Genomic DNA, 144,179 nt, shown 5'->3' on the forward strand with positions numbered 1-144,179 from the left:
TATTATGTTCATTTAAAGTAGCTTTTTCTATTTTAATTGCTTTAATTTAGGTTTTAGGATCTATTTCAATTACATGTGAAGCTTTGTCACTTTGCCAGATATTAAGGCATTATTTGTTAGGAATTGCTTATGAACAATCTCATTAAAAAGGTTTTTTTTAGGTAATTGTTGGATATGTTTTTAAAATATTTTGCTAACAGCTTAAAAGTTAGAATAAATTACCCATTTTTATGTTCCTTCTTTTTAGTTAGTTAGTGAATTATTTATATATCTTTTATGGCATTGGCAGCATTAAGACTAAAAACCGTTGGCATTGTCTAACAATGTGTAGGAAGGCTTTTACTCACAAAGTTGATAGCATTTCAACTCTCATACATTGATATGTTATAATTTTTTTCTCTTTAACTGTGTTGTACTTCTGGTATGAAAAAATATCCATTTTTGGTTTAATATATTGAATTAAATAAAAAATCTTCCATATTCTTTGTTCTTGCTGAAGGGAATTTTAAATACTTTTAGGATGAAAATTGACATTTACCATTATTATATGGGAACTTTCGAACTTTTTTTGGATAAATCTACATATCATACTGTCTTGCTAGGAATTTCTCAAAAGAAATAAGAGTTTATGATTTGGAGTCATGGTAAAAAGGAAAATAGGTATATGGAAGAGATAAGAAAATAGGTCTATGGAAAAGATAAGACTTCGAGTTTGGAATTAATGGAGATTGAAGGATAAATTAATGGTAAACCCTGATACAACTTATGAAATAATAGGATTCTTGGTTTTTACATTATGAGATGTTGGTGGGATGATTATAGACTAGTTTAATGGTGATTGTGCTTTCCTGATAATTTAATATCAAATAAATTCAAATATATATAGATATTCATGTCTCCATATATTTTAGGTAGCACATACCTTTGGATAAGTTAGACAAAAAATGCTTGAAAAACAAAATGAAGGTTAAAATGCATGACTTGGATAATAAGGCTTTAATGGGTGAATTGGTCTTAGTTGAAAAGGTATTTCAAAACTCTCTATGTGTTCAAACCGATGAATTTGGAAGTCTAATTATGCTTTCACCAAAAAGAAGTGAACTACCTCCAGTGGGAGATTGGCTTTGGACATTTTATTCCAACAAAAGATGAAGGTGTTCTGTGATCTATGAATTCACTTTTTAAAAATTGTAAAAATGTTAGGTATTTGGTCATGCAAGTACTAAAGCAACTGTTTCCTATAGGATTGGGTACTAATATTATAAAGATATTACAAAAACTTGCTTCACTTGGAATTGAGAACTTGTTCTTATAGGTAAACAAATTAATGTTTCTAAAGGATATTATTGGGAAAAGATTGCAACAAATTGTGCTACAAGTAGGACCTAGCAATGTTATGCCGGAGATGTGTGTAATCATGTCAATTGGTTGAATTTATGCAGTAATCTTATCTTTATATTCTCAAATTTTTTCTTTTTTTTTTACATTTTTTTGTTTTGTCCCTTTTTTTTTTCTTGATATACCTATTTTATTAACTCAAAATCATTATTTGATAAGTGTGACGAGTTGCAGCAAGAATCACTATATAAGTACGATTCATTTTATTAGAGAAAAGAAGCCAAAGGATTTCAATTTTGCTGGAGTTATGATAATTTGAGCTCAGGCCTTATAAATGATGAAATGGAACTTAGTTGTATATCTCTAGAAAACATTGCTCCATCTGCCATGATTTTGTGCAAACATAATTATTTTTTTTTCTATTACTAATTATATATTTAATCTTTTTAATTGTTATGTTATATCTGCTTTTAGTGTTTAAATAGAAAAAAAAATTCACCCATAACATAATGCGGGTACAATACAAGTATTTCTATAATATTTTTAATATTGTCCACTATACGTGTAACTAGCTTTTTAAACCCGTACAATGAATATGAATTTTTATTAAAATTTTCATAATTTGAAATTTGATTTTTTAATTAACTTTAATTTTTTTATATGAACTTAATAAAAAAAAAACAAATTCTTATTGATATAATATATAATCATACATTCATAAATATTAAGTTACAATTAAATAATAATTTACACATAATATATTGTAAATGATACTATTCATATAAAAGAAGTCTAAACTTTTGTAAAATTTTAAGAATTATAACATTTTTTTTCATAAAAAATATTTTCTTTAATTCCTTTCCTAAACATTAAAAATTTTGCTGCTGCTTTTTTTTTATTCAATAAAAATTAAAAACCAATCTTTAAATAATTAAGATTAACAATTGTTTTTATGATAATGGTGATATGAATATATATATATATATAGATAAGAAATTATAAATTATTATAATTCAATAGTTTAAGAATATTCTATTAATATAACATAACAATTAATTTTACGTCAACAATATTTATATAAAAGAATATTCTATTATTATAATATATATATATATATATATATATATTGGCCTAACAATTATTTCTACGTCAACAAAATAAAGTTATTTTTTTTAGATAAAAAGGAAATAGTGATTCATTATGTTATACTTAAAAATACATCATATATTTTTTGAAATATTATTTATTTTTAATCATTTTTAACATAATAGATAAAGTATTTTTGGTGAGTCGGATATGATGGTGATAATCATTTTTCTCGTACCATCCATTGTAGGTAAAGAAAATCAATAATAAAAAAGTGCTACAAAAGGAAATGAAGAATATAAGTTTACATATTAATTTATTAAGATTAAAAATATACAATAATAAGAGTGAATATGTTAATGAATTAAAAAGTAATGGACTAAAGAGAAACAAATAAATTAACCAAATATATAATATAAAAATATTTAAATTAGAACATAAATAAAGCATCATATTTGTTCCCAAAAACAAAAATGTACTTTTATCTAACTTATTTAGCAACATTCAAATGTCTTATCTTTTCATATAAAGATACAACCTCTTATTACTTTAGTAATACATACTTTCTAGTCGACAAATTATTAACTTAAAGTCAACCATATAAGTTCTAAATAAGTCCCTATACCTTGGCAATTCAAATTCCAATTAATTTTCTTTTGCTTAATTATTAATTTCAATAGAAATAATATTTTGAGTAGTAATAAAGGTAAAAAATGGACTTACTTGTTAATAAGTATACATGGTTTTCACTTCTTTCTAACTTTTTCAATTCTTGTCAAAACCAATAAATCATAATCGTCAAATAAAACAAAATTTATCTTCTTCAATTTCTAATTCTAATGACAACAAATAAAATAATCTTAACTTGAATGAAATGGTCTTCCTTATGCTCTTTATTTTCATTCTCAAATTCTAATTTCAATAGATAATAATTTATTAAGCACATATGTATATATTTGGAACCATGAATAAATTGAAAACATGATTAATTAAGATTTAATATATTTGAATTTAAAATTTATGGTAAAATTTCAATCTTTGATAGATTTTGATTTGAATTTAAATAATTATTCAAAAATATCAAATTTAAATAATTTATTAAATAGAATTATTGGGCAAAAAATAAAATTTATTAAGTATATATATTTGAAACTGTAATTAAATTAAAAAAAAAAGATAAATTATGATTCAATATATTTGAATTCAAAATTTTCAATTTCAGATAGATTTTAATTTGAATTTAAATAATTATCTAAAATATTAAATTTATATAATTTATTAAAGAAATTTATTTGATAAATAAAATAATATAAGCATTATCTTATGTGTCATTAAAAGAGACTATTGACTTAAGTATTCACATAATTTTTATCATGTAACCTTATATGATGTAGTATAATATTATATATATATATATTATATGTGAAAAGTGTCAAATTTGTTGTTTGGGGTTTTGTAAATTTGTAATGTAACTATATTAATGATTGTTATAACCATTTTGCTAAAATTAGATAATATATAACTTTTTAATCAAGAATTACCAAAATGTTTGCAACATTTGATCATTCTTCAAGTTTAGTAATTTTTATTATTTTCTTTGAATTAATCATGCAACAAGAAATTGTATTATTACCATTCAAATTACAAGTTATTTTCTTGTACAGTTCCTAAATAATTTTAAAAAAATTAAGGAAAAGAGATAGTGATTACATTTTCACATACATAGAAAAGATAAAATTATAATCAAATTCAAAACTCAAAAGAATTTGAAACTTAAAAAATAATATGATCAAAATGACCCTTTCTTCCTTATGCTATTTCACATTCTAAAACATATTTTCTTGAGAATCTATACATCAAATCTTCAATTTTCTGTTCAGATCCCAAATAAATTCTCCCACAAAGCTTGCAACTCACAAATAATATAACAAATTGAATCTTCATAGCTAACCTTTCCACCAAAACCTATTGTATCTCTATAATTTTCTCTGTTAATTAGAATCGTGCACATCATCTATCACAAATAGGCTCCTCAGCTATGGGCATTCTTAGACCTTGACATGGATAATCAATGCATGTACTCTGAAGTTGAAAACTCTTTAATGTTATCCAACTTAAGCGTCGGCTTTGCTTTTTTCTCCTCATTTTCCAATGAACATTAGTCTCCCCACCAGCTTCTAGCAAGATCTTTACATTTCCACCAAAACTCAGATATAACAATTTGTGTATTTATATCATATAAAATATTAAAATTTATATATTCATATCATGTTTTACATAAAAATTACATACTACTATTCGTGTTAACATAAAAAGATAAAATGCATAACTTTTTATTTGATTAAACCCATATGTATTGATTGTTAAGATTATATATTGTGTCACATTTGCGTCTTTTTTTATATTGTATTTATAACATATTATTTGATCGTATTTTAAATTACTAGATCTTAAACCCCTTTTAGAAGCCAAATTTGCAGCTATAAACAAAGCTCCCATCACCTGCATTTTAAAGCTTTTTTCATCCCTATCATAATGCAAAGTGTCCTAAAAAGAAAGGAAAATATGAATTAGTTAACCGTACAATGGATTTTCTCAACCCATCATAATATTTTAAATGTATTATTGAATATTGATGTATATAACATGAAAACTTAGCATATTTATTAAATTTTAATATTACAAATTTGAACAACAAAATCTTCTTTATACAAAATTGGAATGCAAATTTACACTAAATATGTTTTAATTAGCTACTTAACTAGAGAGTTTTGCAAATTCTTTCTATATCATGTATATGTGTCTGGAACTAATTTAAACCTCATTTATAGGTTGAGTCAGGTTCAATCTGAGTTTAGCTTTAATAAAATTTTTCAATGTCAAATCCGATTGGTCCATGAATGTATTTTATTATTAAATAATTAGTTTATATTTAATTTTAATTTAAAATTTTATTTAAAAATATAAATATATTTTTCTAATGTTTTAATAATAAATTTAAATAAAATAAGCCTAAATGAGTTTTAATTAATATATCCATCCTTGGACAATCAATTTGAAGTGTCAATAAACTCAATAGGGCACAAAAATATCTCTATTTTAACTAACTTCCTTTTCTCTTGGATAAAACCAATTGACAATTTGAAAACTAAGTCGAAGCTTGAGCTAAGCCCAAACAACCCATTTTATTATTTTATTATTAAAAATTTTTATATTAATATTAATATTTAGTATTTTAAAATATATTTTATACTTAAATTAATAAGTATATATTGATGCTTGGAATTAATGTTTGAGATGTGGAGATTAACTGCAAACAAAAAAACTCATAAAGAAGACAACTCATAAGAATTTAAATAATGGTAAAATATGATTGTTGGATTAAAATGGATAAAAGTTTACCACCAAGATTAGAAACTAAGGGATATAGAAACATTATTCCAAGAATTCTAATCATGGATACAAAACAATAGAAGTTTACTACTCTAGGAAATTCACCTAAGAGATACAAAACTTAAAGAATAATCTAAAAGATTGCTTAAGGATAAAGAAAACTCTATCTTGCCTTCTAACAAAGAATAATAAAAAATATATAGGCTAGGAACATCCTTCCAAGCATGAAAACTTTTAGATTATATTGCTAGAATCGTGCTTAAAATCAAGGGATTTGTATGTGAACTCACTTACTCCTGTAGATTACATAATAATGAATCTGACCATAATCTCATCTATATTCATGCTCTTCTTTTTCAGCTAGTGTGAACACAATCTCTTTATTCTAACCTACTTTATTTTTATATTTATTTAGTGGATTTGGACAAATGATAGGCCCATCTTATTTTTAGATAAGTCCTTCTAGTCTCAGCCCAAGTTGTAAGATGTGTTGATACTCTAGTGTCAATTTTTTTTGGTTGAAAAAGACTTGTTCTCAAGTCTAAATTAGTTTTTTCACCATGGTAAGGTGACAAATCAGCAACATTGAAGGTGAAAGATACTTAATAAGTGTTGAGAAGCTTTATCTTGTAGGCATTCTCCCTATGCATTAGAGAATTTTAAATGAACAATCTGTCTTAGGTTGTAATTTGTCAAACTTCACTAGAAAAAATCTCTCTTTTTGTATATTAATTCACACAAAATCACCTTTTTTGAACTTCATAAATCTGTGATGCATGGTTATTGCCCTTTTATATTTCTCACTTTTATGCAAACTTTTATTTTGAACCTGTTCATGAAATATTTTAATACTCTTGGCTCTTTCTTCTACATCTTTATCAAAATGCTGATTAGTATACAGTTGAATTAAAACCAAATGATAGTTTACATTCTTACCAAGAATAATTTCAAAAAGGCTGCAACCAATGATTTGACTTGGTAAATGGTTGTAAGCAAACTCCACTTGTAGTAAAATAAGTTTCCATTATTTTAGTTTTTTTTTTTTGTAGAACTCTTCAAGAAAAATTTTACTTTGTTGGGTAGAACAGCTATTGGGATAAGATCTATGTAGTGTTGAATGTCTCTCATTAATGGTAGATCAACTGGTAACTCTTCCTAAACAACATCTTAAAATTTTACTAATAATGGTTATATCACTACAGATAGCTCCTCACTATCTTTATTCTCATTAATCAACACCAATGCATACAAAGTATCGTCCATTTTAATTTTTTTCTATAATTTGCCTTGGTAAACAAGCTGTTTCTTTCTTCTTTGGTTAGTATAGGCTTGGTAAGGCCTAAGATGATTTTGCATCCTTCTTTAATAAATATAGAAGTGTTACGATAACTATCATAAATAACCCTCTTATCATAATGCCAAGGTCTTTCAAGTAGTAAATGGCAAACATCCATTGGAGCTACATCATATCACACTTCGTCCTTGTAATTCTTTCTTATGAAAAAAAAAACCAAACACCTCTTGCTAACCCTAATTTCATTCTCTTTCTATAGCCAAGATAGCTTAAATGGTTAGAGGTGATCCACTGCCTTGAGTCTTAATTTTTGTACCATAAAGGCAAAAGCAACATTTTCAAAACTTCTACTATCAATTATAATAACGCATACTTTTTCATGGGCAGTACACCGAGTGTGGAATACACTTTTACGCAACTAATCTTCTTCTCTAGTAGGTGCAATACTCAAGCTGTATTGAATGACTAAGGATACTCCACAATCGTTATAGGTTACCTCTTCCTCTTTTTCAAGGTTTTGATCCTCTTCAATCAGTTCTTTTTCATTTTCCTCCAAGTTTTCTTTTACTAGAGCCACAATCTTCCTATTTGGGCATTCTGAGGAATGTATCTAAGCCCTTGACATTTAAAATAACTTTTGATTTGTGCAGTAGATTGAAGCTTGCTTCTTGAGGTTCCATCTTTCTTTTGATGCTACTTTGGAATAGGCTTAGAAGGAACAACAATCTTAGATGATCCACTTTTATTGATATAATTTTTTTAGGACCCAAATCTCAAGTTGTTACAATGGACCTCCTTTTGTTATCTCTTTACCTTAAGTGCAAGCTTACATACATCATCAAAAGTCTAATATGGTTGTAGCTACACCACATTAGCTATCTTAATCTTCAAACCTCTAAGATATTAGGCAATAGTATATTCTTCATATTCCACCAATTCATATTTTAACATGAGATGATTAAATTCAGTTGTATACTCTTCTACTGAGAGATCTTATCACTTCAAGTTATAAAGCCTGAAAAATACATCTTGCTAAAAATTATCTAAGAGATACTTTCTCTTCAACTTTCTTTTCATCATCTCCTAAGTTGTAATTTTTTTTGCCTCCTCTTTTCCCTTGCTTTTTTAGATTTTCCCACCAAAAAAATGCATGCTTTTTAAGTTTGATGGTCACTAGCTTCACTTTGCGATATTCAAGTGCTTCATGGTATTCAAATATGTGTTCCACTGTATGTAGCCAATCTAAAAATTTTTCAGGTTGTATCTTTCCTAGAACTCAAAAATCTCTATTTTCATATTGAATATGTTAGGTTAAAGTTAGTTTTTGCGTAGATAGACTCTGACTTACCATGGGTGAGATAGGGTGCTATTATTAGAATCGTTATTATTTTTATGGTATGGATTGGTTTCTTATTCATCTTTTTCGTTCCTTATTCATTACCTCTTTATCTCCTCTATCTCTTTTTATATATGCAGCTGATGTTATAGTTGAAGGATCTGTTCTTACATCTCTTTTATGAAGGCATCTATTGGGTCAATATTGGTAGTTACTACAACGTCAGTATTGGTTTCAATCTCTTCTACTGATGCTTGACGACTATGACTTACCATAGCTTTGATAGCAATTTGATGTTGAGAATTGATGTTTGAGATATAAAGATTAACTGCAAACAAAAAACTCATAAAGAAGACAACTCATAAGAATTTGAATAATGATAGAATATGATATGGGATTAAAATGGATAAAAGTTCACCACCAAGACTAGAAACTAAGGGATACAAAAATACCACCCTAATAATTCTAATTGAAGATATAGAACAATAGAAGTTTATCACTCTAAGAAATTCACATAAGAGATACAGAACTTAAAGAACAATATAAAAGATTGCTTAAAGATAAAGAATACTCTATTCTACCTTCTACCTAAGAATAATAAAAAATATATAGACTAGAAACATCCCTCCAAGCATAAAAACTTTTAGATTATATTGCTAGAATCGTGCCTAAAATCGAGGGATTTGTATGTAAATTCATTTACTACTATAGATTATATAATAATGAATTTGACCATAATCCCATCTATATTCATGCTTTTCTTTTTTAGCTAGTGTAAACACAATTTTTCTATTTCAGTTTACCTTATTTTTGCATTTGTTTAGTGGATTTGGATCAATGATAAGCCCATCTTATTTTTGGATAAGTCATTTTTAGTCTCAGCCCAAGTTGTAAAATGTATTAACACTCCGGTGTCATTTATTATTTTTATTAATATAACAATATTTTCAACTGCAACATTAATTATAAATTTTTGGATTTAGGTCGTCCGACCCATATCTTAATTTTTTTTTTTAGAAAAGAGAAGTATAACTCTATCCCTAAAAGATTCCTAAATTATTTAAGTTAATATTTTTAGACTTGAGACTTGAGATGTACTAACATCATCTCAAGTTTGGATTAATTAATTAAAGACTATTAATTTGTAATCAATAAGGCTTTGGTTTAGTGGCAAAAACAAGATTATATAACTCAACTATTTCATATTAAAATTTCATTGTTTATGAATTTACTTATTTAATTATGTTCTAATTTATTAATTGATTATTCAATGTGAATGTAATAATTAATATAATTATAACTTGTAATTTAAAAAAAAAAAAAACTATAGACTTCAAGAAGAGTTCTTGGTAACTCAATTAATTAATTAAATGTGAACAACTTTTTCATTTTAAAAAAATAGTTCATTTATAAGTTTGGGTTAACTGATATAAATTCAAAAATGAGATTTTTGGCCAAAAGAATATGAAAGATGAGATTATTCACGTTCATATATAATTTACTCATATAAGCAATGGAAAAGCATGTGAAGCTAGCTTTGACTTCTAATGATAGTCAATAGCTTTTGGCATGATATTATTATGTAGTTAGTAAATTTTCCTTGGTATAAAAAAGGAAATTAAGGATGGCGGTGGCGGTGGCGGTTGCCCATCATCCAGGTTCAAATTTTCAATCGCAGCTCACCATATTCATATGCTTCCTACTGCTGCATCACGGGATTGTTGGTGCCTCATTTTCAAGTAACTCCCTCTTTCAAATCCTTTTATTCTTCACTTTTATTTGGATCTTGCATTATTATTACAAAAAAATTACTCACCGGCCGAGCCATGATTTCTAAGTAGGAAAAGCCAAATAATCTGCATATAAATGTACAAATGCGAATGCATGTGGGATGCGTGCTCACGTACACTATCACGTGATAATTATTTCCTTCTCGCAAAATCGGTTTTATTAGAGTATGCGGCATTAACATGATAATTTTTTTTTAATATGAGATTAATGTATTATGTTTTTTTTTTTTTTTGAATGCTTGACGTGATTTTTTTTTTAGTTTCTTGATGCTTTCGTTACAACTATTATCTTGCCTAATACTTTTTAAAATGCTTAGTGTGATCAAATTTTATTTTTGTATCTTATCTTGATATTTTGTTAAGTAATTAGATTGATTTATTTTATCTATCTCATTAGAATACTTAGCATGAAATTCTGTGAGTTAATAATTGATTTTGATATCACTTGTCACGTAATCATTATCTTATTTTCATAAAATCTAATTATTGTAATGTGTAGCATTAAACTTATATACTCAATTTTTTTTATCCGATTATGAGATTAATATGCTTACTTTCTTTAATGAAGTGATATTTAAATGATTATGATCTCATATGAAATTTTGTGGTAAAAGTTTTTAATTTGTTCATAAGAGTTATCACAAAATAAAGTTAATGAGTTATTAAAATACTTATATTTTCGTTGGATTATATAAAAAAATAAGTAACTAAGAACACGACACTAATTAAACAAGTGCTAACAAGGGACTAGCCGACTAGGTACCCTACGTCAACTGTTTTTCGTTTGGATGATTTCAAAACCATCCTATAAATGTACTTTTGCAATACTTTTATATGACCAACTACACGTCACAAAAGCTTATAATAATGACATTTTTCCATGGTTAAAGGATTGTTGTTGTTGGGGTAATTAACTAGTGATTGGATTCGAACTAATCAATATCAAATAAACCAAACAAGTTATTACTCTAGAACAACTAAAAAAAAAAATAATTGGGGCTTCGAACCCAATTTCCAAATTTGAATTTGATAAATTAATCAATCCAATTAAGATTCAAATTGATTGAAAACAATTTTTAAAACTAAAATTGACTCGACCCAAAAGTTTTAAATCAATTCAAATTTAAGTCCGATTAATTCAATTTAATTATAAATATCAATAACTCAAACTTGCCTTGATTCGAAATCAAAGTGGTCCAATCTAAATAATTAACTCAAATCCAAAATGAACTTGTCATAAATTTCAGACTAACAATAAATATTTAAATACCATAATTAATGACCAAACTACCATATTACTATAAGAATATAATTCTTTTCCAATAATATCAATGTTATATATTTGGAGTCTAGTTAAATTTAAAATTTCACTTTTGTGGTCCATTTTTCTTCATGCATACCATAAACAAAATTATGGAAAATCAACTTAGAATTATGCAATGGTTAACCGATTAAGTAATTGAATCAAAATTGATTCGATTTTTTTTGGCTAAAATACTGAAAAAACCTTAAGTTATTTCACTTATTTTTTTATATTTTTTGTTGTATCTAAATAAATTTTTTTAATTTCTTTTTAAATAAACTCTTATTTCAAATGAAAAATTGGTTTATGTTAAGGATTTATTTAAATATAAATTATAAGTTAAGAGTTTATTTGGAAAAAATTTAAAGATTAAGGGTTTATTTAGTTGCAAATTAAAAATTAAGGGTTTATTTGGTTGTAAGAAAATTTTAATAGTTTATATAATAAAGTGGTAAATTTTAAGAGTTTTTTTTTATTATTTAGGTGCAATAAAATTATAAAAAAGTTTATTTAAATAAAATGATAAAATTCATAGATTTTTTTATTGTTATTTTAGCATGTTGTTTTAATTATTTTTCTCAATTCAAATCCAATTTAAACCAAACTCAAAGGATTTGAATTTTCTTGATTTGATATTTAATGCGAAATCAAAATAATCGAATCCAAATTATTTAACTTTTTCTTCAAAATAATCTCATTAAAAAAATCAAATTTTTAATTTTTTTTAAACCTGTTTCTATATTTTTATTATACCTAAATAAATTTTTATTTTTTTATTTAAATCTATATAAGCCTTCGATTTAAATAAAAGATTAATTTATTTAAGACTTATTTAGGAACAAAATAAAGATTAAAAACTTATTTGGATGCAAATTAAAAGTTAAGGATCTTTGGGTACAATAAAAATATAAAAATTTATTTAAATAAAATGATAAAATTTAGGCTTTTTTACTATTTTCTCCATTCAAATTCAACTTGAACCGAATTCAAAAAATTCAATTTTTTCTTAATCCGAAATTTAATGCAAAATCAAAATAATTAAATCCAAAATTATCTAATTTTTTACGCAAAATAGTCCAATATAAAATAATTAAATTTAAATGCGACTGGAATAACCCATTTGTTGCTCGTGTTAAAAGTAGCCAATTATACATGAAAAACAAAATTTGAAATATAATATTGATGCGAAAATAGTGATATTTGGGCAAAACTAGAAAATTGGTTAAATTTTTTATTTAAAAAATTATGTAGGTCTTGGATCTCGACATAACATAATCAAAGAGAGTTACAAATGCCATGCAACCAAATTTCACGTAAAAAAAAAAAGTAACGTGGTAAAGCTTAGAGATCTCTTGAATTGAAAAAAGCTAAATGCATAATATAAAGTTACACATTTATATGATTGCTCGATATAAAATTAAAAATTTTTCATTTAAATCTGAATAAAAATATTATCGAATTATGTTGATTTCAGACTTTCTTAAACGAAAATGTTAAGTCGCAACTCAAGATGACTTGACTCTTTTTTATTAATTTAGATTAAATTCTTGCTGACTTGGACTTTTTTAGACTGTTTTTGTTTTTAAACTCAATAAAAAAAATTATTTATCTTAAATGGAAAATAAAAAACAAATTATCATTTTATTTTCATTTGGAGAAAATTTCTAAATCTCGTGTAACCTTACTTTTGGCAATTACTCGATCAGCATCTTATTTAATTTCAAAACTCAAATATATCTTACAGTTTTAGAATTATGAATCCAATACTTACCCATAGTATCATAATTTTCTATATTTGATGAAAAAAATTAAAACAACCCAACCCAACAAACAAATGAAAGGGGAAAAATAGGGTTTTAGGCTTTGTTTGGTTTGAGATTTTTTTTTTTATTTTAGAAAATATTTTTTATATTTTAAAAAATATATTTGATAAATGAAAATAAAAATTAATTTTTTTTAAATATGGAATAAAAAAATAAATAAAATATTCAATTATATTACTATTAATGATATTTAATTATAAATATAATATATATTTATTAATTAATGATATTAAAAAGTGTTAAATATTATAACTTACAAAACACAAAATATATATATCTTATTTTCATATTTAAAAATATTTTTTTTATTTTTATATTTCAATTCATTTTTATTCTTATTTTTAAAAAATTTGTTTTTTATTTTTAATTGCCAAATATGTTTGCACTTATTTTTTTATTTTTTAAAAAAATTAAAAAAATAACTTTTATTTTCTAAAACTAAACGCTACTTTATTTTTCAACATTAATAAACTAAAAAAAAAAAAGGAAGATTCAAACGGAAAAAGAATTCAAATTTAAAAAGAAAAATAAACCCTAAAAGACTTAAAAAAAAAAAAAAAAAACAGAAAAATAGAGAGGGACTTGACCTCTGACTTTGAGGTTGATGCGGGCGGCGGATTGGTTGCTGGGCTTCGTATCTTCCTTTCGCTGCCCAACTTTTTTTTTCTCAACGGTTCTTGTTTTGGATTTTCTTCTCTAATTCGATATTTATAGAATTGGGGTTTTCTTTTTTTTTCTCTGATTTTCTTTTTTCTTATTGAAGCACGAGCACACAATTATAATTTATTTTTCTTTCTCCCTAAATGTCCTGAATTTTTATGAAATTTTAGGTTGAACGAACAAGAAGAAAGGATGAATCATGAAGGTAAACAGACCTAGGTTTCGAAAAGAAAAAAAAAAGAAAAACTAAAAATAATTTTAAAAATTAAAAAATTATACTTATTTTCATCTGTCACTTAAAAAGGGGCATGTGTTGCACCTTAATATTTCTGTGTGAAGGTTTTACATTGTGTAAATGAATAACATTTTATCTTTATTTCAATAACATAAAAGGTTTACTTCTAAATTGACCAATCACTTAAATATTTAATATTAAATTTATAAACAAACTTATTTTATGTAATAAAATGTGTTTGATATATAACATATGATAAGATAAAATAAAAAAATATTATAAATATAATTAAATTAAAAAAAATTATTTTATATTTAATTTGTGTAAAAATTAAAATAAAATAATTTATTTATTGATTAAAATTATTTTTTAATATTTATATAATTTAAATTATTAATATAATTTTTAAAAATATAATAAAATATATAAATTCAATCCTATGAATTAAAATTAATTCTTTAAACTTTGAAAAAATTAAAAATAATTATTTAAAATGAATAAATTTTTATTATAATATTATAATATTTTAAATATAAATTAAATATAATATAAGATATGATTTTATTGTAGCTATCGTCCTATAAGATGACTTAAATAGCATATCTCACCAAGAACTGAAAATTACTAAAAGAACGCTTCAGAAAAAGAATCTCTCAAAATCTCTTAATCTTCTTCTTTCCTTCAACAAGAACAAAGTCGTAACTCGCAAACCCATCAACTCTCAGTCTTTCTGCACTAACGAATTAACCCAAATTTCTTCTTTTTTTTTTTTTAAATAAATACCTTGAAAGCCATGGCGGGAATCCGATTGGCGCCCGAAGAGTCACCGGACCCAACCCAGCAACATCCGCCGTCGCAGCAACAGCTGCAGACCGGTCGAGAAGTGGCGTCCGACGACGAACGTTCGGTGGCTGCGGATTCCTGGTCTATAAAGAGCGATTACGGAAGCACACTTGACGATGAGCAGCGCCACGCTGATGCCGCCGAAGCCCTCTCCTCCGCTGCCAATTTCCGTGCCGCCTCCGATTACAGGTTTTGCTTTTATCTAATCTTTTTTTTTGCCCCCGTTTTTATGCGTTTGGGTAGGTTTTGAGTTTTCAAGAGAGATAGTAAATAAAGGTTTTGGAGTTGTAGAAAGTGAAATCGGAGCTTACTTAATTTTTTGTCTTTGGTTTTGAATTTTGAAGCTTGAGATTTGATCTATTGACAATTAAAATAAAAATCTTTGCTTTGCCCGAATGTGAAATTGACATTTAACTGTCTTACTTTGACTTTTGGATGGGAAAATTTCATAGTTTATGTTACCTTCTTATTTTTGTGGAAATTAAGGCTATTATAAGTGGAATTTTTATTTTTTTTTAGAAAAAAAATTATATGCGGATCAATGCTATTGAAATGAAATGAAAAACTGCCCAGACGATCAATCTTTAGAATTTTTAATTCTTCACAGTCAAATAATAAGATTTTTACATTTCAATACCTAATTATTTAGTGGTATAAATGAATGAAATTGCGAAGCAAGCAAGTTCTTTGCTTTTATTTTGATTCTTTTGTTACTTGCTGGTTTTGGGTGTTGCAATTAAGAAATAACAAACAGAACAAAACAAAATCATTTATGATTAAAAATGAGCAAATAATTAGTAGAAAATGCCAATTTAAACATATATTTTCCCTGCAAATGTAAAAGATCATGCATTTTGTTGGCTTTGCAATTTTTATTTTTAGTTCTTCAAGACTATACACATTATACTTTTCTCTGGCAAGTAGGAAAAGTAACAACTAAATGGAGGCTTTTTAGTTGAATTTTTGGGATTTGACTTTTATTGGTGGAATTATAGGAGGACAATGTTATATGTTTAACCTATTGCTAAAAAAAGTTGAAGAATGTATATTTATCATTACTAATTGTTTAGCATGGACTTGTATGGTTTGTGTTGTACTCACAGTTCTGACAAGGATGAACCAGATGCTGATGCAATGACATCAATGCTTGGTCTTCAGAGTTATTGGGATGGTGCATATGCAGATGAGCTGGCGAATTTTCGTGAACATGGCCATGCTGGTGAAAATTGGTTAGCATTAACTTAACTTTGTAATTTTTCCTTCAAGCTAGGCATGCTTTTTGTGCTACTGCAAAAATATTTTGTTATTAACACAAGTACGTAATTTGTGTATAATATATTAAATAGAATTTAATTTAATATGCATTTCAATGCTTCCCCCAATGACCTTGCTGACTTGATACCTTTCTTTGAGTTGTTTTCTGGGCTGGGTTTTATAACTTTCTAATAAGTAAAGGATTCTAAGAACTTTTGTTTATGATAATTTCAGTTTAGGTCTTTTGATCAGGTTATTTTTTCACTGTTTTATCTCCCACTCTCAATAGGTTTGGAGCTGATGTCATGGAGACTGTTACTTCTTGGACCAAAAGCTTGTGTATTGATATTTCTCAAGGTCACATGCCAAATCATGTTGATGAGCCCAAGCCTGAGCCTGTTGAACAGGGAGATAAATATTTGTCTTGCTGGAGTGTACTAGACGTTGGCACTGGCAATGGTCTGCTCCTTCAGGAACTTGCTAAGCAAGGGTACACTTTGAGATTTTTCCTGTAGCTCTGGTATTATATGCTACTAAAAACTAATTCAAGATAAAATTAATGTATAGTCTTTCAAGTTGGACAATAACTTGGTTTGCATATTGTTCATGCTATTGCTCTACCCAAAAATTATATTACATATTTTTGCTGGATTGATGGGATAAGTAGATAAGAGGTGCTCTTGGACTTAAGGTCTTGAATTTAGGTTGGCCGATATATTGAGAGTGATAATGGACATGAACGCATATTTTTTGAAGAAAAGGATGCAATATTACTTAAAGATGGAAAGGTTTTCATTTACATTTGTATGTTTCAACTATGGATATCTAAGAATGCATATAAATGTTGAGTAAAGCAATAGAGATATTTAAAAAAGCTGCACAAGTGTTCCAATCTGGCAATGTAGCCATCCTTGCAGTATTGCTTGAAAAATGAGTTATATTTAACAACTTGAGAATATTCAACTCATTAATAATTGCATATATATATAATTTTGTTTGGGATATTTATCAAATACTTTGTGGGCTGTTCAATTTTTTACTTATTCATGTTTTGTATTTGAATTGAGTAATCAACGTTTCTCCTTTAATCAGAAAGAGCTTACTGTAGTAATGGAGGCTGTAACCTCATTGATGACTCTAGAATTCTGGATGTTCTTTTGCATTAGCTAGTTAGCTTAAGATTTTTATGGATGCATCAATGTGTGTAAGAATCTGAAACATAAGGAACAGCATGAAATCCCCAAAGCCGAAGTTCCTTTGAAGAGTAGTAGAACTAGTACCTTGCAAATACCATCTTTCCAAGTGTGTGCATCACACTTGGAGAAACCATAACTTGCAAATTTCATCCTTAATAAGTTGCTGAATCAAGCCTTTAACTAAGATCTTTTTCTAAACAAATTTCCTGTCACTCCAACCTTATTCTGCAAAAGCAATTTTCCAGATGCAGCAGTTATTATCTTTAAAACCTGTATATTAAGTGAATTGGTCCTCAATAAAATTTCCTGTCTGGAGCCAAGGGCTATTAACCAGCATGTGGCGTGAACTAAATATCTAGCTGGACTAGTCCTGTACGATCAAGTCTCTTAGGATTTACTTAAATTCCTGGGCAACATGGGTAAATAAATAAAATGAAAGTGCTAGTATTTTGTTATATTTTTTTTAATGAGTAAAGCACTATTATTTTGGCTCAAAACAATGAAGTTGGATAAGGCTGAGTACTTCAAAATTAATTTATTTTGCTACTATTTCAATTTACTGAAGTTCAACTTCCTAATGAGTCTATTCTCCATATCACCCATGATGCTTATTCTTCTAGAGAGATAATAGGAGAACAGTAGTTCATCACTTGCTGCAGTTTGTGCAAATTGAGGAAGAAAAAAAAGCAAGGGAAATTTCATGCATGATTCTTGTTCTAAAATCTTATTTGAATATGTTCTCAAGCAGTTAATCTTAAGTATGATTTTTCTAAAGCTGATTATCATGTGTTCTAGGGACATGTTAAGTGATTGGATTAACAGAGCAAGTAAAACTGAATAGAAAAGGCTGAGGAAAGATTATTTATGTTATTCCGTTGTGTGCCACTTTGGTGTTGGTCAATTCTATTTGATTTTTGTTAAATTAATGGTGGTGTAAGATATGTGTAGGCCTTGGGTCAACCTGCTGATAAATTTATGGGTTAAGAAACTAAATTTTTTTTATTATTGCATTTATGTAATGGTCAAGTGAATGCTTTGATTTTTTAATTTAGGTTCACAGATTTGACGGGAACAGATTATAGTGAAGGGGCGATTGACCTTGCTCGGAGCCTTGCTGACCGAGATGGATATTCAAACATCAAGTTTCTGGTATGGATGGAATGTCTAAGAATTCTAACTGAATCTAATTATGGGCTGTTTTCTTTCTCTTTTTTTCTTTCCTTCAGTCTATACTACCAGAAAATTTTAGTATTATCATACTCTTTTATTTGGAGTGCTTACCTCCCATGTGAAATGAATTGCTTTTTATGCATGCATTGGTTTGTTCTCTTTCATTGTGTATTTATGTATTTCATACATACTTGTACATCGACATTGTCTTGGATCTTACTTTGATTCTTGTGTTATCTTTATGACTTCATTATCTCTTTGCCTTGATTAAGAAAACATAATTAGTTTAATTTTGTTGCATTTGTTGTTGAGAAACCCTTTTGCCGGTAGATGCATCCTGGGTCTTATTTTTTAGATATTTGTTTAATCTTTATACTTCTCAACCATTCTTATTTATTTTTAGATATTTGTTTAATCTTTACAACTTCCTTAACTATGTCGCCCAAACAACAAAGTTGATATCCATTTTGTGAAGAAAACAGGATATTAAGACTTCAAATGCTCATGTAAGAGATAAAGATGGAGTTTTAGGTTTCTTGTGCAGATAATGGAGCATAAACATATTCCTATTGAAAGTCAAAGTCCTACATATGGATAATTTTCTTGTTGGCTTGATTATTCTCAAAGAACCTTGACTGTTGCCATTTTCATTTGGTCCTTAGGTTGATGATATTCTTGAGACTAAGTTGGAAAGGCAGTTTCAACTTATAATGGATAAGGGGACTCTTGATGCCATTGGCTTGCATCCTGAAGGGCCTATCAAAAGGTAATAATGACACCATCTTTACTGCAATATCTCCCTTTGCCCATTCGATCTCACTTGTACACCAAAATATATTAACAAATAACTGATTATCAAAAAGTTCTTGTCCAGGCTGCTAGAATCTCATAATCTGAATTGTACAATTTGCACTTATGTATAATGAGAAGCAGTAGTTTGTTTCTTTGCTTTCTAATTTTTCATCAGCTTTAACTTATGCATTTGTTTTGATTTCCATTTGATTACCCTTCTAAAAATTCCTTGAACTTTTTCCTTTCAGGATCATTTATTGGGATTCAATTTCCAAGTTGCTGGCCCATGGTGGAGTATTAGTAAGCATCTTACAAGCTTGTTTATGGTTTTATTTGTATTTATATTTTTCTAAATTTGTATGTGTGTGAAACAAGAGCCATTGCAATCAAAGCTCGAGCTTGAGTGCTAGCTTTTTGAATATATATATATATATATATATACTTATCACATATAAAAATTCTAAATTATATAAAAGAAAAAAAAAGTTCAAAAGTCCAATTGCACTTTCTCATTGCTTAACGAAGGTTTTGAGCTCAGCTTGCTCGATACTTGGAGTTACTCGAGCTTGAGCTTCTTCAAGTCAATCCTGAGTATAGCTTTGAGAAGGCTAGACTCAGTTATACCCAGCATGCCTGTAAGTTGTGTGAGAATTTTATTTAAAAGAAAGATGTAGTATTACTCTCTGCAGATTTAAGAACTTCCAACCAATCTTTTTCTTCTTAAATGTCGCTTGTAGGTGATTACATCTTGCAACCATACAAAAGATGAATTGGTGCAAGAGGTGGAAAATTTCAATCAAAGAAGTATTGCAATGCCCCAAGAGTCAAATACAATCAAGGACCAAGAAACACAGAGAGACCGTTCCCCATTCCAATATCTGAACCATGTTAGGACTTATCCAACATTCATGTTTGGCGGATCTGTGGGATCACGTGTTGCCACTGTTGCATTTCTACATAACTAAAATCGAAGCTTAGGTCTTTGTTAAGGGTTTACACTTGTCATTTGTTGTGGTTGAAATGGGCAGGTGCGTTCATACAAAATGGCACTGGATAGATATTGACATTTTAAACTTCAGATATCATATTCTTCCTCTAGGATAGGATGCTCTTTTATGTTTTTTCCACAAAAGTTACTGGTGTAGCTGGTGGTGAGATTATCCTAGGCAATTTAGTACCATACTTTGTTTAATGTTATCCGATTGGGTTCCTGATTATGCCTTCTAGCTTGCATGGAGCCGCCATGGTGGTTCATGTGCTTCTCTTGCTTGTTTGGTTTCTTGACTGTTTAATGCAGAAGTAGAAACATTAGACAATGGAATTGATTGCAACATTTTCAGTGTTTCATTTCCTATTTGTAGTGAATGGCTTATCCTCCATAGCTGAATGGATTCATTTTGTTTATGGTAATTAGCAGGCACTCGCTTGACGAGCTCGGGATATAATATAACTGGTAAACATGAGCATACGTTTCCCAATTGACTTAAAATTTATTGGTAATAAGTTCGAAGTCCCTGTTATCATTGGTCAACTCATTTGATACAAGACATGGCCTCACGCCCTCACCTGCTACATTAAGGTAAAGAGTAACATATGGATTAATATAGCCACATAACAAGTACCATACAAAAAGATAAATTGTTACAAGGATTAATCAAAGGCTTACTATTATTTAACATGTTGAAGATAATAAAAGAATTTCAATTTAATTTTTAGAAAAAATGATTGTAAAATGGTTTTTCGCTGAAGAGAGAAAACGTTATAAATAAATATAAAAGGCATGTGTTGAGAGACGGCAAAGAAAAAAATTGGAGTAGATTGAGTGTGGTGGCAGCAGGTGGTAGACATTGAATTAAGGCTGAGAATAAGGTTGAGAAAAAAAATTAGGGAAGTATTGTAGAGAGAATTTAAGAGGGAGTTAGAAAATTTGCCAAAGTACTCCAAATGAATTGTGGGAGCTTTTATATATAGCTTTCCAAAATAAGAGTTACATAATATTAGTATAAAATAGACATAATGGTAGAAATTGATAATTACGAAGGTGCTAATGTTTGGTCTAATGAGAATCTAGCTTATAGTGATAATTAATAGTAAATAGAAGAATTTATTTTTTGTTCAAAACGAAAATGAGAAACATTCATACTTCAGCGAAAAATTAAGATAAAACTTTTAATTATTTAATCAATCGAGTTAAATTTATTAAAACATTTCAATAATGAAGTTAATCTAAGAATTTTGTTATATTTTGGATTATTTTCACATTTTATTTTCAACATACATTCGATGAAGTATTTTTTATTCTATAATTCTTAGTAAAGAAACTTTTAGGGAAGGAGCTCTTAGTAAAAGTGTTACTAGATCAAATTGTTGTTCTATAAAGGTAGTATTGTTGTTCCATTAAGATATTGTTTTGTGAAAGTATTGTTTCGCAAAATAACTTTTTTATGAAACAAATTTATTACTTGTTTTGAATTAACCTTTGTTATAGCATATTCTCATAAAATAATTTTAAAAATATTTAAAAGAAAATAATATTAATAACCAAAATTTAAGTATTTACAAATATCTCTTAATTAGGGAAATGGAGTATATATGTGCTATTTATATATGATAGAAAGAGATGAGGAATTCAAATCATTGATTCAAATGAACAAATATAGAAACAAGGCAAAGGAAAACAGTGCCAGTAAGGCAGGTGAAGCCAAGAGTTACCCAAACCAAACTCACAAGCTCAAACAATTCTAATATCTGCCCATCTCTTTTCACCTTATGATTATAGCCATCTGCATAATTCCAACCATACACAAATCTGCAACATCCCTCCAACTTCTCTTTGGTCTTCACCTTCTCTATTCTCTCCCTTAGAACACTCAAATTCGCGTCGACACAATTACTTGATCTACCTGCCAGAAGAAAAAAAGCATACAAATCTTTATGTGTGTCACAAATTTAAGATGAACATTAACAAGAATACGTACAGCTGATGAATGGTATTGAGTCACCTTCATCTCTACAGCTTTGGCCTCTAACTTGAATGGCTTCACGAGTAGAATAATAATGCTTGGAAGATGATGAAATTATAGCAAAAGAAGAAGGTAAGGAAGAAGCCATAGCGCAAATGCGATTACTTTTGACAAAACTGTGCTTCTTCATATATAAAACAAGGGTTTATTTGTCCGGCCAAATACAAAGAACAATTATTGTGATTGGAATGGAGGGTATCTGAATAAAACAAAATTAAAATATTAAGACGGCCAGAAGCAATTTTGAAAGAAAATTTGACCGTATTTTAGTTCAAGTTGATTAATGGTCAAATTTTAGATGAAAAAAATGAAGAAAATTTTGGAATTACTCTTTTGGAGCAATTGAAGTCAAGCTGTCAGCTTTAAGGCTTCGGTTTCCTATATGAAAATTGAAGATTATTACCCTCTAATTAACAAAGAAAATTTTTAGTCAAGGTGTTTCTCACTTTTCAGTTACGATGATGGGGGGGAAGTTTGGTGCTATTAACGTTTAAATCTAAAGAAGAAATTATTGGTATGCTGCAAGAAGGGAAAACATGGCTTAGCGAATGGTTCTTTTAGACAGTGCCATGGACAGCTGATCTCATTAGCAACAATAAGTTTGTGTGGTTAAAGTTGGAAAATATCCCCTTTCATGCTTGGTCTTATGGTTTCTTCAAAAAAATTGGGGATCTTTTGGGAAGTTTTATATCAGTTGATGACAGTACAATATTCAAAGGGCATTTGGATGTAGCAAGAGTTTCATCTCTTATGAACAAAGACGCTTGACCATCCAATTTAATACATGTTGAGTTAAAAGGGGTCCACTACAATATCCTATGTTCAATCGAAAAAGGGCCTGGCTTTTTATGGAATTCCAGTGTGAAGAAGACTATAAAGGAAAAATCCGTCCTATCCATGTCAGTGAAAGTTCTCCCAATGAGGTTAACTCAAGTATCAATGGAGAATACAGAGAGGAAGAAGAACAGTTAACATGCATGCAGAAAGATGGAAGTAAAACAAAAACTAGTATTCTCTCGAGAATGAATACAATAGCTAACACAACAATATGTAAGCCATCCTTTTCAAATTTGCGACATTCTCAAGGCGACATTGATGATGTAGGCTGTATCAATTTGGAGTTGCACTGAACAAAAAACAGGTTTGTTCAAGTTAAGGAGTTTGAGGTTTTTGAATTGGGGCAATATGGTAGGCCTATGGAAAAAAGGAGTGGAAAAGCAAATTAGCCCCAATCCACATGATTGTAAAGATGAACAGATCAACACGGAAAGACCTATCAATGACGGGGAAGAGAATTTTGGGCTCAATATGGCCCTTTGCTCTGAAGAAATGTTTATGGTTGAAGGAAGAGTAGTAAACAAAGAGGCTCTAATAACTAGTATGGCCCCCACTAAAAAAAGAAAAACATTAAATGAAGACCCAACCAAGAAAGCAAAAAATGTTGGGAGAAGTAGGAAATCGATGCTAGTGCTTGATTCTGATATTAACAAGAAGGTTCCAATAAATAAGAGAAAAATAGCTGGGAAAAAAGTAAAAAAGAGAAGCTCCAATCACAAAATAAAGCTAACCTTCTGAAGCTACAAATGTTAGAGAAAACCTATATTTCAGATGAAGACATCAAGAGTAAAAATAGAATCCTACGAGTAGAGGCTGAGAAGACATTGGAAATTGGTAAGCTCCTTTGATTAACTGGAGACATGGATGATGAGGATATAATTGAAAAGCTTCTGGCTATAGAGAAGGACGAGAATGCAAAGGCAGGTAATCCTTAAAAATTTCATGCTTTCTCTTCCTGTATAGGGTGCTCTTAGTTTCAATGAAGTTAGTTTCAATAAATATTAGAGGAATTGGAAAATTACAAAAAAAGAGGGCCTTTAAAAATTTGATTTCTAAGGAAAAACCTTCTTTAGTTTTCATCCAAGAATCAAAATTCCAAGCGGGTATCAGATAGAGTCATTCAACAACTCTGGAGGGAAAATGACATAAATTTCAAACACAATGACTCACGTGGCCTTGCAAGGGGCTTAATTAGTATGTGGAGTAAAGCTCAATTTCAACTCATATCGTCTGTGATTCAAGAAAGATACATTTGATTGAAAGGAAATTTCTTAGGATTCTCTGGAGTTTTTAATCGTATTAATATTTATGCTCCTAATGATGTGAATGATAGAAAGTTTTTCTTTGACGAAGTTGCACAGTTGATAATTACTGATGATGAATTTTGGTGCTTTGCAGATGATTTTAACTCGGTCTTAAGTGAAGAAGATAAAGTTAGGGCTTCAGACTGGCCTAGATCCATTAATGACTTCAATGCTTTTGTCCAAAGTTCAGGGCTTGTTGATCTGCCACTAATAGGGAGCAAATACACTTGGTACAGAAGGAATGGCTCTCCAGCAATGAGTCATCTTGACAGATTCCTCCTATCCACGAACTGGTTATCTTCTTTTTCATTATTTAATTAATAAAGCTTAGATGGTTCTTTTTCGGACCACATAGCCTTTTGCCCAGGCATCGATGTTATGGACTAGGGACCGAAGCCTTTCAAACTCTTCAGCCATTGGCTACAAAATGGTGAATTTAACATGCTAGTGGACGAAAAATAGAACAGTTACAAGGTGCAAGGTTTCACTGGTTTTAGGCTTCACCAAAAACTGAAGCATTTAAAGCAGGACATTCGATCTTCGAAAGGCTATGTAAAAGGTGGCATGATGGAATCCATAGAATTCTTAAATAGTGAGATTAGCAGCCTACAGAATAAACATGATGCCGATCCCTCCAATGTTGAAGTCAGTACTATGATCAATGCAAAGACGAAGGAACTATGTTGCACCCAAGCTATAGAAGAACAAACGTGGAGACAAAAGGCAAGACTGAAATAGATATAGGAAGGGGACAAAAACACCAAGTTCTTCCATTGTATTGCAAGTACTAGATGGAGGAATAACTTTATTGGTAGGGTTAGCAGCCCAACCTGTCTCTAATGGATTCTGATCTGACTCGATCTTATAAGATCGATTTTAAAAAAAAAAAAAAAATTAAATTTTAAGTCAAATCAAATCGGATAATAATAAAAAAAAAGTTGAGATCGAATTTTAGGTAAATTCGATTCGATTCGATTCGAACCGACCTGATATATATAAAAAATTATTTTTTAATTAATTATTTAATTATATAATTATATATTTATTTAATTTTATATTTATATTAAAAAATAATATTTTATTAATTTTAAGTCAAATAAGGTTCAAGCATGAAAAAATTAAAAAAATTTTTAAGTCAAGTCAAGTTCAAATTTTATAAATATAAAATTAGATCAAATTTAAAATGAAAAAAAACTCACACTAAAACTGTTATCATCCCTATTTATTAGCTACCTATCTTTAAATGGTAGACAACTTAATAACCCTAAGCAAATAAGAAATGCAGTGGAAAAGCACTTCTCAGAGCACTTTAGAAAAGATCAAGGCCCATCTCTTGTATTCTCAAATGCATTTCCAAATGTGCTCCCCTTAGTCAAGCCCTTCAATTAGAAGTCCCCTTTTCAGAAAAGGAAGTGCTGGATGCAATTATGTCTTGTGATGATGATAAAACTCCAGGTGCAAATGGCTTTAACATGAATTTTATGAAAAGAAAGTTGAGTTTCTTCAAGTTGGAAATCATGGAGTTTTTCCAAGAGTTCTTCAACATGGGAAAGCTTATGAAAGGGATCAACAGCTTTTTTATAGCTTTGGTGGCAAAGAAACACTGTGCAAAATCTCTAAACGACTTTCAGACAAAATCATTAATAGGGAGCATCCATAAAATTTTGGCAAAGACCTTAGCAAATAGATTGAAACAACTAGTGGGTTCTCTCATTAGTCTGACTTAATCCGCCTTTATGGAAGGCCGCCAAATTATAGATAGCATTCTTATTGCAAATGAGGTTATTGATAGCGTCAAAAAATCAGCGAACGGAGGTCTGGTGCTCAAGTTAGATTTTGAGAAAGCTTTTGATAAGGTCAATTGGAATTTTCTCTTGCACATTATGAGTCCCATGGGCTTCAAAAATAAATGGATTGGATGGATTAGAGATTGTATTTCTTCGGCTTCATTATCAATAGTAATAAATGGATCCCCAACAAATCTTATCGAGATGCAGAAAAGTCTTAGACAAAGCGATCTTTTATCTCCATTTTTGCTTATAATGGTTATAGAAACATTGAGTCTTTTACTCAATAGGACTGTCGACTTGGAACTCATCAGAGGAATAAGAGTCGGGAATGGTGATCTATAGATATCTCATCTCCAAGTAGATGACATTATTATTTTTTTGTCAGCCAAATTTTGAGCATCTTCTTACAATCAAAGGGGTCCTTCGGTATTTCTAGTTAGCAGTGGGCCTGAAAGTTAACTTCTCAAAAAATGCGTTGATCGGAGTTAACATAGACTCACAAACTCTATCAAAATGTGCTGGTAAAATTTATTGCAAAATAGATCATCTACCCATGAAGTACTTGGGGCTCCTTTTAGGCTCAAATCCGAGGCTAATATCTACATGGCAACCTGTCATTGAATCATTCAGAAATATGCTAAACATATGGAAGAGTAAGTTGCTATCTTTTGGTGGTAGAATTGCTTTGATTAGGCGAGTTCTAGCTAACCTCCCCATATATTATATGTCACTTTTTGAAGCTCCAAAAGGGGTCCTATTAGAATTGAAGAAAATGGAGAGACAGTTTTTATGGGGAGACAAGGAAAATAAAAGGAATATGAGGCTGGTGGACTGAAACTCAATGCGTAAAAGTAAGTATTTTGGAGGACTAGGTATCTCTAAAATGCTGCATTGTAACCAAGCAATGTTGTTAAAATGGTTTACTAGGTTTGAAAATGAGCAAAAAACATTGTGGAGGGTTGTAATTTGTAACAAATATAACATTTCAGCTAAGGATTTGTGGCCTGCTTCCTATCCATCTCGTTCACTTTCTTGGATATGGAGTGATATTCAAAACACATAGGATGGGGGGTGCTTTTCTAACATTATACAATCTAGTTTTTCTTTCTGTGTAGGTGATGGTGCTAATAGTCGTTTCTAGAGTGACAAATGGATTCAAGGTCTATCATTAAAGTTTGCTTTTTGACGAATATACTTTCTCACCATTAATAAAGATGGTTTCATAAAAGACTGGTGAATGGGATAGGCAAATTTGGAGATGGCAAATTTTTCTTTGAAGGAATCTTTTTTATTAGGAACTTGAAACCTGGAGGCAGTTTATAGCTCTTCCAAATTCTGTGCCACTCTGTAATGAAGCTCAAGACTGCCTCATATGGATGCATACCACAAATGACGTTTACTGACCCAAATCTTTTCGCATTCAGCTGGAGAAAGCCACATATAACAGTCTCTATAGAAAAATATATTTGGAAAGGTTTTGCCCCTCCTAAAGTTGAAGTCTTTTGTTAGAAAGCTCTAAAAGGTGGCATTCCTATGATTGAGGTATTGCATAAGCGAGGCTGTCTGATGAACATGGAAAATAAATGTACTTTTTGTGGTGAAGCCGAATCCATTGACCATCTTTTCCTCTTTTGTAATTTGGCTTGGAATAGGCTTGGAATATATGGTGCAAGTGTTACAATCAATAGGGCATCTCATGGGCTATTCCTGGTTCATTCAATAGTCTTTTTGATTTGTGGACTTACCTCTCTGTTAAAAATCAACATCAGATTATTTGGGATACATTGTTCTATGTTGTTGTTTGGTCAGTCTAGTTAGCCTAAAATGAAAAAGTCTTTAAGAAAAAAACCAATTCATTTGACAACATTTCAATCTGATTTGTACTAGACTGGCTTGGTGGATAAGTGCTAAATTTCCAGATTTAAATTCCCTGCCATCAAATAGTGTATCTAGCATCCAAAGTACATCCATTCCCCTCCATAAAAAAGAATGCAAGAAGAACATCGAATAGTCTCCACCCCATGAAGGAGTTTGGAAAATCAATATAGATGGATCAGCTATAGGTAAGCCTGGTCCTGCAGGAATAGGAGGTGTTATCCGCGATTGGAAGGGGAAAGTATTGCTAATGTTTTCCAAGAATGTTGGAGTTAAGGAATCGAACCTGGTAAAGCTGCTGGAGATAGTTGAAGCCCTTACTATTGTGGCTAATGCCAATCTAGATCCCTTGTGTCATAAGCCAACCTTGTATAAGGCCATGACCGGGGCTTAGGTTGTCATGAGCCACCCATGTATAGGGCCATGACCGGGTAGATCCTTTGTCCTAGGAAAAGTGCCCCTATTTCAAACATTATAATGGTTAGTGGTACCATAGCTCTAAAATCTCCAAAGCTCTTTAGGGGGGTGAGCGGACAACATACTGTTAGGCTATCTCATCGGTCGTAATATGGGCCTAGGCCATCCGCCAAGGGCTACCCCCTGGCCCTGGCGATAGTGGGAAGTCCCGATGTAATATCCTTGATTTTAATAAAATTCACCTCCGATTCGAATGTCCCGATTGTTACCTTGATGTGTTTTTCTTTTTGTCGATGTGAATGTGCCTTCTTGTGTGTGCTTGAGATTGATCTCAATATGAATGTGTCTTATTGCGTATGCTAGGGACTAACTGTGACTTATGGTTATTTGTTCAGATATCAAACTATTGACTGTTGACTTGGGTGAAAGCATCCATTCAAGTGCCATACGGGCTATTGCTTGTTGAGAGAAAGCCTAGCCCGTGGCACATGGTATCAGAGCACGATTGAGAAATGCTAGAAAATGGAGGCGATGGCCACAAGTGGTGGACCTAATTATCAACAGAGACTTGAGGAACTTGAGGCCGCGGTGGCCACAGTGAAAACTCACATGGTGACTAAAGATCGATTGAGGTAGATCGAGACAACCCAACGGGAGTTGTCCGATACTCTTCACAACGTGAGCGAGGAGGCTAGAGATGCCTTGAATGTTCTCCAAAAAGAGTTTGAGGAGCTCAGAGCATAAGTGAGCATCATACAAATAGCTATGGCCAGATCGAGTTTGAGTTCGACGGAAAGGGAAAAAAGGGCCAAGGTACCGGAACCTCGATGTTATGAGGGGGCAAAAGATGCCAAGGAGCTTGAAAACTTCCTGTTTGACATGAAGCAGTACTTTCGAGCTGTACACACGAATTCAGAAGAAGACAAGGTAGCAATGGCGTCGATGTACCTCACAGGGGATGTCAAGCTATGGTGGCGTTCCAAGTTTGTCAATGATGAGTGTCCGATAAGACTTGGACGGACCTGAAACAAGAACTGAAAAACTAGTTTTTCCCTGAGAATGTGGAGTATATGGCCCGAAGAAAACTTTGAGATTTGGTGCAAGCAGGAACAGTACGAGAGTTTGTAAAGAGTTTTTCTACCTTAATGTTGGATATTCAAGATATGTCTGAAAAGGACAAGATGTTTTATTTCCTTGAGGGCCTCAAGCCTTAGGCCAGGATAGAACTACAAAGACAAAGAGTGCAAGACATGGCCACGACCATGGCTACAGCTGAATGTCTCCACGATTATAATGATGGCTCCTCAAAACAAAAAAATCCTTCATCAACTGATAGTAGCTTCAACTTTGGGAGTAGGAGAAAGATGACTAGATTGGACTGACCCTTCAGTGGGAGATCAGACAGGAGGTCTTTTAGTCAAGATAGCACCCAACCCAAGACAAACAACGTAGTGATTTTCAAGCCTAGGCAACCACTAGCTTGCTTCCTATACAAGTGGCCGCATCGGGTGGTCGAATGCCCACACAGAGGAGTTCTTAATGCCTTAAGAGCCTCATTTCAAGAGTTCACAAAAGCACCAGAGAGCATTGAAGAAATTGAGGAGGAGCCAACCAGGATAGGTTCAATAAGGTTCTTCAATGCCCTCCACACCCAACTGAACATAATAAAGAAAGAATAGAGTAGAGGCTTGATGTATGTGAACTTAATGATCAATGAAAAGGCCACCGGGGCCATGGTAGACACGGGTGCAACCGATACTTTCATCACACTAGAAGAAGTAAAAAGGTGTGATCTCCAGGTTAACAAAGACTGTGGGCAAATGAAGGTGGTCAATTCGTCAGCCTTTGCGATCAGTGGAAGCTCCAAGAGTGTGATAACTAGATTGGGGCCATGAGAAGGAAAGGTAGATTTTATAGTTTCTCCCATGGATGACTTTGATGTCGTTCTCGGATTGGACTTCATGATGTTGGCTTAGGTGATCCCTATCCCCGTCGTTAGCGGCTTGTTATTCTTAGGGGAACACCCATGTATGGTGCCGACCATTATTTTACCAAAAAATGACAAGAAAATGATCTCAGCTTTACAGTTCAAGAAAGAGGTAAATAGAGGGGAACCTTCTTTTATGGCTATATCGATTTACAAAAAAGAGTTGGGAGTGGAACCGATACCCGATAGTGTGGAAAAAGTGTTGAAAAAATTTGAAGAGGTGATGCAAGAGATGTTGCCTAAGGTTCTACCTCCTCGACGAGCCGTGGATCATGAAATTGAGCTCCTCCCAGGAGTTAAATCCCATGCTAGAGCCCCTTACTGCATAGCCCTACCAGAGTTGGCCGAACTAAGGAAACAGTTAGATGAGCTTCTACAGGTTGGGTTCATTAGACTATCAAAGGCTCCTCTTGAAGTGCCAGTGCTATTTCAAAAAAAGCATGATGGAAGTTTACAATTATGTGTTGACTACAAAGCCCTAAACAAAGTCACCATGAGAAACAAATATCCCATCCCTCTTATAGTAGATTTGTTTGATCTCCAAGTACTTTTCCAAATTGGACTTGAGATCTGGCTACCATCAGGTCAGAATCGCTAAGGGAGATGAGCCAAAGACCACTTGTGTAACAGGGTATAATGCATTTAAATTTCTTATTATACCCTTTGGACTGACCAATGCTCCTGTCACATTTTATACATTGATAAATCAGGTGTTCCATGACTATGTAGACAAATTTGTAGTCATCTATTTAGATGACATTGTGGTATATAGCTCCACTCTGGAAGAACATCAAGAACACTTGTGCTAGGTGCTTCGAAGATTACAAGACCACCAGTTATATATGAAAAAGGAGAAATGTGCATTTACTCAGACCCAAATCCACTTTCTCAGTCACATTGTCGAACGTGGCCACATTCGAATGGACATGAAAAAGGTTAGGGTCATCAAGGAGTGGACAACACCGAAGAATGTTAGTGAACTTCGCTCATTTTTGGGACTAACCAACTATTATAGAAGGTTTGTAGAAGGGTACTCTTGCAAGACCATGGCCTTCACGGAGCTATTGAAAAAAGAGCATAAACGGTGTTGGACAAGTGAGTGCTAAGAGGCTTTTGAGAGATTAAAGGATGCTATTATGAAGGATCCTATCTTAGCTCTCCCTAATATTGAAAAGCTTTTTGAAGTTCAGACAGACACATCTAATTTCGTTATTAGGGCAGTGCTTTTACAACAACGTTACCCAATAACATTTCAAAGTAAGAAGCTAAGTGAAGCTGAGAGGAAATATACAGCCCAAAAAAAAGAGCTCTTGACGATAGTTCACTGCTTGAGGGCTTGGTGACATTATTTGTTGGGTTCACACTTTGTCATGAAGATAGACAATGTGACCGTTAGCCATTTTCTCACCCAACCAAGGCTTACAGTGAAACAAGCTAGATGGCAAGAATTTTTAACGGAGTTTGACTTTTGTTTTGAGCACACCGCTGGAAAGACCAATCAAGTGACCGATGCATTGAACAGACGAACAGAGTTAGCAGCCCTTAGAAGAATTACCCCAATGGCGGCTAGCAGAGTCACGATAGACATTCTTAAATTAATTGAAGATCATTTAAGGAATGACTCGCAAGCCAGTGCCATCCTGAAGCTAGTTGAAAAAGGGAAGTCTAAGTACTTCTGATAAGAAAATGAGGTTTTGTGGATAAAGGGCCCTGATTGTTTATGCCAAGAGCAGGAGGTCTGAGACAGATGCTGATAAGAGAATATCATGACACACCATGGGTCGAACATCCAGGTTGGCAACGCACTTTAGCTTTATTGAAACAGGGATACTATTGGCCTCAATGCGACAAGACGTGATGGACTATACAAAGACTTGCCTCATTTGCCAACAAGACAAAGTTGAAAAGAAGAAACTTACAGGCATGCTTGAACCACTACCGGTGCCCGCTAGATCGTGAGAAAGCATCTCTCTTGATTTCATTTCGAGCCTATCCAAGGTTGGTGATCTTAGAGCTATTTTGATGGTGATTGACCGTTTCTCTAAGTACGTCACATTCATTCCCACTCACAAGTATTGTACTACGAAAGACACAGCTCGATTATTATTTAAACATATAGTCAAATACTTGGGCCTCTTTCAAAACATTGTAAGTGATAGAGATCCAAGATTCACGGGGTCCTTCTAGAGAGAACTTTTTAAGATATTAGGGTTTCAACTTAACATCTTCTCAAGCTACTACCCTCAAACTGATGGTCAAACGAAACAGTTCAATGGATTACTAGAGGAATACTTAAGGCACTTTGTTCAAGCCAATCAGAAGAACTGGTCTTCGTTATTAGACGTTGCTCAGCTTTGTTTTAATTCCAACAAAAGCTTTTCCACTAACAAAAGCCCCGTTTAAGGTGGTCATCGGATAATTATCAAGGCTACCCCATACTTTCTTAGAGTAATATGAAAGGAAGAATCCGAGAGCCTTCAACCTCGACAAGGAGTGAAAACAAAACACTGAGATTACAGAAGCCTACCTGGAGAAAGAATCGAAGCGAATGAAAAAATGGGCAGACAAAGGTCACAGGGCACAACAATTCCAAGTTGGTGATTTGGTTCTTATTCGACTAGTCCCTGAACAAATCAAGTTCTTGAGAAAAAGAGATCGTAGACTAGTGCGTAAATATGAGGGCCCAGTGAAGATCATTTCCAATGTGGAAAATGTTTTTTATAAAATTGACCCACCAAAGTGGATGGAAGTGCACCCAGTATTTCATGTGAACAACCTGAAACCTTTCCATATAGATCTTACAGATGCTAGCTGAGAGGAGCCAACCAGAGCCGCCATCACCATGAAGCCACCCTTAGAGCGTCGAGTCAAAAAGATCTTAGCCGACAGGGAAACCAAGGTATCTCGAAGACTAGTTTGTGAATACTTAGTGAAGTGGGAGGGATTAGGACTAGAAAAAACCAGCTGGGAAAGAGAACACGACTTTCGAAGATTCAAGAGGAAGATTGAAGAATTTCAAGCCTGCAAGTCAACGAGGACGTCGATAGAATAGGTGGGAGAGGATGTCATGAGCCAACCTTGTATAGGGCCATGATTGAGGCTTAAGTTGTCATAAGCCACTCATGTATAGGGCCATGACTGGGTAGATCCCTTGTGCTAGGAAAAGTGTCCTCATTTCAAACATTGTAATAGTTAATGGTAGCATAGCTCTAAAATCTCTAAGGCTTTTTACGAGAGAAAGCGGGCAGCTTACTATTGGACTATCTCACTGGTCGCGATACGGGCCTAGGTCATCCGCCAAGGGCTACCTCTTGGCCCTGGCAATGGTGGAAAGTCCCGATGTAATATCCTCGATTTTAATAAAATTTACCTCTGATTCAAATGTCCCGATTGTTACCTTGATGTGTTTTTCTTTTTGTCGATGTGAATGTGCCTTCTTGTGTGTGCTTGAGATTGATCTCGATATGAATGTGTCTTATTTCGTATGCTAGAGACTAACTGTGGCTTATGGTTATTTGTTCAGATATCGAACTATTGATGGTTGACTGACTTGGTTGGGAGCATCCATTCAAGTGCCGCACGGGTTGTTGCTTGTTGAGAGAAAGCCTAGTCCATGACACCTTGCCTGATATCATTATCGAAAGTGACTCTAAAATTGTTATAGCATGGCTCAACAAAGTAAGTGAATGTCCTTAGAAGTATAATTATTTGCTGAATAGGTTGTACAATCTCTTCATTAGGGTTAAGAACATCACTTTTGTACATGTTTTTAAAGAAGCTAATTATTTTACGAACTCTCTAATTAAGATAAGAGTGCACAAATCTTGCAATTTTGTAGCTTGACTGTAACAACATCTTTTATATGAATAATATCTTTATTTCAATATTCAGAAAAAAAAAATCCTAAAACTAAGCTCATATTGATTATGTGATAAAATATTTCATGTAAATGAACATAAAACAAGAGGAAAGAAAAAAATTAACTCAAAAATAACGTGGAAAGCAATGATAAAATTAAATTATGGTTGTTAAGGTTTGTTACTATGTGTTACACTTCAATTTAAGGATATTGACTAGTTCAGAACAATGCGGCATACTCATTGCTATTGAATACTATAAGGATTTTTATTTGATACACTGTTAGTATATAAATTTTATATACTGTTAGTGAACAAGATAATGTTGTCTCATTAATAAATGAATATCAAACATTAAAATAAATATATAAAAATTTAATTTTTTTAAAAAAATTTACTTATTAATGAAGGCTCATCATATGATTCATCTCATTAATAAGGTAGTATCATTTAATTTACTGACAGTGTATAGAATTTAAACATTGATAATATATTAAATATAAATACATACTATAAACATACAGGGAGCTTTTGGTTGACCAAATCTTTTTTTTTTTTCGAAATCATATTTTTTGGTGATATGAGTTCTTCGTTTGATTGGGATACTTTTTTCCACATTAAGAATATGGCATTTTAATATTGTCAAAAAAAAAAAAAAGAAAAAAATAGGAGAAATAAGAAATCCTCATCTTTTTAAAGTTTTTTTCGAGAGGAAAGTGAAAAAATTTTTCATTTACCCTCAACAAATATTATATTTTTAAGATAAAAAAATTCAACAATGCACCAAGTCCAATCCAAATCTCAGACTTAGATGAACCCAAGGAGATAAAAATGTAATCTTTTACTAGCTGCATGCTACTCAGCGATCATAATTAGGCTCAGATCTTCATGGGGCCTTGATCTTCCTTTGTAGCACCCAAAAATAAAAGTATGGAATGAATGCATTACTCCTTGATGTTGACGCAAAGCCTTTGAAAGAAAACCTAAAACAAGTTACATTCATTCAATGATTTTTGTAGCATAAAATTGAGAGTAAAATATCAACAACACTGCTAGCAGGACGAGGAAAAAAAGATCGTATTTGTTGACAAAGATAATAAGAAAAGTTATTTTTTAAAATTTTATAATTCAACAAAGATTATATTGTTTAGATAAAAATGTAATCTTTGTATTACGTTTTTAAGATAAAAATGTAATCTTTGTTAATAAAGACGTTCTTAAGCGAGTTTAAATGCTTGTGACGGAGTAGGAGCTTAAGCAACAGGAATTGCAACCTTTCCCTCCACTAATGTTCTGGCAGCACCCGTCAAAGTAAAGAGTAACGTATGGATTGATATAGCCACCTAATAAGTAACATACAAAAAGATAAATTGTTAAAAGGATTAATCAAATGCTTACTATTATTTAACACTATATTTCAAACCCACAGCTTCGCTTGCGAGAGTAAAATCATCTGAATTATGCAAAGTCCAACTGAAGCAATTCCTCGAAATCCATGAAATGAAGCATGACGAGGGCCACCCACAATGAAATAGATGGTAGCAAAGAACCATATCCTTATGTTTGAATGAAGGCCACTAACATTTTCATAAACATCAACAGAAATGCTATAGGGCCACCAAATATAATACCTGACCAACGCAAAATGCCTAATAAACTGCATCAGCTCCAATAATCCATTGCCTCCATTCAATTCAATCCTAACCAACGGTTATCGTACTTGCATGCAGTAAAAAAAAACACAGATAGGATGGTTCATGGTGCACATATGATATAACTTCTCATTACCTGCCCTGGGAGCTAATTTATAAATAAGATAGGTAGCAACTGCTATTTGCCATTTTCTAACATCTTTAATTGTAATATCCTTAGTATATGCTCCTCTGATGTTTTTGATATAATCCTGCATTTAAAGCAGAGACATATATGACACATGGTTCACTAAATAAAAACTAAAAGCGCCATCAAATCGCTTATTACCTTCAGCATCCTTGCTTTCTCATATTTCTCCTTGTCACTTTGAACCTTCAAAGAACTGCTAGCTGCCAAAAATACGTAGTTGAATTCTTTTAGATTAATGGGATCATTCCAGAAAGCCAGCCATGTGACAGTATTGTCATGTTTTATATCTTTCCATCTGCCAATCAAACAAAAAATCTCAAAGTTAAGATAACCCAAATTGAAAATAACCTCCAATAATTTCATATATTCTAGAAAATGAATGCTCTCTCTCCATCTCTTAACCTTTCAGCAGGGATTGGACATTCCGGAATTGGGGCATCCTTTTAGATATTAATGGTAATGTCACTTGGATGAACATGTCTTTTCAACTTTCCCATATGATATGCAATAATAAAATTAGAAGAACATAATATAAAAATCTTGCAAATTCAATTATCAGACTAAAACATATGGTGCTCTATAACTTTAGAGTTGTCAAACATGTTAGCAATACCTTTGGATGTTCTCCCTGGCCTCCAAAAAACCCAGGTGTTTCAACTCTGAAATTTCCTGCCTGCAATTAAAACAATCATCTGAATTAGCAGGAACTTTATAAGAAAAATAGAAGTATTCTAACTCTTGGGTGAAGAGGAGATAAAACATGCACACTAATACCAAATATCCTCAAATATCTCAAACAAAGGAACTACATGTGCAGGGGCAAAATATTTTAGACCATATGATATAGTGATTCATACCATGTCAACGTATAATTTAGATGATCTTGGGGCATAACTGAACTGCGAATAAAAGTATTGATATCCTTCGAAACAATGTAAGGGTTGCTTGGATTAACATTTTCATTGACGTCTTCAATTAAAAGAGTAACCTCTGGAACCTCACAAGCAACAGCAATTGCAGGAACATCAACGTAGAACTACTGTCTTGAATTTGGATCATTTGCTAGAACAAATATGCTTGGCTTCTCACTCCCTTGGACAGCTCCAATAACCTCCACAGAAGTAATAACAGGGGCTTGATCCTGTAAGTTCCAAGGAATTTTAGACTTTTTCTCTTAAGACAAGTTTTCAGCAGCAACCAAAGAATTATGGGATGATAAGAGACAACCTCAACAACTTTTGGCTTCTTAGACCAAAACCTTCTTCACCAGCTTTTTTCATTCTTGTTGTGTCATAACAATTTTTTGTCCGTGAGGGACTCAATTGCTAAATTTGAAAAAAAAATTTGGAATTGTCACAAATCTTTTTTTTTTATAAGGTATGATTGGTCACCTAAAAATATCATCTTTAATAAAATGTTTAAATTAATTAAGATTTACTAAAAGAAATTTAAATTTGCGAAATCAGAATTAGATTCAGGAGTACGGTTACAAGTAAGAAAAGTATTAGCACTCTTATATTGTCCGTTCAGAGAATGATATCAATTAAACATTTATAATCCTTTAATTTTGACGATATGTTTTTTTTAAGATTTAAATTTAATTTTCTTAAATTTATTTATGAAAAACATTTTTTTTGTTGTCAAATTAATATTTCAAAAAAATTAATATTTCACAAAATTCTCGAAATCTTACCAATTAGGATTGGCAATGGATTAGGCCGGGGTGAGTTTTTGCTCGCTCCAAACCCAACCTGACTTTATATTCATCAAATCTGAACCCAATCAGACCCAACTCGATATTTGTATAAACTGTATCCGATTCAACCCAACCCGAAATTAATAAAATATTTTTTTTAAATAAAAATATTATTTTTTAAAATATAAATAAAAAATTAAATAATTAATTAAAAATAATTTTCATATAATATCGGGTTGGGTTTGCCTAAAACCCGACCCGACCCCGATTTTTTCTTAGACTTATCCGACCCGACCTGACCTGAAACTCATTTTTTAAAAAGAAAAATTCGACCCTATGAGGTCCGGTCTGTCAAAGCCCGTCGAGGGCGGGTTGGATTGCCGACCCCACTCACCATAAGATATTTTATTTATTTAATAAAATAATTTTAGGAACATCTCAATTCTTTGGTGAGTTTTCAAAATTTATTAAATAAATTTTGATATTATCATGACTTTTCGATGAAATTCTAAAAATTTTGAACAAATTTTATGATCATCACAACCTTCTGATGAGATTTTAAACAAAATCATTTTTTATGATACTAAAAGGATTTAATTAATTAAATAATTAATTTTTATTGTGATTGTTTTTTGTTATTATTTATTGTTTATTGTTTTTATCTTTTTTATTATATTATTTAAAAAATTAGATTATCCCAATTCACTAACGAAATCTAAAAATATTAATTTTTTATTTATATTAAAAAAATAGAATTCTTTCAATTTTATTTAAAAAATTATATTTTTTTTAAAAATATTTATTCAAAAAATTAATTATTATTATTTTTATTATTAATTATTATATTGTTTAAATAAACTTTTATTCTAGTAAAAATAATTTTGGATTATTCCAACTCTATGGTAAAATCCAAAAAATTATTTTTACTTACAATAATAAAAAAAATCAAACTTTTTCAATTTTATCTAAAAATTACATTTAAAAGATTTATTTAAATAATTTATCATTTTTTATTTTATTTATCATTTTTTATATTATTATTATTATTTAGCAAAAATTATTTTTTAAATTATCTCAACACTTTGGTGAAATTTAAATAACATTTTTGCTTGTAATAAAATTTTATTTTCCTTAAATAATAATTATTATTATTAATTTTTTTGCAAATTATATTTTTTAAGTTCATATTTTATTTTAGTTATATTGTTCATTTTATTTATTTATTTATAAAAGAATTATTACTAATAATAATATAAAATAACAATAATAATAATAAAATAATATCATAAAAATAAAAAAATAACATAAAAATAAGAAAAAAATCAACACAAAATAATTAAGATAAAAATTAAAACAAAAAAGAAAAAGAAAAAGAAAAGGGAAAACCTACTAAATGGGTCGAGTTGAAAGTGCAGGTTAACACGCGAATCTTATACAGGTTGGGCATGGGTCAAACGCCTAAAACAACATCGTTTTGGAGACCTATAAATAGGCTTTTTTTGTTTTTTTTTTGTTTTTACTTTTCCTTTCTTCTCTCTCTCTTTACCCTTTAAAGTCTTTCTTTCTCTAAAAATTTATCCCCTTCGTTGGCCGTTGTGACAATCCAGATTTTGATCGATCATTACCGTGCATCGGTGGCTGAAAACTTCAACTAACATTGAAAAGTTTAAAAAATTTTAGATTCAGGCAATGTACCCAGATTCTGGTCACTGAAAACTTCAAAGGTGGTCAAAAAATTCAAAGCTTTCAAGAATCCAACTACCAAAAATTTTTTCAAAAATTTCTAAAAAATCCTAAATTAATCCTTGTTGTTTTCTAAACACTCTTTCAAAATCATATTTTTCAAAAACAATATCAAACCTCCTAGATCGAAAATTTCATTCTTGATGGGTTTTTTTTATTTTTGAATTTTTTTTGTATTTGCTATTGGTTTCTCTATCAAAGAGGACTACGATTTTTTTTCCTTGTGTATGTTTCTTGTCTTTTTCTTTTCTTTTTTATAGAACCCCTAGGTTTCCCTTTTTGTTCTTTTTTTTAACATTATTCCCCTCATTTTCCCCTCTTTTTTTTTGTAAAAATTAGCTCTATTTATAGAACTTCTAAGATTCAAATCCCAGATCTCCTGAAATCTTTATGTGAAAAATTTTAGAGATTTGTCCGGTGACTTTTGGTCTCTAGATTTCATGTTGTCAAGTTAAGTAGTGTCAATGAAGAAAAATGAACCACTCTGGCAGCTTGATTTCAGCTGCCAAAGTTGACCCTAATTTTTTTTTTTACTTTTTTTTCTTTTTTTAAAGATTAATTAATTAATTAATTAATTAATTAATAATAATAATAATAGTAATAATAATATAAACAAAATTATATTTAAGTTAAAATAGAATCAAACAAAATTGATGCCTATAATTACCCCTCTTTATTTATTTTTGAGAATCAAGAATAAATCAAAGACAAAAAGATACCAATTTTGTTCAGGCAAACACATACAAAAGATGAAATATTGAACATAATTTTTTTTTTGAAAAAAATTTGAAACGCTTCTATAAACAAAAGCTTGATAACTTTTGAAAATTTAAAAAGGCTTCTTTAGCTAGAGGCGATGAAACTTTAAATTCAAAAGGCTTCTCTAACTAGAGGTAACGAAACTTTAAATGTTAAAAGGCTTATCTAACTAGAGGCAACAAACTTTAAATTCAGAAGGCTCTTCTAACCAAACGCAACAAAACTTTAAATTCAAAAGGTTCTTTTGACCAGAGGCGATGAAACTTTAAATTTAGAAGGCTTCTCTAACCAGAGACAATGAAACTTTAAATTCAGAAGGTTCTTCTAACCAAAAGCAACGAAACTTTAAATTTAAAAGGCTCTTTGACCAGAAGCAATGAAACTTTAAATAACACCTATAACTAGAGGCAATGAAACTTTATATTAAAAATCTGATAGGACTTGTAGATTATGCCCTTTAGTATTACAAATCATGTCTAATTTTGGTGGAATCCTCTAACTAAAGGCTCTTAAAATTAAAAAGTTCCTTTAACCAGAGGCTATGAGACTTTAAATAACTCATTTAACTAAAGGCAATGAAACTTTAAATTTAAAATGCTTCTCTAACTAGAGGCAACGAAACTTTAAATTCAAAAAGCTCATCTATACAAAGATAACAAAATTTTAAGTTAAAAATCTGAGAGGCAATGGTATTTGAAAATTTTCTCTAAATAAAAGGTTCACATCTGCTTTTGACTTTTTCTTTTGTTGGTCTTGGATTGTCTTAGACCTATATATCTGTTGTGTCACACACATGCATGAATGACATTTTCATTCTTTTTTTGCAATGTCGTGCATTGAATAATGATCATAATGCAAATGCACTTATAATGCAAATGAAGAGACCATATTTTTTTTTGTCATTTTCTTTTAATCTTCAAAATTTCTCAATGTTTATTTTCTTTCTTCTTCTCTTGAATCCCATGCATTCTAATAGTTGATTAAGTTCAGATAAAAAGATTTCTATCCATATTTCCCATATTCAATGTCTACCACTTTTATGACTTATAAACCTCCATTCTCATTGACTTTTGTTCTTTACTATTTTGCTTATCATTTTAAATCTCTTTCAAAATAATATGTGTCTTTTATGATCATTGTCACTCACTTATCATCTTTCGAATTTTCATGACAATACATTGCACATTTTTCTTTTAATAAAAGGGACAAAAAAAAGATAAACAAAGAAATTTTTTGTTTTAGTAAAAAGGAGAAGTGTTTCAACATTATCCAAAAAGATATAATAAAAAAAGTAATCAGATAATGAATATCTAGATCATCATGAAATAATTCATCATGGATTTTTTTCTGAAAACTCTTGACTGGTGCCCTTGACTTTTTGAAAATGCAGCAAACCAAGCTAGTCCAAAACCATTGAGATCCTCTAGCACATATTGAGAATTGGCCCACTCTATTCCATCAACTTCTTTCTCAACATTTGAATAGTGAGCTAGTTTCTCTCGCAAGCTCAACTTGATGGGTTGGATTGCAGCATTTTTATTTAACTTGAACATTGCTGCCAATGTAGCCAAAGCATCAACCATCTGATTCTTCCTCGGGGTAAATGATGAAACCAAATATTCTTAAATTTTTTTTATCAATTTTGATATGTACTTTTGGTATAGAACCAACTTTGAACCTTTGGTTTTCCATTCTCCTCGCAATTGGTAGATAAGCAAGGTAGAGTCTACATAAACTTTCAATGTATAGGTGTTCATTTCAAAAGCAGCTGAAGATCCATAACACATGCTACATATTCTGTCACATTATTGGTGTAATCAAAACTTAGTTTTATATTGATTGGGTAGTAATCTCTTTTTGGAGATATCAAAACCACTCATATACCATGCCTCAAAGCATTCGATGCACCATCAAAATACATCTTTCATATATTTTCATTATGCTTTTCTTTATCTATGTGTAGTATAAACATTAAGTCTTCATTTGGAATATCAAATGTTACAGGTATATAATCTTCATAAGCATATTTCGTAAAAAATTTAGTAATAATACTTCTTTTAATGCCTTTTGGAATACATATAAAATGTCATATTCAGAAAGTAACACTTACCATCTTGCTATTCTTCCTAACAATAAAGGCTTTTCAAATATATACTTGATTGAATCCAGTTTCGCAATAAGCCAAATGGTATGATACAACATATATTGTCTGAACTGATAAGTCGTCCAAGCTAGTGCACAACACATCTTTTCTAATGATGAATACTTGGACTTATAATTAGTGAACTTTTTGCTCAGGTAGTAAATGGCTTGTTCTTTCCTTTTTGTTTCATCATGTTGCCTCAAAACACATTTCATTGATTTTTCATGTACCGTCAAATGCAAGATAAAAAGTTTTCCAAGGATAGATGGCACTAATACTAGTGGTTTTGATAAGTGTTTTTTAACTTTTTCAAATGCCATTTGACAATCTTTATCTCATTCTCTTGACCTATTTTTAAAGAATTTTGAATATAGGATCACATTTGGATGTAAGTTGAAAAATGAAACGAGTAATATAATTCAATCTCCTTAAAAATCTTCTTACTTTTTTTTATGTGTACGAAAGTACAATTCTTGGATGGCATATATCGTATCTGGATCCACCTCAATTCTTTTTTTATTAATGATAAATCCCAATAATTTTCTTAAGGTTGCACCAAAAATGTATTTAGCTAGGTTAAGCTTGAGCTGAAACTTTCTTAATCTCTTAAATAACTTTATGAGATTAGCCACATAATTTTTTTTAATAGGATTTGGCAATCATGTCATCTATATACACCTCTATTTTTTTGTGCATCATATCGTGGAATAAAGTTACTTTAGCTCTTTGATAAGTTACCCCGGCATTTTTCAAATCGAAAGGTATAAATTTATAACAAAATGTTCCTCATAATGTCACAAAAATAGTCTTTTCCATATCTTCTTAGGCCATCTTAATTTGATTGTAGCATGAAAACTCATCCATGAATGAAAACAAAGAGTGCCTAGTGGTATTGTCCACTAATATGTCAATGTAAGGTAATGGAAAATTATCTTTTGAACTTACTTTATTCAGATCCTAATAATCAACACACATCATCACTTTGCCATCTTTCTTAGATATTGTGACTATATTCATCACCCATTCAGGATATTTCATCACTTTTAAGAATCTTGCATTAAATTACTTTTTCATTTTTTCCTTTATTTTTAACAACATTTTAGGTTTCATCTTTCTCAACTTCTGTTTAATTAGTTTGCACTTAGGCTTCAAAGTTAGCTTATGCATTACAATTTCAATATTTAGTGTTGGCATATCTTGATACAACCAAGCAAATACATCTACATATTCATGTAGTAACTTTACCAGCTCCTACTTTATTGGTGATGATATCGAAGTACCAATCTTAACCTCTTTTTTAGTTTTTTCTTGTTTAAATTGACAACTTCAATGGCTTGTTGATGAGGCATGATTTACTTCTCTTCTTGTTCCATTAATCGCAATAATTCTAGGATTTTGCATGATCTTTCACATTCTCTTCATCATCAAGTTCACCAATATAAAAAAAAATTTTAAAATTAAATCCTAAAATATTGTCATGATCTTCACATTCATTATTTGGATACCTGAAAGTAAGTGAAATGGATGAAATGTAGAGAGATGTATAGTAATGCAAGGAATTGAAACGAAAAAGTTAAAAGAAATAGACAAATGTGATATGCTTGTCATTTATTCAATTGAAAATAAAGAAACAAACACACATAAAACATTTAATGCTTTTTAAAAAAGCATTTAGATTAGGTTCAACACATTACTTTAGAAAAAATTTAAAAACAATAGGCAGTTTCTCAACATGCCAATTCTTCAATTCTACACCAAAAGGAGTAAGAGACACCCTGGGACAACCTGGATATTCGTTCTATTTTTTTTCACCCACCATTTGTTTTGAAAATTCAGTGAAAATATCTTTAAATGATAGTGTAAGCCCTTTTTCTATGTTTTTTGCTACATCTAAATAGATATAGCCAAATGAGATGAAAGTTTTTTAAAGGGAAAAAAAAGATAGGCTTTCAGTTTTTGCCTCTTACCTTAAAAAATGAATCAACTTTTTTTTCTCTTCTATGAACTTCATTCTTCCTTTCCAAGTTGGCTTGTACCCCAAACTAAACCAATAATCTTTCTTAGGTATCATCCATGGTTAATGCATCTCTTGCAAGTTAGCTCACACTTGTTGTCTTTTTTCTACCACTTTTTTAAGCACAATCTTAAAAGCTTTGGATAGACATGGAATAGACACTTTTGATCCTTCATCCACATATGTTGTATTAACGAATTCAAAGGATCTGAAAAAACATTCTAGGGCTTTTTCAGTTGATTCAACATATAATATAGTAAATGGTTTAGTCACCAGCAGATCTTTTTCACCAGCAATAATGACCACCTTTTCATCAATTATGAATTTCACCTTCTGATGCAGAATGAAAGGAATAGTTTTTACCATATGAATCTATAGCCTTTCTAAAAGACAGCTAAAGAAAATAGCGATACCTATGACTAGAAAAACTATATCAAAAGTATATAGGTCGATTTGAATTAGCAACTCAATATCGCCTATCACTTCATAGTGAGTCTTATCAAAAGCCATTCTATCGTGTTACTCATCTTCATATAAGACATGTCAACTGACAATCTAGATAGTGTAGTCATAAGTATAATATTCAAAGAAGATCCATTATCAATAAACACTTTGGCCAATGTGTAATCGTTATACCTTGTAGAGATATGTAAGGCTTTAGCATACCTCTACCACCAAGTAGAATCTCATCATCACTAAACAATATAAAATTTCTCACTATAATATTTTTCAATATACAATCAAGTTTCTTCACATATATATTATAAGCTATATAAGCCTCATTAAGTACTTTAAGTAAGGTATTCCTATGAGGCTTAAATTTTAGCAACAACAAAAGCATAAAAATCTAAACTGATAAGTGATTTAATTGTTCTACCACATTGTACTCACTATGCTTAATAAGTTTTAAGAACTCACAAATCTCTTTTTTTATAACCAGATCCTTATATTCTCAATCTAAGATTGAGCCTAGGTGAGTCTCTTGATCGTTATATAATCTATCTTCTTTTTCTAAACTCATATCTCTTTCTTTTGCTTTTTCTTTTTTTGCGCTCTCAAGTGTTTCTAGGATATAGCACCGTCCACTTCGAATTATATCCCCTACACTAGTCATATTTGCTGTGCTTACATCACATGAGCTACATTGAAGGGAATTATTATCCAAACCTTATGATATGATATTACAATTATATTTCTAAGGGATTGCCTTATCAATTTTGTACGAAAATGGGCTAGAGACTTCAATTGTCACTTTTGGCATAGTTGTACAAACTGGTTCATCAATTTTATCATTCAATTTCTCATCATAAAAGATGGTGACAGGCTCAAAATTCATACGAACTGGCTTATCAACCTTAACACTTGATTTTTCTTCATAAAAGATGGTAACGGGCTTAAAATTCATTCGATAAGGCCTGTTTTTAGATGAATCTCTTGTCACGACATTCACTAAACGTTTTTCATATTCCTTATAAAATTTGATTAGGAAAGAATCCATTATCCTCTGTAATTTTTATCTAAATGCTTCATAATCTTAAAGCAAATAACCAATCATCCCCATATAGAATTCATAAATTTGATCAGAATTATATTTAAAATTTTCATTGTCTAAATTTCTAGGTATTGGGCAAATCATATTGGCTTTCACTAGGGCAGCACATATTTGCTTTATAGGGATCTTGATCTCGTTTACTCTTCCTTTCATATTTTGAGTTATCTTGCTACTTAAAGTATTTATTGATCCTCTACCATGATTAGGTAATGGATTGGCCTCCATATTTGGTTCAGCTTTGGTTATGAAATTCAAAATTTCGTTATCAATCAAGCTTTGCATCTTACGTTTGAAAAGTAATATAATTTTTCAGAGAGTAACCATGAATCTCATAATGATAGTTATAAGAAGCTTCAAGATAATTTTACTTTGGATATTGAGGTTTTAAAGGCTCTATAGGTTGTCATGCCACCAAGTGTTTTTGAAATAAATGAGGAAATAGTTTCATGAAAGTCATAAGAATTGGATCAAATTGTTGTTGCTTTCGATTATTCTTCAATTAAAATTTGTGGTGTTTGATTAAGAGAAAAATCATGGTAAAGGTGCTTGAGGATGAACATTGGTTTGAAAAGTAGGTGTTTGGGTTTGCACTGGTTGGTAATGGTATAGGTTTTAAAAAATGTTGGAAATGGTTAGGTAAGAAGGTTGGTAAATAAGATATTAGTGGTATGGGGTAAAAGGTTTCGATTTTGGTTTTTCATTGGTGATAGCTTGCACTTCTGCTTCTTTCTTCTTAAGTGGTCCTCTTTTTTTTTTATCTAAAAACATCACATTCTTTAATCTTTCCATTTTTAATTGTTTTTGTTATTATCTAACCTGTAATCACCATATCAACAAAATTTTTCATGGCATGACCAATGAGCCTGTCATAATATAGGGCTTGAAAGGTATTGATGAATAGAATAGTCATTTCTTTCTCAATGAAAGGAAGTTGAACTTGGGCGATAACATCTTGCCATCACTAGACATATTCTTTAAAGTTTTTCTTAGCTTTCTTTTTCATGTTTTGTAAGGATAATCTATCTAGAGCCATGTTTATGACATATTTGTATTGAGTAATAAATTCTTTGGTCAGATCTTTCCATGAATGAATACGATTCTTGTCTAATTGAATATATCATCTGGCAGTTAATTCGATAAAATTATCCTAAAAATAATGGATAAGAAACTTGTCATTATTTGTATGCTTGATCATTTTTTGGTAAAAAAATTTGTGATATGTGCTTAAGGGCATTTAGTTCAATCATATTTTTCAAATTTTAGTATTTTAAACTTTGGTGGGATTACCAAATTTGGAACCAAACTGAGTTCACTTGCATCAATTGTGACGAAAATATTCACACCTTCAACAACTCGTAACCTTTCTTCCAATAGATTTAATTTTTGCTATGCCTTTATATTATCAGATTGTTTAGATGTGCCTTTCTTTAGTCTCTTCTATTTTCTCGGGTTATCTAAATCTAGGATCATAATGGGCTCATCATGACTTAGGATCATAATGGGCTCATCACGACTTACCTCAATGTTTATAACAACGTGTCCTTAACTACGTGGTTGAATAGAGAATAGGGGTAAAGTAAATTGAACATATGGCTACCTTTTAGGTTGTGTCATTTATGGATGCACTTGATGAAAAGTTTGAGCATAGTGTGGGGTAAATCTTGGTGGATACAATGGATTTTTCTTATCATTGATATTTTCTTAGGCTTGAGGCTCTTTCTTAGTGGTCACTTTTTAGGTACCCTTTTTTTTATCATTTTTCTTATCATGTCCATCATTGCAACGATTTCTTTTCAAGTTTCTTCTTAAGACCTAGTTATTTGTTCTATCAACTCTTGTTAAGACCTAATCATTTGCTCTTGCATATTAAATTGAGCTTTTTCTAACTTTTCCATTCTAGATGCTTGCTCACTTTTCAGGATTCTAACTTATGAGCAAGTGTTGTAATGATGATGAGTGATCTGATATATGTTTTTTAATGACCTAACTATCCTTGCACTGATTGAATTAAGGGAAACTTTTTGAGATTTGTTATTTTGAGGCTTTTTTCTTTTAGTCATGATGCATTTTTTAAATGAAACACACATATAATGTATGAATGCATAAATGCAAAGGATGTGCTTGTTATATATCCAATATTTACAAAAGATTTTAAATCTAAACTTGAAGTACCAAATCATAACGTCACCTTATTCTTACTAAATATTTTTTTATTATAATATTAAAATTTTCAAAAGAAGTGCTTACATGCTTGTACTGCTCATAAACACTATCTAAAAAATTGGTCAAGCGTTGATTGTGCTATTTTAGGTAACTTCTTCTTGGTTTAGCTTCTTGGGCCATGTCTCTTACTTTAAAACTAACTTCTCTTATCTGTTCTATTAGAAGAGTGGCTTGAGATTCTTTCAACTGACATTCTTCTTTTTAATATTATTTTTTATGTTCAAATTGATCTCATTCCTCTCTCAAAACTTGAATGACTTCACATCGATAGTGCATTTGCTATTTCAAGTTATCTATGAGACATTGTAGTATCTTCTTTTCTTTCACAGATTGACTAAGCTCTTCTTCCTTAGATAACAAATTAGACTAAAGCTATTCTACTTACTTTTTGAATTTTTCAAGCTTTGTGATCATTGAAATGATGGACCGATACCAGCTTTCAAAAATCTCTTCTTGTTTTTTTTTCAAGCCTTTAAGATTTTACTTCATTCTTATCAGTCTTATCTTTTCACTCATTAATATCATGCTAAAGCCTCTTCTTTTCAAGCTCTCATATTTTTTTTCTTCTTTAAATTACGTTTTATAATCTTTATGTCTTCAAGGATCTTTTCACAACAGGTATCTTGTTGTTGACATGGTTTCTATTTTTTAGGACTAACTTTGCTTGTGACATGTTGATTTCTCCATATCAAATATTTAGGTGTGGCTTTATCCATAAACCCCCCATGATCCATTTTCTGGGTTTGTTTCCATTCTTTGATAATCTCTTGCACATTCTCAAGAAATTTTGACTCCTCGAAAGAGAATTCTAATTCCCAAAGCCTATGAGTCATCAGAATGAATTGTTCTAATCCCAATTGTCGATGAACCATTGTTAAAACATAACTTATATCTCCTCATAGTCTTAAAAGTGGAACCTATTGCTTGTCACCACACTTATACAATATGACTTCTCATGGCATCCATGGAGCTCTCTATATAATTTAAGTACTAGTGAGATTCTACAAAATCAATACCCATTCTTCCTTAGACTTAGATTTTGGCCACTCAACATTGCAACATTCTTTAATTGGCCTACTTTTATTACTATAAAAAAGATAAAATTTACCTATAAGATGCTGAAGATGACTTTTTGCCTAAATGTAAAGTAACTGTGCACTTCCTATGAATTGTCCTCAACTTATTTGATAGTGATTCAATGATCTAAAATTTTCTACTAGTATAAAAGGAACATGATTGATTTTGTTCCTGCTCAAGGAAGTCAATTATTGATAACTTAATGTGTCCTAAGATCTTTGAAAAAATGATCAACCATAAATTGCCAAAGTTATCATTCTCATGCTTCAATCATCCTCTAAGTGTTTGATGATGTAATCATGTAAGATTCCCCACGAGATGCAATCATTTTTCTTTTTTGTTTGGATATATGAGTTCACATTCTAAGTGGAGACCTCTATCATATAGGTAAGTTTTTTTCAAGATCCAAGTTTTTAACCTCGTCGATAGATTTAATTTGGATTGGGAAGATGCAACAATAATAATGTAGTATACTCTTTGATTGTCAGGGTCATATCTATCTCATTGAACATAAAACATCAGTATTCAGGGTCTCATAACTAAACTAGAGCTCTTATCAACTAATTTTTTGTAAACACCTCAAAGAGTGAAGCAATATGATCGTATTTTTTCTCAAAAGCCATTTTCCCAAGAGTTGTTACATGGCGTTAGATCTCACCAACTCAGAGATGCCATTTTGTTGAAGCCCCAATTTGATTTCTTTAATAAAATTTCTTGTTCATATTATTTTAGATAGTTTTTCTTTAGGCTTTGGGCTTTTAATGATAGAGTTATCACTACATTAGTCTCTTCATACGTAGTGAGCTTCGAAATTGAGAACATCATACGATGTTTTCGTAGCAAGATAAAAAATGTTTTGACTGATATTGGTACATTGATAAGCACATCCCATATGCAAGTGATTATGATGATGCATGATCATGAAACAAAAGGAAAGCATAACAAATTAGGGTTAGTAATCGTATTAAAATAAATAATACCTTATGTGTTCTAATTTAGGGTATAATCTACAAAAATGGTATGGCTCTATCTAAGGTTAGTTTTTTAAGGATCACTATATACAAGGTTCGGTAATTAACACAAGCTAAAAAAGTTTTCAAATTGATCCTCACTGTCGCCCACCTGGATTAGTAAGGTGCCCGATCCTTACCTATAACGAGTTATCAACGAAAAGGGTTGAACTTGAGTGAAAGTATTTTGCTAGCCCAAGTGGAGGCTTTATAACCTTACGAAAGTATAGGTACTTTATTCCTCCTAAAAATGGATAGATTTGGAAGCCCGGGTATAAAGTTTGTGCATAAATGCAAATGTGCATGTGTGTGAGGGAATGTAACAATTATTAATCAAAGGAATGTAACAATTATTAATCAAAATAAAATCAACAATATAATTAGCAACAATATAAGACAAATAAAATAACATAATAAAACTAGATGAATCCATCAAATTCTTATTTTTTTTTCTTATTTTTATTCTAAAATGAGATAAGAAATTAAAATTGAATATCAAAAAGACCGTAAAATTAAAGTTTAGATTATGTATGTTTAATTTTTAGCTTGACTCTCAAGTGTCCCCAATAGAATCGCCAAGTTGTCATAACGGCACTCTCATGTCGCCCGTTTAGAGAACGATATCAATTAAATATGTGTAATCCTTTAATTTTAATGATATGATTTCTTTTATATTTAAATTTAATTTCCTTACATTTATTATGAAAAATATTTTTTTGTTGTGAAATTAATATTTTATGAAAATTAACCATTCACAAAATTCTCGAAATCTCATCATAAGATATTATATTTATTTAATACAATAATTTTAGGGACACTCTGACTCTTTAGCGAGTTCTTAAAATTTATTAAACAAATTTTAAAATTATCCTCACTCTTCTTTGAAATTCTAAAAATTTTGAATAAGTTTTAAAATCATCTCAACTTTCTGATGAGATCTTAAATAAAATCATTTTTTATAATAATTAAGGGATTTAATTAATTAATTAATTTTTATTGTGATTATTTTTTGTTATTATTTATTATTTATTGTTTTTATCTTTTTTATTATATTATTTAAAAAAATTTAGATTATCCTAACTCTCCTGCAAAATCTAAAAATATTAATCTTTTACTTCTATTAAAGAAAATGAAACTCTTTCAATTTTTTTTAAAAAATTACATTTTTTAATGATTTATTCAAAGTATCAATTATTCTTATTATTTCATTTTGATTTTTAATTATTTTTATATTATTTAAACAAACCTTTATTCTAATAAAAATAATTTTGGATTATTCCAACTCTATGATACAAAAAATTATTTTTACTTGCAATAATTAAAGAAAACTAAACTCTTTCAATTTTATCTAAAAATTACATTTAAAAGATTTATTTAAACAATTTATCATTTTTATTTTTTTATCTTTTTTTATAATTTAAAAATTATTTTTTTAGAAAAAATTATTTTTTAAATTATCCCAACATTTTGTTGAAATTTAAATAATATTTTTGCTTTTAATAAAATTTCATTTTTCTTAATATAGTTATTTTTTTGCATATTATATTGTTTAAGTTTATATTTTATTTTAGTTATATTGTTCATTTTATTTATTTATTTCTAAAAGAATTATTATTAGTAATAATATAAAAAAAATAATAATAACAATAATATCATAAAAATAAAAAATAACATAAAAATCAACTCAAAATAATTAAAATCAAAATGAAAATAAAAAAAAAAAGAAAAACCTGCTAACCTAGTCGAATCAGAGTGTGGGTTAACGAGCAAATCTTGCCTGGGTCAAGCACGGGTCAAATGCCCAAAACGACATCATTTTGGAGACCCATAAAAAGGTTTTTTTTAATTTTTCCTTTCCTCCATCTCTCTCTAACCTTCAAAACTTCTCTCTTTAAAAATTTATCCCCTTCATCGGCCATTATGGCAACCAAGATTCTAGTTGATCGCAGACATGCTCTGATGGCTCAAAACTTCAACCAATGCAAAAAAGTTTAAAAAATTTTAGATTCTGACAATATACCCAAATTTCAATCATTGAAAACTTCAAAAGTTGTCAAAAAATTTAAAACTTTTCAGAATTTGATAACCCAAAAATTTTCCTAAAATTTTAAAAAAATTCCAAATTGACCTTTTTTGTTTTCTAAAAACTTTTACAAAACTAAATTTTTCAAAAAAATTCTCCAACCTCCTAGATCGAGAATTTATTCTCGGGAGGTTTTTTTGTTTCTGAATTTTTTTTGTTTGATGGTGGTTCCTTTGTCAAAAAAGACTATGATTTTTTTTTGCTTGTGTATGTTTCTTATCTTTTTTTTTTTTTTTGCAAAACCTCTAGGCTTCCCTCTGTGTTCTTTTTTTTTAGCTCTATCTTTTCTTTATAGTATTTCTTTCATTTTTGCAAAAAATTACCTCTATTTATAGAGCTTATTGGATTCAAATCCTAGATCTACTGGGATCCTTATGTGAAAAATTTTAGAGACCTATTCGGTGACTTTTGGTCACTGGATTTTATGTTGCCAAGTTAGGTAGTGTCAGGGGAGAAAAATGAACTACTCTGACAGCTTGATTTTAGTTGTAAGAGTTAAAATCAAAATTTTTTTTTTGCCTTTTTCTTTTTTTTTTTAAGATTAATTAATTAATTAATTAATAATAGTTGTAATAATATAAACAAAATTATATTTAAGTTAAAATAGAATCAAACAAAATTGGTGCGTACATGTTGAACAGGAGTGACATCTACACTTGAAGACTTTTCCCTAACTTGTGGAACTTTAAAAAACTTGTCTCACCACTGTAAGGCCAATATGTAAAAAATGGCGGTTGTTGGTAAAAATAAACCTTAAGTGAGCTATAGCATAAAAAAAAAAAACCATGCATGACAAAAAACAATCCAAACAAAAAACTGATTTCAATGTGCTATTTTCCAAAATCAAATTTTCCATTTTAAAAAACTCATTTTCAAGACCTAGAAAAAAAAATAAACTTTTTCGATGGGTTACCTTTCTTGCAAAGAAAAATCAGCAATCTTTATAATCTTCACCTTTGTTTAATCACAAAAGAAAAAGAGAGAAAAAACAAAATTAAATTAACAATTCATGTGCTAATCAAATTGGTGCAGAAGAATAGCAATTCCACCGCTTTCTACACTATCATACCACAAGAAACCTTAACAACAACATAATCATCACAAAGCAATGCACACTCAATTGCAAACCTTAACAAACAAACAAACATTGTCAATGCATGAATTTTTATTGTAAGAGTAATCATGCTTTTGGACAAAGTAATAATGCAAGGGATAACTTACAATTTCATATAACATACTTGAGAGTGCTCAGAAGAAAGTTTTACTTATGGCACTTTAAAACCTAATTTTGCTGGTTTCGTTGGTTTGTTCTTAACCAGACCAGTAAACCCTACACCAATCACCTTTCCTTTCTCTATATCCATAGCAACTTCACCTATTTAACCAAAATGAATCCCCACATTAAAACCCCATAAAAAACTCAAACAAACCCTGCAAAAAAATAAGAACCCTAAAAACATAAAAAAAAAAAATCAATCGAGCATTGCACCTAAACATCATTGAGACACCAAAGTAGCGTTCTCCACATCAACATAGTGGACTTATCAAGGACAGACACATCAGATGCGTTAGCTTCATCAAATACACACAGATTAGACCAGAGTTTCATTACCCATAAGTTTGACCTAGATTACTTAGGTAAGCCTAAAGCTTCGTTAAAAGGTCCAAAAATCATAGCTCCATTGTGTGATGATAACACTAACTTAGATAGCTAAAGAAAAAAAAATCAACCTTAAATTCAAATCTAAAGAGAAAGAAAAGATTTTGACATGCATACAAATTAAAAATGCCAAAGAAAACAAAATTGATTGTTAAAAAACGAAGATAGGACCTTGAATTTTTTTAGAATCTTCTCTCTTCAAGCTTTTGGAAAAGTTTCTAAAGAAAGATAAAACCTTAGATTTTTATAGAAGCTTCTCCTTTCAAGCTTTTAGAGAAACTTCTGAAGAAGCTTTGTTTCTAAAATTACCTTTTAATTTTTCTTTTTTACATTGCATATCTATTTGTTCCATGCTTGTAAAAGATAACTTTATTCGAGTTGTATAATGATCGACTAATTTCTAGATTTTTGTTCTTATGCTATTTAGCATATTAGAGAATAGGTAGGAAAAAGAAGAAGAAAAAGAAAACAGAAAGAAAGAAATAATGACAATTAGTAATAGCTAACATCGGTGCTGATGACAATGGGTTCACTGGGTTCTAAAGTAAGTTAATCAAGTTTGAAAATATTTTAAGAATAAAAGCAAATTTTGAAAAGAAAGGAAGAAATTGTAACAAGCTGATTAAGCTTATCTGAATGAAAGCAAATGAAGCTTTTAGAGAAAAGCTTTTAATCAAAATTACCCTTAATCTTTTTAATACATCATTTATGTGTACAACAAATTACAATAAGGGACTGCTATTATATATAAGTATAGATGATGAAGATAATAAAAGAATTTCAATTTTATTTTCTAGAAAGGAATATTGTAAAAGGGTTCTTTGCTAAAAAAAAATGTTATAAGTAAATAAAGATATGTGTCGAGAAATGATGAAAAGGATTTTATCATTTATTATTATTTCACAAATTTGATTTTTTTTGTCATTTTATTATTTTGGAGCATTGTTACCTAAATGCATTGTTGGTTTATTAACTCCAATGTAGCAACAATCAATTTGACCAAATTGAAGACAAAAGATAAAATGCTATGGTATAAGCCAAAGCTTTTTCTATAATAATTTGATACTTAAGACAAAATAATGCACCATTATTATATTTTTTGGAGTGTATTAATGATAAGAAGTGGCCAAAATTTACATTTCATGGTTAAATTTTTGGAGATCTATGCATCCTCAGGGTCTTTCAAACTTTGTGACATTGTAAAATAATATTGAAAAGAAAATTCATTTGTTTTTTATCTATAAAAATAAATAAATTTCATTATATAAAAAATTATATAAAGAAAACAAAGATGTTCCTTAGCTTATCCAAAAAACATTTCTTACATGACATAATATACTTTTTTTTTCCTTTTCTTTAGACTAAAACTCCCTTTGAACAATTTTTTTAATTTTTAATTTTTTTAAGTTTATTATTATCCCCTAATAAAAGAAAAAGTAAAAGAAAAGAAAAGGGCACTTTCAAAAAAAAAAAAAAAACAAAGAAAAGGGTACTTACGGAGGTATAATACTATTATTTTATTTAAATTTGAAGTCAACAAATCAACAGGAGATCCACAATAAACAGCATGCAAAAGCATGGAACCTGATGTGGTCCCTCCCTTACGCAATCAAAATTCCTGGCCTCACCTCCAATCCGTATATAAACAAACAATCGCAAGCTCAAAACCAAACATCCACAAAAATCAATTTGCCTGGAAACCCTAGCTTCTCTTATTTATTTTCTCTTTCTTTTTCTCGATCCTTCGATTTCAGGTAAAGAATCTAAAAACTTTCGATTTGTTTCGATGATCGTTTACGTTTGTATTTTTTTTTCTAAATTTAATTATCGGTTTGAGATCTTTGTATTGATTAATCGGGATTTGTTGATGGAATCAATGGATGAATTGAATATCAAAGAATAATTGAGTTTTTTGGTTGAATTTTTTGTTGTGCTGATTTTTTTTTTAGATTTATTTATCTTGTTTTTTATTTATTTTCCCCATGTTGATTAAATGTTTTTAGGTGAAGGAGCTGATTTTATTGCTTAAATAGTTTTGGTAAGGAAATAGAAGTTGTAATCTTTAAGGTTAGAAAGAAAAAAGAGAAAAATAAATTTAAATTGAATTAAAGCTAATTTATTTGAAAATTAAAAACCAACTTAATGAAATCATATATTAGTATTTAGTAGTACTGAAAATTTTTGGAAAATTGTAAATTTTAAGATTTTTTTTCCTGTAAATGTGCTTGTATTTATAATACATGATGTAAAAGTCATATTTTTATGGGCTTTTATTTTACTTTGAATTTTTAAATAAAAATTGTATTGTTTTGACTAAAAAAATTATTGTTGATGTGCTTTATTATTGTAATTGATGTGATATTATGGTTCTAATCTATTGAAGACAAATATATTATTAGTTGACATATTAGTTTCCGAAGTTTGAGTCAGTCGATAGCTTGTTTGACTAAGTGTTGGAATGAATTCTGTATTCTTTACATGATTCTTTGTAACTCTGTGGTGGCGTTTTGGGGCTTGCTTATGAGTTATGAACATGAATTGTTGTTACCAATTGTACATATTTTATGTTTTCTTGACTTATGAAGGTGCTATTTGTTGACTAAGCTTGCAGGTGCTGCTGCTATCAGCTGAGTTCCAAGGTGCAGTGTGTAAAAGTTCAAAGTTTCTTTTATGTCCATACAGGCCATTCCCTATTTGGGATCGATTGGGTTGTGTGGAGAGTGTTGTCCTTCAGTTAGAAAAAAGATCAGACCTTTTTCAGACAAATTTGGCTTTATGCATCTTGGATCAGTTCAAGAACACCCAGATTTTCATGGTTGCAGCTGGTTGCAACCTTTTGTGATTGCAGAAGATCAGTTATCTCTCATACCTTACGAAACTTTAGAAGACTTAACTGCTTCTTATACCTTGAGTTCCAGCATTTGCTGCCTGTGACATTCAGCTATTTTGTTTTAAATCGTTGTTGAAGATGGCTTTGCAGAACATCGGTGCTGGAAATAGCGATGATGCCTTCTACAGGTATAAGATGCCCAAAATGATCACCAAGATTGAGGGCCGAGGAAATGGCATCAAAACGAACATAGTCAACATGGTTGATATTGCAAAGGCATTGGCAAGGCCTGCTTCTTACACAACCAAGTATTTTGGCTGTGAGCTTGGTGCTCAGTCTAAATTTGATGATAAAACTGGGACTTCTCTTGTTAATGGATCCCATGATACTGTTAAGCTTGCTGGACTTCTTGAGAACTTCATCAAGAAATATGTGCAGTGTTATGGCTGTGGAAACCCAGAAACTGAAATATTGATAACTAAGAATCAGATGATCCAGTTGAACTGTGCTGCATGTGGTTTTGTTTCAAATGTTGATATGAGAGATAAGTTGACCACTTTCATCTTGAAAAACCCACCTGAAGTGAAGAAGGGAGCAAAAGACAAGAAGGCATTGAGGAGGGCTGAAAAGGAGCGACTTAAGGAAGGTGAGGCTGCAGACGTAGAGCAGAAAAAACTGAAGAAAGAGGGAAAAAAGAAAGGCACTTCTGCTAAGGAAGGCACCAGTAAAGTCAGCTCTATAAAGAAGAAAGTTGGTGGCTCTGATGATGAACACATTTCACCACCTCACAGTCAAGTTGATGAAAAGGAAGAGGTTGATGAGGGTGAGGATGATGATGTGCAGTGGCAAACTGATACATCACTAGAGGCAGCCCAGCAGCGAATCCAGGAGCAATTGAGTGCTGTGACAGCGGATATGGTCATGTTATCTACAAATGAATCAGAAAATAAAACAAAAGTGACTAGTAAGGCAAGCAACAATTCAAATGGTATGTCTTCACCAAGACAAGACAATCACAAGGTCGAGAATGGCAACTCAGACCTTCATGAAACCCTAGTTGAGGAGTTGAAAGCAAATTTGAAGAAAGGTGCTTCTGCAAATCAATTTAAGTCTCTCTTGTTTTCTCTTTCTGGTTCTGACCAGGAAAAGATGATTGCTCTGTTAGAGGCAATATTTGATGGCATCGGGAAAGGGTTTGCAAAAGAGGTAGTTAAGAAGAAAAGCTACCTTGCTGCCGCTGCTCAAGATGAGATATCACAGCTGCTACTACTTAAAGCTATAGTGTCATTTTGGGGAAAGGCCAGCTCGAGTGCATTGGAGGAAGTTGCTTTAGTTTTGAAGGCACTCTATGATACTGATGTGTTGGAGGAGGAGTACATACTGCAATGGTACCAAGAAGGTCTGAAGGGTGATAACAAAGGCTCTCAGATATGGAAGAATGCTAAGCCTTTTATTGATTGGCTTCAGAGTGCAGAGTCAGAATCTGAAGAGGAATGACATGGTAACTCTTTCTTGCAGGTGGTTGCTGCCATGGTTGTGTACTTGCATTTTTTAAGGTGTTTTATGCTACTAAGAATAAGAGTGGTCAATGAGTAAATTTAAAGTTTGTTTTAGTTATTTCATGGAGTGTCGTTTTGTGTTTCTAGTGTTTAATATTTGGGTTTTGATCCCGGATGTCACCGGTCACATTGTTGATTTGGTCTTGGACGGTTGAATATTGTTATCAAAAGTTCCTTCAAGTTAATTACATTCTTCCTAAACATTTAAGTTTCCGGGGCAGAGCAAATGGTTGTAAAAATCTAAAAACTAACTAAACTGATTTCATTTTTGAAAAAACCAAACTGATCAATTAATAGGATGAAAACTGAAATTAATCGAATCGGTTTAGGGCGGTTAGTTTTGTTAGTTTCTCTTGTTTTGACACAACATCCTGTTCTTTTGCTCCAACAATTGTTTCAAAGCAAAAAATCTCAATTCTATCAAAATTTTCAAAATCTTATTAACTAGTGTTTTAAGAGTCAGGTCTATTCAGACCTAAAGGTTCTAAAGGTTCATTTTATTTTGAGAAGGTGGGAATAAAAAATTAAAATTCTTTAAATGAGTTTGAATATAATTTTTAATTTATTTAAATTTTAAGTTTGACTTAAAAAAAAATTAAAATTTTGTTTGGTCAGCTCAAAATATATATAATTAAATTATTATAATTATATAAGTACTGTAAATTTTTATATTTTATTTTTAAAAAAAAGGAATTTAAATTTTTTTATTATATAAATTAATTTAATTAATAAATTTAAAATTTATTTATTTTAATTTAAAATAAATAAAATTTAAATAAATATATAAACATCTCTATTTACTACTTAATTGTAACAATTTTATTCCTCGTCAGCAAAATTCGAATCCTTACTGGATTCCATTTCTTTCAAGTTATAATAATTCTATCATAATAAAAAAGTGTATAACTTGGACCGGTCGTGACCCATACTTGCGCTAGAAGTTTAGGCTGTAGCCATGGCTCTGCCCTCCACATGCAAGTCCTCAGCTCGGTGCCCTCCCAACACTTGTTTCGTCACTGGCGAACCATTGACTCTGGGTCTGGCTTCTATTAGAGTAGCTCGCAGACCCAATTTTATACCCTTTGATTTCGAAATTGCAAACCTTTGCTGGCCTGCAAACAAAATGAGTGACTGCTAATAAAGCAGTAAGACTCAAAGCTGCTGCGGACAAAACCAATATAAAGCTTTTTAGACGAAGTTTATAAAGTTTTTTTAAAATAATATAATAAAAATTTTTATAAAAAATGTAAATTAATAAATTTTAATATAAAAATTAATAATATGTAAAAAAATTACTAAAAATATTATTTATAACTCAAATTTAATATATATTTATTTAACGATAAAATTTTTATTATTATTTAATTAAAAATATTTATTTAAAATTATATATCAAAATTTATTAATTTTAAAAAAAAATTATACTTAATTTATATAACGAAATATTTTAATTTATTAATTTTAATTTAATTATTTTTTTACAAATTTCACTTAAAAAACTTAATCTAAGTGTTTCCCAACTGCCGCTGTCATTGCTACTACTTCCCATCTTTCTTTTCCTTTTCCTCGAATGGGTGTACGGGAAAATCAAAATGTGTGAAAGAGAAGAGAGGAAAATTAGGATTTAAATTTAAAGTTCGTAATAAATATTGAATAAAAAGAAATGGGTAATTGATTAATTGAAAATTTTAAATAATTCAAATATTAAAAAATATTTTTATTAAATATTTGATTATTAAATTTTGATTTTTTTTATCGATTTGGTTTATAAAATTCAAAACCGTAAACCGATCGAATACAAAACCAATATAATTTCTTGAATAGAAAAATTAAATCCAATTTAATTTAATTATCGAATTTTAATTGGTGCAGTTGATTTACACAGACTTCTGCTCTCTCTTCTTATAAGCTAATGATCTAGTGGAGTAGATTTATTGTTTTGGAATAGGGATTTCAATCATACTTTATGAAAGAATCTATTTATTATTTAAATAAAAATGAGGATGAGTACTAAATTTTTTAGATTAGTGAAAGGTATGATTTTAAATGTTTTTTGGAAGCAGATAATATAATATTCACTTCATACCTATCTTTATATATATTTACATAAATTTAGTGAATAATTTTTATTAAATAATATAAATTTTTATTTTAAATTAATTAAAAATAATATATATCTTAATATATATATGTTAATATATATTTATAAAAAATATATAAATGTGAAAAATAAAAATAAAAATAAATAAAAATAAATTTTGGTTTTACTTTTTTTAAAAAATTACAGATATAAAAATTACTTGTATCTATTAAATATAAAATAAATTTAAATTTAAAATACTATAAAATTAAATATAATATATAATTTTTAAAATAAAATTTTAAAATATTTTACCTATCTCATATCTTACGTATATATCCCTATCTAGACGTGGTGTTACCGGTAACATGACCCCTATATTTAGAATTCACGGAACTTGGAACCATATTAACCTACTACATGAATCTAACTGAAATTTTTGTTTTGAAATCGAAGTTCACTTGACGATCTTATTTATGAAGTTTAAAAACTTCACAAATATATTTTTTTTTAGGTTACTTTTCTTTTCTTAGTTGTTTTGATTTTAAGTAATAAATACAATTTACCAGCTTTGCCAATATGCAATTCTCAATTTCTACATCCCTAGTAAGCTATATTTCTATTTGCTATTTTCCTAACTTACACATTTCGTAGTAAAACATGCATTCTGATGAGACATGAATCCTCACTGAATTTGATTTATGATCAACCCCTTCTGCCCTGCTAAAGATCACAGCAGCTGCTGAACCATTGTCAAGAGTGTATGTACATGCATCCTGCTCATTTTCTGTTCTTTCTCTTGCACCACAAAGATAATTTGAGTACCGAAGATTCAGTTCTTCCTTTCATATGATTCAGCACCACGACTAGATTAATCTATACGAACAAATCTTGACTGTGTCTGCTGCAGTTGCGGTAAATCACTTTCTTCATCTGATGCAGCAAGGGAAAAACGAGGATCCTAGAACACAATTAAGTCATGGACAATTTAGTGCCAATTTGGCTGGTAACAAAGCAGTTGTTGAATAGCAGAAGCTGATAAAAACGTATCTAGCAATAAGATAGGCGATTCAGTCAGTACAATTATAAAGTTTTGTGTATTCTCAACCTGATGGTGCCGGCGACGTTGGATAGCAGTGAATGCCTTGACCATGACATATATAGGCAACAGAATCCCAATGGTTCTCAACAATAGTAACTGCAACATAAAGTGAAAAAAGTTACATTCATTAGCAAGAGTGTGCCTAAATGGCACCATTTTGCTCTTGTACAAATAATAACTAGTTTAATGTGCTCTCACAGTGAACAATGTCAAGGAATAGTCTCCAGCTCCACTGATTATGATCGGAAGAGTGTGGCGCAGAACCAGAAGAACCATAAACTGCACATAAGCATGTGAAAACCTGTTGTTTAAATGGTGGAACCAAATAACCAATTCTAGCAATACCAAAGAAATTAGACATAAACAAAGTGCACTCAAGATGCTTTAGCATTTTTACATACCGGCTTATTAGCAAATCTTGTATGAGAAGAGTTCGAATATCAAACTCAGCATTACCAGGAGAACAATGACTGTAACTGCTAATGTCTCATGTACTAAAGTAGAAGCAGCTAAACTTATGATTAAAACTCAGATATCATGGTGAAACATTTTCACTAACTGAAAAAGCAAGGCACCGCCAAAATGAAAGGACAGGCTACATAGTTAGGGAACAATAGGGCCCATTTTCCAGCCACCTTACCTCCTTCGCAGCTGCTGGACCAACAGGCAATCAACCACCTTTCGTGTATTTTTTTCACTGAGTTCATGTTTCCTTTTAATTACTTTGAAAACAAATTTTGCAGGAGACATTACTTTGACAAAGATCACCTCGTTTCAAGAAAAACTGATTTCAGGGAAATTTTCCATGAATACCATGTTTACATCAGTTTGTGACAGTTATATTTGTTAAAATTAATTACAACACCACCTCCCCCCCAACATTTATCTTTCTAATACCATGCTTGATAAATTCATCAAATAAACCAAACAGTTAAAAGAGAAATGAATTTTCAGTTAGAACTATATGAGAGAAAGAGAGAGGTACAATTATAGCAACCGCACGAAAACAAATCAGGCTTCGAGAACTGGGAGCTGAGTAATCATCAAAATCCGAATCCAGAAAATCACGATCAGTAGTGACCATTGTTATAAAACGAGGAGCTGGCAAGTCTCCCCTGGAAATTTCCCAATTTCCTCTGAGATGATATTACAATTTTCTCTTGATGAGTGAAGGAAAACAAATCCATCATGCAAAGAGGGATAGAATATAGCTAGAGAGCTCAAGATATACCTGAAGTTCATAGGAACACCTCCATAATGAAATAATGGAGATGGTGCTGTATAGCCAGGTTTAAATTGCTGCACTTTTGCAAATATTCCAACAAAAGAGAGAGTATCAATCAGTTTCTTTCAAATCTGAGGAAAGAGAAGAGTGCAGATGATAAACTGACAAATAAAACAATGGTTGGACCTGTTGGCAAATCTCACAAATGGTATCCCCCTTTTCATTGCACCACCTCTGAACACATTTGCGGTGAGCATACTGCAACATTCAAAGAAAGAGTAGCAGAAGAAACAAGTTCTCACTTTTGCAAATACCCGAAATGAGTGGAAATTTTTGAAATACCAATGGAAGAAGGGAGAATGCCCTCAGTATATGGTGGGAATACACTCAGTTCTATGCATGGCAAGACACAGTAATCAATTGATTATGAATGTATCATACATGTCAAATGTGGGCACTATAAAGTTTTCCTAGCTTTTTCTTGAGACGCATGTCAAATGGGAACTATGCACCCTCTCAAATTGCAACAGAGCTTCTGAAGCACACTGTATAATTTCCATTATTTTAACGGCTTCTATATCTGGTTTTGAGGCGTTTGGTCTTCTTCTCTCAAAAAGGGTAAATACTATCCAACATGCAAGGGAACATTGGATTTTAAGAATACGTATGGTAACTTATTTAATTGATCTAGACATATGACACCAGATAAAACAGAAATGTGAATCTACCAAATGACAAGCAAATTTTAAGGTGATATTTAATGCTTTAGAGAAAGTAATAAACATTTCCAGGCAAGATAAAAAGAGGCTATAGTTTTATAAAAGTACTGATGCTTAAGAACACATTAGCATTTAGCAATACATGTTATAATCCAGGTTTTAATTTAGCACGATTATGGGAAAAAAATATGAAATACTACAATTTATGCATAACTTTAGGGTTATGATATTAAAATTTCAAGTAAAAAGAACCAGTTGATGTACAACCGACCTTCAAGCTGCCGCAGCAAGAACAGGGTATCTCCATGTTCAAATCTTCATCCTCATCGTGGCAAATCCTACATTGCACCAATTTGCTTGGAGATGAACCAACGTTCCCATCTATCCTATGAGATGAAAAGTCAACTATATCAGCTTTGCTTGCTGAGGGCATGCCTTGCTGTGATTGGTTTTTACTGTCAATAGCAGCTTCAAGGGTGGATTCAGTTAGCAGCCGATCCACAAGCAACACAAAATGATCCCCCATCCTTTAATTCATACACAAAAGAAAAAAGGATAACAATTGTAGAAACTGACAGAAGTTTCAATTGTTATTAAAATCACATGTAATATCACAGAATCCCATACAACCACAACCAAAAAAAAAAAAAAAAAAGAAGGAAAAAAATGGGAATAGTAGGAGTAACTCTAAGACAGTTAAAATTAAAAGTTCAATCTGCAATGGAAATAGAACCCCTTTTCATTTCATGAACAAAAAAGTTATGAAAATGAAGATCTTATAGGATTAAAAATGCATATATAAGCTTCCTTGAAAGTATGACTAATAAAAGTTTCTACGATTGTTTTAATCAAAAACTTTTTACTAAAATTTTCATGATCTAGAAGCTTAAACAAACATATAGCGTAAAGATCTGCCTTGGTTTTCTTGAGAAATAAATGAAATACAAGAAAATGCAGCATCCATTAGAAGTAAATGGAGTATATACAAGTGGTTAAAGACAAAATACATGTTGCCTACAAATCAACAGTCAAAAGAGTAATCTTTAAACCACATCAAACAAAATGATTTTTAGATATATTGGACAGAGTAATGAAAAAATAAAGAACGAAAAAGATTAAACGTAAAGCAGCCTTTAGCTAGAAACAGAAAGATATCAAAGATATGCTACAAGAGCTGAAAATCCCAACAAAGCAAAAACAAAGGCTGGCCTTAAAAGCTATAATAAGAAATGAGATGAAAATGGAAAACCCAGAAAGGAAATTGGAGAAGAACAAAAACCCAGAAACCAAAAAGCAAAGAATTTGACTAAGTAGGAGAGAGAGAAAGAGACCCACGTTCCAACAAGAAATCAACTTGATAAATGAACAAGAACTTTTATAAGTAGAAACAAAAATATTAACATTCACATGGACAGAAGCTATAAATGCAATGGAAAAGAAAATAAAGAAGGAAAAAAGGAGAGGCTTACAAGTAAGGGAATGGGATTTTCTATTGAAGAAGAAAGTAACAATCTTTTATCCTTGGTCTTTTGTTTTCCTTCCTGGGTTGTTGTTTCTTCAAATGAAGCAAGAGATTGAGTGTGGTAGTTATTACCACCACAACTCCATTTCCATTTCAATTTCCAACCCAAAACCAAAGCAAAGAAAAACGAGATTCTAACGGCAAAAATGCCAAATTGCTCGTTGGCCTTGATTCTCCTTTAAACAGGTTTTTCTAGTGGCCTTTTTTTTTTCACCATTTGATTTATCATGGGACCAGGATGACATGAAGTGAGATTCTGTAGTGACAACAAATGCGGTGAATCTGCTAATGTTGTTAGGTGGGTTTGGGGCCTACTTTCTGTCGGAGTTAGGACCACTTAGGAGCCAATAGGAGTGATCATCGCCGCGAATCAGCTGCTGGTTCTTGCTTGGACCCTATTTTTTAGCGATCTTTGTTAAAAACATGTGGTCGAAATTACAATTTGTTTTTGACAATAAAGACCAAGAGTTTTCACTAAAAAGAAAATCTCAAATTATGTAAATGGTCGAACAGACACAAAATTTCAACTCTAATGTTTTAGTATAGTTTATAAAAAATTTATATTTTTATAAATATAATTTAATAATATTAGCCTAATTATTATTGCTTTCCATTATTGATATATGTGTTGATTTTTGTTGATATAATGTTAATTTTTATGTTATAAAAATTTATATAAATAAAATAAATTGTTAAATTATATAAATAAATTTTTATTAACATGAAATTTAAACTTTAATCCATTTAATATAATTCATAAAAATCATATTCTTGCATAGATTGAATTTGATAACATTGATCCAATTATTAATATTATTTATTACATTTTTTTAATTTTAATGATATAATTATTTACTTTATTAATTTGATATTGATTTTACTAACGTGATAATTTGATAAATAAAACAATTTTTTTTTTTAATAACATAGCATTTTTTTGGCTAAGGATTGATCTTGTTTTAGAGGAGATCAATCCCTTATAGTTGAAAAGCTCTATTAATATATGTGTTGAAACATATAAAAATTTATTTAAATAAAAATTATTATTTAAGTAACTTATTGCTAATACAATACACCAATTATTTTACTTATTTAAAAATATATTTAGACACATAAATTAACTCTATTTAATTATTTAATTATATTTAATCACTTAATGATGAAATCCAATGATCTTATCCCAAGTTGACATAAATGTTGACAACATTAAATACAAAGGGATATAATGGCTTCAACATTGATGTTTTACTAAAACAATAGGACAATGTCTAATCCATTGGCAAAAACCCCACCCACCAATCAAAGTAACATATTATTTTATATTAAAATAATATTTATGATTTTTACTAGTGAAAATTTTATAATTATTTGCAATAAATATAAAATAATAGTTTATATATAAATTTAAATAACATTTATTTTTCAATGTTTTTTTGAATATTATAATAATATTGATGAAGTATCCAAAATTTTTTTGAGTGTCCAAGATTTATCCATTGAAAAATTTTTATAAATTTATCAATTTTGTTAATAAAAAGAATATAAAAAGTTTTTGAAATGTAAAATATTTTTATTTTTTAATTTTTAAGGATGTCTATGTCATCCTATTAATACAAATTGAAGGAACAGAGAATATTTGTAGATTTATAATTAGATTGTTAGGTCTCAGTACAAATAATGACATAACGACGGATCCAAGAATTTTTTGAAAGTTTTCATTTATAATATATATATATATATATATATATATATAATTATTAATAGATTTTATTAATTTTATGATATTCATGAAAATTTTTTTCAAAAATTTTTTATTTTTAAAGCGTCCAAAAATAAAATTTAAACGTGTCCAATGAAAAATTTTCTTTAAATTTTATTATTTTTTTGTTTATAAACACCTTCCATTAAAGGTGGATCCACAACTTAATGGAATTTAACTTGTTGTTCATCCTCTTCTTCTCTTTTTATTTATTTATTTATTTTATGATAAGTTGTCTTAATCACACCTCAGCTGGTACCAACTAAAGTGTTTAAACTAAGAATATATCTTAATTTTATTATGATAATCCCTTTTTCAAGCTTGTAATGGCTCTTGTGATTTGATTTGATATATCTAATTTTCATATTAATTGTTGAATGATCACTCCAAAACTTTTGCTTTAGCTTATTGAACAACTAACTAATCAAATCATAGTAATGGATTTATTCATAATAGATTTTTGTTTTTAAGCAACAAAAATATGTATGCAACATTACAAATCAAATCATAGCTCAAATGTCAACTAAAGAATCTCTCTTTATATTTATATATATATATATATATATGTTTTTGTGATGACATCTATTTTATCTAAATTTAATGAAAAATTTAATTTTTTAATAAAATAAGGATATAAATGAATATTAAATTTTGGAAATCAAGGCGAAATAATATATTATTTTAAAAATTTTATTAAGTATAAGAATAAAAACGAATAATATAATATTTGATCTATATCTTATATATATATATATATTTATATATATAATAAATAGATTTTTTAGTTAATAATAAAAAAAATTATTTTATATTAATTAGCTTTTAAGATTACATGTTTTTTTCACTCTTTTATATTTGGTAAAACTAACCTTCCTTACTCTATATCTCTCTCTCTCTCTCCATCTCATTTAACAATATTTATTAAACTCATTTGGCATTAGCTGCTTGATTTTTTTTTTTTTTTATCGTTTATTGATTGTGTGATGGTTTTGAATTTTTCTTAAGTTATGTTAGATTTAATATATTTTCATTTAAAATATATATTTATAAAAAATTACGTGCAAATACAAGATAAAATTATTTTAAAAAATTAATTTTTATTTTTATAGAGCTACGAGTATAAAGGCAACAGTCACCTATAATTATTTAGTCTAATTAATCAATTAATTATGATTTAAAATTATATGAGATTTATTAAAATTTTATATAAAAATTGCATTTATAAATGATAAAATTTTTAATAATTTTTTATTATAATTAGATAATTATAAAATTGTAATAAATAGAATTACAAGTGAAATACTCTACGAAGAATCTCCATTCCCATTAAATTTCTGCAAAAATAAAAGAATGAAGATAAATTTAAAATATTGATTGAATATAAAAATAAAAAATGATATAAAAATAAAAAATAAAGATGAAGAATGTTATATTCATCATAATATTTTATTTCCAGCAAAAGTGTCGGCACTGGGCAGAAATGATGCACATGGTTGCATGAACATGAGGCCGAGTGTGGCACAAATCTTTAATACGGACATGGTACCATATCCAATCAGAGCATGTTAAAATTTTCATTGACAAGCCCTGACCCATAAATATTTTTAATGTCTGTTTGAATGATGACTCAAGCCCAACTAACAATGATGTTCATTGAGTAAATTCTCTGTTTACTTTCAATTTTAAAAAAAAATTATTTGAAACTACAATTTTATTCATTGCAATCTACTTAATAATTACATTCATATTTTAAATTAATTATATTAAAAACTATTATTAATACCTTCTTAAACATCATTAATAAACGGATATAACCAAATTTTAAGTCTACTATTCTTAAACATTTAATAATTGAGACCAAGAGTTTAGAACTATTCGACTTGATTAAATAGAATTAAGATATCTATAATTAGGTTAGAGTAAGATTTAAATGGTAAAATTACTACTCATCATGAGTATGGAAATTGATTTTAGAATATTTATTATTTGGATTTGATTATAAATAATATATTATTTAATATTATATATTGTATTTATAAATTATTTATTATTAATGTAATACTTAATTAAATTAATTCATTAAATATCTTAATTATGATTTTTAATTTTAATTTTTTATGAGTTAACTTTAATTTATTAATTTAAAATTTTTTAATAATATGCATTTATTAATAAACGAAATATTTAATGGATTATAATTAATAGTTATTATCTATATTATATGAATAGGATTAAAATAAAATATCAAAAGTATTTAAAAAATTATCGAATTAAAATATCTTAATAAATAATAGAGTTCAAAAATATGAGTATTCAAAACTAATGGATACCCTATCTATTCACATTGTTAAATGAGACAATCCATTTCCCAATTTATATTACCCTCAATTCAATATGCAATCCCTTCATCCTTTAAAACTTGGCCTTTAAATTTCATTTTTTTAAATATTTATGAATGTTAATGTTCAAGTAAATTAATTAATAGAAACAGGCAATAAAACAGTAGATACGAGTAATATAGATTATAGAAGATTAAGTAAACTAAAGAAATGAGAATTTACAAAAAACTTTGTTTTGTTCTAATAGCAAAGATTGAGTAAATCTTTCTTGTCCCAGTTAACGGTGGGATGCATAGGAACCACACAACTGAGGAAGCTGTACGAGTGTGTGTTATTAGAAGAAATGTCCATTTCAGCTGAGGTGGCATTAGATTTGGCTATTTGCATATGTATATTAATATAAATTATTAAAATTTATGTATTTTTATTATATTTTATATAAAAATTATTTATTATAATTCATGTCAATATAAAAATATAAAAAATATATTTTTATTTATTAAATTTATATATAATTATTACTAAAATTTTTAAATGTATCGTATTTATATAATTTTTTACCATATTTATATCGTATCATCATATAGCAACGGATAACTAAAGCCTGAAGGAATCAACATGGGGTTTTCATGGACCATGCTAAAGTTTACGCAATATGACATGTCATTTTGGGCTAGACCTAGATATGGGTCAGGCTACCTGCTAGGCCCCTTGACTAGGGCTGAGTCGTGGGGCTCGGGCTATTACTATTTTTTTATGAAATAATTATTTTTTATTAAAAAAATATATGTAAAAGTATTAAAATATTAATGTAAAAATCTTTTTAATATTTTAATAATAAATGTAAATTAGATGAAACTGGCTGATCGAACCGAGCCTCGAGCAAGTTCATTAAGGTGTCAACTGGGCTTGTCCGTATACCTCTGTTCTGGACCAAACCTAGCATGAGTGCTCTTATGTTCCTAGTTCTTTTCTTCCTTCTTTTTTTTTTTTCTTTTAAGTTTCTTTGATGAAAGAACTAATACAAATTTGATCCTTTCGAGCCAGATTGAGATACTACTACAAACTACTTACTATGTGACTGAAGAAAAAAGAGGAGGTAAAAAAAATTGTTGGGCCAAGTTGGGATGTTGTGGTTCTAAATAGTTCATTACAGCCCATTTACAGGCCGAGGAAATACCATGATATCCTATGGGCCTTGTGCAACACAGGACCTATTCTGGTCCACATATCTGCCGTATAACGGTCCCCCTCAGAATCTCATTTCTGAATCAATAAATCTAGCGTGGAATGAATCTGAAAAGCAAAACAATATTCAACTTGCTGAATAAATTAAAGAGAATGAGGCAATCAAGATCTAAAAAGGCAAGTCATTTGGTGACAATCATATGCCAAGAAAAGAAAACCAAAAGTACAAAGGGTTGAGCGAACCTTAGAAGAGAGAAACCAGCAACTTGAAATAGACAAATATATACAATGAAAGAGAAAGCAGAGCAAAGACATGCTGCCAAAATAGAAGAGCTGAAGCTTCCCTAACTGCATAACCCCTCAAGCTTGCAATTGCTCCTAACAATATGGCACTTGGTGTTGTGTATTGCAGCAAAAGCACAAACCTGTATAATGAACTGTCAGATATCAAAAAATTCCATTTGTCTGCCAAATAGATTACCCCTATCCCGGCCAAAGGAAGTATCAAAAGCCTAGCAACAATGATGCCAATGGTAGTTCGAATACCGAGTCTAGACTCATTTGGTCCTTCCCATAGCATTCCTCCAAGAACAAGCATGACCGCAGGTACCATTGCCTCAGAAATCATGGCCATACTGTCTGTGATGAAGTCTAGAGGAGCATCAGAACCAAAAACTATAGTTCTTACTTGTGGAATGATACCAAGAAGAATAGCTAATACAGTAGCAACCAGTGGAGGCTGAAGAATTTGATTGATCGGCGTATGTTCTACAACAATTCTAATCTTTCTAACTACCTTAGGCTCAGCCAAACACCTATATGACTTGGGACTACATGGAGTTTCCTCTTGAATCAATTCAACATCCGGAATATCAGATTGAGATACATCGGAGATGCTATTAAAAATGCTTGCAACAATTGGTGTTTTGCAACGTTCAGTTTCTCTGTCCTCAATTCCAGTCCATTCAGCTTCAATAAGAAGTGGAGTACTGATATCATTTCCTGTAGGCAATTCCTCAATCTCATCAGTCCCTTCCTCAACAACCTCATAGTACTCCATTGGTGGCTCCATCATGTGATAAATAAGAGTGTAAACAAGAACAACAGAAACCCACTGGGAGAAAGATGCATATGCAATTCCATCATAACAAGTATCACCGAAAGGGTTATCTTCATTGTGGCACACTGATGAAACAACTGCGAGAGGAATATTTCCTGTGTTTCCAAAAGCTGTCATGATCACGGTGAGACGAAAGAATTCAGGTGGTGGCCTGCATATTAATGCCACTAAGAACCCCAATATGGAACCAATGGCTGTACTAATGACAACATTCACTGGAATAAACCACCAATGGATGAATTTGTTGACAGTTATGACCGGACCAAGGTGAGTGAATATCAAACAAGGCCAGAATAGAAAGAAAACAAGCTTGCTAAGAAGCTTAAGAGTAGGTTTTGGAATCATTTGGATTTTTGGGTGGGAAAGAAGTAGTCCTATCAGAGCTATAGAAAGGAGTTTCAGTACAGGCAAAACTGCTTCAACTACATATTCTGTTGATTTCATGTCTTTATTCAATATGGAAAGTAAAGGCTCCATCATTTATAGTCAGAAAGTACAATTAAGCTCTAAAATGCAAAAAAACTCAAGAACAAAGTTTCAGCAATGAAAAGGAAGAGAATTAAGGATAGAAGAAAGATTTGTTAAAGATATCAATCAGTTAGACATGAATAAAGATTTAAAACATTATATATTTTTCTCTTTTTGTCTTGATTGTTAATTTTCTCACCTGCAAAATCCAATTGCAGTACTGCAAGAACTGAAATTCAATCTCAGAACAGAAAGTCTTTTGCAATGACAATTCAGAAGCATAACACACAATGACATAATTAGACCAGAAAAGTGCTAAAAAGAATGTGGAAACGGTGATTGACGAAATGGAGCAAACTTGATCACTTATTAGTTGAAAAGTTGGACTCAAATGCAAAGAGATTTGACAGATAGGAAGTAAGGAAAATGAAATGACAAAAACATCGGCTATGATTGTATTGTTTTACTGTAAAAAAAAAAAAAAATCATTGAGTTGTTTTACAGGTGAAAAAAAAAAATCATTGAGTTGTTGTTGTTAGTCTTATACTTTTATTTGTTTATTCATTTATATATTTTTCATTGTTGGCTGTCGCAATTAAGATGCTAATAGCTGTTAAAGCATATTCTTTTATATATCTACAGTTATACGGCTAGCAGGTGTCCACGTGATTATTTTCAGAAAGTTCGGTTTTGTATTAATAATTATTTTTCATAGATGGCAACAAATTAAAGTCAACGATGAATATTATAAATGTTAAAATTTAAAATTATTAAATTTTATTTTCTAAAAAAATTATAAAAATTAATTAACTTAAAATTTAAGTTTGAACTAATAAATATAAAAATTAATTAAATAAATAATTTAGACGTTTCTGCTTAAAATGTTTATGTTCACGTTATTAGACTTAAATTTTTAATTTTTTTTAGCTAAAAGAGTTTCGGTTATAAATTTCTTTTTAATTAAAAGAGCTTAGAGGGCGGGATGAGCTTTTTTTTTTTTTTTTTTTTGTTATTTAAGGGGAATAGAGCCTTAATTATATTAATGAGTATGCCACATGAAAGATAATGGAGTGATTATTTATTGCTTTTAATCAATTATTTTTTAATAAATAAAGACATGAGAGATGAGAATCAAATAAAAAAATGAATCGTATCGTGCTGGGCCCATGCATGTATTAACTTACAAGCTAAGAAATTTCGATTTAAGTGCGACTCATAAATATAATAACATGGGTTGTGTTAGCACAACACATGATGAGTTCGGTTACGTCGATTCATTTCATCATTTTTATTTAATTTTGAAGTTTTATGAAAATATATATTTTTTTAATTTAAAAAATATTTTTTTAGTTATGAATTTTTTTTTCAAGGATAAAAATGAAGATGATGAATTTCAAACTGTTATTTTATACTACTTTTTGTGAAATGTTATTTATTAAGTTTATTTTAAAGAAAAAAATAAATATATCCTTAATTAATTATTAATTATTTATTTCGCCACTTTTTTTTGCTTTCCAATATTTCTTGTACTCAAGATTCTTTTTAACTACAATATTAAGAGAATTCAATTAGTTTTAAAATTATCTTTAATTATCTTCAAATTTGTAAATCTTTTATGTTTTATAATTTAAAAATTAAATATCCATCTCTTGCATTTTAATTTTTAGTTATCCAGTAATATTATTTATGGGATTATATTGGATACAATTTTTGAATAGTTGAATAAACGATCTACTCATGCCGGTTTTGGAACAACACTTCACAATGAGCAACATCTTCTTTGTACCAAGAAATATTAAAATATTAAAAAATATGAACTCGAAATTTAATTCAATAGCTAATCAATTTTCTTAGTTATCGCTTAATTACTAAGTAGTGTTTACTTTTTAAAATATTAAGAAATATAAATCCAAAATTTAATTCAATTAATTAATATAATTATTTTAAGAGATAATATTCATTAAAATTTAAATTCAAATCTTAATACCTAAAACTCGTGTATTTATCCTTATAGTGCAACTTTCTTTCTTTGCATAAAAAAATATATCAAGACATGCAAAGATGCAGCATACTCCATATATTGATATAGAAAAATATAAATAGATTTTTGAAGCAAATGTACAAGGTTCAAGCTTCGATAATCGTTCCACACGTCAATAATCTCCAATCCATAGCAATATTGTGAACTTCAAGGATACCATTTCTAGTTTGGGAGAAGATATTGAGTTGAACACTACCAATAATTTGAAACAAGAACCACTGAATATTTTATGCATCAAAACTCCCTGCCAAGCTTGCCAGAGGCAAGTGTTGCATCTCATCGATGAAAGAAAAGAGAAAACAGATAAACTAGCATGACCAGAGGGATGAAAGAGCTTTCCCTTTTTGGCATGTTGTGACATGTTCTAATACGATCTCCTTCACCTGTTTTTCCACAACTTCCAAGGTTTGGCAAGCATCTACAATCTGCAATCGACATAAGAAAGTATAAGCAAGGGCAATATCTACATCCACTCCAATAACCGGACAAATAAAACTGAAGAACAGACTTTTTAAAGGACAGAGGTAGCAGACAGGTCTAAATTCGAGGATACTAGTGTAAGCAGTGACTTGATTTTAGTAGTTGATGCAGAATACAGACCATTATATACATGCAAGATAGTATTGACCTTATGATCATATCATGTAAGACCAAAAGTTTTAGCGATAAAAGGAAAATTAGAGAAAAATGAATGGATACACAAAAGCAATCACCAAAAGGCAGCAATAAAATGGATGGAAGTTCGATTACACAAAGGTTTAGCTTTTCTACATGTGTACTGTCATCAACTACCAGGTGAAATGTTTCTCCTTGTGCTCTGAAGAAAAACCAGAAATTTACTTTTAGAGCGACCACAAACAAAGTTTGCCTCAGTCAGAAAGGTTTAATACGTAGCAGAATCATCCTTCACACCTAGATTACAGCCCATCAAAGTTACAACAACGATGCAGGCCATGCATCTTGCTATTACTTAAGAACATAAGATGAAACAAACCATTACCTCCCAGGAAGAATCTTCAAGGAGCTTATAGTGTTGGGCAACTTTCCTCTGAAACTCAAGCTGCTCATATCTCTCACCTCCATAGCCTCCTCTTTCTGCAGCTTTCTGATAGATGAAACAATATTTTAGTTATATAGAGAGTAGAATGGCAAAACCATGAAGTTCACAAATCACAAGGTAAGCATGAAATAAAATGTTCTTACAATGTAAAGTCTATGCTAACCCAATTTAAGAGAAAAGCATCTAATATTTTTTTAGAAGGATAATATGTATGCATATATCGGCTATTTTTCCATTTGAGTCAAATTGATGCACTATTTGATATTACAATAATCGAAAGAAGACCTCAATTTCATTAGAACATAAAACAAGCTGCTTGTTGATATGATACTAACTGCATTGACTGTTTCCTAAACTTTTATTGAGCTTTATCATGTTTTATTAACACCCCCCCCCCCCCCCTATTCAATCATCCTAATGCAGATAAATCTGTCTTTAAATGACCCTTTGTTAATAAATTCAAGACAGAATTTTCCAATGACATTTTATATTTGGGTCATGAATTCCTTGAGCAGAAGAGCAATGAAAAATATTTTTTTAGCTAAAGAGGGGGGGGAGGAAGATGTATTGTATTAAATACAGGTTAGACCAATTGAGATCAGCTTATTTTGAGCAGGTGGCAGTCTTCCTAGCCATGAAAAAGTGGTAGATTCCCTTCCTTTTAACAAACTTTAGGGAGTGTGTAGGAGTGAACTATCAACACCATAATCATTACAACCAAAAAATTCAAACTAGTCAATTGTTTAATATAACCAATCAACTTCACTAATTTTAACATAAAAAATTTGTGAATGACTAACCTCTGCCGGTATATCAAGGTACACTACCAGATCCGGAGCTATTAGCCCAATCTCTGGTGCCTGGAAGAAAAGGACTTATTTTGTTATTAAAGACCATGCCAGAAAATGACTTAATACTTGGAGCAGTTGATTTTTTGGCAGAATGCCTTCACCTTACACCATTCAAAATCAAGTCCTTTAGCAGATGAGAAAGCAACCCCAGAATAAGAGTACCGGTCTACTATAAGGGTAGTTCCAGCTTTCAGTTTGGTTTCCATCAATGATCTGAAAACAAATAGTAGATTCACTCCTTCATGTTATACTGCAATACTACCATCAAAAGTGTGCATATGCATATATCTGATTCATTTAATGCTATTTCAGAATGAGAGGAGGAAATATCCAAGTGGTCAGTAAACCATAGCACATATCACGAATTAAACACAGACAGATAAATATGTTTGGCAAAGCAGTAATGTTGTGCATCAAATTCATTGTATCTATCACTAATTTGTCATCAGATCCGACTTGCTCAAATGCCTACAAATTTTCATGATCTCATCTGATAAATATTCACAAAAACATAAGCTCATTTAGGCCACTATATTACAAAAGTGTTACTCTGCCAACTAATGCCAAGATGGCCCCATTTATGCTTGTTGCCATGCCACCACTCATAAAAACATGAATACAGTCAATGGATTGTCTAAAGCTGTGTTTTGGTGAAGTTCCTATTACTCACCAACTTAAAAAGATCCTACTTCAAAGTGCAACATCAAGCAATAGAAGATGCCTATGAGCCAATGCAACAATGTATGTAGTCAAAGGCACAAGGATTGACACAAAAAGGTGCTAGGACAATTGTATCACACGAGCGAGGCAATTATAAAGTACTCACCTGATTAAACAATAGGACTTAGGAAGAAAACAAGCGTATAATATGGATATTATACCTAATAAACTTTACAATATATACTCGTAGCTAATAAACATCACAAACTTAACTCAGTTCCTAGTCTAATGTAATGTATTCTAAAGATGAAGCACTATCCGTAGCTAAAGGAAATCAGCAAACTAGCCGTTTTAGTTTTCTTAATTTCCATCTGCACTAGATTAATAGTCTTCTATATTCTCCCTCAATGTCTCTCCTGGGTTAGCCCCTTCTCAAAGTATGGTTATGAGGTTATACATGCAACCCTTTCATTTTATTTTGGTGAAAACCCTTTTTACTTCTTATAAAATGACACATTTGTTTTCATTTTTTTGGTAAATTGAAGGTATAGCTTATAAATAAGAAAGAAAAGTGGAAAAGACAAAGTGACTTGAGTTAGGTGCACCTTTCACTTTGTTGTGCCTTTAAAGGGGCACACCTAAGCTCAAGAAGAAATGTGCACCTTAGTAAAGGTGCTTTTGCTGGTTTGTACCTCGCCTTAGCACCTAGGCATGCACCTTGATAACACTTGCAGTTTCAAATGCAATGCAAGATTAAAGGATGAATATGACATACTTAGCTACAAATGAATAACTTTACTATTAAATTAAGATCCAATATAGAGAAGTACCAACATTCCAATCATGATGATACTTGACCATGTATTTTACTGGGATGTCAAATGAATGCAAATGCCAAATCCAAGAAGACAAACGTATAAAGCAGAGTCAGGGCAGTGTACCAAAAAGATTTTCCTTTCACAAATCATGGCTAAGAATACAAGTTCTACAAAAAATAATTAAATCAGACACTAAAAAAGTTCCAAGATTTCAAAACTTGTTGAGAAATGCAGTATTGCAAATCTGAGAAGACAAAGGTATGAAGCAGAGATGGGACAGTGTAGCAAGAAGGGTTTTCTTTTCACCATATGGCTAATAAAAGTTCAAATAAAAAGAAGAAACTAAAAAACTTTAAAGACCATGAAACTTGTTGAGAAATGCAGTAAGTTACCACATATCTAATAAAGTAATGATCATTTAGCTAGAAAACAATCACTAGAACAAATAGTACATGTAATATCCCACCAGCAAACATTGTTGTAGTGCAATGCATAAGTTCAAAAAACAGACCTCTTGTCCCACCGATTTGCACTGAAAAGGAGATGGATCGTATGGTCATCCAACTGCGATTTATTAGTAAGATATGCAGATATCATCTGCCCAACACTGGTAGATCTGTCTGGGAATCTCCATAATTCAACTGAATGCCCCAATCCCTCCAAATATGAAAGCAGCCTCCCACATTGTGAAGTTTTCCCACTACGGTCCAATCCTTCAAAGACAACCAACGCACCTCTAGATTCATTGTTTGCACCCTTCAGGGTACAATTACCATTTTCCATTCTAATTGACCTAACCAAACACTCACGGGAGAGATTCAATCCCAAATTCAACGACCCCCTCACTGCCGAAGCTCCAAAATTTCTGGAATCCAACAAGTACTAATAAGATAAAAATCTCATGTACAGGCAAGTTTAGGCTACAGTTTAACAGTTGTTTTTATTTACTGTTTCATTTTGGAAAAGCAATAAAATTTATTTTTTTTCAAGTTACAAGTTTCACATTGTTGGGTATTCGATAAAATTAAACTATCAATTCAAATACTCCAAAAAAAAAAAAACTTGTGCAGGACAAAAATGGACTACAAGAAATAGAAAAGAGAATGTAAAACATACTTACAAAGTCTTAGACACTGTAAAAGAGAAGGCAGAGAAGGCATGTGTCATGTCCCTTAATGCTACAAACTGCAATTGAGATAAAAATACAAACAGATCCAACAATTTTTTAAGTTTCAATTAGAAAAAAAAAATGCTTGTAATTCTGATTGTCAGAGTAAAAAGTGTTGCACAATAAGGAAAAAAAAGAAATAACATATAAATAATTGCACCAAAAAATAGCATATAAATAAACCCAAGCAGGAAATATCAATGCTACATGCCCTGCTAGAAGCAGAAAAGTAAGCCCTTTTTTTTTTCTTTCTTTTAGTTCTTTGTTCTTTTACTTTCTCCTCAGTCTCTCATTCATCACCTTTAAACATTTTGGTCAATGTCAAAACACGAATTTTCCCCTTTGTTTCTACTCTTTCTTTCACACCAAACAAAACTTAATGAACTTACAGTTACAGATCTCAACAAAACTCAATTTGGAGAGAAATATCACTATATATCTTTTAAACAATAAAAATATTGAGTTAAAAAACAAAACCGGATACTATATACTATGCTCATTATACCAATTACTTCTGAAATTCAGATTCTCACCCAAAACCCAACCTAGATAGCTTAATCAAAAATCATAATAAAGCAGTTGAACGAAATCCCAATATGACGAAATGATCTCATTCTAAAAAAAAAGCACAATATCATACTTGATTCACAGTCTACGTGAAAAAATAATAATAAAAACGTATAAAAAGAAAAACTGGAAGAGAGTAAGTACCTGAGACGAAATGCAGCCATTAGAGAGACACAGGAGAAGTTTTTGAGGGAAAGCTATGGAGACTTCATAAAAAGTGTAATCTTGCCCGCGCGGGTTAATGTCAAAAAGACCAAACTATCCTCTTTGACCCAATTCTTTCCCTCTCGTCTCTCCAAAAAAGTTTCTTATAGTATTTCAAAAAAGGCAAATAACAGCAATAAAGAAGAACCAAGCGCTGCTCCGAACCCTAATCGATGGTAGAATATAAGTTTAGGGTCTTCCTTCAAAGACCAACACCAGCCTTTTTCAAATTTTAAACTTTACGTGTAAGTTCTCATTAACCCCCTCTTAATTTTTTTGGGTTCTATTGGTTTCATAGAAAACATTTTCTCCTGGTTTCTTTTCTCAGAAAATGAAGGAAAAATCATGAAAATAGTTTGTAATGAATGATGCTATTGAATTAAGCAGAGATTAATATGAAGAAGTGAAGAAAAAATAGATCAAAAGAAGAGAAAGTTACAACCAAAAAAGAGAGATACCAGAGGAAAGAAATTATATGGGAGCAAAGAAATTGTGGTTTTTCATTCCTGATGAAAATGTGTATATACATGACAGTTATACTCATAATTTATGAATTACGATCCACAATATAATTTTGATAGTTGTTATTTTAGTAACTACTATTCTTGCATACATTCTTACAATAATGGCCTTGAGAGCCTACACCAAATGACACCATTCTTAACTTCTCATCATCAATAGTCAGTTTCCTATTATTAAAATTCTTTTTCAACCCCATGTTGTTGTTCATCATCTTTGTGAACTTCTAACTTTATCACATTACCTTCATCTTGAGAACATCCTTGTTCATTAAAGGATAAAATTCCTTTTCAACCCATGTTGTTGTTATTATGGGCTCTATCATCTTTGTCAACTTCTAACTTTATCACATTATCTTCCTCTTGCGAACATCCTTGTTCCCTGAGGATGAAAATTGAGATTTAAGAACCGAGAAATCTTAACATTCTTTGGACTCAGATTAGACCATTCCACCAGATTGACTTTTCACCATTTGCTTATCAAGCACAACAACTGGATATGCTAATAGTTGACCATCCTCGCCCATTTAAGAAGGGTTATACTAGGGACATCCTTAGTGCCGACCTTTAAAAACATGATGCAACTTTGAAAATTCTGATAACTGCAACTTATAAGCTACTTTGCCAATCCTTACAACTACAGGATTAGGACCATAATACGATGAAAGCTTTAAATCGGTCAGACTGTAGTTTCAAATACATGATATCCCCACCTAAAACTCTCTTTCAATCTTGTTTTTATTAGTATAAAATTTCATCCTGTGTTGAGTTTTTTCCAACTGGTCAACTAGTAGCTTACTCAAATTTTGTCGTTCTTTAAGCAAGCCTTCCACAATGGATATTTTGCTTTATTATTGACATTTCAAGAAAAACAAGAAGGAGGATACCCATATAAAGAGTAGAAGGAACTCATTTTTAAGCGAGTATGATAGCTAGTGTATCACCACTCAACTAAAGGTAGCCATTGAATCCAAGTTTTCGGCTTAAGGTGCGTCTTAGGTATTGCTCAAGGCATTGGTTTAACCTCATTGGCCATCTGACTTTGGGTGATAGGCTGTGCTTAACTGTAAGGAAGTACCTAATAGCTTCATCAATTCCTGTCATACAGAACTAGTGAAAAGCTTATTCCTATATGATATAACAGCCTTTGGAGCTCCATAAAGTTTAGCTTGTGGCTAAGGCAATGTAGGGATCAGAAAAAGGTAAGAAATGTGCTGATAAAATTGTCAATGATAACTATAATGCAATTGAATTTCTGAGATTAAGGCAATCCTTCCACAACACAAAGTCCATGATGATCACTTCCTATGTAGGAATTGGAATCGGCTGTAATAACCCAAGATAAACAACATGCTCACTTTTATTCCCTTGTCACATATCACACTGTTGTACATAATCTTGTACTCTGAGGCTAATAAAAATAGAGTTTGAGTCTATAATAGGTTGCTTGGATTCTTGAATGACCTTCCTGAGGTGAATCATGAAGTAGTTGCAATACTTGAGTTATCAACTTGACTTCAAAGGTAAACCCTGCCTTTGTACCTTAGTATTCAATTATTGAAAGAGTAGTCAAGATCACTTGCAGGATTTATAATAAGAGCTGTGATCTTCTCTTGAGCAATTATATCTCTTTCATGACTTTGTTCCATTTCAAGTACCCATTTAGGCATAAGAGTGGTTGACTGCAGAACGTGCAATCCTTCTTCTTCTTCACATTGCCTCCATAAAGCATCTGCCACTATATTTGTTTTACCCTTCTTGTATTGAAAAGTGTAATTCAAACCCAACAACTTGGTAAGTCCTTTCTTTTGAATAGTGATAGTCAGCTTCTACTCTAAGAGACATTTCAGGGCCTCATCATTAGTCTTGATAAAGAAATGATCCACCTTCAAGGTATTGTCTCCACTTAGAAACTACCATCAAAATAGATGGATACTCATTTTCATAGATAGACAAGTCAATGTGTCAGGGATCCAAGGCCTTGCTCAAGTAGGCAATAAGCCTTTCTTCTTGTGACAAAACTGCTCCTATTCTTAAAGAGCAAGTATCCCTTTCTAGGTAGAAAGGCTTCGAAAAATCTGGTAGTGCAAGTATTGGGGCATTGCTTATTGCTTCTTTAAGTTGTCGAAATGCTGTTGTTGCTGCACTTGACCAATGGAATACATCTTTTTTCAACATGTCTGTCAATGGCTTACTTATCACTCCATCTCCCTTAACAAATTTTCTGTAGTAGTCAATCAATCCAACGAACCCTCTTAGAGATTTCAGACATTTAGGAAATGTCCAATTCATCATTGCTTCTACCTTGGCAGAATCAATTATAACCCCATCTGTTGAAATGATATGATTGAGATAGTCAACTTGTTTTTGATCAATGAAACATTTGTTTTTCTTGGCCAACAGGCGATGAAGCCTCAACACCTCAAAAACAACTTTCAAGTGTAAGACATGTTCCTTCAAAGTAGTGTTATAAACCAATATATCATCAAAAATACTAACACAAACTTTCTTAGATATTAAGAAAACACATTATTCATCAATGATTGAAAAGTGACATGTGTGTTACTAAGTCTGAATGGCATTACCTTGAACTCATAGTGTCCATGATGAGTCTTAAAGGCTGTTTTAGGGATGTCCTCAGCTTTGACTCTAATTTGCCAATATTTTAACCATAAATCAATCTTGGATAAGTACCTGACACCTTTCAATTCATATAACAAGTCTTCCACTAATGGAATTGGAAACTTGTCTTTTAACTATCATTGCATTAAGTTGCTTGTAGTCAATACATAGCCTCCATATACCATCTTTCTTCCTTTCCTATACTTAGGGCAAGGCAAATGGACTCTTGCTAGTCTAAATAATGGATGAAGACAACATTTCTGAAATCTGTCTTTCCACTTCAGTTTTCTAGTGGTGAGGAAATCTATATGGCCTCAAATATACAGGTTGAGACCCATTCATTGAAGGGTATACTATGATCATGTGATCGAGCTAGTGGTAGTCTTGTTGGTTCCTCAAAGATGTCAATAAGCAGCGAGCAATTCTTGCAGTTTAAGAGGAGTCTCTTCTTCCATACAATCTACACTGATCATAAAGCTCTCCATTTATGTTTGGGTCCTTACTAGCCATTTTCTACAATTTTTTACTAGTAATAAGCATAACACCTGGTTGCTTTTTGCTTCCTTTCAATGTCACTTGCTGGCCCTCTTTCTAAAAGGTTATAGATAGCTTATTAAAATTGAACACCAAGGGACTATATCTTTTCATCCAATTAACCCCAAGAACCATGTCACTACCCTTATTGGCAGTAGTCTCAAATCATGTGAGAAAACATGTACTTGTATTAACCAGGTTAACTCCTTACATCTGGCATTGCTATATAATCTCTCTCCATTAGCTATTGTTATAGCTAAAGGATTAGTCTGCTCCAGCTCCACTTGTTCTTGAGCCCACTTAGGAGTGACAAAACTATGAGTGCTGCCATTATCGATAAGGATATAAAGTGGTTTCCCTTTTATCGTTCCTTCAATCCTGAGAGTGTTGTGCACAACATTGCTCATGAGAGTATTGATGGAAATTTGTAAGTTTTTAGGACTGTCTTGTTCCTCAACTCCTTCTAGTTCTCCATCACCATCCTACATGTTGTCCTTTTCCTTATTGGATTCATCAGCAGTAATGGCATTAAGTTGTTGTCTTGCCACACTTAAAACACATATTATGTAGCCTTTTTTGTTGAATAAGCTGTTGTTTGTTTGATATGGAATTGGCTGATGGGTTTGGTTTTGGTCGAGTATGAATAGGCTTGGGATAAGGGCCAATACTAGAGGTAAGTGGTCTGCTGTGTCTCTTGTTTTCAAATTCAAGTGATAGATCATGCAGTTTGGCTTGTTTGTAGGTGGCAGTAAGGGTTCTAGGTTCATTAGCCTTCACTCTATAGGCTTGAGATCATCCTTGAGTCCACTTATAAAGCTAGAAACAAAGTACCATTCAGTCAAGTATGGGTTATATTGCAACATATAAGGTTTTAACTCTTTGAATCTTTCTTGATATTCATCCATAGGAGTCTTTTGGGCTAGCTTGTTGAACTTCTCTATTATGTCAGAACAGGTTTTGTAACAGAACCTTTGACACAAGTCATTAGAAAACTCTGGTCATATCACCCTTTCCTTTTGCATAAGGTATGCATCAAACCACACCTCAACCTTTCTTGCTAAGTACATAGCATCTATTTCCAATTTCTGGTGATCATATGGGTTATATTGCAACAAAGTACCCTCAATCTTTAGTCCACTTATAAAGCTAGAAACAAAGTGCCTTTCAGTCAAGTATGGGTTATATTGCAACATATAAAATCTTAACTCTTCGAATCTTTTTTTATATTCATCCACATTAGTCTTTTGGGCCAGTTTGTTGAACTCTTCTATTATGTCAAAACAGGTTTTGTAACAGAATCTTTGACACAAGTCATTTGTAAACTCTGGTCATGTCACCTTTTCCTTTTGCATAAGGTATCCATCAAACCATGCCTCAATCTTTCCTACTACGTACATAGCAGCTCTCTCCAATTTTTGGTGATCATATGGCAAAGTATTTTTGGTATTTTTTAAGCTAAACCCTATGGTTGCTTCCATCTAAGACTGACAACTCAATCTTAGGTCTAGGTGCAAATGTATTCGTAACAGTTGAAGAACTATTACCAGCAATGAAATTAGCATTTTTAAACTATTTGGTATTAAATTGAAAGGTACTGTCATTGATTTCATGTTGTTTACTAGCTAAAAGTCCTACTCCACTAGGCTTATAAGCATATTTTTCATGATCATCTATTACTGTAATTTCAACAGGTGTCTTACCTACTTTATAGAATGAGAAATAGGAGTTGGTTGGCTGTTGGTCACCATTCTGGTCAAGTTTCAATTGCCTTTCTTGGATCCAACAGTTCAAGCACTTGGCTTATATGTTCTCGATTCTTAGCAAACTATGACTCAATAAGCTTCCTTTATTCTTCTCACCACCTTGGAACTATTAAGTCAACAGTCATTAGAGCGTCAAGCTATCCTGTATCACTTGGAACTACAAGCTCGCTCCATCGTCCATGGTTTGCTGTTTCTTAGGTTGTCTCAGATTGAAGGTGGATCTAATAGGCTCTGATACCAATTGTGTAATATAATAATGCTATTGAATTAACCACAGATTAATCTGAAGAAGAAAAAGAAAGAAATTAACTAGAAGGGAATAAGGTTAGGACCAAAAAGAGAGATATGAAAGCAAGCAAGTTGTGGTTTTTCATTCCTATTGAAAATGTGCATATACATAATAGTTGTACTCATAATTCGTGAATTACAACCCAACAATTATTGTTTTATTAACTACTATTCTTACACATATACTTACAATAACTGATCAATCATTGACTTAACAGCTTGCACAAATAACGTTATTCTCAACTCCTTTGCATCATCTTTACTGCCAGTTTCTTTAGCCCTTGCTAGTATCCTTGTCAGTATTAAAATTCCTTTTCAACCCCATATTGTCTTCCTTGATGGTTCTATCATCCTTGTCAATTTTTAACTTATCATATAATTTCTCTTCAATTAGTATGTCTGTTTTTCTTTTCAATTAATTTGATTGAAACTATTTAGAAAAAAAAATAGAAAGTATGAATTTTGAAATTGAATATCCAAAATTAAAATCATTCGAGTTCAATTTTCATTATAAAAGAAATATATATATGTATATATATATAAATGATTTTTGTATTATACACTTTTTATCAGTTTAATACTTAAAAAAATAAAATTATCAATTTAGTACTTTAACTCTTGTTCATTATCTACTTTAGTACATGAAGCTAACGCTGTCAATTAACTTGTTGATGTGTTCTGAATATTCAATAAAGTATAATTTTCTTTATAAAAGAAAATGGAGTTGAAATTGAAATATAAGTTTTACATGCTTTGCTTGATTTTGTTCCAGATGAATTTAAGCCAGCATCAATTGAAAAGAACCAACCAAGGTTGTTCCACAAGGCTAAGGATAACCGGGTTGAGGTAGAATTTGAAAACAACCAACATGGAAAACCCAAGGTTACATTTGAGGGTGTTAGTGGTAGTGATGCAGTTTGTTCTTTGATGGTGAGATGTTTCGGTTAGAGCGGTTACACCGAGCTGTGAACTGGTTGAGGCATGTACGGCAGCCTGGTGAGTCCACAGCTGCAGCTACCACTGCCATGGCTCCTTCAGCTGGCCCTGCTGCAAAGTCTTATTCTCGTCCACTTGGTAAAGGAGTGAAGCCTGAGTCTTTGAACAGAGGCCCAGTTCTGCTATTGCCAGTAAGTTTACTTGACTCCTGCAATCTTATGCATCTGTTGCTATGAGTGAAAGCAAAGGACTACAAATTGTCTATAATCATTGTTGAAACTGTGTTTTGGCAGCCTGTTTTTAACTACTACCGTTTTAAATTTTAATAAATTAGTCATTACTGCTGTTAATGATGGTTGTACAACTTCAGGTGGAACGCATTGACACAGGTGACTTTGAGAGCAGAGGTGAGATTTAGGTTCAAACTAGAAAAAAAGACAATTATCTTTACTCATTGTCAGAATCCAGGTGGCTGAACTTTTGCAGAAACATTAACCACTTTTTTCTTTTAAGAATTTGTTGTTTTTAGTCAATTGGTTATACCATGGCAGACTCTCACTTCACTGCCACATGTTGCAGAATCTAGAAAGGAGAACAATGCAGTGTACCAATCTTCAATTCCTAATCAACCAACTGCGTCACCAGATCCTAAAAATTATGAATCAGATGAACATGTGAATATAGTCAATGATGATGATGAAGACGATGATGATAATGTCTCTGAAAAGGTTTCCACAGGTATTGGTTTCGATGTCCACTTACCACATCAAGCTGACACGGATGATGTGATTGCTGATGTAGATGTAAGTGATGATGAAGAACATAAAGTGGGACGTAATGCAGCAGAAGCTCCTAGAGCTCAGGTGAACGCAGAAGGGAAAGAAGAACAGACTTCAAGCTCAAGCAGTAGCAGTGGAAGTGTAGCGGGAGTGGCAGTGGGAGCAGTAGTAAGTGATTACAATCAGGCAGATTTACTTAATGGTAATAGCTGTTCAAACTGAACCAATGCCCCAAAACAAAAGCAATGTTCCATCATCTATAGCCGCTGCACAAAGATGATCTCACACTTTACATTATGCCAATGCTACAATCATGACTGTGTGCACTAATGCAATCTCAAGCTGATTTTAATTTTGATTTTTAAAAATTTTGTTACAATCTTACAAAGATAAAAGCTTGGTGAGAGAAACAACAGAAAATGACCTATAGCATGGGCACACAAACCAGTTAAGATAACTCTAAAATCTCATTAAGGAGCAGGTTCTCTCTTTTCCTGCTCTGCGTCTGTTCCTCCATCACTTCCTTGATCTCCTGTATTTCCACTCTCTAACAGTTTATGTTCTGAAGGCAAATTCGTGTAATTACCGCTCTCTGCGATTTTCCACAAATACCACACCTCGGTTTTGGGCGGAGGTATTGCATCAGCAGTAGGAGCGACTAACCCTGGCTTGCCATCATCTATAACTCCATCAACTAACCCATATTCCTTAGCTTCCCAAGGATTCATGAAAGTATCCCGTTCTGTATCTTTTTCGATCTGCAAAATAAAGGATGGTAAAAATAAGACAATTCAAAAAGGAAGACAAATGCAAAGTGCAAGAAAAAATAAACGATAAAAGAATGTTGGAAGGCATATTGATATGCATCCAACCTGTTCTTCAGGCTTTCCTGTAACTCTTGAAAATGTCTTTCTCAGCTTAATCTTATGGTACATCATTTCTCTTACTCGTATGCCCACCTCTGATGTCTGGAATCACATGCAAAACAGTCTGGTGTGAATAATAGAAACCACCAGAAACTAACTAGCGACGGTCATTTGTACCCTTCTAAAGTAACATAAATCTTAAAATGATCCAGAATAAGTGCCAGACAAATTACTAGCAGAGTTAGACCTGTTCTATCAAGTAGAAAATTTTCTACTGAGCTCCAACTTTTGACATTTAAAAACTCCATTTTTCCAATGGTCAACATAATTTTATCTTGCAAGAAAGTTACACCTGAACAATAAGAAAAAATTGCTACCAAATAATAGCCACAGACACATTAAGAAAATCAATCTACATTTATATACCATGAAATACGTAAGTAATGATCAGCCTCTCTAATCATCATATAACATTCTTCTTCAGCATATCAGCATGTAAATCGGACAAAGGAGAAAGTTGCTTTCAAAAAATTGCAAAAGATGCATTAAAAAATGTCCACCTACATTAATATATGACAGAAAAACACACCAACTAATCACCCTTTCTGCTCATCATATAGCATTCTTCTTGGGCATATTTGCATGTAAAGTAAACAACAAAGAATTAGCAGAAAAAAAAATCCATATTGCAATATGAGAAAGCAGTCAAAGTTGGCATAGTTACATATAGACTTCAAGGTTTATCATGATCAACTCTGGCGAAAATAATGCAATCAAATCTCTTGTAGATTTAAGCTACATCCATTTTCCTTCCACTTTTACCTCTGTCCCCTTCATGTATTAATATCTTAACTGAAGCAAATAGAAGAAGAATTCAGATTTGATGCACGCTAGAATATCCACACAAGTTACAATTTCAATTCAGATTAAGCAAAGAAAATTGCAGGTCCAAATCGGAATGATAGCATGTCTAGTTTAATAATGAAAACAAACAATGATTAAATCAAATTTTCAGGTTGAAACTTTTGAACACAAGCATGTCATTTTTAATAATGAAAACAAACAATAAAGTTAATAGTGCCGAAAAGCCCCTGAAACGAAGATGTATCATTCTTATCTCTGATGATCGATGTTCATAAAAGTAAGCAGAGCATCACACACTTACTGTGCCTCCAAAACTTCCAATTGGTTGATGAATCAGCACTCTTGAATTGGGCATGCAAAACCTCTTCCCTTTCGTACCAGCAGCCAGGAGGAATGCACCCATTGATGCAGCAAGCCCCAGGCAAATTGTTGAAACATCTGCTTTGCACATCTTCATCGCGTCATATATTCCCAGTCCTACATGTATCAGTCAAAGAGGGAAGGTTAACATAATCAGAAGGGTGAACACAAGCTACTTAGATATACTCAACTCTCACAAGCACATAAAATATTGGCATCACCTGTGTGGATCCTTTCTTGCAACTGATCAAGTAATTCTAGCACATTTATTTTTTGAACTGCTACATTCAAAACCACCAAGATGCAAATTTAAAGAGGTCACCTCCCAGATTATTTTGCATGTAACACTCAATGCTAACTAACACAACTCCTCAATGCTAACTAAAACAGTCTCCATTCTCACACCTTGGAAATGATAAAGCTCCATAGACTTATATACCACAGTCTCTTTTATTATTATCTTTAGTAAAATATTACCACAAAATTGAAGTTCCAAATGCTAAACAAAAAGGCCCATGTAGCTTAGGGCATAATAACATTATAAAATCCTGACATTAAAACAAAAGCACATTGCCACCACACTTATAATTTGCGAACTCTATTTTACCCTTTTGGTTGCATCATAAGCAGACAGAAATTAATTCTTCTGTATTTCCAATCCAACATTTCAGCTAGTTCCACAAGTCCTAAACGTACTAATGGTTTGCTAAATCAGATGCCAAAGGGTATATAAGAACAATTACCAATTGATGAAGTTAGTGATAAGATCTGATCTATTTACCAAACTATCTGCATAGTATGAAGGTGAGGAAATGAAGCTCACATTTTGCAATGCTTTCGGTAAGCTGTTTGCTTGTTTATCCAATAAAAATATTCATGAAAAATATTTTGTAAAATATTTTACTCATCCATCACTTGAGCCATTAACAAAGCACGAAAGAACAACCAAAATAGGGTAAACAAATTGCAAGCAAAATTGTGCCTATTAGAAAACCTAAGGATCATTTAAATTAGCTTGACCCAACATTTAACACTGGTTTCTAAATAAAAATCAGCAAGAACAAATTAATTTAGTAGTGTACTCAACCTTTCTTACGGTAAACTTGCTTTCAGTCACTTGATTTCTTAGCTGTTTGTTGTTTCAACCAATACCTTTCAGGGCCACTGACAAACCATAAGACTACCTTGAAGCTAACCAAGCTAGGAACTTTAGGAGCTTGCCTTATCATACATCACGACCAATACTCTAAAACCCTAATCGCAAAATATTTTGAAACAGTTTATTCAATTCAAAAGCCCATTCTGATGCTTATGAATAAGATAAGATCAAGAGTGGGGAAGCAGGGAGTCCAGCATATGGAAGAAAACCTAAAGACATACCAGCAGTCACAGAGCCACCAGGTGAATTGATGAACAATTTTATGTCTTTCTCGGAGTCTTCAGCATCCAGAAGTAACAGCTGACTTATGATCAGATCTGCTGTCATGTCATCCACCTGCTCAACATCAATGAAATCTCAAACAGATTCAAACCTGAGAAACTTCAAAACTCAACCAAAACAATTAACAAGACCTTTATATTCAAAATCCATAAAACAAAAAATTTCCCCAAACATACATGCAAAACCCATCTGAAAAATTTCAACCTATGACACACCAATGCTGAAGAGAGATAATCACACTTCCTCTATCTTTCATAAAAAGAATACAAAAACACAAATAGACACTAATAAACAAACCACTTTCAAAATTGAATTATAAAACTAAAAAACCAGTAATTCTAGAAACAGCAAAAGAGAGTGAAATACCAGAACCAATAAATGCAAACACGATTGAAAATCCTAAACCCTTTAAAACAAAAAACCCACTTTCCCAATAGAAATATAAGCTAAAAAATTCGAGTACTTGTAATTAAAAGAGAAACCCACTTTCCAAATTGACTTATAAAGCAATAAAAAACAAGAACCTGAGAACCCAAAAAGATAATCCTTTGACGAAGAAGCATGTTGGTAGTATCAAGGTCTTCAAATCTAGGAAACCAAGATGGAGCTGCAGCTGGAGTAACAGCAGATAAATCAGAGACATCCCAGTTGCTGGATAAGGTTGCTCTTTTCGGATATGAACTCTTTAAAGCCTTAACACTAATGGTTCTTTCTCTTCTTTTATTTGGAAACAGAAACTGTTTGTTAACAAGACATGGAGATGGTCTGGCTATGTGGATTAAACTCATCTCCATTTTCTTTTTTTTCTTCTCTGTTTTCGTCTTACGTTTCTGTCTGTCGATTGCCTTGGATGGGAAAGTAGTGGGAACGGAAGTGCAGAAGTAACAGGTCGGATATTTTGGGATGTTTGGAGGAGTTTAGGATGCTGCAAACGGTGTCGTTTTAAATTTGGTAAATTAGAGCCAATGATTCTTATATTTGTTATATATAAAACATTTATAAAAATACGAAAAACTATCTAATCCTAAAACATGTGAATAAACCAAAAATAAAATATACTTTTTATTTTTATTAAAATCATATAAATATTTATCAAAATTTTAAATAATATCACTTTTATTTTTTTATCGTTATCATATAAAAAGATTTTTTGATATAACGAATACTTTTAATATTCATAATTTTTTATTGAAAATCAATATTTTTAATAAAATTTTTATAAAATTTAATTAAATTATTATTAAATAAGCATTTATATTTTGTCTACTAATGAAATTTAAAACCCCAAAATAATAATTTTAATCGAAAACTTAACAAAGTAATAAAAAATGAAAAAGAAAAACGAAAAGACTAATAAACAACATAAAATAAAAAGAAAGTATATTTACCAAAAAAACAACAATAAAAAGTTGAAAGTAGAGACACAGAAGAGAATGGCCAAGTTCACTGTCGGGATCGAAGAAGAAGGGCCAAGCAACCGAGTCCCTCAGCGTCAAAGGTTCGAGGGTATTGTGGCTGTGGAAGGCTTTGGTCAAGAAGAATCAGAGCAAGAGCAGGAAGAGGAAGAATCAGAAGGAGACGAAGTTTCAGAGGGAGAATCAGAAGAATCAGAAGGAAGTGGAGCTGAGCAAGGAACCATGAGCCCTCAGACTACTAGCGATGGCTCTATTTCTATTACCTTAACTGACCCTCAAGTTCTTGATTGTTCTATTTGCTGTGAGGCCTTGACGATCCCAGTTTTTCAGGTTGGTCTTTATTTATTGGTTATCGCTTAAAGGCTTTGAAATTTGGATATGGGTTTTTGCTTGTTGGTTGAAAAACGTTCAGATTTTGGTTAGTTTCTGAATTTGATGTTGAAAGGATTGGATTTTGGATTTGGGTTTTAATTTATGTGTGAAAAGGTTTCAGATTTTGTTTAATGTGATTTTGGCACATAGATCCTTGTTTGTTGGGGAAACCTATTCAAAGTCTGGATGGTTTTCAAATTATATTATATTTCTTGTTTTCTTGATTTACAATTTGGGTTTTTCTTCAAATTCTTTTTTCTTTATGTTTATGTCTCTGAAGATTTTATACTTGGTCTGATCTAGGTATATGGTGCGAATTCAGTAAGACTAGTTATTGGTGAAAAGCTTTGTTTTTTATTTGGGATTATGGTTGGAAAACTAGCTTAGATTTTTTTTGCTTTTGGGGTTATTAGTTAGTATTATTGATTTCATACTTTTGGGGTGAAGACAAGGTTCTGTGATTTAGAGAATCTGCTTATATTCTATAATGGGTACTAGAGTTGAGAGGTTATGGTCTGTTCGTATTTGTATACTACTGAAAAGAAGCATATGGATGTTGAAGAGGTACTCAGTGATGAGGAGGATGGTTTTTAAGTTGATAGATATAATGATGAGAATGATGCATAATTTGCAGACTTTGTTTTCTCCATATGACTTTGTAATGGGACATAAGTGAGATGATTTTTGCGAGGCAAATCTAATTGCTTTTTTGAAATTCATCATCTATGTGGATGATGCATTACACGGTTTTTGGTTGATGCAAGATTAGCAGGTCCAGATTTGTTAAGATATTATATAAGTTTCAACATGATAAATTTTCTACATAGTTTTGTCTTTAGTCATAAATCCTGCTATCTCTCTTTCAACATAGATTTTCTTATTTACTGCATACTTTTTTCTTTGTCCTGCTTCAAGGGCTTGTTAGGACTCCTAAGAGATACTATTGTTTAGGCCTGTATGTGGCACCTACTGAAAAGGGAAACATGAAGATTAAGAGGTTTTAAAAGTTTATTTGTAGAGTTTTAGCTCCCTGATATTTGGGAGGTTGCTTGGGAACCTTTTTGTAATGAAGATGACTTGCAACTTTTAAACCAATGGTGAGATCTTAGTTGCATCTAGGAGAAGTGTCAGGATTTTCGAGTTTTTAGAAAGAGGCAAGCATAAGGAAGAACGGAAAAATAGGCCATTTCTATCTATCTTTAGCCATGTACACATTCTGGCTTCTGCAAAAGTGTTTTATAGATGTGTAAGATGATGGGGAAGCGGTTTGTGAGTTTTTTAAAAAGTGTTGGTCATACTCGGACATATATGTATAGACTTTATAAACTCTTTCACATGCCCCTGTGATATATTTATACCAGATCGGTCTGGAATTTGTTAGGATAAAGAAAAATCATAACTTATTAAATAATATTTAACAATTAGCTTTTTGTGGAAATCTCTTAATGGCCAATATTTGATGTTTAATATTGGGACTAATTTTTAAAAGTTTTGCATGGTTTATTATGTAATATTTGATTGAAGGCACATTTTCATTTTTTTCTTTTGAGCTTGAGGATGTTTTGGTGAATGGATTTGGCATTGTCTTATCAAAGCATATCATTGATGGCATCCATGAAGTTGGAATCTGATACGTTTCCATATTTTTCTAGTATATTATTCAATCTTTAAAATATTAAATGGATCGTGATAAATTTTTATGTGCTTGATTGGCAATTCAGTGTGATAATGGGCATATAGCTTGCTCTACCTGTTGCATCAAAATTAGGAATAAATGTGGATCCTGTGCTAGTCCTATTGGCTATAGTCGCTGCAGGGCCATTGAGAAAGTTCTGGAATCTGTCAAAGTGTCATGTCAACACACAAAGTATGGGTGCAGAGAAACATTCAGTTATAGTATGAAACAGAAACATGAGAAGACATGTCCTTTTACGCCATGTTTATGCCCCCTTCCTGATTGCAACTTTGAGGGAACATCAAAGCAGTTATACGAACACTTTGGTAATGAACACAAGAATTCTGCGATCCGTTGCCATTATGACTGCTCTGTACCGATTGCCTTAGGAGTTAATGAAAAGTTACTTATTCTTCGAGAGGAGACAGACGGATCTTTATTTATTCTCAACAATAAGGTTGAAACTTTGGGAAATGTAATCACTTTGAGCCGGATTGGACCCTCAATGGAGAGAGGTTTCTTCTATGAACTAATTGCAAAAGCTCCGGCCGAGGGAAGTAGCCTTAGATTACAATCCTTCATAAAGAGCACTCCAAAACTGGTTGATAGCCCAACTTCATTAGGGTTTCTTCTGGTTCCCAGTTGTTTCTCTTGCATTTCCAGGCAGCTCAAGATGGAACTCCGCCTGTTTCCTGGTCGAATTCCCTACAACATCCAGAGACCCTCGTGGCTTATAAACATTTAACTCAAATTGTAGCAATTGTCATTTATGTCTAGCAAGGGTTGTATTTTTTTTTTTTTAATTTTTGTTATTATTATATCAGGCATCGATATGCTTTCTACTAGTATAATTTATCAAACCTTGCACCAATATTTCATTTACATGACCACTTTTGTACTGTTTTAGCCTTATGACCAGGTGTGTATGTTACACAATCTTATACCAAAGCAATGTCCACAGGTTCATGTAGCCTTTTTCTGGGGAAGATGGTCGAGTAACTGACTTCTTTATTTGCTGCAAATAGAGCTAGACATTGATTATAGATCAAGAGTCCATCTTGTCTTCAAATTGATTCCTTGGTTCTACACTTTCTGGTTCATTGCTAGCAGAAGAAGAGTTCATGTTCTGCTATGTGTGAGAAATATTGAGGAGACCAATGGGAAAAAAAAAATTAAGGAACTCTTTTTATTTAATTTTTGAATTTCTGAAACTAATTGTCTTTTTTATTTTTATTTTTCCTTTGCTTCAAAAGTTTCCAGTCAAATATGCAGCAAAAGTTTATTGCACTGCTTTTATGATGAAACCATCCAATTTTAATCCATTTCGTCCATTAAAATTTTCACCATCTAAATCAAATAAATCCTTCAAGCAAGGTGGATGAATAATTTTGATAAGATATTGTGTTTAAAAAAACATGAATAAAACATGCATGTGATGCTTGGTATAATACTGCCATTAAAATCTCTTTTAGCTTTCCATTCTTCGTAAAGCCTTGCCTCTATTGTTGCTTCTTTAGTCCTTTATTTTAGTATATGCCGGATACAAACATAGCCCAAAATGGTGGTGGTGCCGGTGGTTACAGTGGAGGTGCAGCTGATGCAAGTGGCTGCAGTGGACAAGCTGCTAATCAAAGGTTGAGGATCAACCACAAGCTCACCCTCTAAAAGACTAGCTACCCGGAGCTCTTTTGCAATTCCCACAACCAAATGCTCTTTTTTAGTTTTTTTGGTTTGTCTGGTATGCTGGTCCTGAAACTTTGTTGATTGAAGGAGGTATTGGAGGTTCAACTTCCCGGTAAGAAGGTGATAACCGCATGTGCCTTTTGGAATGGTTTACATTGTCAAAACCGCAAGACACTATATCAGAGGATTCATTTTAAATAGAGTGGCAGTGTAAAATTTCCTGTGAGGTTTAGATTGAAAAACTTTTAGTAAGTTCTTATTTTTTTTGTTTGAGATATAAAGATACATTCACATTTTTATGCAATGTCAAATTTATTTGTCTTACATTGCCCCCTCTTTGTTTGGACAGATCGTGTGCAACTTTTTGAAGTGTTAACCTGGAAATTATATTTCAGTAGTTGTGCATCCTATCACCATGATCAGCACAAAGAGCAAAAAATGGTACTATGACGCAAATTCGAAATCTAGTTTTTCAATGAAGTGATTTTTTTGGTTATGTGCTGTGACGATTGAGGAACAAGTTACCTCAGCTTGGTGCATAATTTCATGACTTATCAGACTTCATGAAGCACATCTTAGATGATACTTCTGTAACTCCCCTTATAATGACTGAGATTAATTGCTTGGGATTTTGTTTTGGATGTTCATCTGAGAGAATGACCTATAACTGTCAATGTTATAGCATATCATTGTACGTCATAAAAGACTTGATGTTCTAGGGCATGATACTATTTGACAAAGAACAAGGTGCCATTGACAATGTAGCTATTGTTCTATACTTCAGTCTTGGGGGCCAACAAATTGCATTTGCCAAGATACCAAATTATTATCATCTTGATTTCTAGTTATTTACATCTAATGAAACGACAGGTTATATCTTAGTTAGAAGCTTGGGAGACTTGAATGCTAGGAATGTTGTTCATGCTTTGCATTTAAGCTACTGGAGAATGTTGTATCTGACAGCTCTAATGTTCTGGTTTTGCAGACTATCCAGATTCCTTGTCTCTGTCATCCAGGCAAAGTTGTTCAAAACATAAGACGCTAAAACAATCTCAGTTTTGTCTAGGTGTGTATGGTCCAATCAGGATCATCATTTTTTTTTGTCTTGCATGTTAAATTCTTGACCTAAGGTTTAGGAACATATAAACTTTGGTTATCTGATTGCAAGATAACCTTCTTGTTAACCTTCTTGTTACTGTATTTGTCATATAGCTTGGATTGCATTAAGTTTGAATGAACAACTTCATTGGAAAATTGAATCATTTGGCTCTTTTAGCAATTGTTAGAGGAAAATATATTTTTTCTTTTGAACAATCAATTCAATCCGTTGTTTGTTCTGTTGCATGTTCAAGTTATATGATTTGCTTTCAACAATCAAATGGCTTATGCTATATATCTGTTCCTTCTCCCCCTCCTGTGATGTCTCAAGCATCTCACCAAATTAAAGCATTTGCCAACTGCCACTAAGCTATGGTAAGTGCATAAAGTTCATGCTTTATGAAATTTAGAATGAAGATGAGAAAGCAAGGAATATGCAATATATACAATTATCACCACATGGCATGATATCCCTCTGAGACTAAGGGCACATTCAAATGCTCATTTCTCAACGCAACTTTAAAAGAAAAAAAAAAAAAAAAGTGAATTCCACTTGATGGTGAAGAAACAGAGTTGTTGTCAATGATTCTCTGTTCTAGGCAGGGCATCTATGAAAGAGCAACTTCTTTTTCACTTTTTTTTTGGGGCTATAATCAAATTATTGGAGCCCAACAAAGATGGTTTACGCAAATAGTGTCACTAAATTGTTTATTCTTTTCGAATTGTGACTAGCACAAATATGTTTGGAATTTTGCATACAGCTGCACTTGCATTCGTTTCAACTACCTAATAAAAACTAGGGTAGTCTCTAACTAAATTTCTTTTGGTTTCAACTCTTTTCACATAGCATGTTGTGATTCTTTTCTCAAAGATAATTTAAAATATATTATAGTAATATGATATGAATACAATATAAAAAAAATATAGAAAAGTAATACGATTTAAAATTGAAATTACGATAAAAATAAATTACGAAAATCCATATTCAACTTATAGGGTATTATCAATTTTAATTCAAAGATCTCATAATTTTGTTCTACAAAAAAAATCTCATAAGTATAGTTTAAATCTCAACTTATATATTATACTAGATGCTTATAATATCCAAATATGAAATTTAGATGTTATAAACTCCTTCTATTAAAACTTGACGTCCCAGTCAAATCTAATATAAAATAAATATATAACCATAGAATTAAAGTTATATCAGACATTAAAATTTTAAAAGTGATTTTTACTGTATAGTATTTAGTTTATTTAGATTTTTGTCTTCTTGGTAATAAAGGTATAGATAGATTTTAATCTAAAAACTAGCGAGGGATTGATTCAATTTATAAATTTATCCACCCTTGATGGTAAGTGTTGGTAGGTTTAGGCTTTAATCTGTAATCTTTTGCTTGATGTTAATCTTGAATACTTGAGCTTGGACCTTTTTTAAGGTATTGATTTTGTCATGAGTTAAAAGAGAATAATCCTTTTGGAATGCATTTGAACTCTTCTCTGAAGTGTTAGATTTGTTACTTGTCCAATGAGGACGATGGTCAATGGCAATTTCATCCAACAATGATTTAGGACAATCATAGCAAGAATAAACCCAAAAGACAAATGGAAGAATCAACAAATTGAAGCCATTATTGTGACTATTTTAGTAATAAATTAAGGGAAAGCAAACGCAACACTCATTGAACAAAATTCAAAGCCATCGGCTCACCCAAAAAAAAATTGAGCATAGCCAAAAGCAGTGTTCCCCACCTTCTTGATTTTTAGGCACATAAACATGGTTTGTGGGCATACCTTTCTAATTTTTTTTCTATACCCTACCTTTTTAAAGTTCACATATGTTTTTCTAATAAAGAGGTTGCAAGCTGAAAGTAGTATAGAAGGTTGCAGAAACTCAACTTTAAATTCTAGATTTGGGAGATATTATCTTTTAAAATTGATTATAAATTAAATAAATTAAATTTCGAATTCAACACACAATTGTTTATTTTTTAAAAATTTTATAGGTTAAAAATTAAGACTTCGACCTATTAGATGTCACCTTTTAAAAGTGGATACAAGAGCCGGTTAGGCTAAGCTTTGGCTTCTCACATATCTTCTCTTTAATTCCAACAAACAACTGTATATCTACTAGCTATCATGTAACAATTTCCTGTCTGTATAAATATATAGCAAGTCTCATAGTCCAATTATATATCATAGTTGCATTCTTTCCCTTCTCTTTTTCTGTCTCTTCTGTTGTCAGTTGTGTTCTGTCTTCTGTTGGCTTTCAGCAAGAAAAAGAAGCAAAAAAATGGGGGCTCTTGATTATATTTCAAACTTGTGCTCCTTTACCAGCACAAGAAGCAAACGCAAACCAATGCAGGTAACAGCATAGGCACAGAAAAGAGCTTCTTTCTCTTTAGTACTTTTTCGATTCCCTTCTTTGCTTCATGTTCTGTGTTTGCAATGAACAATTAAAGAAAAAAAATTAGATAGACAACTCTTGTTTTCTTTTCTAGTGATTCTGCATTTTTGCTAACCTTAATACTCAAGATGGTATGTGTTTTTCTTGCTCAGACAGTTGAAATCAAAGTTAAAATGGACTGTGATGGCTGTGAAAGAAGAGTCAAACATGCTGTTTCCTCCATGAAAGGTTCTATAACATAAAGCTCTTCCTCCCTCTATAATTTCATTAATATTTTCTCCGTTGAAGCTCAACCAGAAACAAACCCTTTACAGGCAAACGTCAAAAACCAGGAACAAATTACTGAATCTTTTGAGCTATACTAATAATTAAAATCAGATTTGAACTTGAGACCTTCGAATTGCATTAAAAGTAGACAAGAAGTACCATCTTTAGACAAAACTTTATCATCAAATAATAGCAAATACAATTGAAAGAAAGGCAGCTTTTGAAATGACATATATAACATAAGAATTTCTGCAATCATGGTCACATGGAATGAAAGGGAAAAATAAAACAAATATCCCCAACAAAAATTTTGAGCCATTGATTCTAGCTTTTTTTGGTTTGACTTCGTTTTATTGCTCAATTGTCTTTTCTTTGCAATTTATTCCTTTTTTATTACAGATTAAAGTTCAATCGGTGATTACAAGATTATAATCTCAGAATTTAAAATTTAATTCAATTAATTCATATAGTAATTCTTAACATCTGTCAACGAACATATTTAAAGTTCAAAACCTAACATTTATAACCCCTTCTTCTATCGGAGTGCGGCTTTCTTTGTTAAAAAAAAAAAAATTTAGTCTCTATGCACTGATCATCATATTACAAATAACATATTCATATTATTTTTTGTTCTTACCACTTTCTTCTTAATGCATGACTCTATATATAGGTGTAAAAACCGTGGAAGTAAATCGAAAACAAAGCCAGGTAACAGTAAGTGGCTACATTGATCCGAACAAGGTGTTAAAGAGAGTGAAAAGCACTGGCAAGACAGCAGAATTCTGGCCATACATCCCTCAACATCTAGTTTATTATCCTTATGTTTCTGGTGCCTATGACAAAAGGGCACCCGCCGGCTTTGTTCGAAACGTGGTGCAAGCTTTTCCAACTTCCTCCAATGTACCGGAGGAGAATTTCGTTTCGTTCTTCAGCGATGACAATGTTCATTCATGTTCGATAATGTAAGGACAATAATTTGCAAAATATTGTAGTAGGGTGAAATTAAGTTTGATGCTTAATTTTTGAAGATTATGTATTATTTTATTTTAACGGTTTTGGTACGATTTTAAGAATTTAAATTTTAAACATATTAAATGTTACTTTTTAAGTATAATTTATATGAAATAAATGAATTAAACTTGAACCGTATTATTTTATTCTTTGCAAATTGCTTTAATTAACCCCAAATAAGAACCGATCAAGAGAAAGGGAATGATATCTATATAAAGAACTATGAGATTCACTAATCTTTATGCTTTAAAAGTTGACCCTCTTTTATATTATTATTTTTAGCCCTTTCAAAAGGAAATTTAAACAAGCATGAGATTCACCAATAAGCCTAATTACGTTTTGCATATAATTTGGATGCTGTTTTTTATTTTTTTGTTTGAATTTTCTAATTTACTCTTAAATTTCCCTTAAATTTCCTACCCTACTATATATCTGATTGAAGAAAATATTATGTGCTTAAGTTCTTTCAAACTTACAATTTTTAAGTGTCAACTCTAATAACATGTTAACTGATCTAAGAGATTATTAGTGTTTTGAATATTGTTTTATTTTGGTATATCAAATGCTTATTTTTTCCTCATGTGCATACAAATAGGTTTAATTATTCGCATAAACTATTAATAGAATATTGAACTCATTTATTTATTCAAAATTCAAATTATGACAATTTTAAATACAAAAAAAAAATTAAATAGTTGACTGATTTTAATCATCTTATACTAAATTTCATATATATATATAAAATTCAAAGCAAGGGGCAGATGTTCAAGATTGGAGAGTTTGGAGTATAAGATTCTTGCTTCCCACCACAAAATGGATGGAAACATGGTAATAATACATATGATGGTGTTGGACTGTTGTCAAAATATTTGTTGATACTAGAGAAAAAAAAAATCTTTTATCTAAGCCATAAAATATATTTTATAATCCCTCACAAATAAAATTATGCTCCTTTAATTTTCAAAAAATAATTGTGTTCCTTTAAGTTAAGTAATTCTATATGAATTATAGCTTGAAAAAAAAAAATTTTTGATCATGAAGAAGCTAAAAATTTATTATTATTGTGAAAATTATAACAATTTGAAATGAATTAAAATTATATAATATCAAGGTAGATTTGTTTAATTTAGTGATTATCTTAAGTGATGATCAGAATTTAAAGTTTGGACCCTTCATATTACTCTTGGTTTTGTTTAAATATACCCAAAGGACAAAGAAAAAGTAAGAATTAATCAAATCATGAGCACTTGGAACCAATATCTTCTAAAGAAATTACAAGCAATATCTTAGCTATAAAGATCTTTGAGTTACACTTTCCATCTCAAACTTGAATATTCTATTTGATATTTCCTAGAATTAAAATATATAAATTTGTTTAAAATAAAAAAGTTTGATAATTTTCTCTAAAATTAGAGTTTATTATATATATATATTTAGTTTTTAATCTACTTTTAATCTTTCCAACCTCTATCTACTTAATTCGCATGAGGAAAACATTAGGTTTCTAAATTCTCTCAAATCTGTAACTTTAAAAAATCTATTTAGTATATATGTCATTTGACTTAGTTAATTTTTTTTAATAATATAGTTTACTTAATTTTCGTATTTACAATTATATTATTTTTATTTTTTACTCAAAATTTTACTAGCCAAAAAACCTGAAAGCTTTTTATGGTGAAATACAAGAATGAGTTACAAAAATAAAAATATTAAAAATATATAAAAAAAATGATTTCATTTATTTTGAAACATTTAAAAACAAAATTAAAGAGTTAAGGCGTTTTATTTGAAAAATATTGGATATAATAGAAAAAGCTCTCTTCTTTTACTTATTTGTTAATTACTTTTCAATACATACTTAGTCATCATTCGCATGTTTTAAATTGCGAAACTCATACATCATTCACTTCATCGACACTTATACACGTGATTTTACACGTAATATCAAGGCAAGCATGCTACTTATATAAGTAATCACATTATCATCTATGAAATATAAAAAAAAAATTTGGTACAAACATTATCAAGTATACAGATTATTCTCGTTTTACCACTCTCTTCCTTTGCTATTAACTGTTTCTCCAATTTTTAAGATATTTCATTAATTTGAGTATTAGAGCAAATCTCAAAATTTTAATTTTAATGCTTGTTGCCCTTTCACTTTGATAAATTTGACAAATTCACCAATTAAGCTTCCAACAAATCTTACCATCAAAAAATCTGTATTATATAAAAATTACATATGATAATCCTCTTTCAATTTAAGATTTAAATTCAAGATCTTCAAATTACAATTTCAAGCTTTCACAGTCTAATTGTCCCATTGAAAAATATAATATAAAATCTAAGATACCTTTTCATATTTAATATTTGAGTTACTTGATTATGAATTAATACTAAATTATACAAAAACAAAAAAAATATTATAAATAGAAAAGAAATATGTAGGGATGGTAATTTTATTCATATTTGATAAATTATCTATGGTATATGGTAAATTTGTATTTGATCAAGTAAACGGGTTCAAATTAGAGGATGGATTGGTAATACCTACCCCAATCATCTTGACATATATAAAATATTTTCATTTCTCTTTTATTTTTTGATAATTAAAATAATTTATCTATTATGAAAATATATAAATTACAAAAATATTTTTTAAATCATTTTTTTATGCTTTAAGCAATACTTTAATTTGACTGCATTATTATTTAAAGACCATTTTATTATTTTTTTATTTCTCCTTTAATTTACTACTCCCATTCTTATTTAAAGACCAATTTTTTTAATGCTTTTGAGCTTTTTTTTTTTTTATCTTTTTGTTATTTTTGTTACTTTAAAAAAATGAAAATAATTTTTTAATTAATTTTGTTAGATTACATGTTTGATATTTTTAATTATTTTATAATTTTTTTAAATTATAATCCAGTATTCAAATTTTAATGAAGTTATCATTATTCATTAGATACAAAAATGAATATAAAAAATATTATTTGACAATTATAGATACAAAAATAAATAAAATATTATAATCAGATACGAAAATAAAATATATCATACCTGTCGTAATAGTGAACCGTTGTTATCTCCAGAAGTATGAGGAGGACATAAAGTAATTAGTGCTTTAAGGTGAATAAACACTAATACAAGTTGTAATATTTAATAGGTATATAAACAAATAAACAAATCCATTCACTCCACTTTTTGCCTCCCTCATTATCCGCTCCTTTTCATAGTGAATGCAATTTTTTTTGTTTGTCATTCTAAACGAAACCCACAAAATTCTCTCATATCATCAAATCTTCTCTAGCTTATTCCATTAGATAATGCCTTCCTTCGCTTCATTTCTCAGCATTAATCAAATCATTGTAAGTTTGCTTTCCTTACATAAGAAGCTAAAATTAATAATAAAAAGATCTATAAGTCGGATTAGATTGGACCGGACTCAATCAGTCATTTAAAAGTTTTGTTTAAGGCTTAGTTCAGTTTGTCGGATTCAAGAGACTTAAAATTCTTTTAAAAAAATATATATTAAAATATTATTAAAATATCAATATTTTAACAATTTTAAAATAAAATTATATTTTAAAATATTTATTAATAATTTAACATCTCGGGTCAGGCTTGAGTTTGCAAATTCTTATTTAAAACTTGACCCATAAACATGTTTAATTGAGATTCACAACAAAAATTAAGTAATCAATTTTTTTTTACTCAAAAATTTTATATCATTAAAAAGAAAAAGGTACACAATGTCTCGACTCAAATGATAGCATAACGTTTATTAAAACTTTATCTTAAAATTAAGATCTCATATTTGAATTTCATTTTTCAATATTGCTTGAAGATGTAAAATCTCATTTGAAATAATTAGAAAAAATCATGTATTATAGGTATAAGTTATAATCTTCAACAACAAACAAGTTTTTTTTTTTTTCTTCTTTGATGAATTTTAGCGTTACAATTCGATTTAATCATTAACAAAGAAAATAAATGTCCTCATTATAGCTTTTCGGGTTATTTATTGAGTTTTTCCCAAATTTTATCTTTTTAAAAAAATTTTCTTTTACCTTTCAAAAATATAAATAAATAAATTACCCTCATTTTGTGCTTTCTGTAATAAATTAAATTGTGGTTATGCATATATGCACCAAATTTCTACCATAAACTTATTTGTTGAGGGATTGAATTATCCGTTTAAATCTAAAAGCTTGCTTAATTATTTTTGAGTCTAAAATATGAAGACTCAAAAAAATGAGTTTTTTTTTTTTTTTTTTAAATCAGGCCAAGTCTTGATTCCAAGGCTTACTGTTGAACCCAACCCAACTCATTTTTAATTATATAATATATTACTTTTATATTTATATATATTATGTGAATTATATCATATAAAGAATAAATATATAGAATATTGCATGGTAAGCATTAGTAATTATGTTAAGTTATTTATATTTTAAAACTTAATAAAAATTAATAAATATTACTGAAGATTAAATAAAATTAACATTTTTATTTTTTTTAGAAAAATATGTAATTTGGACAAACATAGATATAATCTTAAACTCAAATTCCTTACTCGAATCAAACTTAAATAAACATGTATAATATTGATATCGGCCTAAATTTGATTCGACTTGATTCATTTTTAATTATATAATATATATTATATTTATATTTATACTTATATTTATGTTTATATTTGTTTATATTATGTTAATTATATGAAATAAATGAAAAATATAGAATATTGCATTGCAAACATTAGAATTAATTATGTTAGGTTATTTTTGTTTAAAACTTAAATAGAAAAAGAATTAAAATCCCTAAAGATTAAATAAAAATAATATTTTTCTCTTATTTTTAAAAAATACAATTTGGTCGACTCTGAGTTGTATCATGGGTCTGGAATAATTTGATCAGGCTCAAATTGTTAGATCAACCCGGACTTAAACAAGCTTGTATAGTATTGCTACTAGCCTGGGCTCAACCCGACTTGATCCATGGAGATCTCTATTTGGCATTTTTGACAATATTCTTTTCAAGCGGAAAATATGATTAATTTATAAACATATGCATTTAGGAAAAACAAAAACTTTATAATAAAAAAAATATGGGTTAATATTACAATTGTCTATAAATTATAATAAAATATTTAATGTGATATCTAAATTATAAAATTATTAATTAATATAGTACTTAAAAAGTTGTTTATGTATTATATATCATCAATTTGAATTAATCACATTAGGTATTAATATTATATTAATTAACACATTTATAATTCAGATATTATATTAAAATTTTTTTAAATTCATATATCATATTAAATATTTCGCTATAATTTAAAAATCATTTATAATATTAATCTAAAAAATAAAAATAAAAAAACCATGTGTTGTCAGCTTCAACAAAATTTAGTTTCAAACAAAAAGCAAAAGCATGAGCAAAATTTTAAGTTTGGCTCCCTAGTGACAAGCATAGTCTTCACAATTTCAACAACATATCTCTAAATTTTGGCATTAAATTTAATGGACTGACGTATATGTAATATTAATTTATCAAATCGTGGTATTTATCATTTTCCACTTAGCAACTCACATATCGATATGATCCTATCTAAGTAATTAACGCAAAGAGGCAACAAAACAAGACAAACTTATGATCTTCCTTATAATCTTAAAATAATTGCGGTGATAGATATTTCGGCAATCTTATGATTAATTATGTATTATCAAAGTTAATCATTATTTTTTTTATTTATAGATATGATAATTCATATAATCGTATTACATTTATTTTATATTAAATATGTATAAAACATAAAAATTATTGTATCATAATTTATATATAATCACATCTTTTTTGTATTTTTTTATATAATATTATTGTATTATGTTTAAAATTATCATATTATTAATTTTTTTTAGATTTTTTTTTTTTGCAAAAAAATTAATCCATGATTACTTCTGTCAAGTTTCTGCCGCTATATGATATGAGAGAATTATTATAGAATTATAAAGAAGTAATAGATAAATAATTTATTCAAATTAAAAGTAAAGAGGGAGAAATGGAGATGAATGATTATAGGGAGCACCATCCCTTTGTTTTAGATTGGAGTAATCTTTGGTGAAGGTTCTATTAAATGGCCGGTAGCCTTTTCTTTTCATCTATTCTAGGCAATACATAATAAGACCTAGTTCTCTCTTATTTCTAAAATTTAAACCTCTAGTCTCAAGATTTTTATCCCAAAATTTAAGGTTTTTTTTTTTTTTTTTAATTTATTCTTAAATCTTTCCTACCCTTATATTTATTTAGTTAAAGAAAATATTATCTACATAAATTCTTTCAAATCCACAATTTTAAGCGTTAGTTGCAATATTATTAATTTTGTTGACGTTTCCCATGCAAGGCAAATTTTTTTAATACTTAAACTTAAAAAAATTTCATGCATGTGAATGCAGATGTAATTTCGTAACTAATAATTGATTGATCTTGAACAAAATTCCTTTTTGTTTATGAAAAAATATTTCTTTATTTATATTAAAAAGAATGTTGATGATATGTATGCTAAATACATAACTTTATAATATTAGTCAAATATCACATATAATAAGCTGATTGAATTTATGAAATTAAAATTTTGGTTAACATAATATATATTTTGAAAGTTTAGGATACAAATTTTACAATTCATCTTTTTAAAAATTTGTTAATTTTTTCAAAATTCAAATACCAAATTTGTTATTAATTTAATATTAAATAATTATAATTGTTTTTATCATCGATAATAAAATCACATTAGACATTACAATCGAAGTTACTTTTAATTGCAATTAAAAAAGTTAATCACAAATGCAATATCAAAATGTGATAAAATTTGCATTCGAAATCTCAATTACGATAGGTTTGTTCTCAACTGTAAATGTAAGTACGAATATATATATGTATGTATACACGTTCACTTGCTTTTTTAGTTGTGATTATTAGGGTTAAGAAAAAAAATTCAAGCCATAATATCTGGTTCAATTTAGATTAATTTTTTTCTATTCTGTTTGGATAATAAAACTTTCTTATTCAATTCATTTTTGGTTTACAAGTTTAAAAATCAAAATTATCTAAATCGAATTTTATATGTTATTAATATTCTAATTTTTTTGTTTTAATAAAATAAAAATAAGTATTTTATTTTAAAATATATATAAATAAATTAAAATACTACAAAAAATACAACATTTCAAAATCCATGAACCAAACTAATTTGAATGAGTAAAATTTGATTTAAATGAATTGACTACAAATACAATTCAATAATCAAATCGAATCAAACTATATCAACCCAAGTGATTGCTTTCAATCACAATTGAAATGTCAAACTATACAAGTCCACAAGTTAAGTTGATCTAGGCATGCCACATGCATAAATTTTGGCATTGCCACATGCATATTCGTTACTATTAAGTAAAAATTTAGTGACACTAGGTTTGTAATTGTAAGACAACGAGGCACGAATATTCAATTAAATAATTTCGTTGAACTTATTTGGTACACAGGGATGCTATTGAAGTGGGGTGGAAGTACGAGGGACGTTGGAATTTTGTGAATTTTATCAGATTCTAAAGCATTGGTGGAAGATTTATTGATGACATATAAGGGGCAAAAGAAGAAAATATTAACCTTTATAAGAGCCAGCAAAAACATTTCATATTAGCACTGTACATCACAATCAATCCTACACATTTCCTACAATAATCAGAAATGACAACGGATTGAATCGGGACGGGGATAAATTTTTGCTCATTTCGAATTTGATCTAATTTTATATTAATAAAATTTGAATTCGACTTAAAAATTTTTTTTTTTTTTATATTTGAATCTGACCCGACCTGATATTACATAAACAGTATTTTATTCGAAATTAATAAATATTATTTTTAAAATATAAATATAAATATATAATTATATAAATATATAAATAAATAATTAAAAAATAATTTTTATATAATATCGGATCAGATCGAATTTACTTAAAATTAAAATCCAATTCGACCTTATTTTTTTTCTTAACATTACTTAATCCGACTCAACTCAAAATTCATTTAAAAGAAAATTAACCTTATATATGATCAGATCTTATCAAAACCCATCTAGCTACCAGCCCTAGCAATAATAGATTTAGTCAATTCCAATTCTGCATTTTTGAACTTTGTAGCATAGCTAGAAAAATCAACTTGTTGTCCTTGTAGTTGTTGTTCACGTGCTAAAGAGTGCTTTGGTTACATTGTTTTTTTTTTTTTTTGTTCTTGTTTACCTTTCATTTTCTTTTATCCTTTTTTACTTTTAGCAGGGCGAGGAAGGAGGGGTGGAACAATGGATGTGAAAAGGGGAAAAATGGAATTAGCAAAAGTAAGCGAGAGTAAACAGACATGATAATTTTTAACATTATATGAAAAAATATATAAAATTAATTAATATGATTTAAAATTTTGATAAAAATTATATATGAGTTAAATAAAAACTAAAAATTTATTTTATTTTTGACATGTGAACAAAATTATGATACGAAAATTTGTGTCTAAGTAAAATATTTTATCATTGTTCATTTGAATTGAAATTTATTTCGTTATGTATGATTTTGAGTTATACTGTAGAAGTTAACCCCCATGTATGGTAATAGTGGCCAACCCTAAGCAGAGAGTTAGGCCAAACCATGCTTGTTGGAAGAGAATTTGATCCAAACCCATAAAATTTCAATCCAACTTTGATCATGCAGTAGCCTTTCTTATTGATTTTGGGTTGCCTTAGCTAATTTGAAAATAATAATGTATTTGACATTTTAATGATCATAAACTCTCTTGGCTTCATATTCAAATCTCATATATCTATCACAGCAAACTATTAAACAGTGAATATTTATTAAATTACATGTAATGTATAATAAATTATTAATTTTTTTCAATAATATAATTATGTGACTTTATTTGAATAAAAATAATAAATGTTGGTTCATACAATTTTTTTCTTGCGTTACTAGAAGTCAAGGGCAATTCCAATTTCCTTGTTTCTGCTTGTCCTGAAAATACATGGGAGTTTTGTGTTGATATGCATTGTGTACCTTGCACAAATACTAAGATCTTGAAAAATTAATGATCTTACTTACTTGGCATGAAATAAAAGCTATATCTTGTGCCATAATATAATGTTCTTGCAGAGTCTCCAGCTGTAGAACATGTTGAAGGTGGATTTCAGTCATGTTTCTGATCAGCTCTTTGAGTAGCCATAAACTTTAATTGGTCATTACATGTGAACCAGTTTGTGAAAACAGCACATCTAGCTACCAATTATCCTTCCTAAATGTGTTTGTGTGTATTAGTAACCTCTATGGGAAGAAAAAGTGTTGGTTTTGGTGATCTACTAACCACCTCAAGAACAAGAGTTTTGTGCATCCATATATGCATGTTGTGCACTCCAAGTTTATGCAAGAAATTAAGTAAAAAAATTCACTAAGCTTTCATATAAGCTGAAACAAAACCTAACCTACAAATAAGAGTAAGAAATCAGCCTAATCTTTTTTAGAGTAAATAAACCCTAAATAGGAAACATGAGAGAATACTTTTTTTTTTCAATACCCTTTGTTAAGAATAATATATAGTTTTCATAAGAATAATAATATAGAAAAAAAAAGGTGCCTATATAATTCCAAAAAAAATAAATTAATTTTTTTAAAAAGAAAAAGATATTAAAAAATTTGACAAAACTCGAAATTTAACTTAATTGATTAATACAATCACTTTTAATAAGTGAAATTTAGTAAATTTAGAGTTTAAATTCTAACATATGTAATCTCTACTCATAGCCTTATGTTACAATTTTTTTGTAAAAAAAAAAAAAAAAACTGGCATTATATATATTATTTTGCAAATTTTTTATTTTTGTCTTGAAAAACAACTTCTATTATTGAATTAAAAATTAAATTTTGGCATTATGACTAAGGCTTATCTTAGGAGGAAAATGACAAAGTGTTCCGGTTGTTAAAGTGTTACACCACAAGTGGCAGTGATGGCATGTTGAGACCAAGACAAACTGCCATTAATCTTAAACGACACTATTGAATGCGACATTCCCTCCCTTCCATCTCTTTCCCTTGTTTTTGTTTTAACTTGCTTTTTCATCACTTCCATGGTGGCAACTTAACATTGCAACCTACAAAATATGCGACAGAGCTAGCAAATGCCGTGTTGGAAAATGAAGGCAAACTTTGGAGCATTAAATTCAAAATGCCCCACATGACTTCCTTTTGGTGCATTAAAACCAATTTTTTCCTCCCAAACACCACCTTCTTTTTTTTTTACTATAATTGGGAAGCCTCACAGTTATCTTTCAAAGCTCAGCAACAAACATACATTCCATCAAAGGGACGATGGTTTTTAATATAATGGTTTGGTTCAGATTTAATTTTTTGTTTTTATTATTGTATAAGATTATAAATTTTTAAAATTTGATTTGAATTTGAACCAAATTTTTATATAATCCGATCTGAAAAGAATTCTACTGATTCATTCATCAATTTTTAAATTTTATTCATTTTTATATATTATTTTAATATAATTTTTAATATATTTAAATATATTTTGAGTCCCAATAATTTGAGTTATGTCTTGATTATTTTGGTTTTGGATTGTTTATGAATTATGGATTTCAACTCAATTCTTGTTATATGAGATTTTGTGTCAATTGTGGCAACCACAAATCTCAAGTGATTTCGAGTTTAGGGTTCTTTAAGATTAGATATCAAGTGATTTTGTATTTTTTTTCTTTTGTTAACTCCAAAAATCATGAATATGATAAACGAAAAAAGAAATCTATGTCTGCATATCAATATAAATTATAATATGATAATTTTCTTATTTATACTGTAGACACCCAATTGGGTCCGGCCCAGATCAATTGGGCCTGGCCCAAAGGGGTAAGGCCCATTTCAATCCTGTATTTTTTTCTTTTCTTTTTTTTTTTTGTATTTTATGTATTTCAGTATTATTATTATTATGTATATCTTTGTGTATTTATTTTTATTTAGATTAGATTTATATGTATTGTATGTATATAGTTATATATTTATTATCTTTTTTTTTTGTAATATATTTTTGGGTTTATCTTATGTTATTTTTTTTTTATTATCTGTTAATTTTATCTGATTTTTTTCCGAATTATCTGATATTATTTTTTTTATTTTTATACTATCATATCTTTTGATTATCTAGTATTTTTTTATTTATTTTGATTTTAATTCTAGATGGCTAAGATTCAAAGTTGAAGAATCCCACTCTGGAGGGGAATTCAATCAGAAGAGTCCAGTTGGATTCAAAGACTGAATTCCCGTCCAAGTAGGAATGGGGATTGATCAGGAACTCCTGATCAACCCCTATAAAAGGGATCCCCCTGGAACAGAGAAAAACAGAGAAAACAGTAAGCAAAGCTACTGATTTGAGAGAAAAGGAGGCGTATAGGAAGCTAAGAAAAGTTTAGGAGTGTTCTGGGAGTGAGGAAAAATTTTTAGAAATTTTTGGCGAAAATTTTTTTCTGGAAATTTCTGGGAAATTTCCAGAATCCGACGAAAATTTCGGCGAAATTTAAATTTTTCGGCAACAATTCCGGCGAACATTGAAGTTTTCGGCGACCAGTCCAGTTTCCGGCAAAGAATCCCAGAAACCGGCGAAAATTTCCAGAATCCGGCACCGGTGTTCTTCAGTTTCTAGAGAGAAGGGAGAGAAAAAGGAAGAAGAGAGAGAGAGGGGGAGGAGCGTTCTGCCGAAAAACGGAGGAAGGTGCCTTTTATACCCTCCCAAAACGACGTCGTTTTGGCCTTAAGTAACCCAGAGGATCCGCGCGTTTTGCCGAACCCGACCCGACCCGGGCGTCGACCCGCTTTCTGACCCGCGCGTGCCAGCCCCCTTCCGAGCCGAGCCGAGCCGAGCCGCCAAGCCGCTCCCCCGAGCCGTTTTCTCTTCCTTGAGCCGAGCCGAGCCGAGCCGCGATCCGAGCCGCTCCAGGTTTTTTTTTTTTGAATTTTTTTTTATTATTTCTTTGTTTATTTGTTTATTTTATTTTTTATTTATTAGATTAGGTTTATGTAATATTCTTTTTATTTATTTTTTATTATTTTATTTTCTTTAAATAAAAATAAAAAAATTCTAAAAAAATATATTTTTGGGGAAAAGTTGAAAGTATCAATTTTCCTTAAAAGAAAAATAAATTTCCAAAATAAAAATATTTTTAGGGAAAAGTTGAAAGTATCAATTTTCCTTAGAAATAAATTTTCAAAAAATATTTTTGGGGAAAAGTTGAAAGTATCAATTTTCCTCAGAAGTAAATTTCAAAAAAAAATATTTTTAGGGAAAAGTTGAAAGTATCAATTTTCCTTAGAAATAAATTTCCAAAAAAAATATTTTTAGGGAAAAGTTGAAAGTATCAATTTTCCTTAAAAGAAAAATAAATTTCCAAAAAAAAAAGTATTTTTGGGGAAAAGTTGAAAGTATCAATTTTCCTTGAAAATCAAAATTTCAAAAAAAATATTTTTACGGAAAAGTTGAAAGTATCAATTTTCCTTGAAAATCGAAATTTCCAAAAAAATATTTTTGGGGAAAAGTTGAAAGTATCAATTTTTCCTACAAAAAAAAATCATTCTTTCCTTCCTTTCTATCTTAATTTTGATTTTGTTTTTTTTTCTGTTAAATAATCCGACGACGGAGCCTCTGCAAGTGAAATAGTAATTTTTCTTGCATACTCTTGAGGTGAGGAAATTTTCTCAATTTTCTGCTAAAAGTATTAGAGTCAATTGAGAATAATTTCTAATAATTAATTACTTGGTAAAATTTTAAGGCTTTTGGATAACACAAATTTAAGCTGGTACCATCTTTTGATGGGCGTTATGAGGGTGCTATAACCTTCCTCACACGTAACCGAACTCCTGAATCCTGTTCTGGTTAGTAGACCTGAACCTATTCTTTTAGGGACCCTTAAACTTAGGTGTTCCCTGAAAGGACAGATTCCTTAGGTGACCAATCGCACCTAGATAAAAAAGATCGGTGACGACTCCCTAAAAGTCAATGTCTAGCGATAGATCTCCGGATCTAGACGTTATGACATATACATATTAAATATCAAATAAATAAATATAAATATAAGAATTATTAAATTTAATAATCTTTTATTAATAATAATCTTTACTATAATTTTAGAGAACTAATAATCTTCTATTACTTGTTTTATTTAATCCCCAGGGCCTGGCCTTTCCTTTCTGCTTAAGCAATTTTCTTTATGTTTTTCTTCTTTTCTTTGAAAAGGCAGCCCAGAGTTGAATTATAGAGTTGATTAGAACAGTTGTTTTAGTGTCTTTACTTGTAAAAGCATCGTGCACTACGGAAAAAGCCTTAGGTATCCTACAAACTTGTTAATCTAAACAAAAGATAAAGGAGCATCAAAGCTTTTTGGATGAAGGCTTTTTACTAAGTAGGAAACAACAAAAATGACAGAATAAATTTTATTTATGGATGTCCTTTTGTCAGTGGAGATCTTTTTTAGAAAAAGTTAATCCAATTTTTAAAGTTTTGCCCAACCTATCAAAATTTGAAGCCAACCCAATCTACTTTGATGGGGAAAAATCAATAACATGAATCCGTCCAATCCAAATATTAAACAATTCAATTTTGAATTAATTCAAACTCAGAAGAATTGAAATAATTTGAATGTAAATTAATTTGATTTTAAAACATTATAATTTAAATATGAACTAACTCAAATTCAACTAATTTAAATATCAAATTTATATTATTCGAATATAAAATAATTTGAATTGGTTTTGATTTAAAAAATTTAATTAGGATTGATGCAACACTAAATCCACCCAGCTTACCTTATTGCCATGTCAAACAAATTAATTTAAAATTTGAAATTAATCTAAACTTAAAAGATCATTAAAAATAATCTAAAATGATTAAATAATTTAATCTCGAAATGATAACGTTTAACGTCTCGATTTCAAATGTTTGTAAATCAAAACATCCAAAATGACCTTATTTGAATTGACCCGACCGACCCTAGTGCCACATCTACAGCGTGTTTCATTTTAAAACCGGGTCCCTTTCCATTTAAAGATAAAGCTGCATGCTTTGACTTCGGAACAAAATGCCAAATATTTTATAACTTATTAGTAAATATATTAATTTAAAACATAATACGATATTACAAAATAATGATATATTATAATTTAAAATTTTAATAAAAATTATATATAAATTTAATAAAATAAAAAATATATATCATATTTTTATATAAATACAAATTATAATATATAATTTTTGTAAATAAATATATAAAAATATAAATTATTAATATTTTATATATATATAAATATATAAATGATCAAATCTATTAATTAAATTACAAAAATAGGTTGAGAGGGAAATAGAAAATAGAGGGACCAACTCGCTTTATTTTTTACCGAGAGAGAGAGAGAGAGAGAGGGAGAAAAGTAGAAAAGTTTCCGTGGCCGAGAAAAAAGTAGGACACCATTGCTTTGGGGGTAGGGGATACCCTTAACGAGAAAGGTGAGTAATTTTCTCGGTTTTCTAAATTAGACGGAAAATATAATAAAATTAAAATATTAATTTAAAATATAAAAAGAAAGAAAAACTTTGAGTTACTTTTTTTATAATAAAGATAGACTTAATTTAATCTCATGTAATACCCTAGTGTTTTAGTGTGAGATATTAAAATTCATAATATTAATGGTCAACAACTATATTTAATATAATAATATTTTGTACATATTTTTTTTGGTAATTTTAAAGAATTTCTTAAAGCATTTATTAGTAAAATTTTAAAAATAATTTTTTTTTCAATTTCCCAAATATCATATTTACAATTTCATAGTATGGTTGAAATTTTGAAAAGTTAAAAAAAATTGGGGAAAATCTCTAATGAAGAGTATTTTCTATTTCAATAATTAGAAATTAGTGAAATATTTTATTGAAAAATAAGAAAAAGAGCGTAATTATGTAGCTTTAATCATAGTAGGAATTTATCATATAAAATAACTTCAATTTACAGATACCATCTTACAATGTTCAAGTACAAATTCATTAAAAAATCAAGAATATATATAAGTAAAATCTAAATAAACCAGAGTAAAAATATAAAAACAAAAGGACTCAATTGTAAATGCAATCTAACTTGTGCATAACCCAAAATACTCCTAAATAAGACAAAAGGGGACAAAAAAATCCTAATTATGCTTATCTAGTGGACAAACCTTTTACAAAATTCTCTTCACTACCTAGAAATCACTGCCCACAGTGTTAATTTGTTAAAATTTTTTTGTTAAATCAAAACAAATAAAATGCTCAAACTGAACCAAAATTTTATTTAATTAATTTATATAATTATTTTTAAAAAATAATACTTAATAATTTTAAAATTTATATCTCAATATCTTAATAATTTTATATTTACATATTGCAACTTCCTATATAAAAATAAAAAGCTCAAATTAACATATAATATATATAAAATTATCTCATACACGAAAATTTTAAATTTCACGTTAGACATTAAAAAACTAATAGAACGCACATATAACTTTTTAACTGCTTATATTATATATATATATATATATATATATATACACATATATATATATCCATGAAAATACAAATATAAATTAAAGGTAAGAGCATGCACTGTTTTGGTGAGGCTGAGATGGCAATGGCTCTCAAAGCATGTCTTTAGGAGTATATGAAGGCATATCTCTCCTATATATCTCTCTCTAACCATCTCAGTTTCCACCAAGCAGAGCGATAATGGCGACTTTTCTGCTCTCACTCGCCTTTTTCCTTCTCTTTCTCCCCATCCAAACGGTACTTTCTTCATCAACGGATTCATTTGTCTTTGGAGGCTGCACCCAACAAAAATACACACCTAACTCACCCTACGATTCCAACCTCAACTCCCTACTCACTTCCCTGGTTAACTCAGCCACTTACTCCTCCTACAATAACTTCACCATCATGGGCTCAAGTCCCCAAGACGTTGTCTACGGCCTTTACCAGTGTCGTGGCGACCTGTCCATGCCCGACTGCGCCACCTGCGTTGCCCGTGCAGTGAGCCAAACCGGTAACTTATGCCCGACCGCATGTGGCGGCGCGGTTCAGTTGCAAGGCTGCTACGTCAAGTACGACAACGCTACGTTCCTAGGAGTTGAGGATAAGACTGTGGTGCAGAAAAAGTGTGGGCCGTCCGTGGAGTATGAGAAGGAGTCTGAGATTGTGGGCCGTCGAGATGCGATGATGGCTGGATTGATGGGCGCTGGTGGTCCATTCAGAGTTGGTGGGTCAGGGGAAGTCCAAGGTTTGGCCCAATGTGAGGGGGATCTGAGCGTTGGTCAATGTCAGGATTGTTTGTCAGATGCCATCGGACGGCTGAAAAGCGAATGCGGAGCGGCTGCTTATGGTGACATGTACTTGGGCAAGTGTTATGCCAGATTCTCCACTTCTGGGGTTTCGGATAATCACTATTTTGCTAAATCCCATAATGGTAAAACCTCTTAAACACACTTTTTTATACTTATGAAATAGAAACAATTCTAGAAATTGCCTCACAAATATTGGATCTAATGGTTGCTATGGTTGATAACGGATCGAATTTAATTCAAAATTTATTATTTTAGTTAATACATAATATTATAAAATTTTAAAGTTTAATTTAAATCTAAATTGATTAACCTCTTAAGAAATAAATTGATTTTTTAAGAGTTTATTTTATTTAATAATGTTAATTTAATTTATTATTATTTGTCTTCTATATGTGAATAAATTACATGCTTCTTTCTCTCATTTCTTTTTTATTATATTTTACTACTAATAAAAAATTATTTTTAGGATATTAATTACTTCTTTATGGTGTATGATAAGGTGTTTATATTTCAATCTAATAAAAAAATCGATAGAATTAATTTAATTTAATTAATTAATTAATTTTCGAATTAATTTTAGTTATTATTATAAAAAATTTGCATTAATTATCATGCACTATCATTGATGTCTAATGCATTAAGTTCAAATTTCTTTTTTTTTTTTATTAAATTTCTTTAGTTCTTTGCTTTGGAAAAGAAATAAACCAACTATGTTGCAGTTAATTGACAGCGATTGACCCAAAGTACATTTGTTTTTAAGCGAAGGCAATAAATAATTTATCAATTTTCTGAATTTCTTGCGTTTCGTTGACATATCGTAGGTAAATCTAGCAACGATGGTGAGAAGACATTCGCAATTATCATGGGATTATTGGCTGGGATCGCTTTGCTCATCATTTTTCTTGCCTTCCTAAGAAAAGTGTTGAGCAGAAATGGTAAAATCTTAATCTTTTATTACTCTTTTTCTTCATCACAAAATTGTTTATTGATAAAATTAAATTAAACTTTAACACTTATTTAATTTTAATAAAATTAACTTTGGTTAATAAATATGTATCTTTTAATATGATAACAAATAAGATGTAAATAGATCAAATATAAATGAATTTTATTATATCTGTGATCTATTTTTTTAATTAACAGATTTTAAAGTGTTTATTTTTTGTAATTATTTGTTAAATTTAATAAATAAATTGAAATCAAACCCTTTATTTACACATTTAATAATAAATATATAATTTTTGTAAAAATAAAAAAATAAACTTGGTGTGGTTTGGCCTACTGCAATTTTTTATTTGATTCATGGAGATGCTAACATGATTCTTTGAATTTCAATTAACTATTATTATTGGAATACAGGTAAATGACATTCCAACTTTTCCAGAACATAATGGTGGAATTGATTTGCTTTTGGTCGATCTTTTCTTTCAAGATATCCAACTTTTCTTGCACCTTTTCTTTCAAAAGAAGAGCAAAGTAAAGATGGAAAGATGTGCCCAATGCAAAGTTGAAAGGAGGAAAAGGGAGGCTAAGATTCCTCTCTGCCCTCCACTTAACAAAGTTGCCTTGTCTCAATGTGAAAAAAAATGTCATATTCTTTTTGTAAAGCTGCAAATGATGTTCCTTTTGTGATTTTATTTGTGCATGTTATTAAACTTTTCATCCTAAGTTTCTTCCCTTAATAATTAGTAATATCCTAATATTCATGTCTAATTGCTAACTTATAAGGTTATCATTGTTAGTTTAATTTTAACCTAATAACAATAATTGTTGTTAAAGGTATAAGCCAACAAAGTAACATCTATTAACTAGTTTATAGGACATAGAGAAAAACTTAAAAGAATATGCATGAATCTATAGGAATCTCTTTCTACAATTGTGGGCTAAGTCATGTCATATCATGACTAATAGTTTACTTGGAATTTGTTTTTTTGAAATTCTTAACCTATGCATCAATTTATAGGAATCTCTTTCTACAATTTAGGGCTAAGTCCATGTCATATCATGACTAATAGTTTACTTTGAAATGTTTTTTTTTTGAAATTCTTAATCTATTCTTAAATTTCATACCCTATTACATATTTGGTCAAAAAGAATATTACACGCCTCAATTCTCTTGAACCCATAATCTCCAAGTGCTAACTACAATGAAACGCTAACTGATCCAAATGATAGTCAACAGTTTACTTAAAATTTTTATTTAATCTAATTATAGTATAATTTTTTAAATTAATTAAAATACATTTGTTTAACCAATCACACATTATAGGTATAATATTCTGATAATCAACTCCAATAGAGTGATATCTATCTTTTTTTAAAAGTTCATACAAGAATATAAGATATGCGATTAACATATTTTGTAATCTTAAAAATTCATTGTCATACAACTATTAACAGTGAAGGGATGTAAGTTAAGCTAGAGGGAATGTTGGCTTCTTCCCAAAATTTTTGAAGTCTCTTTATCTATAAAAATATATAAAAACTGTCATTTTTTGATGTTTTTTCTTAGCACATTAGTAATGTCAAAACAATATGATTGTCCGATTATTTTGAGATTTTGAGATGTTGTCTTTAAGGTTGATGTGCAGTGTGTTTTGCGCTTCTATTTTATTTCTCATTGCATCAGAGTTTTTTTATTTTTGTCATTTTCTTCTTCCAGGTTGGTTTCTTCATTTGGTCTCATGTTTTATTTGCTTGTTTATTTTATTTTCTTTTTTGTCGACAAAGTAATTCCAAGTGAGTTAACTCATAATTCAAATAATTTTGATGTTTTTGTTTGTGGGTATAGGTATTTTGCAATTTATGATTTTTTTCATGCATTGTACATATTGTTATTTTTATAGTTTGTAGGTTTTATTTTTGTGTTTTGATTTTTTTCTATGCATTATGTTTTTTTTTCATGCATGGTATTTTTTTTGTTCAGTTGTGATTTTTTTTTTTTTTGTGTTAGTAATTAGAGATGTGTTTATGTTGGAAATTGAGTGTTTTGTTTTGTTTTCATGTTTTGTTTATTAAATTATTTTTGAGTTTTTTTTTGTTGTATAAAGAAGTACATCATATTTTAATCATTTATTTGAGTTATTTTTTGTTATTTTTTTTATGCATGTGTGTTATTTGTTTTATTGTTTTTGTTTTGCATGTGTTGTATAAGTTGTCATTTTTGTGGTTTCTGAGTTTTAGTATTGTGTTTGGATGATTTTTTATTGTTATTATAATAAGTTGTGAGTGTTGGTTTTATTCACGGTGGGAGTTTTTTTTTGTTGTTTGTATATATTTGAAAGTTTAATGTATTTTTGGGTATTTACTATTAGTTTGCTAATTTTGATTTGTTTTTATTGCAATTGAAGCTTGCTCAAATTAACAGTGGTTGTATAGATTGTGTCTATATAAGATAAAGTGGTTGATATACAATAGGGAAAAGAAACTTTTGTGGAATTTGAAAATTTGGTTGTGATGTTAGGTAAGTGTAGATATCTTATGTTATTCTGTTGTTAGGTAATGGTTTTGAATTTTAAGTATTTAAGTGTTTTGGTTATAATTAAATGATTGTATATGATTAGAACTATTAATATCTGTTTTGAGACTTACAGGTAGTTAGGCTTTATGGTTTACATTTTGATAACTAAAATTTTATTTTTTAAAGGTATCGGTCATGTGTTAGAATATTTTTGTTGTAAGTAATACTATTATTTAGTTTATTTATTAGTTTTGTTGGATTCAATTTATGCAGGTTATTATTAATTAAAGGTTTAGGGGAAGATTTTGAAATTCTAAATTTGATTTAAAATTAGGTGTTAAATGATTATTATCTATTTAATTATAATATAAAAGATTTCGTAATTGCTTTATATCGTTGTTTTGTTTATTATTTAAGTTTGTACTTGATAGAGTGTATGCATTTTTTAGTTTGATTTTATTGAGTTTTTTTTTTGTATTTTTACAATTTTGTTGTGATTCTATTAATGGTTTTGTGGTTTGTAAAAATTTGTTGACTTTACTGTTATTTAAGGATTTTTTGCTGTTAACAATTAAGTTAAGGTTTGTTTTATGGTGTTGTTGGTATTTAGTATTTGAATTAGTTTTAGTTTTGGAATGGTTGTTATTCTATTTTTATTTTTATTGTGGTTTGAGTAATTGGTGATGAATGTTGTTTTGGCAATGAGTGTTTTGTTGTTTATGATGTTGTTAGTGATGAATGTTGTTTGGCAATAGTGCTTTGTTTATAATTTTGAGATAAGTTTTTTATAAGTGGTTTATGTTTTTTTGCATGATTTAATTGATTTGTATTAAGATTTTTTTAATGTGTTGGATTATGTTATTTTAGATTCCTTATGTTTTTTGTTTGTATTTTTTGAATGTTTAATTATATTATTTTGAATTGGTGTTTGCAAATAGCAAGATCATATATCTTCGGTTTGTTTGTTCTATATGATTATATGTTCATGCCTCAAAGATACTTTATATATATATATATATATATATATAATTTTTATGTATTTTTTATATTTACTTCTAAATTCTTTTTTTTTTGTTTATTTTTACTATATCAAAAATCTGATCAAACTAATAGTGGTTGAGTAGATTGTAGTTATGACAGTTTTGAATACATGTTATTTTATTTTTATTTTTATTGTGTTTTTTATAGTTGATGTAAGGTTATACAATTGTATAGACTGTGATGAATATTGTTATACTAATAGAATGGTTTGTTTGTAAATCTAAGGTAGTTTTTTTTAAGTGGTTTACATTTTTTTTTCATAATTTAATTGATTTGTATTATATTTTTTTTCATGTATTGGACTATGTTATTTTATATTTATTGTGTTATTAGCTTACATGTTTTGAGAGTTTGTTTTAATAATATTTACACTAATTAATTACCATAGCTACATCAACAATCAAGTTTAGGTTTTGCATAATGTAGTTGTTTTAATCATAATGATGTTAGAGTTTGTGATTTTTGACTAAGGTAATTATAATTTTTTTTTTTTTGCATTTTTATGTTGTTACTGTTATTAGAAGTTTGATATTGGTATGGTTTGTTGGCTTCTAATTATAGGCGAGTGTAAAGTTGTTTTAATCTGGGTGATGATTGATTAATATATATGCTTGAATTGTTTTTATAATTGTTTGTTTTCAGATTGTTTTCTTTTAATAAAGTGGTAACCAAATGTATTCTATCTAAGCTTTTCTATTGAAAAGCTTGGTTTGTGATATTTTTCTAATGCTTTCATAATATAACATTTTATTTTTATTTTTTTAATGTTTGATGATCTATAAGGTTTGTATTTTTTTTGTATTTTTAACAAATTTTGTGTTTTAAATATGATGTCTTTTTTTTTTGTAGTGTTATAATAGATTTGTGTAATCAATTGTATTATTTTTTATTTTATGCCATTTTTCTATTGTGATATATATTTGGTTAATTGCATGTATCATATTACGTCATTCATTATTACTGTCAATAATTATTTTATTTTGTATAATTAACCAGATTCTTGTCATTATTATTTTAGTTGAAATTTGTTTTTGTATTTATAGTTTTTTTTCTCATGTTGTTTACGTTTTTGTAGTTCATAAAAAATTGTTAATCTTGAGGTGATTTCAGAATTCTATTAGTGGAGATCAAAGTTGAGGTTTGATCATCTTTTTTTTTTAAATTTTTTTCGCTTTTGATTTGATGTTATCTTCGGTTTACTTTTGTTTAGTGTTATGTTTATTCTTTGATGAATAACTGTAAAACTGTGTTTTTTAAATTGTTTTAATTATTATTATGTTAAATATTAAAATGGGTTGATGTTGATTTCTTGTAATTATTATATTAATCATTGACTTTGATTGTTAAAAGAATTTTATTTGTGGTTTGTATTTCAATTAAGTTTTGTGTAATTATTTTTTATATTTCTTTGCAAGGTTTTAGGCTTCCTTTTAATTTTTACTATTTTGAGGTGTTTTTGTATTAGATTAGATGGTGAGTAATAACAGGTTTAGGCAGGGTAGATATGTGAGGATGATAAGAGTACAAATCAATAAGTCTAATCTTTATGAAGTTTTTATTTTCATTGATTCTAGAAGTCAGTTGACTATAAATAGACTTAAAAGGTTAAATATACTTCGATATAATAGAATGAGACAACAAAGAAGTTTAATCAGTTCTAATATAGTTGATGTTGTGTTTGGAGAAGTTAATAATGTTGTTTTTTATAGTATAAAAGTTGTTTGTAATGAAGTTAATAATAGTGATAATGTTCTTGATCCTACTATGGTTTAGTGTTTTGATCATGTTTCTAAGCTAAGTTTTGATATGTTTAATTAGAATGTAAATCATGTTAGACTACATTCTATTGTACGAAATCATGGCGAATTAAACATTATTTCTTATGAGTATTTAAGAGGTGATCCATCTTTTGTTTCATTTATTAGCAGACAAGATAGATATGATGATTTTGTTGGTTGTAGCAATTTTGGAATGAATATAGGTGAAAGTAGTTCAGTGCATCTTAATAGACAAGTAGGTGACAGTGATTTGACTATGCCCTTATCTATGAATATCGTCTAGCAATATGCTTGAACTGCATCAAGAAAGTGCTAGATTGGTTACTAATTTTTATGAATCATTCCAAAAATTTCATGGTAAATATTTTTTTGATAATAAGTTTGTTTTATACCTTTATTAATGTTTGTAAAATTTTTGTTTTATTATATTAAGATTCTAATAGTACTTTGAATGGTAATTTTGATCAATTAAATAAAACAAATGAAAGGCTGTTTAAAGGTAGCAATGGAGGTAATTTAAATGAGTGAATTAATTTGTAAGAAATATGCTAATATTATAGTGTAGAATAAAATAACATTTGATGAGTAACAGCTTTATTCTTGTAGGTTTTATTTTTTTAATAGGATAATATTATGTATCGTATAGCTTTGGGGTCCTAATTGTGTTTGTCTTTTTTGTGGGGCATATATGTGATATGAAGAGAATTGATATTTAGAAAAAAAAACGTTTCATCCTATGTTCTTTCTTTGTTGTAAACAATGTGGGGTTAAATTACCTTCTTTTAGACCTACTCTAAGTTTCTTATATGAGCTGCTTAACTATGATGGAGGTGCTAGAGTTATCCATTTTAGAGAGAAAATGAGAGTTTACAATTCAATGTTTCAGTTTACTTCAATATGAGGTAAAATTGATGATTCTGTTAAATAATTCACAAGGATCTTATGTTTTTAAAATTAGTGGATAAAATCATTATTGAATTAGTTCATTATTGCCTATTATGGGACAAAGACTAAGGTTTGCTGAGCTTTACATTTATGATATAGAGAATGAAGTGTTAAACAGGATGATGGCTTTAAGAAGAAATGATGAAAATCCTATTGTTGACCCTAGAATTGTTAATGGTTTTGCTAAGATGCTTGATGAAAAGAATGAAATAGTGAAGGCTTTTAGGATGGCACGAGATAGGTTTGTGGATTCTGATTATATTTTGATTGTTTGAAATTAGTTGATAATAAAAGTGAGTATGATCGAAATATCATGCTCCTACTACATTTGAAATTGCCGGTTTGATTGTTGGTGACATAAAAAAATTTGATAGGTAAAGAGATATTATTGTTGAGCATAGATCAGAAGGTTTACAACATATTTCTTATTTGCACCATTCATTTATGGTTATTCAGTATCTATTGTTATTTTCGTATGAGGAAAATGATTTTAGTCTTGGTATCCCTTATACATAGCTTACTAACAGAAATAAAATTAAAAGAGAAACAGTTATCATGTGAAACTATTACGCTTATGTCATTCAACAATGGTTTGTATAGAAGAATACATTATTGAAAGGAGGCATGTTATTTTAACAGTTCATTATAAATGCTTATTGCAGTGTTGAGGAAATGACACTTTAATATATTAAACAAAATAAAAAATAATTAAGGTCTGAGCTATAAAAAAAATAAAAGATGCTATAAAGAGAGGAGATGAATAAGCGGATACTATGAGAAAACGTGTTGTTATACCATCTTCTTTCACAGAAAATTCTCAGTATTTATTTTAAAATTATCAAGATGCTATGGCAATTTATAGATATTATAGATATCCAAATTTGTTCATACCTTTTACATGCAATGCTAAATGGATGAAAATTCAAGAAGTATTAAGTTTGATTCCTGGACAAAGAGCAGAGGATAGACCTGATATTGTATAAAGAGTGTGTTAGTTTTAGGTAAGATGGTGATTAAGAGGGAGGTGAATTGGATTTCTACAAATTTTTTCTCAAAATAGATTTCAATATAATTCAATGAAAGATTAAAACAAATATCAAAATATGATGCAAATAACAATAAATTAATGAACTTGAAACAAATATAAACTATAATTAAAGTAAATAAATAGGGGACGAAAAATCAAACATAAAGATTTAGAGAGGTTTGGTTCTTCTCCATAAGGCACCTTCGTCCTCTCTCTTGGTTGTTTATACCAAGGCTTTAATCCATTAATCTTGAATTGAGAATATAACCTTATTTTTTTCTTCATAAGGCTTAAGACAAAAGCCTTTACCCTTATACAATTAAGAGGATACCTTACCTCTTACTTACAAAATAACCTAAATTAATTTTGCAAACTAAAATACCTCTCAAGTTTGAATATTTACCTAATGAAGTACAAAGAAAATGGTGAATGAAATACAACAATATTTTGGATACAAGAAATATAAAGGATATTGAATTTAAACTCTAAAACTTTTAATTTTTTTAAGAGAATAAAAACATGAGGTATTTGATCTTGTTCTCTTGATTCATCAACCTTTTTGGTATGTTCGAATGCTCAATTTATAGAGAAATTGAGGAATTAGCCAATGAAGAAGCTTGGGAATGTAAACATATGATTTTCTCATTTGAAACTAGTTGTTAGAGCATTTTTAGGCATAAAGGATCAATCGATTTTGATAAGGGATCGATCTAGTGCATTAGAGGGTCAATTGATTTTTGAATTTCATTCAATTTTCTATCGTTACAACTGAGGGGATTGATCGAGTTAAGCTGAGTTTTGGATTTTTGATGAATAGTGCCATTAGTTGTCTCTTATTTTGTCATTTGCTTACTAATTTGATTATATCTTGAGTTATACAACTCTAAATCAAAATTGTTTGAAGATATAGAAACTAGACTTAAATGGCTTTTTATTCATAAAAAATTCATCATCTAATTTATTGTATATGAATTAAAGTGAATTTTCAAAACTATCTCTTATGTAGTTTTTAAACAACTATATAGTGTTTAATAAAAATTAAAAACTCTTCTTAAAAAATTTAGATTTAGATTTTGTTTAATCCATTAGAAAATTGACTCAAAGAACTTTCCAAAAATATAAAATTCAAATATAAAAACTTTATGCATTAATACAAAAATAAAACACGTTCAATGTTGGAAACTCTATTTGTATAAAATAACTTTTTTAAGTTTATCTATTTCTCAAAATCAATATTATCAAAATTGTATTGAGTTCAATATGAGTATGGTCACTTTAAAAACAATTATTGGACTTTCATTTAAGCTCAAATAAATAATCTTTAAAGATAGATTTGGTTTGAGAAATATGAAAACAAAAAAAGGTTTGTTTGCACTTTGAAAAACATATTATTCATTTAGTATTAAAAATAATAAAACTTAAGAACATGTACTAAATAAATCTTTTTTAAAATCTTAATTAAGCTTATTTAGCTTAATGTTTTGTCATTTCAAAATAAGGATCAATTCAAGACTAAAAATCTTTTTTTTTTTATATGACAAAACTTAAAAATAAATTTGCTCAGTAAAAAATTTTCATTGAAACATTTAAAATTTTTGAAAACCATTTTGAAAAACTCCCCCTTAAACAATGCATGACAAAATTCCCTTTCAATTTATGCATCCTAATTTAACACAACTCAACTAACATATGTTAGACTATATATATTAATTAAGCACACACAAATATATGTATATCAAGCACAAGCAAATTTGTCCACCCAATATTTTTTTTTTGTTATAGTAAAAAGGCATTAGCAAATAAACACAAAAAAGTATTAGCAAATATATTCATAAAGCATTTCTCTCCCTTTTTATTTAAACTCTTTATACCAAATGTTTAAACTCTTATATCAATTGCTATAACTATACAAGAAGAAATATCTCTAAACTCACCCGCTTGTTATCATAGCAAAAGAAAAAGATATCAATTCAAGGCATGGAACAAAATACATGGGACAAAATGCATGATACCAATAATATAAAAAGTACTTTTGAATGCAAGTAATTAAATGATGTTCACAATTAAGTTCAAATACATGTATTCAAATGCAAGAGTATAAAAGTATTATAATGTATCCAATTTTAGCATTTTAGCACAAGTCATCAAATTTACTACATGAAATTTATGAGCAAAGGATAACAAATGATATGTAACCTACTCATAAATCATGTTATTGTAGATGTGCTTAGAACATAAAACATTAGTAGCAATTAAGCATAAATTCAAGCACATATATTTAAGCTCATACTAAATGTTAAGGATACCAATTGTTAAAGATATGTCATCAAGAAGCATACCAATTGCTATCACAAAATAACTCATTTAAATCTAAGCAAAATTGTATTTTAAGATTTTTTTTTTTCAAAATAAGGAGTAATAAATTTAAGGCAAACACAAATTTGCATGAAAAGTATAAGCAATAAAGATAAACATAGTAAACAAGCATCAATGAAAGTTCAAAAGATTCATTAGTAATTTTGCCCAACAATTTTCAAAGATCACACATATTTCAAGCATATGAAAGATTTAATCAATAATTCTAATATGATAAAACTAGTATTTCATAAGCATAACCTATCCAAAATAAGAGCCATAAGCTCATACATATGTAATGAATCATGAGTACTAAAAAACAATGAGGTTCAATCATCATGTCATAATAAAGATTATATAAGTATGATTTTTCAAATATGATGAACACATATGCTATAACAAAGAAATAATGAAAGCATAATTATTCAAATATAATTCAAATTATTTCAATGTATAGCAATGTACTTAACTAAAAAATATGCAAGTATTCAGTCATATATTTTAATTAAAATCATACAAGCATATGCAAAATACATAAATAATGTACTTAATTCAAAAAGTATGCAACCATTTAGGCACAATTTGGCACATGCCATTTCAATGATCTCAATCAATGAATATGTATATAAATTTCAAATTTGTAATTCATAATTTATGAGTCAAATCAATTTAAAAATCAAGAAATCAACATAGCCAACTCATAGCCATATTCAAAAATTCATCTTAAATAAATATTCATGCAAATATATATATATATATATTAATCACATTAAGGCAAAGAAGAACTAGGCATAAATATTAATCAAAGTGAATTAATCAATCCAAGCCTTAAAAAAAATTAAGACAATTTTTATCAAATAGCTTAGTGACTAATTTATACAATGTGTTTATATGTTCAAGCATAATATCTCATTTTTGTACACAATCAAAGCATTCAAAAACATATAAATCTTTTAAGCACATATCAAGGCAAGCATGTATTCAAACTTATTCATCATAAACACATAGCATAGAGTCAATACATTTACCTCTATCCATGTCAAGTTATGTTTTTATGCTTATTTGGCTTTGAATTATCCAATCCAACTCTTTGGAGTAAAACTAGGCTTGATTGACGAATATGACTTACTTTGCTTGTTCTACTTGAAAACTAAAAAATGTTAGCTCATTCATGTTTATTTTAAGTTCTCCTAATATAGACTTAAAAAAAAATTTTGACAAAAGATTTTCATTAATAGCATTAAGAATACTAATTGATAAAAATTATATCAATTAATAAAAAATAGATTTCATATTCTAAGTCATTATAGGCAAAAGAAATTTTGTTCATTAAGCATAAGTTACCAATAGCAAAAGAGATACATAGTTAAGCTAAAGTAGCACAAAAATGACACTTAAGAAAAAGTTTTCATGTAATGTGCAAAAATCAGTTTATGATAATAATGAACACAAGAAAGATATATTCAATATTCAAAATTAGTCAAGAAAACACAAAATAATATATCAAATGCCATATAGAAATTGAAAGCACAAGGAAGACATATTTATCATAAAAAATAAAATCAAGAAAATTTTATCATAAAAGCATAAATATATCTACACAAATTATAGGCCATAATCAACACTGACTTAAGGCAAACATAAGCATTGTAAGAAAATCACTTACTTAAGCCATGTTACAAGCATGCCAAGTAAAGCTCAATCATATTCATATAAGCATACATACTTGATAAGAACAATAGATGAGCTAATAATATATTTCATTTAAGATCAATTAGCTTATCATGCATCAAATTAAAATCACAAATCAAGAAATAAGTCAATTAAGCACAAGAGCAAGCATATTTTAAAAATATTTCATTACAATCCAAAATCATAGACAATCAATAAATTATGACATACTAATCAAGCATAAAAATATATTTCAAAATTTTCAAAAGAAATCAAGAAATAATCAATTTAGCATTTTTCAAGAATAAAGAATTTTGACGACATAGACATTGCATCAAGAGATAATTTTCATCCACACGTGCACATGAGATTTATAAAAGTAATGAAATTAAATAAGAAATAAGAGTTCAAGCATGGTAAACAAATTCTTACTTTTAGCATAAATAGTTATTCCAAGATTAAAAATATAATCAAATAAATATCCAACATGCCTACCCTTTTTATTAAAAAAAATACCATTATTATTATTATTTAAAACATTTATTGAAAAATTTAAAGTCAAAGTCAAAATCAAAAGTCTTAAGTCAAAAGTCAAATGTTAAAAGTCAAAGATATGTAACATAAGCTTGACATATGTGATTTCAACCCATTTGAATAGCCAATTGCATGAATGAATTTGGTAGCATTTTGCATGAATGAATTGATTGCCTTCATAAGGGGATCGATCTTTCAATTGGGGTGATTGATCCCCCGTGTAGGGTGATTGATCATTCATTATGATTTTCAAGTTCATTTTGCTGCTAGCCAAAAAATCAATTAATCGTTTAAATAGAAGATCGATCTTTTTTTTTTGCTATAGTACTAAAATAGTGAAAAATTATAGTTTTTTTATTTCAAATTTGGGATTTTGATGTTTTTAATCAAAAATAAAATTTAAACAAGTTAAAAACATCATTTTTGACTTGTAAAAATAAGGCATTTGGATCAAAAACATTTTGAAGTAAATTTTTGGCATGATTTTGCAAAATGTTTTAACTTTATCCCTTTTTGCAACTCAAGTATGAAAATGTGTTTGGACAAAGTTTAGGCATTGAAACCACTTCAAACAAGTTTAAATGATCAAATAAATACGATAAAAGCATAAATATTCAACAAATACATTTATTTCAAATTTTCAATGGTCCAAACCCCATTATGTATAGATAGTGCCCAAAACACCATTGAAACATTTAAACTTTTGTGACTTCCATTCAAAAAACTTTGGGACAAGTTTGCAAACATTTTTCATAAATAAGAAACCTGTCTGAGTAATAAAACATGTGAAATACAAACAAATTTCTCAAGCAAGCTCTTTAGGCCTTATACTATTCAATGATCAATATATACCATATAAAATGAACTAAAGTCATAAAAATCATGTTTGTATCACCAAACTCATGTAAGAAAATTCATTTATGCCAAACAAAATAGAACAAACCATTCAAAGCTTAATATGTTCAAGATTTTAATTATTAAAAATTTTGTAGCTTATTTTTGCTTGAAAAAGATCATAAAAAAATTAAAAACTTGTCAAGCTCATTTTTAACAAACTTGAATCATTTCAACAAATTTCAAATGTCAAAACAAGGTTGTTCAAGTGGTCATGTGGTTTTAAAAACAAGGAAATCAAAAAGTTAATTCTTAAAGCCCATATTTCCTTGGAAAAGGCTATTAAAATGGGCAAATGCATTTAAACTCAGATTTAAGGTCATTAAACCATTTAGAAAAGTTTACTATCACACTTTGAAAATATCCAAATATTTTTTTGATGCTTATAAATGTTCAAAAAATAAGATTTGATATTTTAAGCTCCAAGATTTTTTATAATTTGCACTTAACACTATGAAAAATTTAAACTGATGCAAGTTATCATGTTTTCTTATTTGAGCAAGTTTAAAACATTGAATACTAGATATTCAAATTCATTTTCTTTTAAAAACTTGCTAAAACAATATTTCATATTTTAAAACTTGACTTTAGTAAAAATTCTTTTTAAAGCAAAACATAAAATTTGAGAATCATTAAGCTTTGAGTGCTCCCCTTAAGTTTGTGCATAAATATAAAAGCACATAACTTAATCAAATCAAGCATATATAAAATATATCTCAAGCATTAAATACAATATCAACAAGCACATGTGGGCATGTATTTCCTTCAAAATAATTTAGAATTAATCAAGATATATTAATAAAGCATATAACAATTTAGCACTCAAAATTCAATCAAGAATAGGTAACCAAATTTCAAATTTACTTCAATTAAAGTTTAGAGGTTACCTATATCTCCATTGTGTGTCTAGAGTTCCAATATTCAATCTCACATTGTAGCTCCTTGCTTTAGTACACCTACAAGAGGTATTCTTATTTGATTTTTTATACCAAAATTGATTTAAGTCATTTAGAGTTAGTCACCAAGTCTCTTGTTTCTTTAGGAACCCATACTTGTCTAATTCTAAAAAAAACTTTTCTCTTTATGGGACAAATATGTATAGTATAATTATGAAAATGATAAAAATTACATTTAATCATTTTAATTCTTGAATTATTGACACTCTTATATTTTTCATTCATCAACTCATCAAATTTCTTTTTTAAATCAAAATTTTCTTTTTCTAAAAATTCATTTCTACTTTGAGAGGTTTCCAAATTCATTTTTAACTTTTCATTTTGTTTTTTCAAATTATTCTTTGTATTCATTAAAAATTCATTTTCAACTTTTAATTTTGAAATCATTTTCTTATGTTTCAAATACATATTTTCAAACTCAATTACCAAATCATTGTAAGCATTTTGTAACTCATTAAAAGTGTAAGAGTTTGCATCACAAAAGTTAAAAAGTTGCCTTCAATTCTTTAATAGCCATGAGACATGATGCATGTTAGTTGAAAATTTATCTTTTATGTAGCTCATCCAACTTTTTCTATATCTCATTTGAAATTGAGTAATTTAAGACCAAGTTAAAGTTGTGGGAGTCAAGAGCTCAATAGAGTAAGCACTTGGCCTTTGCATCATCCATTATTTGCTTTTAATAGTTGTAGGCACCCCATTTTGTATGGGGTATTTATTTTATTTTATTTATTGTTTATTTATCTTTTCAGTAAAATAAATAACAGAGACTTGGTTGAAGAATGATTGTTTGATTGGATAAAAGGTTTTTTTAAAAAATAAAATTTAGTCTTAATCTAACTATGAGATAGACTCTTAATCCTAGTTAAAACACTATTTGAACTTGGATTCTCATCTATAAATTGATTCCAATATACAAAGAAACGAGGTGCACTCCACCACCGTAGCTCAATCACCACATTGCCATCTCTGTTTAAACACCAAACTGAATCCTGTCGATTATACTCAGCCTCCCCACATCACCACTTCAATAGCATTCTTGCTACCACAATCTCTTCCAAGCTGATTCTACCATTATATTCACCCAGCCAAGTCACAAACACAAGTTTAAAGAAAATCCAAAGCTATAGTTTCCCAAATTCAATTCTAATTAAGAAATCCAAAGTTAAGCCATACAACCCATATCTAGTAAATACACCACAAGTCAGCAAACTTGGACACTACACAGCCACTGAAATAGTTTCAAGTAACATTCCAATAGATCATCATTACCTGCAAACCCAACCTTTCATCACCGAACCTATATGCTACATTGCCATCATCAGAAACAAAAACTAACATAATTAATTTGGCAATCAAAAAGGGTGACACAATCAAAAATTCAAAACCAAGTCAGGAAAAGACAATTATAGGGACAAGTTAAATACTAATAACAATATTAGAAAACGCAAAAATTATAAGGTTTGTGAAAAAGTTTTGTCCTAGCAATGGCAGCAGTAGTGACGATCCATGGTGGAAACATTGTTTGAAAATCGAAATGGTAGAAAGAGAGAATGAAGGACAATGAACAACATATCCAAATATCAGCTTGATCAGACAGTGGAAAAAAGTCACAACTTGTAGCTCTAGATCCAGGGCTTTTAAATAAGATTTGCAAAAACTCAAGCCTGTATTCGAGACAATGAAGCATAAAAAAAGTGATAGTGGAATTTTAGGCTACATTGGTGATCGAACGACGATGGTGCATGGCAATGGGTAGTGGCGCTACTGACCAAAATTTGGAAAATAAGATTGCTGGCCAATTGTTTCCTATAGATAAAAGGAAGAAAAAAAAGTTATAGAGAGAAGTTATGCAAAAGAAATGAAAAAAAAAGTAAATTTTTAGCTTTTATAATAGTGTGAAACACCGTATTTCAACTAAATGAAGAAGACCCGCACTTCAACCTGAATTTGGATTCAAAACTTGCTCTGGAGACCCAACTTGCTTCAGGTTCCATGGGTCCAGTCAAGCTGAGCCGCCAACTAGTTAAGCCGCGCTCTCAGGAGCCTTCTTCTGTGTTTGTAGCCGAGCTAGCGCCTTAGCTCCAACCGAGCCTATCCTTTCATTTTAGGTATTTTTTTTATTTGTTTTATGTTTTTTTGTCTATTTATAATTATATATGTTATTATTTTCTCTATTTATTAGTATTTTGCATAATTAAATTTTATGAGGATTTTAAGGAAAATTAGATTATAATTATTAAAAAATATAAAATTTTTTAATAAAATTTTTTTAGAATAAGTAATAATTATTCAATAATGAAATTTTTAGAAATTACAAATGGTTTTGTAATTTCTATAAAATTTTTAGGTAAGAAATTTTTTTTTTCTAAATTCATCTCAAATTGAGGAAAATTTAGATAAAGTTTTAATAAACAATAATTTATATTTATTTTCAATTTTAAAAATAAAAATAAAACTAAAAATTTAATAAAATTTAGGAATTGAATTAACAATCACCCAATGATGATATTCTTAAAATCTTAAAATGGTAAATTTTCTAAGAAATCTCTAAGTGAGAAATTTTATCTAAAATTGATCCAAGAAATAAATTAATTTAGATGAAATTTTAATAAAAGTAATTGTATTCTTTTCTTAAATAAAAATTAAAAAATATAACTTAAAAATTTTACAGGAAAATATTTGACAATCAAGGATGAAGTCTTAAGAAGAATCACAAATGGTTGAACTTCTATGAGATTTCCAAGTGAAAAGTTTTTTTTTTCTAAATTAGACCCAAATAGTAGAAAATTTAGAAATAAAACTTGTATAAAATAAAAAATAAAATTTGAGAATAAAATTCTTAGTAATATGAAATGGATGATTATCTAAGATATTTCTAGATGAGAAAATATTTCTAATTTTGGCCCAAATGATGGAAAGATTATATATATTTTCAATGTAACAAAAATTTAATAAAAAATAAATGATTAAGTTTTTTTGATGACGGAACCTCTTCAAGAAAATAAATGAGATTCTTGAATACTGTCGAGGTGAAGAAGTATTTTTAAAAACTCTGTTAGATTGATGGAGAATCTTAAAAGTTATTTTTAATAGTTAAATGTTAATAGAAGACCATTAGAATCAAGACCTTAAGATAATTGAAAATAAAGTGGTACTTTCCTTTGAATGGGCATGTAAAGGTCCTATAACCTTTTTTATATGTAATCAAACTCCTGAACTTAATTTTGAAATACAAACTGGAACCTATTTTTTTAGAGATCCTTAGTCAAGCTTATGACATTCTTAAAATAATAGATTTATTAGGTGACCAATCACACATAAAAAAAAGATCAGTGATGACTTTTAAAGTCAGGTTTAACTATAGATTTATAGATTTATATGTTATGACAATAGTTTGCATCATTTAAAGGAGTTCCAAGCCTTTTTTCTATTATTAACCAAGCTCCAAAATTTTATGATATGATAATATCTTCATTCACATTTTTCATTCATAAAATTCAAAATTTTCAATCACGGGAGCTTTAAAGACTTCATCACCATCTTGGAACCTAAATTAAGCATTAAGATCTTTACTTAAGGTGGTTAAACCTATAAAAAATGACCAAAGCTATGATACCAATTATTAATTTTTTAGGTGAGATAGTGATCCAAGAATGGGTGAATTTGATTTTTTCAAATTCTTTCCCAAAAATATATTTCAATATAATTCAATGAAAGATTAAAACGAATATAAAAAATGATGCAAATAACAATAAATTGATGAACTTGAAACAAATATAAACTATAATCAAAGTAAAAAGATAGGGATAGAAAAATCAAATACAAAGATTTATAGAGGTTCAATCCTTTTACACAAGGCACCTACGTCTTCTCTTTTGGTTGTCCACACCAAAGCTTCAATCCACTTCTTTTAAATTGAGAATACAACACTATCTTTTTCTTTCTAAGACTTAAGATAGAAACCTCTACTCTTACATAATCAAGATGATACATCCTCTTTTATATACAAAATAACACAAATGATTTTTGCAAACTATATACCTCTCAAGGTTGAGTGTTTGCCTAATGAAGTACAAAGAAATGGTGAATGAAAAACATTAATATTTTGGATATAAGAAAAACAAAGGATGTTGAATTTAAGCTCTAAAACTATTAATTTATTTTAGAGAATGAAAATATGACCTATTTGATCTTGTTATCTTGATTCATCAACATTCTTAATGTGTTGGAATGTCCAATTTATAAAGGAATTGAGGAACTAGCCGTTGGAGATGCTTGAGAATGAAAATACATGGTTTTCCCCTTTAAAACTAGTTGTTTAAGCACTTTTGGGTGTAAGGGATCGATTCGGTACTTTAGGGTATCAATTTTTTGAATTTCACTAAATTTTTTACTGTTATAGCTGAGGGGATCGATTGAGTACCTTAGGGGATCGATAAGCTGGGTTTTGGATTTTGGATGAATAGTGTCGCTAGTTATCTTCCATTTTGTACTCTACTCACTTATTTAATCATATCTTGAGTTATACAACTCCAAATCAAAAATTGTTTGAAGATATAGAAATTAGACTTCAAAATCTTTCTATCCATATAAAATTCATCACCTAATTCATTGTATACGAATTATAGTAAATTTTCAAATCTACCATTTATGCAATTTTTAGATAACTTCATAGTATCTAGTAAAAATTTAAAATCTTTTCTTAAAAACTTTTGATTTTAATTTTGTTTGTTCCATTAGAAAGTAGACTCAAAAAGCTTTCCAATCATATAAAATTCATATATTAAAACTTTGTGAATTAATACACAAAAATAAAATATGCTCAATGTTGAAAAACTTTGTTCTTATAAAATAACTTTCTTAAGTTTATTTATTTTTCAAAACAGATATTATCAAAATTATATTTAGTCCAATATGAATTTTTTCATTTTAGAAACAACTAGTGGACTTTCATCAAAGTTCAAATAAATAATCTTTAAAGGTAGATTTAGTTTGAGAAATATGAAAACAAAGAAAGGTTTGTTTACACTTTAAAAAACACATTATTTATTTAGTACTAAAAATAATAAAACTTAAGAACATATACTAAATAAATTTTTTTCAAAATCATAATCAAGTTTATTTAGCTTAATGTTTTATCATTTCAAAATAAGAATCAATTTAGGGCTAAGATTACTTAGAATTAAAGTTCATCATTTGATTGATGATTTAATAAAGCGTAATCATTTTGACAAAACAATTGGAGGTAGGTTTACTTTTTCAGTTTTTAATTAGATTTTTTTCAGTTTGTTATTTGAAAATTAGACAATTTAACTTATTTTTTAAAAGTGACATACACAGTTGAATTTAAAAAATGAGGTCTTTTACATATCTACATTCTTTTATCACTTCATCTAAGCGATGAGTTTTCTTCTTCTGAAGCTATAAATAAGATTATTTTAGCTAAAATTCATGATCATAATTTTGATCTAGTAGGGTATGAAATTGTTAGTAATTTATGATGCATGTCATGTGTTGTGTAATGAATAATTGAGCTCCATGTATGGTGAAAGGAAAGTGTTCAAAATTTTTTCCAAAATAGTTTCAAAGTGAAACAATTATAAAAGAAGATGGATTTTCAATTTATAGAATGAGAAAAAATGTGTTGAACTAGATAATCACTTTATTGTGCCTTATAATGTTGATCTCATTGTCAAGTATCAAGCTCATATTAATGTAGAGATTTGCAATCGTACAAAAGCTATTAAATACTTATTCAAATATATCAATAAATATGCTAATAGAATAATAGTAGTTCTTTAAGCAAGCAACGGTCAACGAAGAACTAATGAACAACAAAGAGTTGCAAGCATTGATGAGATACAAAAGCTGTTAAATACTTATTCAAATATATCAATAAATATGCTAATAGAATAACAGTAGTTCTTTAAGCAAGCAACGGTCAATGAAGAACTAATAAACAATAAAGAGTTGCAAGCATTGATGAGATAAAAATGTATTTAAACTATCGATATCTTTTTGCTTATAGAGCATGTTGGAGAATGTTTGAATTTCCAATTCATCATAGAGAACCATCAATTCAAAGGTTGGTTATTTATTTACCAAGAGCATAATATTTTATTTTTATAGAGAAATATTGTCTAGAGTAATTCAAATATATGATGCACACGAGATTATGTTCATTGAATGGATGACTGTTAATAAAGATGATGAAACTGCTAGAACATTACTATATATAGATTTTCCTAATCAATAGGTTTGGTAAAATTTGAAATACAGTGGAAAGAAAAACAACATTGAAAATCTATACGCAGAATAGTATATGTTCATCTAGCAATAGGTAAATTATTTTATATACGTATGTTATTGAATGTAATTAAAAGAGCTAGGAGTTTCGAAGAATTGAGAACCGATGATGAAATTTTTTATCCATTTTTATGACAAGCATGTCAAGTGTTTTGACTTTTGGGAGATAATAGAGAATGGGATGATGTTTTGACTTAAGCATCAGAATGGGCTATGAGTTATGAACTTAGAAAATTGTTTGTAACAATTATACTATTTTGTCAAATAGTTTATCCAAATGCATTTTAAGAGAACAATTGAAATTGTTAAGAAAAGATATTGAGCATAGATTAAAGCAAGCTATTGGTGTGGCATAGTATACCATTCTAGAATCTGAATTAAAAAAATTATGTTCTTGTGGCACTAGAATAGCTTTTCAATGAGCATTTCACTTCTCTGTTAGAACATGAACTACTTACGCCTTCCAGCAGAAACATGCAATTTAATGTTTGATAAACTCTTGCATGAAAAGTTAGACTATAATGTGGCAGATCTTCATCAACAACATTTATAGTTGTTATCCAATTTAAATGAAGAACAAACAAGAGTGTATGAAGCTATCAAACTATCTATTTACAATAATAAATAATAGATATTTTTTGTTTATAGACATAGTAGAACAGGGAAGACATATTTGTGAAATACTATTATATTTAGTGTAAGGTCATTGAAAAAAATTATTCTTACTGTGGCTTCATTTGGCATACTTTTACTTGAAGGTAAAACAGCTCACTTAAGGTTCAAAACTCCTCTTAACATTACTAATTCATCAACCTGTGAAATCAGAAAAGGAACACATCTAGCAAGATTAATGCATAATACAAGCCTAATTGTTTGGGATGAAGCACTGATGATGTATAAAAATTATTTTGAAGCTTTGGATAAATTTTTTAGAGATGTTTTAAATGTTGAATCACCAAATGAAGTTCAAAAACCTTTTGGAGGGTTAACTGTGGTTTTAGGAAGTGATTTTAGGTAAATATTGTCAGTTGTCATAACAGTTTTGAAGACTGCTAAATGAATTTGAAAACAAAAGATGGAGTTATCACCGATCTTTTTTTGTTAGGTGTGATTGGCCACCTATTAAAACTTACCCTTTTAATAAAAATTTTTAAAATTAATTAAAATTTATTAAAAAGATAATTTTTTGGTCTGCAAAAAAACAGTTTAGTTTGAGAGTCGGTTACACGCAGGAAGGGATTAGCACCCCCACGGCGCTTATTTAAAACAGTACCAATTAATTATATGTTATCTTTTAATATTGACTAAAATGATCTTAATTTTGGTATTTAAAGATTTAATTTTATCAATTTTCTTTAAAAACATATTTTTTATTTTTAGTAAGCTTGAATAAATAAAAACCTTATATTGAAAATTTCCTAAAAATATTTAAGTACCCTAACAATATAAAGGGAATTACTCACCTAAGGAATTTTTAAGAATTGCTACTCAAAATTCTCAAAAATCTTATCCTCGGTGGTTCATATTTATTTTCAATATTTATGTTAAAAAAACATAAAATATGATATCTATAACTTTAAAAACAAATAGTATTTTCTAAAACTCATTTTTATGCCATTTATAAAAAAAAAATATCTTTATAAAAAATTAATCTAAATGCTCCAATATATTGGTAGCATTTTTTTACCTAAAGATTTATAAAGAATCATTACTCAAATTTCTTTACGATCTCATTTTTAGAGATTTTTCGTTTGTTTTTTTTTTAATTATTAAAAGTTATGTAATAATATAATTATCTACAAATATATTTATTTCCTAAAAACACACTTTTATTTATTAAGAAAAACTATTCAAATTAAAGAAAATAATTAAGAAATGGAAATTTTTTGTATTGAAGATAAACTTTTAAATATTCCAATACTTTGGTAATTTTTTAAAAACTTTTTTCATCTTAAAAATTCTCAGAAATCATCACTCGGACTTCCCAGAGTCCCATCATCGAAAATTTTTATTTCATTTATTCTTATATAATGCAAACAATAAAGTAGAATATTCATACAAAAAATATAATACTTATTATTATGTTATACATTTTGTTATTCATTTTAATTATTATTTAATCTTTTTTAATTGTTTCACAATTACCACTAAAATTTTTTTAAAGGAACAAAGTAAACAAAATCTTTTATTGACAATATCTCTAGATATCCCAATATTTTGGTGGTATTTTAGAAGAATTTTCTCACTTAGGGATCTTAGAAAAATCTCTACTCGGACTTTCTTACAATCCTATCATCGGAGATTTTGTTTACTTTTTTTTCTTTCTCATTTAATTTTATTTTAATTCTAATTTTTTTATTAGTATTATTATTTTTAATTTTTAGTATTTAAAATTTTAGAAAATAGTTAATTATATCAATTTCACTACCAAAAGAGTCATTATTATTAACATCTATTAAAATTTTACAAAAAATATAGAAATGGAATTCTTTTATATTGAATACTTTCCTAAATACTCCATTACTTTGGTAGTATATTTGAAAAAATACTCTCACATAGAGATTTTAAGAAATCACTTCTCGGACTTCTTTAAAATCTCATTCTCGAAAATTTTTATTATTCTATTACAATTATTGTGTTCAGCATAAATCTCAGCATAAAAATAAATTATTCTAAAAATAAATTTAAACACAACATTGTAGATTGCATAAAAAATTACAATAGGCATAAAAATCCATTCACAAAAAAAGATATATATATATATATATATATATAAACATGAAATTGTAATTGTAATTGAGCTTTAACAATATAAAGGGGATGTGTCTATATTTACATGATACATATAAATTATGTATGACAACGGGCCTTATGGAGAACAAGTAGATTTTTAGCATATATTACATCTATTGTATATAAAATGAACTTTAATAACACCTGGGATTCCTTATCACCTAGTTTGAAACCAATACTACCATTTTGCAACTTTCTATTTTCATCTAAAGTAAAAATTAAAAAAAAAAAACATAAGAAAATGGAGCTCTAACAATCCCTAGAGCCTTCATGTTTTGAAAGCTCATTTTATTACATATTTTAGTTTTTTTTTTTTGTTTAGGTCCTCTAGTTTCTAGTTCGTAGGCTTTCTGATTTGTTTTTTAATCTTTCACAGCAAAACATGAGAACATAAAGGATGTGATGCCTAGCTTGTACATGCAAAGGACAAGTATACAACCTAAACTATTAATGACCTCCAGCCTGGGGAAAAAGGAAAAAAAACTATCATTCGAAATTCCCATCAAGCAGCCCTTTGGACCACACCATGTTTGAAACATTTTTTTTTTTTATGAAACAAGGTTACAAGCACATTGAGTGTTGTAAGCACCATCACTTATGAAGCTAATAGACTACATGTAGAAACAAGGAAACGGTGAGCATGAAAGTTTGCTATGACTTCCCTAAATTTCTATTTCCTGAACAATAAGCCACATTTTACCTAAAACTTAAGGATAATGGCGATGGAATCCTAGAACCTTTTTAATAATCAAGCAATAAAGTGAAGCAAATCTATTAGACCAACATATGCAAATAAAATTTACTTTATTTTTTTATACAACCCTCATGCAAGAGGGTCCAACCAACTTGAATCAGTGTGCAATATAAATCTCTAATGAGCAAACCACATACAAGAAAGGAAAGGAATATGCATAAAAATAAGAAAATCTAAGTTTTTACAACTTGACCACACATAGTAATAGTTTCAAAGAGGAAGAAAATACAATATAAAAAAATTTATTTTAGCTTTCATAATGTGTAAACGAAGGAGATAAAATAATAAATCCTTGAAGTTCTTCAAAACTTTCAGTTCTTTTGGTGTTTCTTGCCTATTTGAAGATTATTAAGCCTGAATAATAATACAATGAAGAACAATAAGTTCTCTTTCAACTTTGCATGGGAATATGGCATATACAAGAATAAAATGTTTACCTTTTTCAAGTTTTCATTTTTTTTTGGTGAAACTTTCTTTGTTTCCAGCTAGCAAGGTTCTGCCTTTCTTTTTTGTTTTGCTATGTTTTTACCTCTTCCTCTCCTAAGCCACCCCACTCTTTTGATAAAGGATTCTTCCTTTACTTTTATATTCTCTTTGATTACTCCAAAACCCTTTTCTCTTTTTCTTTTTTCAAGCTTCTTTTCTTATCTCTCTTTTCAATTTTTCTTCTTTTTTTTTATCCACTTTCTCTCTTTTTTTTATTATATAATCCACCCTAACTTTTCATTTCAATATATTCTCCAAAACCTCCTTTCTTCTTTTTCCATTTTCCCTTCTTCAAGCTCTCTTCTTCACTCTCCCTTTTTTCTTTTCTCTTTCTGCCCTCTTTTTCTTTTTCCCTGAATGCTTTCACTCCTTTCGTTTTACACCCTAAAAAAAAAATCTTTTTCTTGGTGAGTGTAAGCCCTTGAATCTAATCTCATACAAAGGAAAAAACTTTGGTCATTGGATCAAGATTAATGAGAGATCTAATGATCCACATTATTCATTATAAAGGTTAGATTTTTATAGCTTCTAAACCCATAGAAAAATCATTTTACCCTTAGTATAAAGTTTTTAATATTTAGGCTATTTTCTTAGAAATCAATGTTTTCATGCTCATTTTTTAGATTTTAAAACATCAAAAATCATGAAATATTATAAAATTAAAATTTAAAAAGTTTCATGAAAATTCAAGCTCAAGAAGATCAAATTATGAAAATACTCTTATAAGGGTATTTTGGTAATTTTACATTTTTTAGGCACTGCTGTGATTTCAAATGCACCAAAAATCATGAAATATTATGAAATTAAGATCTGAAAAGTTTCATGAAAATCCGAGCTTAGGAAGATCAAATTATGAAAATACCCTTCAAGGGGCATTTTAGTAATTTTGTACTTTTCCTAGTGCAACAAAAATTTTTAGTGTTTTAAAAATCACCAAATTTAATTTTAAACCACATTGATTCTAATTAGGTTATGAAATTTTAGGATTGACCCCAGTTCTATTTATTTTAACTAAGTTTTATGTAATTTTGACCAAAGTTAACTTTGAAGTTTACTCATTTCATTTATTCTTTATTTCTCACACATCCATGCAAAAAGGTATCATACATATAAATTTCATGTAAAAGAATATGACAGTAACCATATGGGTCTCATTTTTTTTTATTTATCAGGCCTAAATATCAATGCATTTTATAGGCTCTTAAATGGGCTTTTTTACGGCTTCAAATAGGCTTTGTTTGGGTCTCTAAAGGGGCCAACTTGTGGGTCCTTTATGAGTTGTAAATGGTCCTCTGTAATGGTTTTATATTAATGGTTCTAGCCCATTTTTGCAAATAAGCCCAGGTCTGTCATGTTAAAAATGTTTTGAACAAAATTCAATATCTACAGTTGTAATTAAATCTAAAACTAGAATTTATATTGTGAATGTTGCTATAAACCAATCTATTTTATGGCAATATTATAAAGTTTTTAGACTTGAAAAAAATTTAAGGTTACTAAGAAATGACCTAGATGAAAAATCTAGAGTTAAACTTGAAACTTTTGGGAATTGGTTGTTGAAAATTAGTAATGGAAAGGTTGAAGCTATTTCTTACAAAGATGAAAAAGAAGCATCATGGATTAAGATACTTGAAGATTTATTGATCCTAGTTTGGATGATCCTATCAATGCTATAACTTTAGTAGTTTACACTAATTTTAGACAAGCTTTACTGATTCATTTTATCTAAGTCAAAGAGCGATTATTACACCATATAATGATACTGTTGATTTTATTAATGGTCATATACTTGACTTAGTTTTTAAGATTTAGCAAGTCTTATTACAGTTCTAATACAATTTCAAAAGTATCAAATACTTTTTCTAAAACAGATTTGTTATATCCTCCAAAATTTTTAAACTCTTTTAAATTTTCAAGCATTGCAAATCATGAACTTAAGTTGAAACTTGGTTGTGTCATAATGCTTCTTAGAAACTTAAATCAAATTTTTAGTTTATGCAATGGAACAAGACTTTTAGTTGCTCAATTAGCTTCTAATATTATAAAAGCTAGAATCACAACCGGTGCTTATGTTGGTGAAAAAATGTTTATACCTAGAATTGTTATGACAGTTAAGGATCAAAAATT

At 29.7% G+C, this 144,179-nt stretch overlaps 11 protein-coding genes and 1 pseudogene across 22 annotated transcripts; 7 read left to right on the forward strand and 5 right to left on the reverse strand.

The window, feature by feature from the left end:
* Positions 1 to 14,826: 14,826 nt before the first annotated feature.
* LOC111305774 (uncharacterized) lies at positions 14,827 to 20,846 on the forward strand. 3 transcript variants are annotated; one of them, XR_002692060.2, is made up of 8 exons: positions 14,868 to 15,290; positions 16,205 to 16,330; positions 16,645 to 16,845; positions 18,604 to 18,700; positions 19,384 to 19,487; positions 19,762 to 19,813; positions 20,039 to 20,148; positions 20,251 to 20,846. XR_002692060.2 is itself a non-coding variant. In XM_089750569.1 (8 exons), exons 1-8 carry the CDS (start codon positions 15,052 to 15,054, stop codon positions 20,280 to 20,282), a joined length of 948 nt encoding a protein of 315 aa, XP_089606695.1. In that variant the 5' UTR covers positions 14,868 to 15,051; the 3' UTR covers positions 20,283 to 20,505. The 3 variants fall into 3 exon arrangements, 2 of the variants coding, with proteins under 2 accessions (XP_022759293.1, XP_089606695.1); XM_089750569.1 differs by having other exon boundaries at positions 20,052 to 20,148; positions 20,251 to 20,505; XM_022903558.2 differs by lacking the exon at positions 20,039 to 20,148 and having other exon boundaries at positions 14,827 to 15,290.
* A 1,301-nt stretch (positions 20,847 to 22,147) lies between these two features.
* On the reverse strand, positions 22,148 to 22,809 carry LOC149512989 (uncharacterized). Its single transcript, XM_089750873.1, has 2 exons — positions 22,492 to 22,809; positions 22,148 to 22,416 (listed from the first exon to the last, which is right to left on the reverse strand). The coding sequence occupies exons 1-2, from the start codon at positions 22,664 to 22,666 to the stop codon at positions 22,148 to 22,150; spliced, it is 444 nt and encodes a 147-aa protein (XP_089606999.1). The 5' UTR covers positions 22,667 to 22,809.
* A 7,683-nt stretch (positions 22,810 to 30,492) lies between these two features.
* On the forward strand, positions 30,493 to 32,425 carry LOC149512990 (uncharacterized). The gene is made up of 3 exons (XM_089751130.1): positions 30,493 to 30,630; positions 30,736 to 31,125; positions 32,240 to 32,425. The coding sequence occupies exons 1-3, from the start codon at positions 30,493 to 30,495 to the stop codon at positions 32,423 to 32,425; spliced, it is 714 nt and encodes a 237-aa protein (XP_089607256.1).
* Positions 32,426 to 56,078: 23,653 nt separating this feature from the next.
* LOC111305778 (eukaryotic translation initiation factor 5-like) lies at positions 56,079 to 58,979 on the forward strand. 2 transcript variants are annotated; one of them, XM_022903564.2, is made up of 2 exons: positions 56,079 to 56,159; positions 57,010 to 58,979. In XM_022903564.2, exon 2 carries the CDS (start codon positions 57,374 to 57,376, stop codon positions 58,730 to 58,732), a length of 1,359 nt encoding a protein of 452 aa, XP_022759299.1. In that variant the 5' UTR covers positions 56,079 to 56,159; positions 57,010 to 57,373; the 3' UTR covers positions 58,733 to 58,979. The 2 variants fall into 2 exon arrangements, with proteins under 2 accessions (XP_022759299.1, XP_022759298.1); XM_022903563.2 differs by having other exon boundaries at positions 57,017 to 58,979.
* Positions 58,980 to 61,302: 2,323 nt separating this feature from the next.
* LOC111305779 (uncharacterized) lies at positions 61,303 to 65,645 on the reverse strand. Of its 5 annotated transcripts, none has more exons than XM_022903567.2 (8): positions 65,390 to 65,645; positions 64,192 to 64,447; positions 63,388 to 63,459; positions 63,208 to 63,275; positions 62,962 to 63,112; positions 62,175 to 62,255; positions 61,983 to 62,072; positions 61,304 to 61,835 (listed from the first exon to the last, which is right to left on the reverse strand). In XM_022903567.2, exons 2-8 carry the CDS (start codon positions 64,444 to 64,446, stop codon positions 61,746 to 61,748), a joined length of 807 nt encoding a protein of 268 aa, XP_022759302.1. In that variant the 5' UTR covers position 64,447; positions 65,390 to 65,645; the 3' UTR covers positions 61,304 to 61,745. The 5 variants fall into 5 exon arrangements, with proteins under 5 accessions (XP_022759301.1, XP_022759302.1, XP_089606839.1 ...); XM_089750713.1 differs by having other exon boundaries at positions 61,313 to 61,835; positions 64,192 to 64,301; positions 65,390 to 65,641; XM_089750712.1 differs by having other exon boundaries at positions 61,313 to 61,835; positions 64,192 to 64,306; positions 65,390 to 65,641.
* A 4,772-nt stretch (positions 65,646 to 70,417) lies between these two features.
* LOC111306597 (protein PIN-LIKES 2-like) lies at positions 70,418 to 72,734 on the reverse strand. Of its 2 annotated transcripts, none has more exons than XM_022904411.2 (2): positions 70,972 to 72,652; positions 70,418 to 70,836 (listed from the first exon to the last, which is right to left on the reverse strand). In XM_022904411.2, the coding sequence occupies exon 1, from the start codon at positions 72,326 to 72,328 to the stop codon at positions 70,973 to 70,975; it is 1,356 nt and encodes a 451-aa protein (XP_022760146.1). In that variant the 5' UTR covers positions 72,329 to 72,652; the 3' UTR covers positions 70,418 to 70,836; position 70,972. The 2 variants fall into 2 exon arrangements, with proteins under 2 accessions (XP_022760146.1, XP_089606621.1); XM_089750495.1 differs by lacking the exon at positions 70,418 to 70,836 and having other exon boundaries at positions 70,897 to 71,999; positions 72,516 to 72,734.
* A 1,662-nt stretch (positions 72,735 to 74,396) lies between these two features.
* LOC111305781 (thymidylate kinase-like) lies at positions 74,397 to 80,084 on the reverse strand. Of its 2 annotated transcripts, none has more exons than XM_022903571.2 (7): positions 79,626 to 80,084; positions 78,867 to 78,931; positions 78,258 to 78,611; positions 76,370 to 76,481; positions 76,218 to 76,277; positions 75,358 to 75,462; positions 74,397 to 74,782 (listed from the first exon to the last, which is right to left on the reverse strand). In XM_022903571.2, exons 2-7 carry the CDS (start codon positions 78,911 to 78,913, stop codon positions 74,666 to 74,668), a joined length of 795 nt encoding a protein of 264 aa, XP_022759306.1. In that variant the 5' UTR covers positions 78,914 to 78,931; positions 79,626 to 80,084; the 3' UTR covers positions 74,397 to 74,665. The 2 variants fall into 2 exon arrangements, with proteins under 2 accessions (XP_022759306.1, XP_022759307.1); XM_022903572.2 differs by having other exon boundaries at positions 78,863 to 78,931; positions 79,626 to 79,777.
* Positions 80,085 to 84,079: 3,995 nt separating this feature from the next.
* LOC111305783 (uncharacterized) lies at positions 84,080 to 87,381 on the forward strand (annotated as a pseudogene). Its single transcript, XR_016331757.1, has 8 exons — positions 84,080 to 84,201; positions 84,309 to 84,384; positions 85,051 to 85,116; positions 85,244 to 85,337; positions 85,629 to 85,697; positions 86,183 to 86,537; positions 86,717 to 86,753; positions 86,926 to 87,381. The product of XR_016331757.1 is annotated as an uncharacterized LOC111305783 (transcript).
* LOC111305780 (ATP-dependent Clp protease proteolytic subunit 3, chloroplastic-like) lies at positions 87,299 to 91,533 on the reverse strand. 2 transcript variants are annotated; one of them, XM_022903569.2, is made up of 5 exons: positions 91,181 to 91,533; positions 90,596 to 90,710; positions 89,157 to 89,332; positions 87,998 to 88,093; positions 87,299 to 87,883 (listed from the first exon to the last, which is right to left on the reverse strand). In XM_022903569.2, the coding sequence occupies exons 1-5, from the start codon at positions 91,448 to 91,450 to the stop codon at positions 87,596 to 87,598; spliced, it is 945 nt and encodes a 314-aa protein (XP_022759304.1). In that variant the 5' UTR covers positions 91,451 to 91,533; the 3' UTR covers positions 87,299 to 87,595. The 2 variants fall into 2 exon arrangements, with proteins under 2 accessions (XP_022759304.1, XP_089605838.1); XM_089749712.1 differs by lacking the exon at positions 87,998 to 88,093.
* A 443-nt stretch (positions 91,534 to 91,976) lies between these two features.
* LOC111305784 (putative E3 ubiquitin-protein ligase SINA-like 6) lies at positions 91,977 to 95,030 on the forward strand. The gene is made up of 2 exons (XM_022903579.2): positions 91,977 to 92,401; positions 94,165 to 95,030. Exons 1-2 carry the CDS (start codon positions 91,985 to 91,987, stop codon positions 94,861 to 94,863), a joined length of 1,116 nt encoding a protein of 371 aa, XP_022759314.2. The 5' UTR covers positions 91,977 to 91,984; the 3' UTR covers positions 94,864 to 95,030.
* Positions 95,031 to 98,991: 3,961 nt separating this feature from the next.
* On the forward strand, positions 98,992 to 100,712 carry HIPP21 (Heavy metal transport/detoxification superfamily protein). Its single transcript, XM_022904223.2, has 3 exons — positions 98,992 to 99,264; positions 99,459 to 99,534; positions 100,244 to 100,712. Exons 1-3 carry the CDS (start codon positions 99,193 to 99,195, stop codon positions 100,537 to 100,539), a joined length of 444 nt encoding a protein of 147 aa, XP_022759958.2. The 5' UTR covers positions 98,992 to 99,192; the 3' UTR covers positions 100,540 to 100,712.
* A 15,574-nt stretch (positions 100,713 to 116,286) lies between these two features.
* PDLP7 (plasmodesmata-located protein 7) lies at positions 116,287 to 118,762 on the forward strand. The gene is made up of 3 exons (XM_089750967.1): positions 116,287 to 117,171; positions 117,871 to 117,984; positions 118,409 to 118,762. Exons 1-3 carry the CDS (start codon positions 116,439 to 116,441, stop codon positions 118,414 to 118,416), a joined length of 855 nt encoding a protein of 284 aa, XP_089607093.1. The 5' UTR covers positions 116,287 to 116,438; the 3' UTR covers positions 118,417 to 118,762.
* Positions 118,763 to 144,179: the final 25,417 nt, after the last annotated feature.

This window comes from Durio zibethinus, chromosome 21, assembly GCF_047325235.1.
Source record: "Durio zibethinus cultivar Kanyao isolate XHJ-2024 chromosome 21, ASM4732523v1, whole genome shotgun sequence".
In the NCBI taxonomy this organism is placed as follows: Eukaryota; Viridiplantae; Streptophyta; class Magnoliopsida; order Malvales; family Malvaceae; genus Durio; species Durio zibethinus.

What these genes read in the sequence shown, in the direction of transcription:
- LOC111305780 (XM_022903569.2), bottom strand. Translation starts at nt 91,450, where the DNA reads ATGGAGATGAGTTTAATCCACATAGCCAGACCATCTCCATGTCTTGTT. An exon ending in TTATCTTTTTGGGTTCTCAG is followed by an intron (nt 90,711 to 91,180) that starts GTTCTTGTTTTT and finishes GATGTTGAGCAG; the next exon opens with GTGGATGACATGACAGCAGA. An exon ending in CAGGAAAGCCTGAAGAACAG is followed by an intron (nt 87,884 to 87,997) that starts GTTGGATGCATA and finishes TTTATTTTGCAG; the next exon opens with ATCGAAAAAGATACAGAACG.
- LOC149512990 (XM_089751130.1), top strand. Translation starts at nt 30,493, where the DNA reads ATGGTAGACACGGGTGCAACCGATACTTTCATCACACTAGAAGAAGTA. An exon ending in TCAGTGGAAGCTCCAAGAGT is followed by an intron (nt 30,631 to 30,735) that starts GTGATAACTAGA and finishes ATGTTGGCTTAG; the next exon opens with GTGATCCCTATCCCCGTCGT. An exon ending in AGTTAGATGAGCTTCTACAG is followed by an intron (nt 31,126 to 32,239) that starts GTTGGGTTCATT and finishes ACCGCTGGAAAG; the next exon opens with ACCAATCAAGTGACCGATGC.
- HIPP21 (XM_022904223.2), top strand. Translation starts at nt 99,193, where the DNA reads ATGGGGGCTCTTGATTATATTTCAAACTTGTGCTCCTTTACCAGCACA. An exon ending in GCAAACGCAAACCAATGCAG is followed by an intron (nt 99,265 to 99,458) that starts GTAACAGCATAG and finishes TTTCTTGCTCAG; the next exon opens with ACAGTTGAAATCAAAGTTAA. An exon ending in TGCTGTTTCCTCCATGAAAG is followed by an intron (nt 99,535 to 100,243) that starts GTTCTATAACAT and finishes CTCTATATATAG; the next exon opens with GTGTAAAAACCGTGGAAGTA.
- LOC111305778 (XM_022903564.2), top strand. Translation starts at nt 57,374, where the DNA reads ATGGCTTTGCAGAACATCGGTGCTGGAAATAGCGATGATGCCTTCTAC.
- LOC111305779 (XM_022903566.2), bottom strand. Translation starts at nt 64,446, where the DNA reads ATGGGGGATCATTTTGTGTTGCTTGTGGATCGGCTGCTAACTGAATCC. An exon ending in TTCGTGCGGTTGCTATAATT is followed by an intron (nt 62,256 to 62,961) that starts GTACCTCTCTCT and finishes GCTTATGTGCAG; the next exon opens with TTTATGGTTCTTCTGGTTCT. An exon ending in AACGTCGCCGGCACCATCAG is followed by an intron (nt 61,836 to 61,982) that starts GTTGAGAATACA and finishes ATTGTGTTCTAG; the next exon opens with GATCCTCGTTTTTCCCTTGC.
- PDLP7 (XM_089750967.1), top strand. Translation starts at nt 116,439, where the DNA reads ATGGCGACTTTTCTGCTCTCACTCGCCTTTTTCCTTCTCTTTCTCCCC. An exon ending in TTTTGCTAAATCCCATAATG is followed by an intron (nt 117,172 to 117,870) that starts GTAAAACCTCTT and finishes GACATATCGTAG; the next exon opens with GTAAATCTAGCAACGATGGT.
- LOC111306597 (XM_022904411.2), bottom strand. Translation starts at nt 72,328, where the DNA reads ATGATGGAGCCTTTACTTTCCATATTGAATAAAGACATGAAATCAACA.
- LOC111305784 (XM_022903579.2), top strand. Translation starts at nt 91,985, where the DNA reads ATGAAAAAGAAAAACGAAAAGACTAATAAACAACATAAAATAAAAAGA. An exon ending in TGACGATCCCAGTTTTTCAG is followed by an intron (nt 92,402 to 94,164) that starts GTTGGTCTTTAT and finishes TTGGCAATTCAG; the next exon opens with TGTGATAATGGGCATATAGC.
- LOC111305781 (XM_022903571.2), bottom strand. Translation starts at nt 78,913, where the DNA reads ATGACACATGCCTTCTCTGCCTTCTCTTTTACAGTGTCTAAGACTTT. An exon ending in TTTACAGTGTCTAAGACTTT is followed by an intron (nt 78,612 to 78,866) that starts GTAAGTATGTTT and finishes GTTGGATTCCAG; the next exon opens with AAATTTTGGAGCTTCGGCAG. An exon ending in GCAAATCGGTGGGACAAGAG is followed by an intron (nt 76,482 to 78,257) that starts GTCTGTTTTTTG and finishes ATTTGTTTTCAG; the next exon opens with ATCATTGATGGAAACCAAAC.
- LOC149512989 (XM_089750873.1), bottom strand. Translation starts at nt 22,666, where the DNA reads ATGAAGAAGCACAGTTTTGTCAAAAGTAATCGCATTTGCGCTATGGCT. An exon ending in CTCAATACCATTCATCAGCT is followed by an intron (nt 22,417 to 22,491) that starts GTACGTATTCTT and finishes TTCTTCTGGCAG; the next exon opens with GTAGATCAAGTAATTGTGTC.
- LOC111305774 (XM_022903558.2), top strand. Translation starts at nt 15,052, where the DNA reads ATGGCGGGAATCCGATTGGCGCCCGAAGAGTCACCGGACCCAACCCAG. An exon ending in CGTGCCGCCTCCGATTACAG is followed by an intron (nt 15,291 to 16,204) that starts GTTTTGCTTTTA and finishes TTGTACTCACAG; the next exon opens with TTCTGACAAGGATGAACCAG. An exon ending in TGGCCCATGGTGGAGTATTA is followed by an intron (nt 19,814 to 20,250) that starts GTAAGCATCTTA and finishes TGTCGCTTGTAG; the next exon opens with GTGATTACATCTTGCAACCA.